We start from the raw sequence: 144,179 nt of genomic DNA, 5'->3' as shown, positions 1-144,179 counted from the left end.
GCCACAAGCCAAATTTGAGCGCCTCTTCACCTAGAGAGAAAAACCTCATCCTATTTGCCACCAAAAGTGAGATAAGAGAAGTGTGTGAGAACCCATCGAGTGTGATGCACTTCGCCCTTGTGTGCAAAGATGGAGAGCCAACAACTAACACCTCTCACGAGTTACCTTTAGTGTTTCAATCTCTTTTGCAGGAATTCAAAGATGTTTTCCCCGATGAGCTACCTCCGGGTCTACCGCCACTACAAGGCATTGAGCATCGAATCGACCTCATCCCCGGAGCGCCACTTCCAAACAAAGCTCCATACCGTGTCAATCCCGAAGAAACCAAGGATATTCAACGGCAAGTACAACAACTCATCGACAACGGTCATGTACATGAAAGCTTAAGCCCTTGCGCCATTCCCGTTATACTTGTGCCTAAACCCGATGGAAGTTTCTGCTTGTGTTCCGATTGCCGACCCATAAATGCCATTACCGTTCGATATAGGCATCCCATTCCTCTCTTAGACGATATGCTTGATGAACTTAGTGGAGCCAACTTTTTCTCAAAAATAGATCTTAAAAGTGTCTATTATCAAATCCGCAGTCAAGAAGGTGATGAATGGAAAACCGCTTTCAAAACAAAATTTGGCTTATATGAGTGGTTAGTGATGCCTATGGGTTTGTCAGAAGCACCCGGAACTTTCGTGCGTCTTATGCATCATGTGCTTAGACCTTACATTGGAGTCTTCGTTGTGGTTTACTTTGATGATATCCTTGTGTTTAGCAAAACCATGAAAGAGCACATTAATCATGTTAAATCTGTGTTGCAAACCCTTCGCAAGGAAAGCCTTTATGCGAACATGAAGAAATGCACTTTTGGCGTTGACAAAGTGGTTTTCTTGGGTTTTGTTGTCTCTTCCAAGGGTGTCCATGTTGATGAAACTAAGATTGAGGCAATTAAAACTTTGCCCCAACTCACCAATTTGCAACAAGTGCGTAGTTTTCTTGGCCTTGCAGGATTTTATCGCCGCTTTGTGAAAAACTTTAGCACAATTGCCGCTCTGTTGCATGTTTTGAGTAAGAAGAATGCACCTTTTGTTTGGGGATCTTTGCAATCCACCGCTTTTGATGAGCTCAAGTCTTTGCTTACTCATGCTCCGATTCTTGCTTTGCCCAATTTTGACAAAACTTTTGAGGTTCATTGTGATGCAAGTGGTACCGGAATTGGCGGAGTTTTGATGCAAGAAAAACGAGCCATTGCTTATTTTAGTGAAAAACTCTCCGGTGCTCAACTTAATTATCCCATCTATGACAAAGAATTGTATGCTTTAGTGCGTGTGCTACATGTTTGGGAACATTACCTTAGACCTCATGAATTTGTCATCCATACCGATCATGAAACGCTTAAGTACTTAAAAGGTCAAACTAAATTGAACAAGCGTCACGCCAAATGGAGTGAATTCATTGAATCTTTTCCTTATGTGATCAAGTACATCAAGGGTAAAGAAAATGTTGTTGCGGATGCACTTTCACGCATATGCATGCTTGTCACTACACTAGAGTTGAATGTTATTGGTTTTGAGCATATAAAAGACTTGTATGAGCATGATCCTTCTTTTGCTACTCCTTATGCTAAGTGTTTGACACACACATCTTGGGAACGATACTACATAAAGGATGATTATCTTATGAGAGCTAACAAACTTTGCATTCCCGAGTCTTCTCTTCATTTATTACTTGTGCAATAGGCTCATGGAGGCGGACTTATGGGACACTTTGGACGCGACAAGACTTTCGCCACGCTCTCCAAGAACTACTTTTGGCCCAAGATGTTCCGTGACGTCTCACGCTTCACCAACCATTGTTCTACATGTCGCAAAGCTAAGTCTAAAGCTCAATCCCATGGTCTTTACATGCCCCTTCCTATTCCTTATCAACCTTGGGAAGACATTAGCATGGACTTTGTACTTGGTTTGCCTAGAACTCAAAATGGCAAGGATTCCATCTTTGTTGTTGTGGACCGATTTTCTAAGATGGCACATTTCATTCCTTGCAACAAGATAGACGATGCTTCACATATTGCCAATCTCTTTTGTAGGGAAATCTTGCGACTTCATGGAGTACCAAAGACGATTGTCTCGGACCGCGACGTCAAGTTCTTGAGTTACTTTTGGAAGACCCTATGCGCCAAGCTCGGAATCAAGCTATTGTTCTCTTCGGCATACCATCCTCAAACCGACGGCCAAACGGAGGTGACGAACCATACACTCTCCACTCTACTTCGCGTGTTGATCAAGAAGAACATCAATGAGTGGGAGGCGTGTCTACCCATCGCCGAGTACACCTACAACTGTGCAAGACATTCCACGACCGGCAAGTCCCCCTTCGAGGTCGTCTACGGCTTCAACCCTTTGTCCCCATTGGACATTCTACCTCTTCCTCTACAAGAGCGAACCAACCTCGACGCAAGTGCTTGTGCAAGCTACATCAAGAAGATGCATGAAGATACAAGGCACACCATCGAGCGCCAAGTACAATGACTAGCGACCAAGCTCAACATCAACAAGCAACCCATGGTATTCAACATTGGTGATCTAGTGTGGCTACATCTTCGCAAGGACTGCTTCCCCAACGAACACAAGTCCAAGCTTCTCCCTCGCGCCGATGGACCTTTCAAGGTTCTAGCACGCTACAATGACAACGCCTACAAGATCGACCTACCACGAGGCAAGTACAATGTGAGCGACATCTTCAACGTCAAGGACCTCGCACCTTTCCATGGAGATGCACCTTTTGATCCGAGGTCGGATCTCTCCTAAGGGGGGGGGAGATGATGTGGAGCATCCCTCGCTCATCCCCATGGATGTGCCTATATCTCCCTCAACACCACTTGGACCCATGACAAGAGCCCGAGCTAAGGCTATCGAAGATAAGGTGAATTCGCTCCTCTCCGAACTCCCTCTTCCTACTCACAGACATGTCTACTACCTCATTCAGAGACTCTATGTGTAATCAGGTACATGGAGGTGAGCCAAGGATCAACTACTTGCAAGAGCCAAGACGGCGAGGACCCCAAGCATGTTGAAGAAGAAGAAGAGATGCTGCTGAAGCTATAGGCATCGGACGTCCGACCAAGCCCGGACCTCCGATGACTCCCAGGCCACGAACGACCGACGCCCTTCAGACGTCCGGCAGCTGGGCACCCGAACCAAAACTACGGACGACCGAAACCACCGGACGTCCGACCAATGCACGCCCGAACCGAATCTACGGACGGCCGACGACTTCCGGACGTCCGGACCGTCACGAAGCTCCGGACGACCGACCCCCTCCGGGCGTCCGACGCGCCCACGACAGAGCTAATTCTTTGGACGCCCGAGCCCGACCGGACGTCCGGACCGTCCCGAGCCTCCGGACGTCCGACGCCTTCCGGACGACCGACACCTGAGTGACCGCACCTACGGGCTGGAGCCCTTGTATCCCTTCGCTTTGACTTCCATTTGCACTAAGACTATAAATAGGTCGACCCCATCTCCTTTCAGGGTTTAGCGTTGATTTAGCTCAATTAGAGATAGAGCTTCGCTCATCCACCGGATCTCCTCCCCGTGAGAGACCGCGGCCTCCTCGGAGAAGATCCTATTGGATTCAAGACCCCCTCGTGGGAAGATCCCCTCGTGGATTTCAAGGCCTCCTCACGGAGAAGAACGGTTCCTTTGTATCCTTACCTTTGTTGATTGTGAATCATATGTTACTCTATGTTGTCTGTGATCTAGCACTCGTGTGATTGATTCTATGTTGGTTTAGTGTTTTTCCCTCTCGTTCTCCCCGTGATTACCTCGTGTTCTTCCGCGTGTTCTTTGTGTTTCCCCGTAGGATCCACTCCAAACGTGAAAGATCATCCACATAGGGTTCCACCCTACATCACATATACTACTCTGACGGTGCTCCAAGATATTTTGTACTGCATCTCACACGGTTGTTGATAAAAAACTGTGTGTGATCCACTTGATTTTTCGTCTTGATTTGAAATACATAATGGGGTCACAGCGACAAAGGAGGGTGTTTGAATTGCTAGAACTTTTATCTGCAGTGAACATGCAACTATAGGTGTGTCATCACAAAATTTGGAATTATTTAGGGTTCGTCTGGACATTTTTATACATTAACTTGGTTTTCTAGGCATCTCAGGTGCACAATTCAAAATTAAACTACATGCACATACTCCGGTGCACCAAAATGGGTTGTAAAATCATACATGTGTCCATGGGTTGATGCTTATGTCCCATGCAAGAAATGGGGATGAATTTCAAACACCTCGGCATTGTGGCTCGCCAGCAAACGTTGAGATACTTGGTTTTGACATTCTAGTAAATCCAAAACTCGTCTGAAATTCTCGCATGAGCTAATCGTGGGTGGATAAGTTAGGGCGTGCGGCACGGTGCCTCGCCACCACGGGAGCCGCACGACAGTTGTATTTCTTTAGGATCGATGCATGAGAAGTCTGGGCACGGCTTCTGTGCTTGGGTCCGTTCCTGTAGCGTCGACAAATCCAGTGGTTGAGCTCTATCTGGCGGGTCGGTCCCGTTGATGTCCCCTCCTGGGGTCGCTGGTGTTTAGCCTTCTCATGCAATACCCTCCGGAGATTCACTCGGCGTAGGTGACCTAACCATCTCACAAGACCCCAACGAGCATCCTAGCCAAGAATTCAGGCGCAACCTGCCTTGAGGTAGGACCTCGTGAGTCCTGCGCTGGCTCACCGGTGCCCATATACACCTCCTCTAGTCCTGCCATGCAAGCCACGTGCGAGGATGGGGTTGTACATGCCCTGGAGCCTCCCCTCAGAGGGAGCTCCCTCCCATGCACCAGTTGAAGCCCCATGCTCCACGCTGGCGTACGACACGGTCGAGGAGCGGCTATGCCCATGCAAGAGTGGAAGCGTCATGCTCCGCGTTGATGATAAACAACTGAGGGCACCCTAGCGGCTGCACTAACCTCAGGAGAGCCCAAGGGCTCGTCCTCCGGCCCCACCGCGCTAACTTTCCCCCGGGAGAGCCGTGCAAGGGGGCTGGGCACGGGGGTTGCGTCCAGGTCACGCCTGGTGCATGCCACCCTACCAGGTCTTCGGCACCTGGTCGTCTCGCGACCCTCCCAGGCGAAAGCTGGTGAGTAAAGGTATGAAGACTCTGGATTAACCCAAGAGTTGCTCGTACTTCCTTTACTAGGCCATTCATATGTCAAGGGGGACTCCTGAGCATCGCGACTCAGGGGCCTCACTGGTCACATAGCCCCTCACCCCTTGGTCTCGTCCTGGCGATCCAGATGACCCAACAGCGGCTGAGGTATGCGCGGGGCCGGGCCCTCCCGACGCAGAACACTAAAGGCCAACGGAAGGAAATCGAGCACGGAAAGGAAAATCGCAGAATCCTAACAAATTATTACAACATAATGTTCACGAATTCAAAGCTGAAGCTCCTACGCCTCCACGAGGCACGTTAAATGTTGCAGGATAAAGATGGGAAGTGCCGCCTTCAGCTTTGCTTGCTCCCACCAGCCGCCTTGGGGAGTGCGCCCTCGACGGTGCCACTGTCGCCTTCGCCGCCGGCCGCGGTCTCCACGGCCTCAGGGTCGATGCAGTGGAACTTCACCGCCAGGGCCTCCACCTGCTCCTTCACGGCTTCGGCAGTAGCAACCAGGGACTTGGGCGCCACCGGCTCCAACAGCATGCCAATGTCCAGGCCAGGGTATAGCAGATGGAGGTGGCCGTAGACGTGCGTCGCGACCGTAGTGAAAAGCGTGTGGCACTCTCCTTCCACCATGGAGCCCACCGCAGCGGCGATGTTCTCTAGCTCCTCGACAAGCTTGGTGAGAAGACCAGGAAGGCCACCATCTGGGGTCGTCAGCGGCTCATCGTACCCGTCCCCGTAAAGGGAGTGAAGCGCCTCGCGGCACTTCCGCTTGAAGGAAATGAAGGCATCACGCCCAGCCTTCTCGGCCGCGGCAAGGATTTTCTCCCTGGCCTCCAGCTTGGCCGTATCCTCTTGGATGTGCTTGGTGTGGGACACCTGGGCCGCGTCCACTTCCTCCTTCATCTTCTCCAGGTGGCTTCGCTCTGTGCCCTGCTCTTGGGCCGCTTGCTCCAGTTCAGCATTGTGATCAGCAAGCGCGGTCTCTCGGGCCCTAAGCTCCTCCTCCCGTGTCTGGAACCCACACGCATGGGAGGTCTACTCCTCGTGAAGAGTCTTCGGCTCGGCCTCCACCTTGCGAAGCATCTTCGGCTCGGCCTCCATCTCGCGGCAGCGGCTTCTGGTGGACACGGCGTCGGGCAGCGCAGAGCTGCGAGCCGCTCTGGCTTATGTGACCTCCTCCTTGGCATCCGCGACGGCAGCCTCGACCCGGCTTCAAGCCGTCCTGATGGATGAGTCAGCGCGGAGCCACCCCGAGATCAGCTCCAGGCGCCCCGTCGCCGTATGCCCGTCGGCACCTTGAAGACCATCCCGGAGTTGGTCCAACGCGGCCTAGGTCTCTTCCAAAGCAGCGGGCCTAGCGGAGGACCCCTGGCCTGCCGGCATGAGGACCCAAGGAGGAGGTGGCACTGGCGCCTGAACTGGCGCTATCGCAATGACAACGGGGGCAGGGGGCTCCAGGGCCTTCGCGCCATCCGTGGGCGTGTCAGGAACCGGCTCCCCCGGAGCCCGCTGCGTCTTGGGAGCGGCATCCTCCTTCTTCTTCACCCCAGGGGCCAGCCTGGTCATCAGGAGGACGACATCATGAGCATGGTGTCGCGACAGAAGGTAAGAATGAATAAGGTACTTACTCTTCGTCGGCGACGTATGCTCTTTTCTTGCCCAGGATGGCGGCACCCCCAAGCTTCTGCGGCAAGGGCCTTGTCGCGGCCGGAGGCCTAGCCGGGTGCGCGACTGGAGACTCTGCAGCGGCGCGGCGGACGTCGAGGTGAGGGCGCTGCCCTGAGGTTGTGACGGCACCGTTTCCCCCTTCGGGGCCCCGGTGGATCAGCCTTCGCAGTGGGGTCCTCCCGGACCTCGTGATGACCCCGGTGGGGCACAGGGACCCCCCGACCAAGCCTTCCCTAGTGTCGTCGTTTGCAGGAAGATCTCAGAGGAGCTCGCTCTGCCACGGAGGAGAAGTCTTCCCCATCCCTTCATGGGTTGCCTCCTCCTCCTCCTCCTCCTCCTCACCCTCGATGGGGTCCTCACCGGAGGACACCGCCACTGGGAGTCGGGAGGCCCAGACGGCACGAGCCCCCGCTCATTGAAGACCGGCATGGAGGCGGCCATCTCCGCCCCATTGTCGCAGCGATACAGCGGAAGGTGGGATGCCGGAAGGCATCCTGGATCCTTCCCCAGCAAGATCTACATAGCCTTGCCCAGCTCCTTGCTCATCAGGTCCCCTCGGTGCAGCCGGAAGTCATCTTATGTGCCCTTGAGGTCCCACATGGGGCGCGAGTGAGCTTGGAGGGGGCAGGTGCTGCGTCAGGAACTCTCGGACGATCATGGCCCCTGTCAGCGCCACAAAGCCCATGTCCGCCTGTATCTTCTTCAAGATTGACGCCGCCCGGGGGTCGGTGAGTGTCGGTGTCAAAACCGGCGGATCTTGGGTAGGGGGTCCCGAACTGTGCGTCTAGGCGGATGGTAACAGGAGACAAGGGACACGATGTTTTACCCGGGTTCGGGCCCTCTTGATGGAGGTAAAACCCTACGTCCTGCTTGATTGATATTGATGATGTGGGTATTATAAGAGTAGATCTACCACGAGATCAAGGAGGCTAAACCCTAGAAGCTAGCCTATGGTATGATTGTTGTTCGTCCTATGGACTAAAACCATCCGGTTTATATAGACACCGGAGAGGACTAGCGTTACACAGAGTCAGTTACAATGGTAGGAGATCTACATATCCGTATCGCCAAGATTGCCTTCCACGCCAAGGAAAGTCCCATCCGGACACGGGACGAAGTCTTCAATCTTGTATCTTCATAGTCTTGGAGTCCGGCCGATGATGATAGTTCGGCTATCCGGACACCTCCTAGTACAGGACTCCCTCAGTAGCCCCTGAACCAGGCTTCAATGACGACGAGTCCGGCGCGCATATTGTCTTTGGCATTGCAAGGCGGGTTCCTCCTCCGAATAATTTATAGAAGATTGTGAACACCAGGATAGTGTCCGGCTCTGCAAAATAAATTCCACATACCACCGTAGAGAGAATAATATTTACACAAATTCAATCTGTTGACGTATTTGTGGCGTGACGTCACACCACAACCAAGCCTTTACTCGAATTGTTTTTATTGTACCACCTCAGCGCGTTTAGCGAAGCGGTTTCCTCGGCACATCTTGTCGAAGCAGAGATCGTGTTCCCCTTATTCTGGGATTCCCATCAATACGGATGTGGGTAACCCAACCGCGCCATTGATTGCGGCGCTTGGGAGATAAGTGAGTTTTATCAGGCCGGTGGGGACGCATGGTTTCGTCCACCCATATAAGGGGATAAAGATCCACCCTTTTACCTACGCCTTCTTCCTCCTTTGCTTATCCATCTCCGCGAACTCGAGCTCCAGCGCCCAAGTCCGCACATCTCACCTCAACCTTCTCCAACTATGTCCGGAGTGGGAGGCAAGTGGATGGCCTCCTCCGTTACGGAGGGGTACATCAAGAAGCTGCGCAGCACCGGGTATCTGTCCAGCGACATCGCGCACCGGCTCCCCGACGAGGGGCAGCTCATCCCCACCCCCGGGCCCCATGAGAGGGTACTATTCCTTTCCCATTTCCTCCGCGGACTGGGCTTCCCACTCCATCCCTTTGTCCGGGGGCTCATGTTCTACTACGGCCTGGATTTCCATGATCTGGCCCCGAATTTCATCCTCAACATCTCGGTGTTTATCGTCGTGTGTGAGGCCTTCCTCTCCATCCAGCCCCACTTCGTCTTGTGGCTCAAGACCTTCAGTGTCAAGCCGAAGGTTGTGAAGGGTGGCCAAGTGGAGTGCGGAGGCGCCATGGTGGGCAAGATGCCCAGCGTTACTTGGCTTGAGGGCACCTTCGTGGAAACCATTAAGGGGTGGCAATCGGGGTGGTTCTACATCACCGAGCCGCGTGACCCTAAGTGGGCAGCGGCCCCCGAATTTAGATCTGGCATCCCCATACGGCTCACCTCCTGGAAAGAGAGTGGCCTGACATGGGGTGATTCGGAGGAGCTGACCGGACTCCAAGCCTGCGTCCAAAAGCTAGTGAACAAGAAGCTCAAGCTTGTCAACGTAGTCCAGGTCATGCTCATCCGCCGGATTCTCCCGTGCCAACAACGGGACTTCAATATGTGGGAGTTCGGTTCGGCGCAGCACCAGACTTTGAGCAGGCTCTTTGACACTACGTACGAAGAGGCCTGGAGGGTGCTGTTTAAGGGCGCCGAGGCTCCCGCATCCGCTACCGAAGATCGCGGATTCAGCTCGCAGCGTCCAGCTAGCGAGGTAAGCGATTTTACCCTTTATGGGACACTTGTTTTCCATAGTTTGACTCTATGCGGGATCTAAACTCCCTCTCCTTTGACAGGACTGGCTGAATAAGGCCGAGCGGACTAACTGTCCGGCCCCTTTGCCAGAAGACCCAGCGGACGCCCGCTTAACGGGGCTGCTGGTTCCGGTACCCCATGTGGTGCCGGAGAAGAAGGCCAAGAAGAAGGCCACGGGCACTCGAAAGAGTTCCCGTTTTCGGGTGTCATCGGACTCATCGTCCGATGACTCCGAGGCGGACTCCTCCCACGAAGGCGAGGAGGAGAAGAAAGAGGCCTCTCCCCCAGCGGGGGGAGGGAAGAAAAGGAAGGCCTCCCCAACGAGGGAGGCCGAAGGGTCCAAGAAGGGAAGGACTCTTCCCCCGGACTGCTCTGCCAACACCGGCGATGACGACGAGGACTGGCCTTCAAGGGCCAAGCCCCTGGCGAGATCGTAAGTATCCGGACTCCCGAATAACTTCATGGTTTTTCTTTTCGCCACATGGTGTCTTTCTAATGCCGCATACAACCTGCAGTCCGCCCAGGGATGAACTTCCCGCTTCGTCGAGCGGGTCCTTGGGTGCGTCGGATATGGATTCCCTTCCGACCGCCTCCACCCCCCGTGATGCGGGCAATGCCGAGGTGGGATCCTAGGAAGGGACCCGCCAGGAGGAGGAGGCCCCGGAGGTGCCGCAGGGCAACCTCCCGGACTTTGCACCGGACTCTGCTCCGGAACCTGTAATGGTTCCGGAGTCCGGCGGGCGGCCCCTTCGTAAGAAGGGCAAGACCGTGACGCCGACAGCCTCCGTCCGACCGGAGGCGCCGGATAGCTTGCTGGAGGCACTCAACGGCGCTTCCATCAAAGAGGAACACCGCACCGTCATGAGTGCGGTGATTCAGAAGGTTCAGCTCGCCAAGAGCGGGCTGACCGAAGCCTGCAGCAGCCTTCTAACAGGCTTTGAGGTAAGAATTTTGATATATGTAAAATAGTACCGCATAGACAGTAGCCCCTGATGCTCGGTTTGGTGTTCGGAAAGAAAATCTGGACTGAGGATCTAAAAAGATATACACAGGAGTCATAAAAAATATGTCAATATGGGGTTGCAGGCTGTGTTGCTGACCTCTGCCGCACTGACTACGGAGGTCAATACTTTGAAGCAAAGCCTCGAGTGGTCTGAGAACGAGCTCAGCCGTGCCAAGAAGCATCTCGAGGACAAGGAAGGTGAGTAACACCTTATTAAAGTTGTACCTTACAGAAAAGGATTTGGTTGCAAGAAGAATGACAAGGATAACGTGGGTATTGTAGGGGCCACGAACGAGGTGGCGACCCTGAAGGAGGCGGTGTCTGCGGCCGAACGTAATGCGTCTGCGGAGCGCACCGAGCAAGAGAAGCAGGAGGCGCGGGTGGAGGAGCTACAGCAAGAGCTCCAGGATCTCGTGGAAAAACATGAGAGTTTGGAGCGCGACTCGAAGACTCGAGAGTCCGAGCTTGCATCGGCTCTTGAGAGTGCCAAAGCCGCTAAGGCCGAAGCCTACAAGGCCCTCCAGGAAATCGAGGCGTTGAAGAAAATAGCGGCGGGTAAGGCATTTTTCATGCAAAGCAAGCATGTGAGTGTGAATTACCTATCACTTACCCGAATTCGGAGCTCTCCAGGAGCGTTCGCAGATCTGCCCCGCAGTGTGTCCGATGCTGCCGCTTTCTACAGGGCCGAGGAGGGGAGCTCGACGGAGAAGGTCTTCTGGTCTCAGTATGCTGAGGCCGGACATCCGGTGCCCCTTAGCGACCAGCTGAAGCAGTTGGTCGAGCTCCACAAGGTGGCCGAACAGGCCATGAAGGGCCTCATAGTTCGGCTGTGGCCCGGGGAGGCCATGCCTGGGAGCTACTTCGGCCTGGTGCGGCGGCTGGTGGATGCTTGTCCATGGGTTGAAGTCATCAAGCACTCCGCCTGTATTGAAGGTGCCCATCGGGCCCTTGCCCGTGCAAAGGTGCAATGGGGCAAGATGGATGCTGAGAAGCTTGTGACGGACGCGCCACCGCCGGGCAAGGAGTATCGCACGCCCGAGATGTATTATAAGAGTGTCCTAAAGGGTGCCCGCATTATTGCGGGTGAGTGCTCCAAAGATGTAATATTTGAGTAGACTCGCATTTTGTTATCCTGTGCGCTAAAAACTTTGTTCATATGCGCTAAGCAACGCTTGTTAATTTAAAATATTACCTTCTGTGCGGCCGTTTATCAAATCTGAGAGATGGCAAGTCGTCGGCTTCAGCCCCCATGCCACGAGTGCTGGGGTGTTCAGGATAAATTTGAGCACTCTTGTTCCCATTTTTGGGTCCATATAGGGTGGCGCTCAACACAATGAACGAGGCAACCGGACTTATAATGCTTGAACACTCTCACTTAGCCATAGAATTCTATAATTTTAAATTTTGGTGAAGCCCCTAGTGTTCGGAAGGCCGAAATTGGGGCGCTATCCACGCCTGGGCCGGACAAAGCCGGTTCCTCGCTCTAAGCGGCATAAGTCTTTAGGGACTCGAAAAAAACCTCTCGAACAGCGACCGACTCTCACCTTATCATGACGGTCAGTTTTAGCTTTCTCCACTGAGGCGCTCGCCCAGCTCAACTGGGGCGCAATCGCAGTGGTTCTCCCAGTGCTACCTTAGCCGATACAACGGAACGTAAGGTACCAAAACATGGGAGCCTGGCAAACCCAACTATTGACCCAAGACATGATTCGGAGCCCATGCATATAATGCTATAAGTTCGGGGTGCCGCACTTGTGAAAGTGTTCGGACTTATCACACCATGATGTGGGAAACATAAGCCCCTGGTGTATTTAGCCGTACCAAAGTGTACGGATGCAACATGTCATAAATGAACATATGTATAAGAAAGGAATGAAACTATAAGCAAAAAGGTGCTGCATTGTTTATTCAAGAAATACTGCCGTGAATGCAGAACGATACAAATAGTGCGGTAAGGAAGGGATGGGACTATTAAACATGTCCCCCTCCAGGGGTAGGCTGCGGAATGGTGTATAAAACAGATTTAATGCTCGTAATGGAGACCACCTGGATATTCGTCATAGCCTTTCTCCTTCCCTGGCTGTTGCATCGTGAGTTCGGCAGGTCTACTGCCGGACAGGGCCTCTGATGAACGGAGTCCTGTGGGTAAAAAAAAGAAAGAAAAAGAGAAAAAAAAGAACGACACACTTGAGAGCCCCTGGTGTGGTCAAGCCGCATTCTGGGCCTATCGTGGTCGTGCCCCTCCCCCTATGCCCATGGTATCTCCAGAGCGTAATGATGTACGCGAAGGACCAGTCTTGCAATTTTGCAGGGGCTGGGGTTGGGGCCACATTGCTACGCGTGCTCGGAACGTGCCAGGTGGTCTTGTTGTAGGTTACTTCGGGCGCGTTTAGCCGTGTTCGGTCGCTTAACGGCCGGACGCGAGAATTGCCTTAAGAGGCTGCACTGTACTTCTGCCGCGAGAGCCGCTGTATGTTCCTCCGTTCGGAGAGAGCGTTCAGTGTTTTCGTTGACCGTGATGACTCTTCGAGGGCCTGGCATCTTGAGCTTGAGGTATACGTAGTGCGGCACCGCGTTGAACTTTGCAAACGCGGTACGTTCGAGCAGAGCATGATAGCCGCTGCGGGATGGAACTATGTCGAAGATTAACTCCTCGCTTCGGAAGTTATCCGGGGATCCGAAGACCACTTCTAGTGTAATTGAGCCTGTACAATTGGCCTCTACACCTGGTATGACGCCTTTAAAGGTCGTATTTGTGGGTTTAATCCTTGAGTGGTCTATGCCCATTTTGCACACTGTATCCTGATAAAGCAGGTTCAGGCTGCTGCCGCCGTCCATCAGGACTCTGGTGAGGTGAAATCCATCGACGATTGGGTCTAAAACCAATGCGGCGAATCCGCCATGCGGATGCTGGTGGGGTGGTCCCTTCGATCAAAAGTGATCGGGCAGGAGGACCATGGGTTGAACTTCGAGGCGACTGGCTCCATCGCGTATACATCCCTGAGTGCACGCTTCCGCTCCCTTTTGGGTATGTGGGTTGCGTATATCATGTTCACCGTCCGCACTTGTGGGGGAAACCCTTCTGTCCTCTATTGTTCGGCGGTCGGGTCTCTTCCTCGTCATCGCTATGCAGCCCCTTGTCGTTGTTTTCGGCAATTAGCTTGCCTGCCTGCTTGAATACCCAACAGTCCCTGTTGGTGTGGTTAGCTGGCTTTCCGGGGGTGTCGTGTATCTGGCACAAGCGATCGAGTATTCGGTCCAAATTGGACGGACCCGGAGTAGTTCTTTTGAATGGCTTTTTCCGCTGACCGGGTTTAGAGCCTCTGAATCCGGCATTGACTGTCGTATCCTCATTATTGTCGCCGTTAATGCGGCGTTTGTTCTTGTTGCGACGCGACCTGCCATTGCGGTCCTTGATATCCGGACTGCCAGAATTTTTGCTGAGGTTGTTGCTGCGGGCTAGCCAGCTGTCCTCTCCCGCGCAGAAGCGGGTCATGAGTGATGTGAGGGCTGCCATGGATTTCGGCTTTTCCTATCCCAGGTGCCGGGCAAGCCACTTGTCGCGGATGTTATGTTTGAAGGCCGCGAGGGCCTCTGCATCCGAACAGTCGACGATTTGATTTTTCTTAGTTAAGAATCGTGTCCAGAATTGTCTGGCCGATTCGTCTGGCTGCTGAATTATATGGCTTAGGTCGTCAGCGTCTGGTGGTCGCACATACGTGCCCTAGAAGTTATCAAGGAATGCGGCTTCCAGGTCCTCCCAACACCCAATTGATTCCGCTGGCAAGCTGTTAAGCCAATGCCGAGCTAGTCCTTTAAGCTTGTGTGGGAGGTATTTGATGGCGTGAAGATCATCACCGTGGGCCATGTGGATATGAAGGAGATAGTCTTTGATCCAAACCGCGGAGTTTGTTGTGCCATCATAAGATTCAATATTCACGGGTTTAAACCCTTCGGGGATTTGATGATCCATTACTTCATCTGTGAAGCATAGTGGGTGTGCGGCGCCTCTGTATTGGGCTATATCACGACGAAGCTCAAAAGAGCTTTGTCTACTGTGTTCGGCCCGGCCGGACTTGCTGTGTCTGGCACGACGGTTGTCGTCACGTATCATGGGGCGCCCATGCGATCCGTAGATCGATCTTGATTGTCTTGCCTTATCTCCAATATATCTCGCAAGTCCAGAGCGTTCCCCTGTGGCCTTGTGCTTTTCGAGCGATGCCGGGGTACAGTTCTAGTGGAGGGCCTAGAGGCCTCTCTATCGCGGCCACGGGGTGGTCGGTCAGCCGTATTGTGCGCTGGTGATGCAGGTTTATATGCCTCCTCCTCTAATCGGGGGAGCAGCTTGCGTTTGGGGTAGCTTTTGGAGGGGCGTTCGAGCTCATGCTCTTCGGCCGCAAGGACTTCAGTCCATCTGTCGGCTAGCAGATCTCGATCAGCTCTAAGCTGTTGCTGCTTTTTCTTGAGGCTGTTTGCCGTGGCCATAAGCCTGCGTTTAAAACGCTCTTGTTCGACGAGATCCTCAGGCACGACAAATTCGTCGTCGTCGAGGCTTGCCTCGTCTCCGGAGGGAGGCATGTAATTATCATCCTCTACCTCTTTGTCTGCCGCTCTCTCATGAGGGTTGGCTTCTCCGTCCTCCTGTGCTGAATCTTGCTGGAGGGGGTTGTCTTCGGCACTGTCTGGGGTATTATTATCTCCGGTGCCGGAATCTCCATTCTTGCTGTGGTGAGATTTAGAGCAGCGCCGCTGACGCCGGTGCTTGGGCTGTTTCTTGGAGGGGTCATCCTCCGCTGTTCCTTCGCCATTCCCATTGAGGGAGTCCGGGACTAGGGGGTGTCCGGATAGCCGAACTATCATCATCGGCAGGACTCCAAGACTATGAAGATACAAGATTGAAGACTTCGTCCCGTGTCCGGATGGGACTTTCCTTGGCGTGGAAGGCAAGCTTGGCAATACGGATATGTAGATCTCCTACCATTGTAACCGACTCTGTGTAACCCTAGCCTTCTCCGGTGTCTATATAAACCGGATGGCTTTAGTCCGTAGGACGAACAACAATCATACCATAGGCTAGCTTCTAGGGTTTAGCCTCCTTGATCTCGTGGTAGATCTACTCTTGTAACACACATCATCAATATTAATCAAGCAGGACGTAGGGTTTTACCTCCATCAAGAGGGCCGAACCTGGGTAAAACATCGTGTCCCTTGTCTCCTGTTACCATCCGCCTAGACGCACAGTTCGGGACCCCCTACCCGAGATCCGTCGGTTTTGACACCGACATTGGTGCTTTTATTGAGAGTTCCTCTGTGCCGTCGCAATCAGGAAGGATGCCTTTTCCCGTCTTTAAAGACGGCTTCGTCGTCAAGGGAGCTTTGGCCGCCAGCCAAACTATCCGGCTAGGTGGTTTTGTTATGACCGCCTGTTCGGCCACCGCTCCGACGATGACCTCTCAGGTCATCAAAAGCGATCTTCACGTCAGCTCGGAATTTGCCGAGCAGCTAGATCCGATGGAGCTCTTCTCTGTAAACGAGCTCTTGGATCGCATCGCCGCCCTGGGAGTCGCTACAGACTACGATCAGATTGGGCTTAAAACCGATCTGAGAGAAATTAACTCTCCCCAGGCTACCCACCACGTTGTTGTGGTAGAGGAACAATGCGGCGACTCTTCTTCTATGTTAAAAACCAGCTATGTCCGGATTCCCGATCCCTCCATGCCGGATTCCCGCGGAGGGACGAACGTTAATCAAATACTGAACCTAAAGTCAGGCATCGGACCAGATTTGTTGGAAAGCATCCAACAAACCAAGCTTCCAAATCCGGAAACTTCTTGGCCTTTGAGCCTCAGATCGGGCGGGGTTCCGAACTTAATTCCACCTGCCCACCCAAACATAAGCGATCTATCTCAAATACGGCAAGAGCCCGATGAAACAGTACATCATTACTGGGCTAGATTCCTCCTGGTTATGAACAGGATAAAGACTGCCGTGAAGAAAGCGCGATTTCAATTTTCTGCAACAATTGCACGGACAAGGGAATCATAAACGCCATAAGTCGTCGTGAAGTTACACGCTTCGCCGACCTAGCGACCATTGTACAAAAATACTGTGCGATGGAGAGTGCCTGGAAAACCGAAACCAGGTTTTGGGACAATCCGGCCCTGAATACATCCCCAGTCCAAAATAAAAGGGTGCGTCATACTCAAGCACCTGGATTAAAAACCAAAAACCAAAAACCCCCTAAAGGGCACGGAACCATACTGGAGGGATGGCTCAACGGACCCTGCAAAATCCACAGTACGGAGGGCGTCACTCCAACACATAGCCTTCGAGCATGTTGGATACTACCGTAGGTGGCCAAAAGTGGCGAAGGCTTTCTAGCCCCGGGCAACCAGCCCAGCAGTACCAGTACGGTATTAACAGTCTTTGAGACTTTCGCATCAAATAACATGCGGAAGCGAACAATCCGCAGCCTCGCCGAGGTCTACCAAGTAGCAACAACAAATCCATGGAGCGACACGGCTATCACCTTCAATGCCAGCGATGAACCTAAATTCCGAACAGCTCGAGCACCAGCCGCATTGGTCCTCAGTCCGATAGTGGACGGCTTTCGTCTTACCAAGGTACTCATGGATGGCGGCAGCGGATTAAACCTCATCTACGAGGAAACCCTTAAAAAATGGAAATTGACTGGAGTCGCATTGAGCGAAGCAGCACAACCTTTAGGGGAATAATCCCTAGTCGAGAAGTACGCTGCACAGGAAAAATCACACTAGACATAGTGTTCGGCTCGCCAGACAACTACAGGTCCGAAGAGGTCACGTTCCAAGTGGCCCCATTCGGCAGCGGATATCACGCCTTGTTAGGGCGAGAGGCATTCACAATCTTCCAAGCTATACCCCATTACGGGTACATGAAGCTCAAAATGCCCGGGCCCAATGGAATAATCACTCTCGTCAGTGATCCAGATATAGCACTCTGCGCTGAAAATAAGACAGCCGCACTGGCCCTAGAGGCATTATCCGAAGCCCTAGCGGCAGAAGAACTCACTGCACTGCGCTCCACGGTGGATAGGGACGATGTGATACTTGATAAGAGGTCTAAGTCCACCTCTTTTAAACCAGCAGACGAAATAGTCAAATTCCAGGTCCATCCAACGGACCCCACAAAGACGACCTCCATTGGGGCACAATTAAATCCCGATGTAGAAGCCACACTACGAGAATTCCTTCGGGAAAATTGGGACATTTTCGCCTGGCACCCTTCAGACATGCCAAGAATCCCACGCAGGCTGGCAGAGCACAGCCTAAACATCCTAAAAGGATTTAAGCCAGTCAAACAGGCTCTTCGACGATTTTCCGAACCCAAAATACAGGCAATGGGAGAGGAGCTAGCCAAGCTCTTAGAAGCCGGATTCATCAGAGATATAAAACATCCGGACTGGCTAGCCAACTTGGTAATGGTACCCAAAAAGGACAAATCCTGGCGCCTTTGTGTCGATTTCAAAGACCTTAACAAGGCCTGTCCAAAGGACCCTTTCTCTCTCCCTCGCATCGACCAAATCATCGATGCTACCACAGGGCACGATTCATTGTGCTTCCTCGTCGCATACTCCGGATACCATCAAATCAAGATGGCGGAAAAAGACCAGGCCGCAACGGCATTCATTACTCCATACGGACCATTCTGCTTCAACACAATGCCCTTCGGACTCAAAAACGCCGGCGCAACATATCAGCGCATGATTCAGACATGTCTGGCTACCCAGATAGGCAAGACGGTAGAGGCATACGTAGACGATGTGGTCGTCAAGACCAAACACGTCGAAACTCTAGTAGATGACTTGAGGGTGACATTCGACAACCTCCGAGCATATGACATTAAGCTCAACCCGGAAAAATGTGTTTTCGGCGTACCAACCGGAAAGCTCTTGGGCTTCATTGTATCCGGTAGAGGAATTGAAGCAAACCCAGCCAAGATCCGAGCTCTGTCACAATTGGATATCCCAAAAGACCTCAAGCAAATACAAAAACTAACTGGATGCATGGCGGCTCTAAGCCGCTTCATCTCCCGTTTGGGAGAAAAGGCACTGCCCCTCTATCGCCTCCTCCGGCGCACCGAACACTTTGAATGGACGGATGCTGCCGTGGCCGGACTCGAAGAAATTAAGACCGTATTGGCAACAAATCCGGTCCTGGCCGCGCCCAACCTGGGCGAACCTATGTTATTATACATCGCGGCAACACATCAAGTTGTTAGCACCGCACTCGTCGTCGAACGAGAAACAGAAGGGCACAAATTCCCTCTTCAAAAACCAGTGTACTACGTATCCACTGTCTTAACTCCATGCAAGTCCCGTTACCCATATTATCAAAAGATAGCGTATGTGGTGTTCATGGCATCCCGGAAGCTGTGACACTACTTCCAAGAGTGCTCCATAACGGTGGCCTCCGAAGTACCTCTCAACGATATTATAAACAATCGCGTCGCGACAGGCAGGATTGCAAAATGGGCCATTGAGCTCTTACCATTTGACATAACCTACAAACCACGGCAAGCTATAATATCGCAAGTTTTGGCTGACTTCATCGCCGAATGGACCAAAGCCGAACTCCCTAAAGAGTACGGCGCATACTCCAATTGGATCATGCATTTCGACGGCTCCAAAATGTTGGCTGGCTTGGGGCTGGCGTCGTCTTGACGTCCCCAACCGGAGACACAGTCCAATACGTGCTTCAAATAATGTACACGGACTCCAACAATGCAGCCGAATACGAGGCCCTTCTACATGGCCTACGGATGGCAATCTCCATGGGTATTCAACGCCTAGAGTTGCGTGGGGATTCAAACCTCGCAATATCCCAAGTAAATGGAGACTTTGACGCCAAGGATCCGAAAATGGCAGCCTACCGTAACGCGGTCTTAAAAATGTCAGCCCGGTTCGAAGGACTCGAATTCCACCATGTAGCCCGGGATAATAACCAGGCAGCAGACGTGTTGGCACGCATCGGCGCAAAACGCGACGCCGTCCCTCCAAACATCTTCCTGGAGCGGCTCTTTAAGCCATCCGTATTATGGGAAGAGGAGTCCGGAAATAACAATCCGGAACCAACTGCATCGCCTAACACAAAACATTCTGACACAATCGGTGGCTCAGCCAATGAAATAACAGATTCAGCCCACGAAATACTGGCAGTAATTGCCCCATGGACGGAACCATTCCTAGCCTACTTAATCAGGCAGGAACTTCTCGAAGACCAAAATGAGGCCCGCTGCATAGTTCGGCGATCTAAAGCCTACAAGGTCCATGAGGGAGAACTTTATAAGAAAAGCACAACCGGAGTCCTTCAAAGGTGTATCTCCAAAGAGGAAGGGCGAAATCTCCTGGCTGAAATTCATGCTGGACTCGGCGGGCACCACGCCGCCGCCCGGGCCCTTGTAGGCAAGGCCTTCCGTACATGATTTTATTGGTCGACCGCCCGGGCAGATGCTCAGGACTTAGTCCAACGATGCGTCGGTTGCCAGCTCTTTGCTAATCAGAGCCACATGCCACCCACCGCCCTCAAAACTATACCCATCACTTGGCCGTTCGCGGTCTGGGGGCTTGACATGGTTGGACCCCTTAAAGGGGAACCCACAAGCACAAATACTTATTGGTCATGGTGGACAAATTCACCAAATGGATAGAGGCCAAGCCGGTTAAAATGGCAGAATCCGGACCTGTGATAGAGTTCATATCCGGGGTAGTACACCGTTTTGGCGTCCCCCACAGCATCATCACTGATAACGGCACGAATTTCACGGCCGACGAGGTTAAACTCTGGTGCAAAAACATGGGCATCAAGCTCGACTACGCTTCAGTCTACCACCCTCAAACTAACGGTCAAGTGGAATGGGCAAATGGTCTAATCATGAGCGGCATCAAACCCAGATTAGTGCGGTCCCTCACGGAATCTAACACGCACTGGGTAGAGGAGCTCGACTCCATACTCTGGGGGCTGCGGACCACGCCAAACCGCACAATCGGATTCACACCATTTTTTATGGTATACGGCGCTGAGGCAGTTTTGCCCTGCGATATAATTCATGACTCACCTGGCGTGCGCATGTACGAGGAAAGGGAAGCCGAGTTGGATCGGCAGGACAGTTTGGACGCTTTGGAGGAGGAGCGCGATGTGGCAAAATCTCGTTCCGCATTCTATCAACAGAAGGCTCGAAGATATCAAAGCAGAGAAGTATGGGCCAAAACTTACAATGTTGGCGAGCTAGTTCTACGCCTGCCGGACAGGAAAAATGACAAACTTAAGCCCAAATGGGAAGGTCCCTTCATCATCGACCAAGTCCTTACCGGCGGTGCATACCGTCTACGCAATGCATCTGACAACCTACTCGAGCCAAACCCATGGAATGCAGCCCGTCTCCGAAGATTTTACGCCTAGCGCCGGACTCAGGGTTCGTCTCCTTCCTCCGTCCACCTTTCATTTTTTTCGCTGTCTTTTGTTTTCCATCCTTTTTCCTCCCTCTTTCAGTACAAACCCCTTGAGGGCTGATATGCGCTTTGTTCGCACTTACTCGATGTGCTACTCGCACTCGTTATACCCGGGGGCTTCTTTAACAGAAGCTTATTTCTATGGGCTTCATGCCCAACACATGTGTCATACTTCTGCATGTACCTTTTGATCACCATTATATGCATCGATATGACTTAAGTTTTGGCCAAGCCGGGTTGCCTGGCTCCTGTGCTTACCCCTACATTCCCGATTGTTCGGCTAGGAGGTAAAGGGAGCACCTCTGCGATTGTTACTGTCGGGTCAGCCGGATGTGTACCTCAGACTGGGTGAAGCCGAAGGCTAGCGTTCTTAAGGGAATATTCGGTCGGTGACCTAAAAGATGATTTATTACTTACTTATTTATTTGCCCCCAGATGCTTTTTCTACTATTTTCGTAGTCCGGACATGCACTTTAGGGCATGCCTCCCAGGGAAAGGAACCCTTAACAGAACTATTCTCCTTGGAAGATGTTTCTTACTAACCATGTAATATAACATAGCTAGTTGGACACTTGTCTGATAAAGCAATTATGACCCCTACGCCTTGTCTCCATGCATGCCCCGGTTCTTTTATAACCGTAAGGGTATTCGGACACACTCCGGACTGTTGGGTCCCGAGGTTGAAGCGAAAAGGTCCGCAAAGACAAACGATCTACAATCCGACTAGAAGGCATTCTATATGTCATTTTAAAATTACATTGTCAAGCTGACTGATTGTACTCCTCTTCAATCCCATCTAACAGGCTGTCTAATTTACAGTCCTGTTGGGAATATTTCACGGCCAACTCTACTTGGCCGTACTTCAAGCTCACTGGGATCTCCTTCCCATCAGGCCCTACAGGTCCGACCTCGGCCATGTGGTTTGGGTCAGCCTTCGGGTACCGCGTCTTCACCATGGCCCAGGCCTCCCTGGCGCCTTGACAGCAGGCCGATATCTTCCACAGACGGAGACGTCGCCGTACTCCCTGAAGCTTCTCAGCAAGCCCTCAAAGGCCCTCAGGTAGGGAGACGGAAGGCCATAAGGCCTGAACGACGCCGCTCATCGCCTGCCGAACACGTTCGTGTAGTTGCAGCAGCTCGGGAAGAGGATCTCCCGTGGAACCAGGCATCTCCTCAGCCGGACCACCCGTGAGCACACCTACAGACACATTTCTGTCAATCGACTTCCTCGCCGAACTCTTCTTTTCAAAAGAGTTTGCTCAAGCACTTACTATAAATGCCACGATGAAGCTGCCGATTCTCCTTTACGGAGTTAGATAGCTAGACCCGAACATCTTTTAGTTCTTCGCCCAGCTGGGTGTTGGCATCTTGGAGTTTGTTCCTCTCCTGCTGCACCCTCATAAGCACCCTCTCGCCGGCCTTCAACTGGCGCAGCAGCTGTTGCTTGTCCGGATCTAGTCCGACACCCTCTGCAATATTATTGTCAGACTATACACACACGCCGCACTTCATAAACTACTTCTCTTTTCAAAATATGAATTACCAGAGGGGGTCTCCGTGGCTCCCCCGGCAGTGGCTAGTGCGGCCTCAAGTTGGGCCTTGCATTCTTGAAGCTCCTGGGACAGGTGGGTATTCTTCTCGGTAAGATCCTGCATTACAAATGATCCTTAAATCAGTTAGTTTAACTATTTTAAGTATCGGGGGCTACTGGCATATATAACTATTAAAATTCCTCACCCGTATGTCTTTTACATACTGCTCCGTGGCTCTGGTTAAACCATCTTGAGCAGCACGAAGGTGCGCATCTCCCGCATTAAAGGCATTCAACGCCTCTGGGGAGAAACACGCATCATGAAGAACTGTCCGACGGCGCCTGTGATTCATGGCGCTCTCCACCTCAGACCTGGTGGCGGATAACCTGTCGGCATCCTCCGTTGGAGGAGCATCTGGCTCGCGCCTTGCGCTTGCCTCCCCCTCCGGACCAGGCGTTCGAGCCTGGCTGGCAGAGGCTTGGTTGGCACCCTCTCCAGACTCAGTCCGGCGAGCGCTCTTTCTCTTGGAAGAATCATGAGCATTAATATACCTCCCAGGAGTCTTTCCCTTGAAAGACAATGGTGCACCATACCTTTGTGGCGGCGTTTCAATTCACGCCGCACTCCTCTTCCGCCTGCTAGGCCGCACTGACCTTGTTTGGTTAGTCGCCGCGGGCTCGGCTTCCCGCTGTAAAGGCACCTCCTACGAAGCACCATTGGTACACGGTGGTCAGGAATAAGCATTAAAAAGGTAACAGTGTCAGGACTTCGGTTGTACTCACCTGGGAAGCCGGACATAAACCGAGGTAGTCAGCCGTAATGGCGACTAAAGCATTGTCTATGCTGAGCTGGTGGAACACCCCATCAATCAAATCCACCTTTATGTCCGGATCCTCTTCGGAGGCCGGATCAAGGGATCTTCCCGGATCCTCGGGTTGTGGAGTTGGGCTTTCTATGCCCTCCACATCCCAGCGCAGTTCCTGCGTCGAAATCATAAAGTAAGACACTTATCTTTGAAAGCACGGATCAGATATATAAGCGACCGCTTACCCAGCTCCGAGGGTTATTCATGGAGAATCCATTCAATGGATTCGTGCGGAGGAAGTCCTCCTTCTCCCCCTTGTACAAGCCGGACAGGATCTTCACCAGATCGGCGGCCGACCCCGGCCCCATGCGGCCATGACGAGTGGCGTCATTCTCCCCGTTGAAATCCCACATGGGGTGGCCCCTATATTGGAGCGGCTGCACCCCTCGCATAATGCATGTGGCCATGACTCCAATCATGGTTAATCCGGAATGGGCTAGTAACCGTATCCGGCCCATCAGATAATGGACGCTCCTGTCATCTTCCTGTTGAGGGCTCCGTGGGCGCCAACTCAGGCGCTTCTTCAGAGGAGCGTTGCTAAACTCCGGGAGGCCGATCCGGACTGGATCCGGCAGCGGGGCGTCTTCCATATAGAACCACTCCGAAGGCCAGTCTTCGGACGCCTTCTTCGGGGTTCCGAATAGATATCCGGTCCTGGCGATGCGCCATATTTCGGCTCCGGCCACTTGATATATCGACCCCTCGTAAGAACGGGGTACGAGGCAAAACAGCCTCTTCCACAGCGCAAAATGGGGCTCGATGCCCAAGAATAGCTCGCAAAGAGCTACAAAGCCCGCGATGTGCAAAATGGAGGCGGGCGTGAGGTGGTGAAGTTGGAGTCCATAAAACTCCAGGAGCCCCCGGAGAAACGGATGTATAGGAAATCCGAGTCCCCTTATTGAGTAGGGGACGAAGCATACCCGCTCTCATTTGGAGGGATTGGGGACGCTCTCCACCTGCTTCCCACCCTTGTAGGTGGCCAGTCCGGCTTGAACCGGAACCATAAAGGCCGGGGGAAGGTATCCCTCTGCTTGGAGCGTCACTAACTCGCTATGCGGGACTGAGCATCTCCTCCAATCTCCTGGCTGAGGACTGGGAGCGCGAGAAGAGGAGCCGCGTCGACTGTCCATGTTGGAATGGATTTTTTGTCAGATGCACCTCGATGAGTACTTGCGGAAGGAGGATGGTGTGATTTGGATCTGGATCCTCGCCTCTCTTATAGGCAGCTTATTCGCGCAGCTAGGGGGTAAAACGTAAGAATACCCTGGCTTTTCGCATTCGTACGACACGTGGAAGAAGGCCATTATTGGACGTAGAAGCCAAGGAGCGCAACATTTATGAAGCAACCGGACACTATCCGGCAAACACATGAAACATGAAGGAGAACCCACCTTGCAAACACCAAAGACAACATACGCGCCGGACTCGTCATCATTGAAGCCTGGTTCGGGGGCTACTGAGGGAGTCCGGGACTAGGGGGTGTCCGGATAGCCAAACTATCATCATCGGCCGGACTCCAAGACTATGAAGATACAAGATTGAAGACTTCGTCCCGTGTCCGGATGGGACTTTCCTTGGCGTGGAAGGCAAGCTTGGCGATACGGATATGTAGATCTCCTACCATTGTAACCGACTCTGTGTAACCCTAGCCTTCTCCGGTGTCTATATAAACCGGATGGCTTTAGTCCATAGGACGAACAACAATCATACCATAGGCTAGCTTCTAGGGTTTAGCCTCCTTGATCTCATGGTAGATCTACTCTTGTAACACACATCATCAATATTAATCAAGCAGGACGTAGGGTTTTACCTCCATCAAGAGGGCCCGAACCTGGGTAAAACATCGTGTCCCTTGTCTCCTGTTACCATCCGCCTAGACGCACAGTTAGGGACCCCCTACCCGAGATCCGCCGGTTTTGACACCGACACCCATCCTTTGGGATATCCACCATGTATATGTCATATGATGAGGTGGCTTTCCAGTGCCTAGTAGGCGCTGGTTCTTGGTCGTCTCCGGCATCGTCGTCCATACCGTCGATGTCTTCGGAGTCGAAGTCTAGCATGTCGGTTAGATCGTCGACAGTGGCTACTAAGTGGGTGGTGGGTGGGCTTTGAATTTCTTCATCGTCCGCATCCCAACCGTCCTGACCGCAGTCCGTCCAGGGCTCTCTTGATAACGAGAGATACTATAGCGAACTCAAGATGTCGCCGAAAGGTGCATGTTGAAAGATGTCCGCAGCGGTGAACTCCATGATCGGCGCCCAATCGGATTCGATTGGAGGGGTCGCGGGAGGTGCGGAGTCCGGTGAGGAGTCCGGCACCTCGGAGTCACGAGCTTCACAAGGGACAAGGCCAGTATTCGGCTCCATCGCCATAGAGGTTGCAGCCCCCGAGGCGGTGTCTAGCCACCCGTCCTCGATCTGCGCAGCCGGCTCCGAATCGAGGGTCGGAGCGGGCTCGTGTGCGGCCTCCAGGGCACTGTCCGGCTGCAGAGCTAAATCATGCCCATCGTGACAGTGCGACGCGCTCGGCTGTGGCTCGAATCCATCGAAGATCAATTCTCCGCGGATGTCAGCCGTGAAGTTCAAACTTCCAAATCTGACCTGACGGCCAGGGGCGTAGCTTTCGATCTGCTCCAGATGGCCAAGCGAATTGGCCCGTAGTGCAAAGCCGCCGAATACGAAGATCTGTCCGGGGAGAAAAGTCTCACCCTGGACTGCGTCGTTGTTGATGATCAAAGAAGCCATCGAGCCTATCAGTGACGACACAGAGGAACTCTCAATGAAAGCACCAATGTCGGTGTCAATACCGGCGGATCTCGGGTAGGGGGTCCCGAACTGTGCGTCTAGGCGGATGGTAACAGGAGACAAGGGACACGATGTTTTACCCAGGTTTGGGCCCTCTTGATGGAGGTAAAACCCTACGTCCTGCTTGATAGATATTGATGATGTGGGTATTACAAGAGTAGATCTACCACGAGATCAAGGAGGCTAAACCCTAGAAGCTAGCCTATGGTATGATTGTTGTTCGTCCTATGGACTAAAACCATCCGGTTTATATAGACACCGGAGAGGGCTAGGGTTACACAGAGTCGGTTACAATGGTAGGAGATCTACATATCCGTATCTCCAAGCTTGCCTTTCACGCCAAGGAAAGTCCCATCCGGACACGGGACGAAGTCTTCAATCTTGTATCTTCATAGTCTTGGAGTCCGGCTGATGATGATAGTTCGGCTATCCGGACACCCCCTAGTCCAGGACTCCCTCAGTGAGCTTCTCGTGAGACCACCAACCCAGCTTCTCCAGCGGCCCATCCGGCAACTCTAGGCGAGCGTGGTGGCTCCGAGCATCCATATAGATCCACCTATGCTGGAAGTTGTCGACCTTCTTCCTGGCCTTCATGAGCGCGTTGCCATCATGGAGCGAGACGAAGGAGATGCATCCGAAGCACTGGTTTGAGCTATGCGTCTGGAGGGAGAAGAAGTGGCAGAACAGCGCAATGGAGGACCTTGCCCCCATGAAGGCCTCGCAGTAGAAGGCGAAGATCGACAAGAGGAGGAAGGAGTTGGGCTGGAGGTGAAGCGCATGGATCTGGTAGAGGTCGAGGATGGCGAAGAATAACTTGGAGAAAGGCGAGATGAGCCCTGCATAGATGCTATGGAGGAAGAAGGGGAAGAACGTACCCGCCAAGGTTCCCTGCTCGGCGGAGCCAACCCGAAGCATGGTCTCTATCCCCTCATTGTTGTTGCTCGCCGTCAGCGGGAGCACGCCGGCGAGATGCCCGGCTTCGGTGATGGAGGATGGACTGAGGGTCACCGCTACAGAAGGAGCGGAGTGCGCGGCCGTGCCGACAAGCTTCACTTCCATGCCCGTCATTGGTGAGAAGCTCAGGAGTAGGGACTTGGTGGATCTGGAGGCGCTCTTGGTAGGAGAGGGATGAGATCTGAAGCAATACGAAGGGAAGGCAATGAAGGCTCGGCTGCGGGAGTTGTTCTTTTTGCCAGCCCGTGTCAGTTGCCGAGGCACTGTGGGGAAGCAGAGACGCCACATCCAATCAAGCTCCATGTGTCAACTCGGTCCGCAGGCGATTGGGGCCCATGGTGCTCTGCACTTTCCCTCTGGCTTTGCCTCGAAGCCAAGTGCGAGCGCGCCTTGGGCCCGGGGGCTTCTGTCGGTGTTCTGGGAACCAGGGTACCCAGACTTGCATGCCTGAGGTGCGCAGCGTGGCTCCATCGACAGCCTGGTACGACCCATCTTCAGCAACGTCAAGACAAGACCCTCGCGAGGAGCCAAGCCTCGCGAGGCAGACGACATCAAGACCTTCTGAAGGAGTGGCCTCCCCAGGCGGCCTCCTGAGGAGCGAAGATTTCTATGCAAACCCTCACCTCATGAGGCTGAAATGACATCAGCCATGACAACCAAGGCCAGGCATGCGCCAGCGGGCGCAAAGCGGCAGGTTTCCTCTTTGGTGCAAAGGATGCAAGCGCAGATGTAGAGTCCCAAGGATTCAGCCAAAGGTTGCCATTTGCGTGCAATGAGAATAGGACCACCAGAACGGCAGGATGGATGTCATTGTCGAGCCCACCACGATGTTACAATGAGAAGCTTTGCAGGAGAAGACCACCTTTCGTCAGCATCAAATGTACTACTTGTCCTCCTTCAAAATTGGTCATTGTGGGATGCCTTCCCGCCTAAGTTTTGAGGGAAGAGGACTGAGGCCACTATAAATATAGCCTAGCCACAATCGTAGAAAGGGATCGAACCATCGAGTCCTCGAGAGACCGAATCGCCAAGAGCTCATCACAAGAACAAGCCTCCTGAGGATGTTCTTCCCCTTGTACTAGTTCATCCTCAGCCCCCCGCTATGCTAATCCACCAGAAAGCAGGAGTAGGGTTTTACACCGCAAGGTGGCCCGGACCTTGGGTAAACTACCGTATCCATTTTCCTTCTTGTCCATCGAGCTAGGTCGTGAGAGCAGCAAGTCAAGTCGATCGGCTGGAGAGATTGAGTTCTTCACACACGCCCTTGAGTTCGAACCTTTCTTGGGTCTGCGGATCCCGGAATCTGACAATTTATGTGCATAATTCAAATTTGAACTACAGGCACATGCTCCAGTTCATAAAAATGGGTTGAAAACTCTAATGTGTGTCCTTGGTTGCATGCTTAGGTCACATGCAAGAAATGAGAATAAATGTCAAACACCTCAGCACCGTCGCTTGCCGCCAACATTGAGATACATGGTTTTAAAATTTTAGTAAATCCAAAACTCGTCTGAAGTTCATGAAACTTGGCATGCTATCATGGAACGACATCAACATATGTTGTGGTAAAAAATTGTCCTATTTGGGGCAGGTTTGGGTATAAGCTTCTCAGAAACCAGAGCTTCTCACAACAAGCCTCATGGTTCCAATAGGAAACGTGTCAGCTTTGTAGAAAAAACGATATCCGTTGCCTTTTCTTGCTCTCAATTTTTTTCTAGCGTCAACATAGAACAATAGGAGCGTCATGTTAAATTTTGGAATTTTTTGGGGTTCATTTGGACATTTTTATACATCAACTGAATTTTCTGTGCATTTATGTTCATAATTAAATTTTTGAACTATAGGCACATACTCCAGTGCATATAAATGGGTTGAAAAATCAAATGTGTGTCCTTGGTTGCATGCTTATGTCCCATGCAAGAAATGGGAATGGATGTCAAACACCTTACCACCATCGCTCGGCCGCAAACATTGAGATACATGGTTTTTAAATTCTAATAAATCCAAAACTCGTCTAAAATTCATGAAACTTGGCATGCTATCATGGAACGACATAAACATGTTGTGCTAAAAAAATTACCCCATTTGGGGAAGGTTTGGGTATAAGCTTCTCATAAACCAGAGCTTCTCACAACAAGACTCATGGTTCCGGTAGGGAACGTGCCTCCTTTGTGGATGAAATGATATTCGTTGCCTCTTCTTGCTTTCGAATTTTTTCCTAGTGGCAACATAGGGCAACAGGAGTGTTGTGTTAAAATTTCGATTTTTTCTGGGTTCGTTTGGACATCTTTATACATTAACTAAGTTTTCTAGGCATTTTATGTGCATAATTCAAATTAGAACTACAGGCACATGATCCAGTGCAGACAAATGGGTTGAAAAATCAAATGTGTGTCCTTGGGTGCATGCTTATGTCCTATGCAAGAAATGGCAATGAATTTCAAACACCAGGGCACCGCTGCTTGCCAGCAAAACCTTGAGATACTTTGTTTTTAAATTCTTGTAAATTCAAAACTCGTCTGAATTTCATGAAACTTGGCATGCTATCATCGAATGGAACCAACATTTTGTGGTAAAAAAGTCCCATTTGGGGCAGGTTTTGGTATAGGCTCCTCACAAAACAAGAGCTTCTCCCAAGAAGCCTCGTGGTTCTAGTAGGGAACGTGTGTCACCTTTCTGGACAAAACGACATTTTGCCTCTTCTCGCCATGATTTTTTTCTAGATACAACATTGAGCAACGGGAGTTTTATGTTAAATTTTGGAATTATTCGGGGTTCATTTGGACATTTTTATGCATTAACTGAGTTTTCTAGGCATTTTATGTGCATAATTAAAATTTGAACTACACACACATGCTCCAGTGTAGCAAACTGGGTTAAAAATCATATGTGTGTTCTTGTGTGCATGCTTAGGTCCCATGCAAAAAATGGGAATGAACTTCAAACACCTCGGCATCATGCCTCGGCCGCAAACATTGAGATACTTGGTTTCAAAATTCTACTAAATTCAAAACTCGTCTGAAATTCATGAAACTTGGCATGCTATCATGGAATGGCACCGACATGTTCTGGTATTTTTCATCTCCACTTTGAGAGAAGCACACTCGAATCAATAGCCAACTAAGGCATTTTGAAACAAATAGATGCCACCTCTCAAATATTTGTATAATTTAAATCGTGGGCGTTCCATTGACCATTCACGTGACACCATGCGTCACACTTTTAATGGCTAGGAGGTGTTGTGCAGACAGTAACTTGAGTAGATGGGAGGCATGCGAGCGCAGTCCGCTGCGTAGGCTGACCGGGAGGCATGCAAGCTGTCCTCCAATGCGCAGGCTCACCGGGAATCATGCGAGCTATACGTTGTGCAGGCTCACCGGGAAGCGTGCGAGATGTACGTTGCGCAGACTCACCGGGAAGCGAGCCCTTTGACTTCCATAGTTGCCCACCTCGCTCACATCCTCTCCATTAATGGCACCTAAGACGGTGTTTAATAAGGGCGGCCTTACTCTTCGCCACCCATTCCCCTCCCTTAGACCTCCACCAACGCCATGGCACAGAAGGATCATCTGCCACTAGTCTTCCAGTTTGGTGAAGTCGACTCCGAGCCGGACGAGATAGAAAATAAGGAGGATGGGGCCTCATGGACACGTCCCTGAACGAGCTGGTCGCGATGTTTGCTGCCCCGCGCCCATCCCAGCTCCCATCCTTGCGCCTGCGCCAGCGACCATACCTATAGCATTGATGGGCTGGTGGCCGAGCACTATCGAAGTGCTGGAAGCCACGAGCGCCAGCGAGGTCCCCACGGACCCGCACGAGCTCGTCTACATGCCAGCACCCGTGCCTTTACGTGCCCCTGCACCCACCGCGGCGCCGGTCCCCGTGCATTTTCATGCATCTGATGCGCCCATGCCCATGCGCATGCCCCCCCTCAGCGTCATGGGATGCCACTGTCGACCGCTACCTTGCAGCACTGTGAGTTGTCATCCTCCCGGGCCCCGCCTGTCGATCATGCAACGACATGATCTTTGATTTCCAAGTGAAGGGCATTCTATGTTGCCTTGAAGACTTCAACAACGGCGTCCCGGAGGACGACAATGACAATGCCAGCGCGGCACGCCGCCTCGGCCACCGCTGGAATTAGTGTTTTGGGTTTAATACTGTATCTCGATCGTATGAATATAAAGTCGCAGTGTGACTGAATGAAACCCATGGTTTGAACAAACTTGTGTTTTTCTCTCTAAATGTATAGACTTATCAAACGATTTAAAAAAAACATCAATGGTTTTTAAATTTAAAACACTCATCGCAAGCATTTTAGATAGACGCCCATATGCAAACCGACAGCTTCCCAGTAAGCCAAGGGCAAATGTGTCATGTAGGATTTGTGCAGCTCTTCATCGTAAATGTTTTAGATAGAACACCCGCATGCAAAGCAAGAGCTATGGTCCTTCCCCAGTAAGCCAAGGGAAAATTCATCGTGCGACATTCGTGCATCTCTTCATTGCAAACAGTTTAGACTGAAGACAGTATGCAAAGGGAGAGCTATGGTTCCTTCGCCATTAAGCCAATAAAAAATCTGTCACGTGGATTTGTACATCCCTTGAACGCAAACCATTTTTTTCTGATGACCCATGTGCAACCACGTACAGACAATTTGGTAAGATTTGCATATGCCATATTGGGTATATCGCCATTTGTCAAATTGGAAAGATTGGCATTTGTCGATCTAGTAACGTTACCCTTTGTCAACCATGTAACACTGCCATTTGTCAAAATTTACAGCTAAAAATCACTAGCACTATCTAATTTTGCAACTAAAATTCAGTAAGCATAGATTTCGTTCATAGATTAAGCAGTTGTTCTTTATGCAAACAATTCAATTCCACAGCTTAACCGACCAAACTTTTCCCCAATTGTTGCCAACCATGTACTGAAATAGCTAGTTTAACTATATATACTAGCTAATTTTAAGTACGTTGTACAGTTCAACCACATCTATAGTCAGATTAACTGAACAAAATAGCACCTAAATACTACTACTAACGAGGGGCTTTGTACTACTTCCAGTAGTCTCTCCTCTGTCGAGCACGCTCAGTAAGAGGCAGAGGAGGAGGAACCTACCGACATGCCGGACAACTAGAATTAGGTGCCTGCCGCTCCTACACCTTTAGTGATGCTCACCTCGTACGCCCTCTGCCGCTCCAGACGACCCCTCTCGAAGCAGCAGGACCCCTCGTATATCTCCTCATTCCACGCCTCTGCGACGGTGTGTGTTGTGGACACGGTGGTGGTAAGACTCTTTGTGTGCTCGACCAGGCGCTCCTCGTCCCGTACGAACTTGATGTAGCGCACAAGGTCGCTAACGCACATGCCGGGTTCCACCTCCACCTCCCGCCTTCAGGGGTGTTGGTGGAGCGGGTGATCACCCCCCTGGTCGATGGTGGGCTGGCAGCCATGACCGCCACCTCCTGCCTTCGGGCCGCTGTGGCGGAGCGGGTGATAGCCAGGGTGACCGGAAGTGAGGTGGCGGCCACGATAGCCACCTCCTGTCTTCGGGCCGCGGTGGTGGAGCGGGCGATGGCCCTGGCTTTCGATGGTGGTGTGGCGGCCACGGCGGCAGATGGTGGGGTGGCGTCAATGGCGATCGGCAATAACTATTGACGGGCAGCGGTGGCAGAGCGTGTGGTGGGTGTTACGCGCACACCCAACAAGGACGCGACACATACTACACTATGTCAGAGATTGCGACGCTGCTGTAGTGTAGCCTCCCAGTTGGAGTTGTTCTCTGATGACGGTGGAGTGGTTGAGCGACGGCGATGGACCAGTGCCATTGGTGATTGTGGGAGAAGCAGACGAGATAATCTACCGGGAAGGAGGGAAAATGTGACTCTGGACTCGCCGGCCATGAGGGTTTATATAGCAGGCCGGTAAGCATACGTATTTTGGGGGATTTCGCCGAGCCGGGCGAGAAGCTTGCGCGGCTATGCGCAGGAACGGGCTCACCGACGATTCATTGGCGTCACTTCGAGCCACCGTTTGGCCAAAATAACACCTGCGCGGTGCTCAAGCTTGTGCTCGGAGCCATCTGCGACAGCGGGGTGACAAGACATGCGAGAGGAGGACAAAAAACCCCTACACATATAGTTAATAAAAAACATTTGCAATTTAATTACTGTCGGTGTCAAAATCGGCGGATCTCGGGTAGGTGGTCCCGATCTGTGCGTCTAAGGCTAATGGTAACAGGAGGCAAGGGACACGATGTTTTACCCAGGTTCGGGCCCTCTTGATGGAGGTAAAACCCTACTTCCTGCTTGATTGATATTGATGATATGAGTGTTACAAGAGTTGATCTACCACGAGATCGTAGAGGCTAAACCCTAGGAGCTAGCCTATGATGATTATGATTCTGTCTCTAAAAACTAAACCCTCCGGTTTATATAGACACCGGAGAGGGCTAGGGTTTACATGGAGTCAGTTACAAAGAAGGAAATCTATCATCCGGATCGCCAAGCTTGTCTTCCACGCAAAGGAGAGTCCCATCCGAACACGGGACAAAGTCTTGAGTCTTGTATCTTCACGCTCCAATAGTCCGGCAAAGTATATAGTCCGGCTGTCCGGATACCCCCTAATCTAGGACTCCCTCAGTAGCCCCTGAACCAGGCTTCAATGACGATGAGTCCGGCGTGCAGTTTGTCTTCGGCATTGCAAGGCGGGTTCCATCTTTGAATATTCCGAAGTAGATTTAAGGATTGTGTCCAGCTTCGCGAGATAATTTCCGCACACCTCCATAGAGAGCAAAGTAGTTCATAGATGTGACCTGTTGGCAATTTTTGTGCGATGTGCTCTTATGCCATGGTCTGGTCCAATGCGAACTAGTTTTTCTTAGCTTGCCTCGACACGCGTCGCGAGGCGGTTTTATTGGCACACCCTGCCAAAGCAGAGATCGTGTTCCCCTTATCGCGGGGTCTTCCATCGATACGGGCGTGCGCACCCCACGACGACTGTTGGTATGACTCCATGTTTTTAGGTAAGTCCCAAGCGGTTACGCTGAGGACGCTTGATATTCACCCCCTTTATAGAGGGGCCGAGGCCTATCCCTCTTTTCTACCACGCTTGCACCTTTTCGCATCTTGAGTTCCAACACCCGAAGCCCAAGCTTAAGCCCTCCGGATCTTCAATCATGTCCGAACCCAACCTTCAAGGTCGGTGGGTGGCTTCCTCTATCTCAGAGGAGGATATCGCGAAGCTTAGGGAGGTCGGATACCTGACTGCCGACATCAGGCACAGGCTCCCTGCTTCAGGGCAGATCATCCCTACTCCCGAGCCCAATGAGAGCGTCGTATTTGTTTCTCACTTCCTCCGCGGCTTAGGCCTTACTCTTGATCACTTCGTGAGAGGGCTCATGTTCCACTACGGGCTAGATTTTCATGATCTGGCTCCGGACGCCATCCTTCATATCTCGTCGTTCATCATTGTGTGCGAAGCTTTTCTCCATGTCACCCCGCACTTCGGCTTATGGCTCAAGACCTTCAATGTGAAGCCGAAGATGATTGAGGGGCGACATGCAGAGTGCGGAGGTGCTGTAACAACCAGGAACGCCGATGCTCCATGGCCAGAGTGTTCCTTCCCGGAGGTGTCCAATCTATGGCAGCGGAGGTGGTTTTACGTCACGGCTCCCAGAGGCACAAAGTGGGTGGCTGCCCCTGACTTCCGTTCTGGCCCTCCGCCTCAATTGGCGTCATGGGCCGACGTAGGACGGTATTGGGGGCCTGCTAATGATGTACCCACGCCGCAGAGCCGCATATGGGAGCTTCTTGAGAGGGACATCAGCCTTGTAAGCGTAATTCAGGTAATGCTAATCTGATGGATCTTGCCGTGCAAACGCCGGCCTCTCCGGATGTGGGAGTTCAATCCGGAAGGTCCGCGGACTATTCAGCACTTCTTCGGCATCACACTCGAAGGAATGTGTAAGTTATTCTTCGGACCACAAGTAAAGTGTCCGGATACCACTGAGGATGCGAGCCTGAGCTGCAATCGCCCAGATACCCAAGTAAGCAACCCAGAAACAGAACACTTCGTCTATTTTTATCATAGTCATTATTGAAAATTCTCCGTGGCTAGGAGTGGCTCAGCAAGGCAGAGAGAATCAGGTGTCCGGTGCCACTTCCCGAAGGCTCGCCAAGTCCCACCATAGCCAAGATGCTTGGTCGTGTGCTAAGCAAAATGCCCTCAGGGAAAGACGAAGGGAAGAACAGAGAAGCAGAACTTCACACATTGCGCATCCAACCGAGGGAATTGCTACCTCCCCAAGGGAGGATAGCCGGGGAGGGGAATCTAAGGCCTCCTCCCCTCGCGGGAAGAAGAGGGCCGCCTCCGAAGACTTGGAGACAGAGGTGCCCAGACAAGGGAAGAAAGCTTCACCAGGGGGGCCCTGCCCCGAAGGGCGTCCTCACCGTGCCATGCCCACCAACGGGCCAGCCCTCAGCCGAGCTGTAAGTTAATCGTAAATACGAAGGTACTGCTTCCTTCTCCGAGAACAATAACCAGGATCCATTCTTTGCAGTCCGGCTAGCAGCTCTTCTCGACAGAGTTCGTCTTCGGGGGATCTCCTTCTGGAGATGATGGAGAGTGAGACCCAACCAACCTCTCTGCCTTATGGGGCGGGCGATCTCGAGGTGTTGTCACGGAGGAGTCAAGATCTGCCGAAGCCAGAAGCTAATACTTCGGCCGGCCTGAGCCCGGAGCGTTCGACTCCCACGGGGGGCGATAAGAAGGGTCCGGCACAGTTCGGTGTTCGGCCGGACACACTGACGGGCCTTCTAGAGCGAGCTGCTCTCTCAGAGGAGCACCATTCATTAATGAGCATGGTGCTCGAGAAGATTTCATCCGCCACAAGCGGGTTGAATGAAGCCTTTACGAGCATGCTCAGAGGCTTTGAGGTATGTAATGAAAATACATATTTTTTGACTGTGACGCACACGCTAGGTGTGCTCCATGTGGATAGTAGCCCCTGAGACTCTGGTTGCCAACCCTAGGCGGCAAACGGAGGATCACATTGTTAAGTAATGATCGTGCTACATTTATGCGCAGGCTTCTAAGGATCTGGTAGCCGACCGGTCCGTTCAAGTTGCCGAACTAAGGAGGCAAATTGGAGTTATTGATGCCGATATCACATTGGTGAACGAGCGGCTTAACGAGTCACAAGGTATGTGCTCTGCTATCCTTATTATTTTTTATTGGAAAAATTGAGAGGAGCATAATATTAATGCGATATGCTTGGACTGCAGACGGTGATGCTGCCATGGAAGCCCCGAGGGCGGAACTTGCCCTAGCCAAGGAACAGACCCGGGCTAGCAATGCGGCTTCCCTAAAGGCGGCCGAAGAGTTGAGAGCCGAACGAGCTGCTCATCGCCGAAGCAAAGACAAATTAGCCGAAATGGCTGTGGAGCTAAAAAAGGCCGCCAACTGGTATGAGCTTCTTGAAAAAGAAAATCAGGTGAATAAGGCTGACCTAAAGAAGGCCCTTGATGCAGCCAAGGAGACGCGTTCCGACATTAGGGATGCGCTGGAGGAGCTTCGACAGGCCGGAGAAATCACGTCTGGAAACCCTTATTTGTTGCGGATGAAGTTTTTGGATCCGAAGTATGCTCCTCTGGACCGATGCTAGAGCCCTGCAGACGCGTATGCGGATTTGGCGAAGAGTACGGCTGATGCGGCCAAGTCTTTCGAGGATCAAAAAGATAATAAAGTGGAGAGGTTGTTCTGGTCGCAATTTAGTGCTTCGACGCGCCCACTGCCGTTGAGTGAGAGGATGGCTGCTATGGCCGAGCTCCATAGGATGTCCGGTCTTGCTATGTGGTCTGTGATAGACCACATGTGGCCGAAGGAGCCTAAGCCGTACAGTTATTTTGGTTTAGTGCAACAATTCCTTGGTGTCATATCGCAGATCGATGCCCTGAAGAGATCGGCGTACATAGAGGGTGCACAGATGGCTCTTGCCCGCGTTAAAGCATATTGGACAGATATGGAGGCCACCATCATTGTGACCCAGAATCCGACAGGAGGCCAGTATCCGGCCGAGCACTACTTGGAGCAAGTGACAGAAGGTGCTCGCTTGATAGAGGCTCAGTGCTCGAAAAATGTCGTGTTCGAATGACAAATCGTTTCATTGTAAAAACAATGCTATTTTAATTGTGAACGCTATTTTATACTTTTTGCCCGAAAGTATTATTGTGCCTCCTGTGCGGCTGTTTTATGTATAAATGTAATCTGAAAGTTAGCAGTCGTTGGCTTCAGCCCCCACGCATACAATGCGGGGGTGTTCGCGAAAATATGCATAATCACACTTGATCCAACGTCTTGGTCAAATAAGGATGTGATCGCACGTCGAACTAGGAAACCGGACTATATAGCTTTAACACTTTCACTTAGCCATAGGAGTTTGACGGTGGGGCTACTATGTAGCCCCTGGTACCTTCGCGTGCATCCGAATACGGGCGCGTGTGTACATGACCGGGAAACGGTCCTTCGTTAATGCGGAGGAATCCTAAAGATTCTGATAAGTCTTCGAGTGGTTGAACAGTCTCTCGCTGTATCATGACAATCAATTTTCGGCTTTCTCTACTGAGGTGCTCATCCGGAATAACCAGGGCACAATTGCAGTAGTTCTCCTTTGGCCGCCTTAGCCGATAAGAATGAAACGTAAGGCCGCAAACCCAGGAGCCAGGGAAACCCAACATTTGACCAAAGACATGATTCGGAGCTGATGCATATAAGGCCAAACTCGCGACGCCGAACACTCCCGAAGGTATTCGGACTTTGTAACATATACTGGGCCGAGTAATGCCCTTTATTATGAACCCTGTATTTCCAGGTACGTGCATTAGTCTGTCGTGGCGAAATGCCAATAACGACAGTATCCTCTGTGGGTGTAGTTCCCATGGGATGTGTAGACAACAAGAGACAATAAAGAAGGTTTACACAGGGGCTTAATCTAAAGAGAAACCTTTGAGCAGGGCCCTGCTGCACGTCTGCGCCTTTATCTCCATTGTGCCGTGTCCTGGGAGGGTATCGCATGAATGGTGTCTGTAAAAAGAAAAACTCATATAGAAGAGTATGACGTAAGTGTGCGAAGAGTTGGCTATCCCCAATGGATAGTAAAAGGTGAAAGACATTGGCCTGCTAATAAGGTCAAGCCAAGAGTTGGGCTTTATTAAATATCTATAGCCCCTGGTGTCTGCTATGGGATTTCATGCGTGGCACCCAGATCAGGTTTATTTGGACTGTCGGACTCGTCTAACCGTGTCTGTGGTCTTAACGACCGATCATGCGTTTATATATTAGAGGCCTCTTGGAGTCCAGCTGCTAGAGCCTTCTCATACTCTTCAGCACGTAGAGAACACTCTGTTCTTCCTTTAACGGTGATGATGCCACGTGGACCGAGCATCTTGAGTTTAAGGTAGGCATAGTGCGATACTGCGTTGAAGCGGGCGAAGGCCGTTCTCCTGAGCAATGCGTGATAACCACTTTGGAGAGGGGCGATGGTGAAGAGTAGTTCTTCACTTCTGAAGTTGCCTGGGGAGCCAAATATCACCTCTAGTACGAGGGAGCCCCTGCAGCGAGCTGCGACGCCTGGTATCACCCCTTCAAAGGTGGTTTTGTTTTGGCTGATTCTGGATGGGTCTATCCCCATCCCGCGGACCATGTCTTGGTATATTATGTTAAGACTACTGCCGCTGTCCATGAGGACGCGAGTGAGATGGTATCCGACGATTACTGGGTCGAGCACCAAGGCAGCTGATCCTCCGTGCCACATACTAGTCGGGTGGTCCCTGTGATCGAAGGTGATCGGGCGGGCCGACCAATGGTTAAGTTTGGGGGCGACGGGCTCTATAGCGTATGCGTCTCTGAGCGCGCATTCGCGCCTTCTTGTGGGTATGTGAGTCGCGTGGATCAGGTTTGATTTTTACCTCTGGTGAGAATTTTTTCTGTCCCCCAGTGTTCGGCTGGCGAGGCTCATCCTCGTCTTCACTTGGTGTTACTCTTCCCTTGTGTTCGGCATTTAATTTGCCGGCCTGCTTAAAGACCCAACATTCTCTATGAGTGTGGTTCGCAGGTTTTTCGGGGGTGCCATGAATTTGGCACAGTCTGTCCAAGACTTTGTTTAGGTCGGACAGTCCCTCTTTGCCGCCTTTAAATGGCTTCTTTTGTTGACCGGGTCGAGAGCCCCTGAATCCGGCGTTGACCGTTGTGTTGTCCGGACTTTCTTCCTTGTTTTGATGTTTGTTTTTAATGCGCCGTGGCTTCCCGTTGCCATCCCTGATTTCGGATGTACTTGGGTCGCTGGTGCCTTTACGGGCCAACCAGTTATCTTCACCCGTGCAAAAGCGGGTCATAAGGCTTGTTAAGGCTGCCATTGTCCTCAGCTTTTCTTGGTCGAGGTGTCTGGAAAGCCACTCGTCCCGGATGCTGTGCTTCAAGGCCGCTAGGGCTTCGGCATCCGGACAGTCGACAATTTGGTTCTTCTTAGCAAGGAATCTGTTCCAAATCTTGCGGGCGGACTCTTCGGGCTGTTGAATTATGTGACTTAAATCACCCGCGTCCGGAGGTCGGACATAGGTCCCTTGAAAATTGGCCCTGAAAGCATCCTCGAGTTCCTCCCAACTTCCGATTGAATTTTCGGGGAGGCTTTTCAACTAGTGCCGAGCTGGTCCCTTCAATTTGAGGGGAATATATTTGATGGCGTGGACGTCGTCCCCACGAGCCATGTGGATATGCAGGATAAATTCCTCAATCCAGACCCCGGGGTCTGTCGTTCCGTCATATGCCTCTATGTTCACAGGTTTAAAACCCTGTGGAAGTTCGTGGTCCAGCACCTCTTCGGTGAAGCACAGGGGGTGAGCAGCCCCTCTATATCTAGACGTGTTGTGGCATGCCGTTGGCTGTTGTTGTGTCCGATACTGATTCCGGACTGGTATTCGATCAGTCTGATCATTTTGGTGACCATAGTCCTGCGCCGGGGCGTGTCCTTTAGATCCATAGATGGACCTGGCCGCGCCGGCCTTTTTATCCAGGAGCTCAGGTAAATTGTGTGCAGCATCGGTAGCTGCTCTATTGCAGTTGCGAAGTGGTTTGTCCGGCCTCCTGGACGTATTGTTCTTCGGTGGAACGGCCTCATCGTCGAATTCTGGCAGCAGCTTGCGTTTTGGATAGCTTTTTGTGTGGCGATCGTCGCCGTACTTTTCTTTAGTGTCTAGCACTTTATTCCATCTGCGATTGAGCGTTTCCTGTGTGGCTTTAAGCATTTACTTCTGCTTATTTAAACTTCTCGCAGCGGCCATAAGCCTTCTGTGGAGGTTATCTTGTTCCACACGTGTTTCTGAGATGATGAATGCATCGTGGTCCAGACTGTGCTCTTGTCCCGGGGCAATTTGATGAGTTCGTCCCTTGGGATCACTGTGATCAGGCGTCTGCTCCGGGCTGTGTTCGGCGTGACCTGGCTCATCTTGCTCCATTGTTGGGTCCATATGGTCGTTGTGGCCCTCGGAGTTGACTGGGATGTCAATCTTTCTAGCGTTGTTATCGCTATTTTTACTGTTGCTGGACTTGGAGCGGCATCTGCACCGTTGTTTTGGCTTTTGTCCGGGGGTTTTATCCTCCGGTTTGTCGCCGTCGTCCTCCTTAGGCGTATCCACCATGTATATATATCGTATGACGAGGTGGCAGTCTAGCGCCCTGTTGGTGGTGGTTCTGAATCGTCTCCTGTGCCGACATCCATACCGTCGGTATCATCGGAGTCGAAGTCAAGCATGTTTGATACATCATTGACAGTGGCTATGAAGTGGGTGGTGGGTGGGAAACGAATTTCTTCGTCGCCTTCTTCCCCCTTGGGTCGGACATAGTTCTGCCAAGAGTCTCCTGACAAAGAGAGAGACTTCGATGAGTTCAGCACGTCGCCAAAGGGAGAGCACTGGAAGATGTCCGCAATGGTGAATTCCATTGTCGGAGCCCAACCGGATTCGGGGGGATCGGGGGCGCGTGGACTGGGACCCACGGCCGGACACGAGTCCGGGGGTCCGGTGACACAGGCTTCCTTGGGGGTGAAGCCGGTGTTCGGCTCTACCGCTGATGAGTGTGCAACCTCTGGGGCGGGTTCCATCTACCCGTCCTCGGACAACGCGATCTGCCCCAGATTTAGGTCCGGAGCTCCTGCAGGTGCGATATTCCGAGCATTGTCAGAGAGCAGGTCTAAGCCGTGCTCATTGTGACTGTTCGGCGCTCCTGGCGTGGGCCTGAATCCGTTGAAGATCAAGTCTCCGCGGATATCGAACGTATAGTTCAAGTTTCCTAATCTGACCTGATGGCCAGGGGCGTAGCTGTCGATCTACTCTAGATGGCCAAGCGAATTGGCCCGCAGTGCGAAGCCGCCGAACACGAAGATCTGTCCGGGGAGAAGAATCTCATCCTGGACCATGTTGTTGTCGATGATTGAAGGAGCCATCAAGCCTTGCAGCGATGATACAGAGGAACTCTCAATGAAAGCACCAATGTCGGTGTCAAAACCAGCGGATCTCGGGTAGGGGGTCCCAATCTGTGCGTCTAAGGCTAATGGTAACAGGAGGCAAGGGACACGATGTTTTACCCAGGTTCGGGCCCTCTTGATGGAGGTAAAACCCTACTTCCTGCTTGATTGATATTGATGATATGAGTGTTACAAGAGTTGATCTACCACGAGATCGTAGAGGCTAAAGCCTAGGAGCTAGCCTATGATGATTATGATTATGTCTCTAAGGACTAAACCCTCCGGTTTATATAGACACCAGAGAAGTCTAGTACATGGAGTCGGTTACAAAGAAGGAAATCTATCATCCGGATTGCCAAGCTTGTCTTCCACGCAAAGGAGAGTCCCATCCGAACACGGGACGAAGTCTTGAGTCTTGTATCTTCACGCTGCAATAGTCCGGACAAAGTATATAGTCCGGCTGTCCGGATACCCCCTAATCCAGGACTCCCTCAATTACCTACTACCTCCGTCCTGGTTTATAAGTCCTCTTTGTATTTTGTGCCAAATTATGACTAGAGATTTAACTAATAAAATACGAAAGCATGTCGCCAAAGATTATATCGTTGGATTCCTAAATTATATTATTTTTAGAATATGCATTAAAATTTTGTTAGTTAAATTAAAGGTAAAAATACGGCATAGAATATAAAGGGGACTAATAAACTAAGACGGAGGTAGTAGCACAAGGCCGCACTCTACGCAGCATCGCGAACGATTGTTCGACCACCGTGTGATGTGGAACACGATGTAGTTCCACATCATGTCGTCGGCTTGCAACTGTCCGCCACCTTGTAGATGACCATTCTCTGCATGTTCAACTGCTCTATGTGTGTGGTTGCTCGCGATTGAGGTGGCTGTGGTGCGCTCTGCTCGCGTCCCGCCATGTGCGCTCTGCTCTCGTGACCCTCCGTGCACTCTGCCCACGTCCCTCCATGCGCGGTGCCCGTGTTTGGGGCCGGCGCATGATCACGTACGTTCGTGCTGCCATTATGCATGTGGTTGCACCGGGCGCGGCGCCACGATGCAGTTATCCACTACAAAAATTGCCATGCGGACGTGCCGAGAATCCAGGCTGCCCAGCCCCCATTTATTCCTGCGGCCATTTAACTTCATCTCTCGCGCTGAAAGGATCGCGAAGATGTGTCTAGAGGGGGGTGAATAGACTCTCAGTGAGAAAAGTTGAAGTTTTTAATTTCTTTAAGTTGAAGTGGAGTTTGGCACAAGTTTTAGCATTCACAATACATATCAAGCAAGCATGACAAGAGTATGTGAGCAGCGGAAAGTAAATCATGCAAATTGCAAGAATGTAAAGGGATGGGATTGGAGTGTGCAAACGCAATTTGGAGACACAGAGATTTTTATCCGTGGTTCTGATAGGTGGTGCTATCGTACATCCACGTTGATGGAGACTTCAACCCACGAAGGGTAACGCTTGTGCGAGTCCACGGAGGGCTCCACCCACGAAGGGTCCACGAAGAAGCAACCTTGTCTATCCCACCAGGGTCGTCGCCCACGAAGGACTTGCCTCACTAGGGTAGATCTTCACGAAGTAGGCGATCTCCTTGCCCTTACAAACTCCTTGATTCAACTCCACAATCTTGACGGAGGCTCCCAAATGACACCTAGCCAATCTAGGAGACACCACTCTCCAAGAAGTAACAAATGGTGTGTTGATGATGAACTCCTTGCTCTTGTGCTTCAAATGATAGTCTCCCCAACACTCAACTCTCTCTCACAGGATTTGGATTTGGTGTAAAGAAGATTTGAGTGGAAAGCAACTTGGGGAAAGCTAGAGATCAAGATTTATGTGGTAGGAATGGAATATCTTGACCTCAACACTAGTGTAGGTGCTTCTCTCTCAGAAAATGTATGTTGGAAGTGTAGGCATGTTCTGATGGCTCTCTCCACGAATGAAGAGTGGGTGGAGGGGTATATATAGCCTCCACACAAAATCTAACCATTACACACAACTTACCAAACTCGGTGGGACCGAATCATGAAACTTGGTCAGACCGATTTAGTTCATAATGTGACCGTTAGGCATTTCGGTGGGACCGACATGATCAACTCGGGAGGACCGATGTGCTAGGGTTAGGGTAAAGCCTCAACTCGGTTTGACCAATTACACAAAGTCGGTGGGACAGATTTGGGTAATAAGGGAAACAGAGAGTTGGCCAAGCAAACTCGGTGGGACCGATTGCATATCTCGGTGGGACCGAAATTGTTGCAATAGGCAATAGAGAGTTTGCAAGCCCATCTTGGTGAGACTGAGATCCCATCGGTGAGACCGACTTGATTAGGGTTTCTGGCAATGGCTATGTCAACTGAACTCGGTGGCACCGGATAGAAAGATTTGGTAGGGCCGATTTGAATTTTGGTTTGGGACATATGTGGATGTGAGAAAGTGGTTGAGGGCTTCGGAGCATATCACTAAGCACTTTGAGCAAGCAAGCCATTAAGCAACACCTCATCCCCTCTTAACAGTATTGGCTTTCCTATGGACTCAATGTGATCTTGGATCACTAAAAGTAAAATGTAGAGTCTCGTGCTTTGAGCTTGAGCCAATCCTTTGTCCTTAGCATCTTGAAGGGGTTCCACATCCTCTAGTCCATGCCACTCCAATGTGTTGAACTTATCTGAAACATACTATGTAAAAGTATTAGTCCAACAAGAGATATGTTGACATTAATTACCAAAATCACCCAGGGAGCACTTGTGCTTTCAATCTCCCCCTTTTTGGTAATTGATGACAACATACATCAAAGCTTTAGATAAAGATATATAGAATAACAAGTAAAGCTTTGGAAAGACATGTAACATGCATAGGCTCCCCCTACATGTATGCAATCATGTAAGTATGGAATATAGGAACATGTGAATGCATAAGAATGATAGAGTAAGCAGTGTGTTACATGTATCTTGTCTATATGCATCAGAGCAAATGGTGTGAATATAGGAAATGTACCTTCATGCTCATGAGTCCTTGCAAACAATATGTACATCAGCAAGAAATCCTCATACACATGACTGTGATGCATATACTTACCTTGTGGTCTTGAGTTGGCTTAGGAAGGAATGAACTTGCGTAAACAAGGTTAGATAACACAGATACACCTACTAGCCAGAGCAAACAGAAGAAACAACAAAAGTACCAAGACTGGGATGACATGTAGAGAGTGAGTACTGAGTACCCCATTGGATATAGACATGTCCCTAAAAGTAAAGATGTGCAACGAATTCAAGGATTTCCTTCCCTTAGATGTCTTGCTCCCCCTGAATCTAGCATGGGATACTGGGAGAAGATAGGGAACAGAAAATTAGAGCAAAGAAAAAAAAACAGAGCTAATGCAAACAATCAAATATGAACATGTCTTTCCCCTCTTAAAGACATGTGACTTCTCTCCTCTTGAACACCAAGCATCTGGGGTCTCTCTCTCCCTGAGTATTTTCTCCCCCTATAGAAATGATTAAGCTTTGATGTGATCTCTCTCTCCCCCTTTGACATCAATTTCCAAGAAGGGTTCTTCTGGATTTTTGTTACAAATGGGTTTGGTCCTTGAGTCACAGAGCAAAGCAGCAAGTCGAATGTGATGCTGGTAGAGGACAAGAATCATTTAGTGGAGCTGGATCAAAATGAATGCAGGAACAAGTGGCAAGATGTCTTTCCTGCAGTGAAATTGGTGGCACCGAGTTATGTGCTTCAGTGGTACTGAAAGAATTCGGTTGGACCGAAAATAGCAGACCGGTGTGATTGAGTTCATCACAGAGAAAACACTTGTCACTTCAGCTCACTAGACAAGTAAGATCTCACAAGGATTTGCAAGGAATTGGATGCAGGGAATGCAGAACAAAAATAAACCGAAAAGAAATCTAGATGAAGTTTTTTTGAAAGGGGAAACAAATATGCATGAGACATATGCAAGAGCACAGAAAAGAACGCAAGAGAACTTCATCTAGAAATGGTCAGCGACAATGTCACCTATGTTAGAGTATATTGACTTAGGAGTCAAGTGAGATCACTTGATCATAGGTCATACTCATCGTTTAAGCTCAAAATGGGGTTACCATTTTTCGTTTAAGCATTTTGATGTATTCACATCTTGTTGAGTTGCTTTGACTCATGTCTTGGAGTAAAGCTTCTCCAAGATGGAATAACATACCTTGGGTGGTGGTGTTGATCGTGATCATGTAGTTGAACTTGTGTGGGTTGCTCAAGGTTGATGTAGCTCATCAAGAGTTAGGAGCTCCACTTAGAATTTGAGTTCATCTTCCTACATGGGTTAGTCTTGCAAGGAAGAGCACTTGTGTATCCAAAATGACAACCATGAAACTCAATATAGAATTTGTCAAAGGATATGTTTGAAAGGTTTCGTGCTTCCTTGTCTTCTACCACCATTGTGTAGAGACTTGGTGATGTAGAGATTTGCTCAAGATGTGAGTGGGTTGCAATCTCATAGATTTAGATTCATCCAAGTACCTACAAGGGTTAGATGACATGCAAGGGTGCAAATATATCCAAGACATATGAATAGCAACATGAAAGAAATATCAAGGATTAGTCAAAGTCTCATGCCTTGCATGTATCCAAAAAAGAGTTCCTACTCCAAGTTTGAAGCATCAATGATGTTCAATTCACCTCTCAAATGGCAAAAGACTTTCTCATCAAGCGGTTTGGTGAATATATCCTCTAATTGCTTATCGGTGCGAACATGCTTAAGATTAATGCCCCCTTTGGCAACATGATCTCGAAATGATGACGAACTTCAATATGCTTAGTTCGAGAGTGTTGCACGGGATTGTGAGCAATCTTGATAGCATTTTCATTGTCACAAAGCAATGGAATATGTTTCACATATATCCCATAATCTTTGAGAGTTTGGGCCATCCAAAGTAATTGAGCACAACATGAACCAGCGGCAATGTATTCCGCTTCGGTGGTGGATAAGGATACCGAGTTTTGTTTCTTGGAGGACCAAGACACAAGAGATCTACCAAGACATTGACAAGTACCCGAATTGGACTTTCTATCAACCTTGTCTTCGGCATAGTCCGAATCGGAGTAACCAACAAGATCGAAAGAAGACCTCTTAGGATACCAAATGCCAAAATTTGGTGTGTGTATTAAGTATCTCACTATCCTTTTCACAACCTTAAGATGACATTCTTTAGGGGCCGCTTGATATCATGCACACATGCACACACTTAGCATAATATCGGGACAAGAGGCACATAGATATAACAATGAACCAATCATGGAGCGGTAAACCTTTTGATCAGCCGGTTCACCATCTTTGGTCAAATCAAGATGTCCACTAGTAGGCATGGGTGTAGTCATACCTTTGCATTCTTGCATATTGAACTTCTTGAATAAGTCCTTGGTGTACTTTGTTTGAGATACAAAGGTACCTTCCTTAGTTTGCTTGATTTTCAAACCGAGAAAGAATTTGAGTTCACTCATCATAGACATCTCAAACTTCTCCGACATTAGCTTTCCAAACTTTTCACTAAAGTGAGGGTTAGTTGAACCAAATATAATATCATCAACATAGATTTGGCACACAAATAGTTCTCCATTAACCCTTTTAGTAAAAAGAGTAGAGTCAATTTTTCCAATTTTAAAGCCTTTTTCAATAAGGAACTTGGTCAAGCATTTATACCACGCTCTAGGAGCTTGTTTAAGACCATAAAGAGCTTTGTGAAGTTTGTAAACATGATTAGGTTTCTTAGGATTGACAAAGCCGGGAGGTTGCTTAACATAAACTTCCTCCTCTATTTCACCATTTAGAAAAGCACTTTTAATGTCCATTTGGTACAAGGTGATATCATGGTGATTAGCATAGGCAAGTAAGATGCGAATGGACTCAAGTGTAGCAACGGGGGCATATGTCTCACCATAGTCCATACCTTCGACTTGAGTGTAGCCTTGGGCGACGAGACGTGCTTTGTTGCGAACTACTTGTCCATCTTCATCTTGCTTGTTGCGAAACACCCATTTGGTACCAATGATGTTGTGGTTGTTGTCGGGCTTCTCAACTAATGTCAAAACTTGATTTCTCCCAAAGTTGTGTAGCTCTTCATGCATGGCGTTTATCCAATCCGGATCTTCCAATGCTTCTTCAACCTTCATAGGTTCAATGCTAGAGATGAATGAATAATGTTCACAAAAGTTAGACAAACAAGTTTTGGAGCGAGTGATTCTCCCGGTTTGGATATCATTGCAGATTTGCTCGACGGGGTGGTCTTTGGCGACTCTTGCTCGAACTCGTGAAAGCTTTTGCTTGGATCTGGGTGGAAAATCTTCTTCATATTGTTCTTCTTCTTGGCCTTCTTCATTGTTGACGTTGTTGTTCTCTTATCGTGGTGGAGAAGGAGGTTGTTGACATTCATCTTGGTGTACTTCCTCGTTTTCTTCGTCTTGGTGTGTCCCACTTGTGCATGCTTCCGTATCAACTCTTGGTTCACCTTGTCATGAGGTGGAAGCTTCCACTTGGACGGACGAGGTACTCTCCTTCACCTCCGTTGGACGAATCTTGCCAATAGACAAGTCTTGGATTGCTTCCGAAGGGTCTTTGTCTCATACATCAATTGGCAATTGCTCTACTTGCGAGCCGTTAGATTCATCAAACTTCACATCTACCGTCTCTTCAACCTTTCAGGTGAAATTATTGTAGACATGGTAAGTGTGAGAGTTTGATCCATAACCAAGTAGGAAACCTTCATGAGATTTAGGAGCAAATTTAGAACGATGATGCTTATCAAGAATGTAGCACTTTGAGCCGAATACTCGAAAGTATCCAACTTTGGGTTTGTTACCGGTGAGGAGCTTGTATGCCGTCTTGCCGAGTAGCTTGTGAAGATACAAGCGATTTGTTGCATGACAAGCTGTCTCAACTGCTTCCGCCCAAAAGTGCTTCGGCGTCTTGTACTCATCAAGCATCATTCTCGCCATTTCGATGAGCGTTGGATTCTTCCTCTCAACAACTCCATTTTGTTGAGGTGTGTACGTAGCTGAGAACTCATGTGAAATCCCATCTTCATCAAGAAAGGTGTCCACATTTGCGTTCTTGAACTCCGTTCCGTTGTCGCTGCGAACCTTCTTGATCTTCACTTCAAATTGATTTTGGGCCTTCCTAGCGAAGTTTTTGAAGATCTTCTGGACCTGCGATTTATCATCGAGAAAGAACACCCACGTAAATCTTGAAAAACCATCGACTATGACTAGACGAAAAGAATTTCCACCGAGACTTTTGTAAGCGTTGGGACCAAAAAGATCCATGTGAAGTAGCTCGAGCGGCCTCCTTGTGGTCATGATGTTCTTCACGGGATGCCTTCCTCCAACCTGTTTACCTGCTTGACAAGCGCTGCAAAGTCTATCCTTATCAAATATGACATCGTTAATGCCGAGGATATGATTACCTTTAATAAGCTTGTCAAGGTTTCGCATGCCCACATGACCTAACCGTCTATGCCACAACCAACCTTTAGAGGATTTAGCAATTAAGCAAGTTCTATGTTGAGCCTTTTTAGTGAAATTAACAATGTAAAGATCACCTCTACGTATACTGGTAAAGACCATTTTATGATTGTCTCTTCGAAACACTTGGCAATCTACTTCAGTAAATAGGACATTGAAACCAAAATCAGCAAGTCTAGATACTGAAAGTAAATTGTATCCAATAGATTCAACGAGCATGACATTTTGTATGGATCTATCATGTGAGATGGCCACCTTACCGAGGCCAACCACCTTACCCTTTGAGTTGTCACCAAAAGTGACATACTTTCGAGGGTCGTCGTTTTCAACAAGCTCACAAAACATATCTTTATCTCCGGTCATGTGATCGGTACGTCCACTATCAAGAACCCATTCCTTTCCTCCTGCCATGTATCCCCGAAGATTTGCCATAAGACCAAAGTGTCGCACGCATTGCATCATCAAGATCAAAGTCACTATCATCATCCTCATCATAGTATCCATGTTCAACATCGTCATATGATGGATCAATTCCTAGAGAGGGTGATTCATTAGAATGAGTTTGGCAATGATCTTCTCTATGAATTCTAATAGCTTCCGAAATAATATTGCTAATAATTCCAACATCTCCTTTGGCACGCATAAGATTTGTAAGCTCAAATAGACAATCACCAAACTTTGGATCATTGGAATTCATCTTACTCAAGGCAATAGACTTATGGAGAATTTCATCTATATTTTGCAAGGAATAGTTTGGAAAGCATTCCTCAAGAAATTTCCATATGGTATAGGCACACTTAAGAGTAGGCAAGCAACCTATCAAGTTTCTAGGCAAACCTCTAGTGATAAGATCAACAGTTCTAAGATTGCGAATCATGTCAATTGACTCATCAAGGGTAGGATACATAGGATCAACATGAGGTGCACAAGGGCTAGTAATGTACTTGTTCAAATGATATTCATTGAAAATCACAAGCATCTCATTTTTCCACTCATGAAGATACTCTCCATCAAGTATAGGCACTCTATGTCTAAGACTCCCCAAAGTAGACTCACCCATCTTCCTCCAATGGTGTTTAAACCAAAGCAATGGAGACCAAAGCTCTAATATGATTTGAAAGGATCGAGAAGAGGTGTCTAGAGGGGGGTGAATAGACTCTAAGTGAGAAAAGTTGCAGTTTTTAAGTTCTTTAAGTTGAAGTGGAGTTTGGCACAAGTTTTAGCATTCACAATACATATCAAGCAAGCATGACAAGAGTATGTGAGCAGCGGAAAGTAAAGCATGCAAATTGCAAGAATGTAAAGGGATGGGATTGGAGTGTGCAAACGCAATTTGGAGACACGGAGATTTTTTATCCATGGTTCCGATAGGTGGTGCTATCGAACATCCACGTTGATGGAGACTTCAACCCACGAAGGGTAACAGTTGCGCGAGTCCATGAAGGGCTCCACCCACGAAGGTTCCACGAAGAAGCAACCTTGTCTATCCCACCATGGCCGTCGCCCATGAAGGACCTGCCTCACTATGGTAGGTCTTCATGAAGTAGGCGATCTCCTTGCCCTTACAAACTCCTTGGTTCAACTCCACAATCTTGACGGAGGCTCCCAAGTGACACCTAGCCAATCTAGGAGACACCACTCTCCAAGAAGTAACAAATGGTGTGTTGATGATGAACTCCTTGCTCTTGTACTTCAAATGATAGTCTCCCCAACACTCAACTCTCTCTCACAGGATTTGGATTTGGTGGAAAGAAGATTTAAGTGGAAAGCAACTTGGGGAAGGCTAGAGATCAAGATTTATGTGGTAGGAATGGAATATCTTGACCTCAACACAAGTGTAGGTGGTTCTCTCTCAGAAAATGTATGTTGGAAGTGTAGGCATGTTCTGATGGCTCTCTCCATGAATGAAGAGTGGGTGGAGGGGTATATATAGCCTCCACACAAAATCTAACCGTTACACACAACTTACCAAACTTAGTGGGACCGAATCGTGAAACTCGGTCAGACCGATTTAGTTCATAATGTGACTGTTAGGCATTTCGGTGGGACCGACATCATCAACTCAGTAGGACTGATGTGCTAGGGTTAGGGTAAAGCCTCAACTTGGTTTGACCGATTACACAAACTCGGTGGGACCAATTTGGGTAATAAGCGAAACAGAGAGTTGGCCAAGCAAACTCGGTGGGACCGATTGCATATCTCGATGGGACCGAAATTGTTGCAATAGGAAACAGAGAGTTTGCAAGCCCATCTCGGTGAGACCGAGATCCCATCGGTAGGACCAACTTGATTAGGGTTTCTGGCAGTGGCTATGTCAACTAAACTCGGTGGCGCCGGATAGAAAGATTTGGTAGGGCCGAGTTTGACTTTTGGTTTGGGACATATGTGGATGTGAGAAAGTGGTTGAGGGCTTTGAGCATATCACTAAGCACTTTGAGCAAGCAAGCCATTAAGCAACACCTCATCCCCTTTTAATAGTATTGGCTTTCCTATGGACTCAATGTGATCTTGGATCACTAAAAGTAAAATGCAGAGTCTTGTGCTTTGAGCTTGAGCCAATCCTTTGTCCTTAGCATCTTGAAGGGGTTCCACATCCTCTAGTCCATGCCACTCCATTGTTGAACTTATCTGAAACATACTAGGTAAAAGTATTAGTCCAACAAGCGATATGTTGACGTTAATTACCAAAATCACCCAGGGAGCACTTGTGCTGTCATGCGCCACACAACACAATAAGCACACCCATAGTGACACATACAGAGAGGATATCCACCGGTTCCAATGGTGCTCCTCGTGGCTCAAATGGCGCTCCCAGCAGCTGACAATGACAGTGGGGGGGGGGCAGTTCACCATGCATCACGTAATGAAACCCACGTGAGGGGGAAGGACCTCTCAGTGGTGTACATGGACGAGCTGGTCTCGATGGAGAGCTCCATCCAAACTATGGAGTGGTTGCTTGTTGAAGACAAGTACCAAGCGGTCTGCATCGACCTTGAGTTCACCACTGGTCGTGTCGGGCATGATCAGAAGGTTGTCATCGCCCAGTTGTGTGTGCACCGTGACGTCCTCATCTACCACTACCACCTGGCCACAAGGCCTTGCGAGCATTTCGCCAGGTTTACAAAACAACATGGACTATAGTTTCGCTATGATGGACACCACCAATGATCTAAAAGTGCTCAAGGTTTCAGTCTTGCCCTGCCAGAATCTTGTCAACATCCATGACCACTACAAGGTCAGGGGAAGCACCAAGAACAATCAGAACTCCTTAGTTGACCTTGCCACAACCATCATCGACCCCTACTACATGAATATGAAGGATGAGTGCAAGAAGGACAAGATCGCCTGGCACAATGCCTGGGAGCAGAGATTGGATGAAGAACACGTCAAGTACGCGACTATGGACGCGTACACAAGCTACGAGATGTACAGGCGGATCGTTGACATGAGGAAGTGCCTTTGTCCTGCCCCAGATGAGGGATCGAGCCATAGAGCAGTTGGGGTAGAGTCACAAGAAGTACATGATTAGGTGGTCGTTTCTCCTAGTTTAGAATGCATGAATTGTTTATTGAGGTGTGTGTGAATGATTTGTATAGTCACTTATGTAATTGGATGTTTATTTTGGTTACATATGTTGTCCTTCTGTAGAAAGAGCAAGTCACATCGCAGACGGAGTAAACTAGGGAGCCCGTCGGTGAAGAATTCATCAATCACTAACAATTGTATACCAGCAAGCATTTGCCCGCAACACACAAGCCTTATTAGCAACAATCGTCTGTGTTATTATTGGTGTTCGCACGCATTTCTGATTACGGGCATGTTTGCCGCGTATCACGCACATCTTGTTCTTTTGAACCATTTCTGTTCTCTTGGCTCATTGCAAACAGTTCACCAGAGTGAACTTTATGCCCTCTATCGCACACAACTTGATCTGACTGGTCGTTTCTGTTGTGTAGCCTAATCACAAACAGTTCATCCGAGTGAATTATATGTTGTATATCGCACACACCCTCATATGGCTTACCATTTCTGTTGTTATGCTCATCGCAAACAGTTCGTATGGACCAACCGTATGCCACATATCGCACACGCAACTCTGATCTGAATCATGTTTGATATCATTGCCATCGCAAATAGTTCGTATAATTTTCGACGGTTTTCTTACACCGCCGTTTGCGATTAGTGCATCGCACATAGTTTCGTCGAAGGGTCACTGATTGTAGTGTCATGTTTGGACCATCCTGTAGTAGTGTCTCTTTCAACGGTGAGTACCACTCTAACCACGCGGTTGGTAGCTGCGAGGTAGAGAGGCATGGCTCCGACTCCCTTGGAGATGCAAGAACTGGTTGATGTGGACAACAACCGCTTCAAATCATAAAAGGCCGACTCGTCCTCTAAAGTCCAGTTGAAAGTTTCTTACTTCTTCATTAGTCGTTAGAGAGGCAATGCCTTCACCCCGAGTCTGCAAATGAATGGAGTGAGTGCCGCTAAGCACCCGGTCAGCTTATAGACGTCCTTCAACTCCTTTGGTTTCTTCATATTAAGTATGGCATCGATCTTCTGCAGGTTGACCTCGATCCCTCATGAGGACACTAGAAAACCGAGGAGCATCCTGGCAGGAACTTCAAACACGCACTTGTTAGGATTCAGTCGGATGTTGTACCTTCTAAGGTTAACGAACGTCTGAAAAAGGTCGGTCAAGAGATCGAATCCCTTTTCCGATTTAACAATGATGTCACCAACATAGGCCTGAACATTGTGTGGTATCTGCTTATGCACGCAGGTCTGGATGGTACGCTGGTACATGGACCTAGCATTCTTTAGGCCAAATGACATAGTAATATAGCAGAAAACTCTCAATGGGGTGATGAAGGCAGTCTTCTGCTGGTTTGAATCCTCCCGCTTGATTTGATGTTAGTCTGAGTAGGTGTCCAAGAAACATAGTCTTTTGCACCTTGCGGTGGAATCCACGATCGCCATGTTCCATTCTTCTTTAGGACGACAATTGGATTCACTACACATTCCGAGTGTTGGTCATGTGACTGGTTTTATGGCGAGGATGCGACGACGCCACTATGGAAACTCGACTCTTTGTCCCTCCTAGCACCCGACTGTGCGAAGCAAGCCGTTCTCGAGACTGTGAGATGAGCTCATTCTATGCAACTACCACCTTTAGGAAGGTGGACAGTTGTCGTATGTCGTCTACGACAACCCCAGCTCCAGGCTACTAGATGGCATCAGTAAGCATGGTCGATGCCCGAACATTGTCAATCGGGATGCGAGGGACCCGGAAATCACTGGGGCCTCTGACTAAAAAATTGTTGTCTAGGTCGCATCCCCGTTGGACGACTGAAGGATCATGACGCCACGGCCGACTCTTTGATGGGGAACGAAGCATGCAAATCAAAAAGATCCAATGAAACACTCAAGATCTAATCTAGGAGATGCATAGCAATGAGAGGGGAGTTTGTCTACATACCCTTGTAGACCAAAAGCGGAAACATATATAACGCGGTTGATGTAGTCGTACTCTTCGCGGTCCAATCGCGATCCAATCCAATCTAGCGCAAAATGGACGACACCTCCGCGTTCGGCACACATGCAGCTTGATGACGTCTCCTCCTTCTTGATCCAGCAACGAAGAGAGGAGAAGTAGATGGCATCACAACCAGCACAACGGCATGGTGGAGGTGGTGGTGGTGCAATCCCAACAGGGCTTCGCAACGTTGTCGGAATCAATATGAGGAGAAAACGGAGTTTTGTGAGAGGTAGGGCTGCCGCCGGGACATCGGATTTGGTGTGTCCAGACCCTCCCTCTCCTCCACTATTTATAGGAGGCAAGGGGGAGGGCTGGGGCGCAGCCTTGGCCCCTCTTCGAAGGGAGGAGGCGCCAGCCTAGGGAGGAGTCTTCCCTCCCCAAGGCACCTAGGGGGGTGTCTTTCCCCATTAGGACTCTATCCCTTCTCCATATTCTAGGCACATGGGCCTCTTCGGGCTGGTGGCGCTGGCCCATGTAGGCCAGGGCGCACCCCTACAACACATGTGGGCACTCGGGGAAGGTGCCCCCCCAAGGTGGACCCCTGGACCCCTTTCGCCACTCCCAGTACAATACCGATAATGACCAAAACTTTTCCAGCAACCAAAACAGGACTTCCTATATATGAATCTTTACCTCTAGACCATTTCGGAGCTCCTCGTAATGTCTGGGATCTCATATAGGACTCCGAACAACATTCGGTTACCAATGCACATATCCCAATACTACTCTAGCGTCATTAAACATTAAGCGTGTGGACCATACGAGTTCGAGAATCATGTATACATGACCGAGACACCTCTCCGGTCAATAACCAATAGCGGGACCTGGATGCCCATAACATATTCCACGGAAATATTTATCGATTGAACCATGATGTCAATGATTCAGTCAATCCTGTATGCAATTCCCTTTGTTTGGTGATATGTTACTTTCCCGAGATTCGATCGTCGGCATCTCCATACCTAGTTCAATCTCTTTACAGGCAAGTCTCTTTACTCGTTCCATAATACAAGAACCCATGACTAAACTCATTAGTCACATGAATCTTCTTATGATGTTGTATTACAGTGACAAGTCCCAGTCTCGATCCATCCAACCCAGCAGACACCTTCGGAGATACCTATAGAGCATCTTTATGATCACCCAGTTACAAAGTGGCGTTTGATAGAACACAAGGCATTCCTCCAGTATCCGGGAGTGGCATGATCTCATGGTCTAAGGAACTGATACTTGACATGAAGAAACCTATAACAAATAAACTAAGCGATATGATATGTTGCTAAGCTTACAGTTGGGTCTTGCCCATCACATCATTCTCCTAATGATGTGATCCCGTTATCAAATGACAACTCATGTCTATGGTTAGGAAACCATAACCATCTTTGATCAATGAGCTAGTCTAGTAGAGGCTTACTAGGGACATAGTGTAGTTTATGTATTCACACATGTATTTAAGTTTCTGATCAATACAATTCTAGCATGAATAATAAACATTTATCATGAACGAGAAATATGATAATAACCATTTTATTATTGCCTCTAGGGCATATTTCCAATAGCCTCCCACTTGCACTAGAGTCAATAATCTAGTTACATAGTAATGAATCTCACACCCATAGAGTTCTGGTGCTGATCATGTTTTGCTCGTGGAAGATGTTTAGTGTACGGGTTTGCCACATTCAGATCTATGTGTACTTTGCAAATGTCTAATGCTATTACAAATGGAGTTGAAGTGGTGCTTGATGTGCTTTATCTTCTATGAAACCTTAGCTCCTTGGCTATTGCAATGGCGCCGGTGCTGTCACAATAGAGAGTCATTGGATCTGATGCACTAGGCACAACTCCTAGATGAGATATGAACTCCTTCGTCCAGACTCCTTCATTCACCGCTTCTGAAGTGGCTATGTATTCCGCTTCACATGTAGATCTCGCTACAACGCTTTGCTTGGAACTGCACCAACTAGCCATTCAGAATATATATGTATCATGTCTGAGAATTTGAGTCATCCGGATCAGTATCAAAGCTAGCATCGACGTAACCCTTTACGACAAGCTCTTTGTCACCTCCATAAACGATAAACATGTCCTTAGTACTCTTGAGGTATTTAAGGATATTTTTACTGCTCTCTAGTGATCCACTCCTGGATTACTTTGGTACCTCCCTCCCAGACTTATGGCAAGGCACACATAAGGTCTGGTACACAGCATGGCATACATTATAGAGCATATGGCTGAGGCATAGGGGATGATTTCATCCTTTCTCTTTCTTCTGCCGTGGTCAGGCTTTGATTCTGACTCAACTTCACACATTGCCAGGGGAGGATCCAGCGTAGGGTCATGTAGGGGCGGGTGCCCCGGGTAAATTTTGGGAACTAGTGTGGCCCTCTATTGCTTTGGCCAGTCCTGGCCACCATGGAAGACGAGAGGAGCTTCCTTCTGTAGGTTCTCTACGCATGCTATAGAGAAGAAAGAAAACACTTAGAGAAGAAAACGTTTCGCTAAGGACAAGGGCCAATAAGTAATGCCCAATATAACATGAGATGACCCATTCTTTTCTTTACGCAGCCAACTCCATTTTTTGTAAGTAGCCTTGGATGTTCCCAATTTCCTATCGATCGAAACAGATCTCCATCACTGCAGCGAGGCGGCGCTTCCAACCCATGGCATCTGATGGAGAAAGGGAGTCCACTTGTTCTTCGCGCATCCGTACAGGAGGCATGATCGCCAAGGCCATGTCCCGGCGTCTTCCTTCAAACTGCAAGCCAACAGTCAACTGAGGCAACAAAGAGCAGGTCCTTTTGCTCTCCCCTAATCTTCCGTTCTATCATTTTTTTAATTTGTTCTCACGTAGACCTAATTATTAAAAGATAAATATGGATATTAAGTACAAATTCGATGTTAAGATTCAGTCAAGAGGATTTCAAGTTAGACACTATACGATTTTTTGTACTTCCTACATCCCAAAATAAGTGTCATGGTTTAGTTCAAATTTGTTCGGAGGAAGTGGTATATATTTTTTGCCTAGTTCCTTAGACTGAGATTACACTGAACAATTCAGCGTGTTGATCGTCTTGCCTAAATGCAGACTATTGGCCAATAAATTTTTCTTAATTGTCTTATTTGATTGTATCATGGCTTTGTTTTTTTTTGTTTCCTTCAAAAGTCCGCCCCAGGTAACTTTAAATCCTGGATCCGCCACTGCACCTTGCAATACAGGCAAGAACCCCTTCTTCGACTGGTCCATTTTGAACTTCTTCAAAATCTTGTCAAGGTATGTGCTTCGTGAAAGTCCTATTAGGCATCTTGATCTATCTCTATAGATCTTAATACCCAATATGTAAGCAGCTTCACCTAGGTCTTTCATTGAAAAACTCTTGTTCAAATAACCTTTTATGCTTTCCAGAAATTCTATATCATTTCTAATCAATAATATGCCATCCAAATATAATATTAGAAATGCTATAGAGCTCCCACTCACTTTCTTGTAAATACAAGCTTCTCCATAAGTTTGTATAAAACTTTGATCACCTCATCAAAGCATATATTCCAACTCTGAGAGGCTTGCACCAGTCCATAGATGGATCGCTGGAGCTCGCATAACTTGTTAGCATCCTTAGGATCGACAAAACCTTCCAGTTGCATCATATACAACTCTTCCTTAAGGAACCCGTTAAGGAATGTTGTTTCGACGTCCATCTGCCATATTTCATAATCATAGCATGCGGTAATTAGTAAAATAATTCTAACAGACTTAAGCATCGCTACGGGTGAGAAAGTCTCATCGTAGTCAACTTCTTGAATTTCTCGAAAACCTTTTGTGACAAGTCGAGTTTTATAGATGGTGACATTACCATTAGCGTATGTCTTCGTCTTGAAGATCCATTTATTTTCAGTGGCTTGCCGATCATCGGGCAAGTCCACCAAAGTCCATACTTTGTTCTCGTACATGGATCCCATCTCGGATTTCATGGCCTGAAGCCAATTGTCGGAATCTGGGCTCATCATTGCTTCTTCATAGTTCGTTGGTTTGCCGTTTCCAACAACGTGACTTCCGGGAAAGGATTACCATACCACTCTGGTGCGGAACATACCCTGATCGACCTACGAAGTTCAGTAGTAACTTGATCCAAAGTTTCATGATTATCATCATTAGCTTCCTCTTTGGTTGGTGTAGTGTAGGACCTTGAGAAGAGGTGTCTAGAGGGGAGTGATTAGACACTAAGTACCAAAGTTGCAGTTTTTAGCAAATTTAAGTTTAAGTGGAGTTTAGGCACAAGTTTAACATTCATAACACATAGCAAGCAAGCATGCAAAGAGTATATGAGTAGTGGAAAGTAAAGCATGCAACTTGCAAGAATGTAAAGGGAAGGGTTTTAGAGGATTCAAACGCAGTTGGAGACACGGATGTTTTTGGCGTGGTTCCGATAGGTGGTGCTATCGTACATCCACATTGATGGAGACTTCAACCCACGAAGGCTAACGGTTGCGCGAGTCCACGGAGGGCTCCACCCAAGAAGGGTCCACGAAGAAGCAACCTTGTCTATCCCACCATGGTCGTCGCCCACGAAGGACTTGCCTCACTAGCGGTAGATCTTCACGAAGTAGGCGATCTCCTTGCCCTTACAAACTCCTTGGTTCAACTCCACAATCTTTGTCGGAGGCTCCCAAGTGACACCTAGCCAATCTAGGAGACACCACTCTCCAAGAAGTAACAAATGGTGCGTTGATGATGAACTCCTTGCTCTTGTGCTTCAAATGATAGTCTCCCCAACACTCAACTCTCTCCCATAGGATTTGGATCTGGTGGAAAGAAGATTTGAGTGGAAAGCAACTTGGGAAAGGCTAGAGATCAAGATTCATATGGTAGGAATGGAATATCTTGGCCTCAACACATGAGTAGGTAGTTCTCTCTCAGAACCGGTAAGTTGGAAGTCTAGGTTTGTTCTGATGGCTCTCTCCACGAATGAAGAGGAGGTGGAGGGGTATATATAGCCTCCACACAAAATCTAACCATTACACACAATTTACCAATCTCGGTGGGACCGAATCAACAAACTCGGTCAGACCGATTTAGTAAACCTAGTGACCGTTAGGATTTTCGGTGGGACCGAAATTTAACTCGGTAGGACCGATATGGTTAGGGTTAGGGCATAACCTAATCTCGGTGAGACCGATTACACAAACTCGATGGGACTGATTTTGGTAATTAGCTAACCAGAGAGTTGGTCAGGCAAACTCGGTGGGACCGATTATTCAAACTCACTGAGACCGATTTTGGTAATAAGTTAACCAGAGAGTTTGCATTGTAATCTCGGTAGGACCGATTGCTCAAACTTGGTAAGACCGATTTTGATAATGGACATACACAGAGAGATTACAATCCCATCTCGGTGAGACCGAGATCCCTATCGGTGAGACCGATTTGCCTAGGGTTTGTGGCAGTGGCTATGACATCTGAACTCGGTGGCGCCGGATAGAAAGAATCGGTGTGACCGATTTTGGCTTTAGGTTTAGGTCATATGTGGATGTGAGAAAGTAGTTGAGGGTTTTTGAGCATATCACTAAGCACATGAAGCAAGAGGCTCATTAAGCAACACCTCATCCCTCCTTGATAGTATTGGCTTTTCCTATAGACTCAATGTGATCTTGGATCACTGAAATATAAAATGAAGAGTCTTGAGCTTGAAGCTTTAGCCAATCCCTTGTCCTTAGCATCTTGAAGGAGTTCCACATCCTTTAGTCCATGCCACTTCATTGTTGAAGTTGTCTGAAATATACTAGATAAAAGTGTTAGTCCAAGAAGAGATATGTTGACATTAATTACCAAAACCACCTAGGGAGCACTTGTGCTTTCAATCTCCCCCTTTTTGGTAATTGATGACAACATACATCAAAGCTTTAGATAAAGGTATAGAGAATAGCAAGTAAAGCTTTGGAAAGACATGTAACAAGCATAGGCTCCCCCTACATGTATGCAATCATGTGAATATAGAAAATTGAAGCATGTGAGAGCATAACCATGACAGAGTAGGCAATGAGTTACATGTATCTTGGCCATATGCATCAGAGCAAAGAATATTAAAGAAAATACCTTCATGCTCATGAGTCCTTCTTGCAAACAATATGTACATCAGCAAGAATTCCTCATACACATGATTGTGATGCATATACTTACCTTGTAGTCTTGAGTTGGCTTAGGATAGAATGAACCTGCACAAACAAGGTTAGATAACACAGATACATGTACTAGCCAGAGCAAACAGAAGAAACCACAAGAATACCAAGACTGGGATGACATGTAGAGAGTGAGTACTAAGTACCACATTGGATTAGACATGTCCCCAAGAGTAAAGATATGCAATGAATTTAAATGATTTCTTTCCCTTAGATGTCTTGCTCCCCCTGAATCTAGCATGGGATACTGGGAGAAGATAGGGAACAGAAAATCAGAGCTGAAAGAAATGAATGAACAGAGCTAGTGCAAACTAATGCAAATAAGCACATATGAACATGTCTTTCCCCTCAATAAGACATGTGGCATCTCTCCTCTTGAACACCAAGCATCTGGGATCCTTGAGAAATACTTTCTACTTGAGTATTTTCTCCCCCTGGAGATCTCTCTCTCCCCCTATGGAAGTGATATTCTCTGATGTGATCTCTCTCTAAATGATAAGCTTTGATGTGATCTCTCTCTCTCCCTTTGACATCAGTTTCCAAGAAGGGCTTCTAGAATTTGTCGTGAATGGGTTTGATCCTTGAGTCACAGCACAAAGCATTTGTAAAAATGTGGTGCTTTTAGAGGACAAGATTCATTGAGTGGAGGTGGAACAGACGAAACATAGAATAAGTGGCAAACTGTTTTTCCTGTGGTGAAATCAGTGGCACCGAGTTGTATGCTTCGGTTGTACCGAAAGAATTCGGTTGGACCGAAAATAACTAATCGATGGAACCGAGTTCATCGCAGAGAAAACACTTGTCACCTCAGCTCACTAGACTAATAGGATCTCACAAAGATTTGCAAGGAATTAACTAAATGATATGCAATGAATTGGATGCATAAAATGCAGAGCAAACAAAAAGAAATAAATCTAGATGAAGTTTTTTTGTAAGGGGAAACAAATATGCATGAGACAAATGCAAAAACAAAAAAAAAACACAAGAGAACTTCATCTAGAGATGGTCGGCGACAAAGTCACCTATGTTAGAGTATATTGACTTAGGAGTCAAGTGAGATCACTTGATCATAGGTCATACTCATCGTTTAAGCTCAAAATGGGGTTACCATTTTTCGTTTAAGCATCTTGATGTATTCTCATCTTGTCGAGTTGCTTTAGCTCAGGACTCGGAGTAAAGCTTCTCTAAGATGGAATAACATACCTTGGTTGGTGGTGTTGATCATGTAGTTGAACTTATGTGGGTTGCTCAAGGTTGATGTGGCTCATCAAGAGTTGGGAGCACCACTTGGAATTTGAGTCCATCTACCTACATGGGTTAGTTCTTGCAAGGAAAAGCACTTGTGTATCCAAAAATGACAATCATGAAGCTCAACATAGAATTTGTCAAAGGATATGTTTGAATGGTTTCGTGCTTCCTTGTCTTCAACCACCTTTGTATAGAGACTTGGTGATGTAGAGATTGCTCAAGATGTGAGTAGGTTACAATATCATTGAATTTGATCAACCAAGTACCTACATTGGTTAGATAACATGCAAGATGCAAATATATCCAAGACATAAGATTTTCATCATAAGAGAAATATCAAGAATTAGTCATAAGCTCATGTCTTGCATGTATCCAATGGAGTTTCTACTCCAAGTTTGAAGCATCAATGATGTTCAATTCTCCTCTCAACCTGCAAAACACTTTCTCATCAAGAGGTTTAGTGAATATATCTGCTAATTGCTTTTCGATGCGAACATGCTTAAGATCAATGTCACCCTTAGCAACATGATCTCGAATGAAATGATGACGAACTTCAATATGCTTAGTTCGAGAATGTTGCACAGGATTATGACCAATTTTGATAGCACTTTCATTGTCACAAAGCAATGGAACATGTTTCACATATATCCCATAATCTTTAAGAGTTTGGGTCATCCAAAGTAATTGAGCACAACATGAACCAACGGCAATGTATTCCGCTTTGGCAGTGGATAAGGATACCGAGTTTTGTTTCTTGGAAGACCAAGACACAAGAGATCTACCAAGAAATTGACAAGTACCCGAAGTGGACTTTCTATCAACCTTGTCTCCGGCATAGTCAGAGTCGGAGTAGCCAACAAGATCGAAAGAGGCCCTCTTAGGATACCAAATGCCAAAATTCGGTGTATGTATTAAGTATCTCACTATCCTTTTCACAGCCTTAAGATGACATTCTTTAGGAGCAGCTTGATATCTTGCACACATGCACACACTTAGCATAATATCGGGACGTGAAGCACATAGGTATAACAACGAACCAATCATAGAGCGATAAACCTTTTGATCAACCGGTTCACCATCTTTGGTCAAATCAAGATGTCCACTAGTAGGCATGGGTGTAGACATACCTTTGCATTCTTGCATATTGAACTTCTTGAATAATTCCTTAGTGTACTTCGTTTGAGAGACAAAAGTACCTTCCTTAGTTTGCTTGATTTGCAACCCAAGAAAGAATTTGAGTTCACTCATCATTGACATCTCAAACTTCTCCGACATTAGCTTTCCAAACTTCTCACTAAAATGAGGGTTAGTTGATCCAAATATGATATCATCAACATAAATTTGGCATACAAATAATTCTCCATTAACCCTTTTAGTAAAAAGAGTAAAATCAATTTTCCCAATTTCAAATCCCTTTCCAAGAAGAAACTTCGTTAAGCATTTGTACCAAGCTCTAGGAGCTTGTTTAAGACCATAAAGAGCTTTGCGAAGTTTGTAAACATGATTTAGTTTCTTAGGATTGACAAAGCCGGGAGGTTGTTTAACATAAACTTCCTCCTCTATTTCGCCATTTAGAAAAGCACTTTTAATGTCCATTTAGTACAATGTGATATCATGGTGATTAGCATAGGCAAGTAAGATGCGAATAGACTCAAGTCTAGCAACGGGAGCATAAGTCTCACCATAGTCCATACCTTCGACTTGTGTGTAGCCTTGGGCGACGAGACGTGCTTTGTTGCGAACTACTTGTCCATCTTCATCTTGCTTGTTGCGAAACACCCATTTGGTACCGATGATGTTGTGGTTGTTGTCGGGCTTCTCAACCAATGTCTAAACTTGGTTTCTCTCAAAGTTGTGTAGCTCTTCATGCATAGCGTTTATCCAATCCAGATCTTCCAATGCTTCTTCGACCTTCATAGGTTCAATGCTAGAGATGAAAGAATAGTTTTCACAAAAGTTAGCTAAACGAGTTTTAGAGCGAGTGATTCTCCCGGTTTGAATATCATTGTAGATTTGCTCGATGGGATGGTCTTTAGCAATTCTTGCTCGAACTCGTGAAAGCTTTTGCTTGGGTCTTGGTTGAACATCTTCTTCATCATCATCTTCTTCTTCTTCTTCTTCATTGTTGGCGTTGTCGCTCTCTTGTCATGGTGGAGAAGGAGGTTGTTGACGTTCTTGATGCACTTCCTCGTTTTCTTCATCTTGGTGTGTCCCACTTATGGATGCTTCCGTATCAACTCTTGGTTCACCTTGTCGTGAAGTAGAAGCTTCCACTGGGACGGACGAGGTACTCTCCTTCACCTCCGTTGGACGAACTTTGCCAATAGACAAGTCTTGGATTGCTTCCGAAGGATCTTTGTCTTCTACAGCAATTGGCAATTGCTCTACTTGCGAGTCGTTAGATTCATCAAACTTCACATCTACCATCTCTTCAACCTTTCAGATGAAATTGTTGTAGACACAGTATGTGTGAGAGTTTGAGACATAACCTAGTAGGAATCCTTCATGAGAATTAGAAGCAAATTTAGAACGACGATGCTTATCAAGAATGTAGCACTTTGAGCCGAATACTCAAAAGTATCCAACTTGGGGTTTGTTACCGTTGAGGAGCTCGTATGCCGTCTTGCCGAGTAGCTTGTGAAGATACAAGCGATTTGTTGCATGACAAGCTGTCTCAACCGCTTCTGCCCAAAAGTGCTTCGGTGTCTTGTACCCATCAAGCATCGTCCTAGCCATTTCGATGAGCGTCCGGTTCTTCCTCTCAACAACTCCATTTTGTTGAGGTGTGTACGTAGCCGAGAACTCGTGTGAAATCCCTTCTTCGTCAAGAAAGGTGTCCACATTTGCGTTCTTGAACTCCGTTCCGTTGTCGCTGCGAACCTTCTTGATCTTCACTTCAAACTGATTTTGGGCCTTCATAGTGAAGTTTTTGAAGATCTTTTGGACCTGGGATTTATCATCGAGAAAGAACACCCACGTAAATCTTGAAAAATCATCAACTATAACTAGACCAAAACAATTTCCACCGAGACTCTTGTAAGAGTTGGGACCAAAAAGATCCATGTGAAGTAGCTCAAGTGGCCTCCTTGTGGTCATGATGTTCTTCACGGGATGCCTTCCTCCAACCTGTTTACCTGCTTGACAAGCACTGCAAAGTCTATCCTTATCAAATATGACATCGGTAACACCAAGGATATGATTCCCTTTAATAAGCCTATCAAGATTTCTCATGCCAACATGACCTAGTCGTCTATGCCATAACCAACCTTTTGAGGATTTAGCAATGAAGCAAGTTTTAGGTTGAGCCTTTTTAGTGAAATCAACAATGTATAGATCACCTCTACGTATGCCGGTAAAGACCATTTTATGATTGTCTCGACGAAACACTTGGCAATCTACTTCAGTAAATAGGACATTGAAACCGAAATCAGCAAGTCTAGATACTGAAAGTAAGTTGTAGCCAAGAGATTCAATGAGCATAACATTCTGAATGGAGCTGTCGTGTGATATGGCCACCTTACCGAGGCCAACCACCTTACCCTTTGAGTTATCACCGAAAGTGACATACTTTTGAGGACTATCATTTTTAGCAAGCTCACGAAACATGTGTTTATCTCCGGTCATGTGATCGGTACATCCACTATCAAGGACCCATTCCTTTCCTCCTACCATATATCCCCGAAGATTTGCCATAAGACCAAAATGTCTCATTGCATCATCAAGATCAAAGTCATCATCATCATCCTCATCATAGTATCCATGTTCAACATCGTCATGTGGTGGATCAATTCCTAGTGAGAGTGATTCATTAGTATGAGTTTGACAATAATCTTTCTTATGAATTCTAGTGGCTTCGGAAATAATATCGCTAATAATTCCAACATTTCCTTTGGCACACATAAGATTTGTAAGTTCAAATAGACGATCACCAAACATAGGATCATTGGAATTCATCTTAGTCAAGGCAATAGACTTATGAAGAATTTCATCTAGATTTTTGAAAGAATAATCAGGAAATCGTTCCTCAAGAAATTTCCATATAGTGTAGGCACACTCAAGAGTAGGCAGTTTTATAATCAAATTTCTAGGCAAGCCTCTAGTGATAAGATTAATAGTTCTAACATTCCTAATCATGTTAATAGACTCATCAAGAGTAGGATGCATAGGATTAACACAAGGTGCACAAGGACTAGCAATGTACTTGTTCAAATGATATTGATTGAAAATTACAAGCATCTCATTTTTCCACTCATGAAAATACTCTCCATCAAGTATAGGCACTCTATGTCTAAGACTCCACAAAGTAAACTCATCCATCTTCCTCCAATGGTGATTAAACCAAGGCAATGGAGACCAAAGCTCTGATACCACTTGTAGGACCTTGAGAAGAGGTGTCTAGAGGGGGGGGGTGATTAGACTCTAAGTACCAAAGTTGTACTTTTTAGCAAATTTAAGTTTAAGTGGAGTTTAGGCAAAAGTTTAACATTCACAACACGTAGCAAGCAAGCATGCAAAGAGTATATGAGCAGCAGAAAGTAAAGCATGCAACTTGCAAGAATTTAAAGGGAAGGATTTTAGAGGATTCAAACGCAGTTGGAGACACAAATGTTTTTGGCATGGTTCCGATAGGTGGTGCTATCATACATCCACGTTGATGGAGACTTCAACCCACGGAGGGCTCCACCCAAGAAGGGTCCACAAAGAAGCAATCTTGTCTATCCCACCATGGCCGTCGCTCACGAAGGACTTGCCTCACTAGCGGTAGATCTTCACGAAGTAGGCGATCTCCTTGCCCTTACAAACTCCTTGGTTCAACTCCACAATCTTTGTCGGAGGCTCCCAAGTGACACCTAGCCAATCTAGGAGACACCACTCTCCAAGAAGTAACAAATGGTGCGTTGATGATGAACTCCTTTCTCTTGTGCTTCAAATGATGGTCTCCCCAACACTCAACTCTCTCTCATAGGATTTGGATCTGGTGGAAAGAATATTTGAGTGGAAAGCAACTTGGGAAAGGCTAGAGATCAAGATTCATATGGTAGGAATGGAATATCTTGGCCCCAACACATGAGTAGGTAGTTCTCTCTCAGAACTGGTAAGTTGGAAGTCTAGGTTTGTTCTGATGGCTCTCTCCACGAATGAAGAGGAGGTGGAGGGGTATACATAGCCTCCAAAAAAAATCTAACCGTTACACACAATTTACCAATCTCGGTGGGACCGAATCAACAAACTCGGTCAGATTGATTTAGTAAACCTAGTGACCGTTAGGATTTTCCGTGGGACCGAAATTTAACTCGGTAGGACCGATATGGTTAGGGTTAGGGCATGACGTAATCTCGGTGAGACCGATTACACAAACTCGGTGGGACCGATTTTGGTAATTAGCTAACCAGAGAGTTGGTCAGGCAAACTCGGTGGGACCGATTATTCAAACTCAGTGAGACCGATTTTGGTAATAAGTTAACCAGAGAGTTTGCATTGTAATATCGGTAGGACCGATTGCTCAAACTCGGTAAGACCAATTTTGATAATGGACATACACAGAGAGATTACAATCCCATCTCGGTGAGACCGAGATCCCTATCGGTGAGACCGATTTGCCTAGGGTTTGTGGCAGTGGCTATGACATCTGAACTTGGTGGCGCCGGATAGAAAGAATCGGTGTGACCGATTTTGGCTTTAGGTTTAGGTCATATGTGGATGTGCGAAAGTAGTTGAGGGTTTTTGAGCATATCACTAAGCACATGAAGCAAGAGGCTCATTAAGCAACACCTCATCCCTCCTTGATAGTATTGGCTTTTCCTATAGACTCAATGTGATCTTGGATCACTGAAATATAAAATGAAGAGTCTTGAGCTTGAAGCTTTAGCCAATCCCTTGTCCTTAGCATCTTGAAGGAGTTCCACATCCTTTAGTCCATGCCACTTCATTGTTGAACTTGTCTGAAATATACTAGATAACAGTGTTAGTCCAACAAGAGATATGTTGACATTAATTACCAAAACCACCTAGGGAGCACTTGTGCTTTCATCTAGGCATCACGGGAACTGCTTTCTGTGATGTGCTACCTTCCAATTCAAGAGAATGTACGATTACCTCATCAAGTTCTACTTTCCTCCCACTCACTTCTTTTGAGAGAAAGGACCCATTCTTAGCAACAAAAATCTTGCCCTCGGATCTGTGGTAGAAGTTATACCCAGTGGTCTCTTTAGGGTATCCTATGAAGATGCATTTCTCCACTTTGGGTTCGAGCTTATCAGGCAGAAGCCTCTTGACATAAGCGTCGCATCCCCAAACTTTAAGAAACAACAACTTATGTTTCTTGCCAAACCATAATTCATATGGTGTTGTCTCAATGAATTTAGATGGTGCCCAATTTAAAGTGAATGCGGTTGTCTCTAATGCATAACCCCAAAACGATAGTGGCAAATCTGTAAGAGACATCATAGAATGCACCATATCCAATAAAGTACGGTTACGACGTTCGGACACCCCATTACGATGTGGTGTTCTAGGTGGCGTGAGTTGTGAAACAATTCCATATTGTATTAAATGAGCACCAAATGTAACTCAAATACTCACCTCCATGATCGGATTGTAGAAACTTTATTTTCTTGTTACGATGATTCTCCACTTCATTCTGAAATTTCTTGAACTTTTCAAAGGTTTCAGACTTGTGTTTCATTAAGTAAATATACCCATATCTACTCTAATCATCCATGAAGGTAAGAAAATAGTGATACCCACCACGTGCTTCAACACTCATCGGATCGCATATGTAAGTATGTATTATTTCCAATAAGTCACTAGCCCGCTCCATTGTTCTGAAAAACATGGTTTTAGTCATCTTGCCCATAAGGCATGGTTCACATGTATCAAATGAGTCATAATCAAGTGATTCCAAAAGTCCATCAGCATGGAGTTTCTTCATGCGCTTTATACCAATATGACCTAAGCGGCAATGCCACAAGTATGGGGAATTAGCATCATTAACTTTGCATATTTTGGCATCAGTATTATGAATATGTGTATCACTACGATCGAGATTCAACAAGAATAAACCATTCACAAGGGGTGCATGACCATAAAAGATATAATCCATATAAATAGAACAACCATTATTCTCTGACTTAAATGAATAACCATCTCGCAATAAACAAGATCCAGATATAATATTCATGCTTAATGCAGGAACCAAATAACAATTATTTAGGTTTAAAATTAATCGAGGGGGTAAATGTAGAGGGAGTGTGCCGACGGCAATCACATCAACCTTGGAACCATTTCCAACGCGCATCGTCACCCCATCCTTAGCTAGTCTATGTTTATTCCATGGCTCCTGTTTTGTGTTACAAGTATTAGCAACCGAACCGGTATCAAATACCCTGGCGCTACTACGAGCACTAGTAAGGTACACATCAATAACATGTATATCATATATACCTTTGTTGATGTTGCCAGCCTTCTTATCTGCCAAGTACTTGGGGGAGTTCCGCTTCTAGTGGCCATTCCCCTTGCAATAGAAACACTCAGTCTCAGGTTTGATTCTAGCCTTGGGTTTCTTCACGGGAGCGGCAACTGGTTTGTCATTATTCTTGAAGTTCCCTTTCTTTCCTTTGCTTGTCTTCTTGAAACTGGTGGTCTTGTTGACCATCAACACTTGATGCTCTTTCTTCATTTCTACCTCCGTGGCCTTAAGAATTGCGAAGAGCTCGGGGATTGTTTTCTCCATCCCTTGCATATTGTAGTTCATCACAAATCTCTTGTAGCTTGGTGGTAGTGAATCAAGAACCTTGTCAATCGCTACTTCATCTGGAATATTAACTCCCAACTGATTCAAGCGGTTGAAGTACCCAGACATTTTGAGTACGTGCTCCCTAACGTAGATGTACTCTTCCATCTTGCAGCTAAAGAACTTGTCGGAGGCGTCATACCTCTCAACCCGGGTGTGAGCCTGAAATACCAATTTCAGCTCCTGGAACATCTCATGTGCTCTGTGGTGCTCAAAACATCTTTGGAGCCCTGGTTCTAAGTCGTAAACCATGGCGCATTGAACTATCGAGTAGTCATCAGAATGTGTCTGCTGGACGTTCAAAATATCCATAGACGACGCTAGAGGGGGTGGCACACTGAGCGGTGCATCAAGGACAAAGCCTTCTGTGCAACAGTGAGGATAATCCTCAAATTACGAACCTAGTCCGCATAATTGCTTCCATCATCTTTCAACATAGCTTTCTCTAGGAACGCATTAAAATTCAAGTGAGCTACAATGCGAGCCATTTATCTACAACATTAATTTGCAAAGAAAATTAGACTATGTTCATGATAATTGGTTCTGTTAATCAAATTACCAAAGAACTCCCACTTAAATCAACATCCCTTAAGTTGTCTAAGTGTTCACACGATCCATATCAACCAACCCATGTCCGATCATCACGTGAAATGGGGTGGTCATCAACGGTGAACATCTCCATGTTGATCATATCTACTATATGACTCGTGTTTTACCTTTCGGTCCTCCGTGTTTTGAGGCCATGTCTGTACATGCTAGGCTCGTCAAGTTTAACCCAAATATTATGCGTGTGTAAAACTGGCTTACACCGATTATATGCGAACATAGAGTCTATCACACCCGATCATCACGAGGTGCTTCGAAACACGAACTATCGCAATGGTGCATATTTAGGGATAACCCCATTTATCTTGAAATTAAGTGAAGGTAGCATCTTATAATGCTACTGTCGTTCTAAGAAAAATAAGATACATAAAAGGTAAACATCACATGCAACCAAAATATGTGACATGATATGGCCATTATCATCTTGTACTTTTGATCTCCATCTCCAAAACACCGGCATTACACCATGATCTCCATCATCGCGTCGTCGCGTGGTTGTCTCACCAACTATTCCTTCTACAACTATTGCTAATGCATAGCGATAAAGTAAAGCAATTACATGGTGTTATTTGTTGATACGCATGTCATACAATAAATTATAGACAACCCTATGGCACGTCCCAGTTGTCGTACTCACTGAGATGCAAGTCATGAACCTATTACAAAACATGATCATCTCATACATCAACATATATCACATCACGTTTTAGCCATACCACATCACAACATGCCTTGCAAAAACAAGTTAGCGCCCTCTACTTTGTTATTGCAATTTTTACGTGGCTGCTAGGGCAAACTATAAGAACCGTTTTTATCTATGCAAAACCACAACAGTGATATACAAGTAGCCTTTTGTCCTTCCACAAGGACCACCCTCATCAAATCAGATTCAACTAAAGTGGGAGAGACAGACACCCGCAAAGCCACTTTTATGCAATACAAGTTGCTTATCAAACACTGGAACCGGTCTCATGTGCGTGGACATGTAAGGTTAGTCTGAGCCGCTTCATCCCACAATACCGTCGAATCCAAAAGTAAAGGGAAGTAAGCAATCTGAACATCAATGCCCACAACAACTTTGTGTTCTACTCGTGCATATACATCTACGCATAGACCTAGCTCATGATGCCACTGATGGGGAATGAAGCATGAAAATTAAAAGAATTCCTACTAAAATCCAAGACCTAATCTAGGAGATGCGTAGCAAGGAGAGGGGAGTTTGTCTACATACCCTTGTAGACCGAAAGTGGAAGCATGTATAACGCGGTTGATGTAGTCGTACTCTTCGTGATCCAATCACCATCCGATCTAGCGCCAAATGGACGGCACCTCCGCGTTCAGCACACGTGCGGCTCGATGATGTCTCCTCCTTCTTGATCCAGCAAGAAGGAGAGGAGAAGTAGATGGGATCTCAACCAGAACGACGGCGTGGTGGACATGGTGGTAGTGCAATCCCGTCAGGGCTTCACCAAACATTGTCGGAACCAATATGAGGAGGAAACAGAGTTTTGGGAGAGGTAGGGCTGCCGCTGGGGCATGGGATTTGGTGTGTCTAGACCCTCCCTCTCCCCCGATATTTATAGGAGGCAATGAAGAGGGCTGGGGCGCAGCCTTGGCCCCTCCTCGAAGGGAAGGGGCACCGGCCTAGGGAGGAGTCCTCCCTTCCCAAGGCACCTAGGGGGTGCCTTCTGTTGGGGAACATAGTAATTTCAAAAAAAATCCTACGCACACGCAAGATCATGATGCATAGCAACGAGAGGGGAAAGTGTCGTTCACATACCCTCGTAGACCATAAGAGGAAGCGTTAGCACAATGCGGTTGATGTAGTCGTACATCTTCACGATCCGACCGATCCAAGTACCGAACGTACGGCACCTCTGAGTTCAGCACACGTTCAGCTCGATGACGTCCCGTGAACTATGATCCCGCAGAGCTTCAAGGGAGAGTTCCGTCAGCACGACGGCGTGATGACGGTGATGATGTTGCTACCGACGCAGGGCTTCGCCTAAGCACTGCTACGATATGACCGAGGTGGAATATGGTGGAGGGGGCACCGCACACGGTTGGGAGAGATCAACAAATCAAATTGTGTTTCTAACCAAACCATAGTTCATAAGGCGTCGTCTCAACGGATTTTGATGGTGCCCTATTTAACGTGAATGCAGCCGTCTCTAAAGCATAACCCCAAAATGATAGCGGTAAATCAGTAAGAGACATCATAGATCATACCATATCTAGTAAAGTATGATTACGACATTCCGACACACCATTACGCTGTGGTGTTCCAGGTGGCGTGAGTTGCGAAACTATTCCACATTGTTTCAAATGTAGACCAAACTCATAACTCAAATATTCTCCTCCACGATCAGACCGTGGAAACTTTATTTTCTTGTTACAATGATTTTCCACTTCACTCTGAAATTCTTTGAAATTTTCAAATGTTTCAGACTTATGTTTCATTAAGTAGATATACCCATATCTGGTCAAATCATCTGTGAAGGTGAGAAAATAACGATACCCGCCGCGAGCCTCAATATTCATCGGACCACATACATCAGTATGTATGATTTCCAATAAATCTGTTGCTCGCTCCATAGTTCCGGAGAACGGTGTTTTAGTCATCTTGCTCATGAGGCATGGTTTGCATGTACCAAGTGATTCATAATCAAGTGATTCCAAAAGTCCATCAGTATGGAGTTTCTTCATGCGCTTTACACCAATATGACCCAAACGGCAGTGCCACAAATAAGTTGCATTATCATTATCAACTCTGCATCTTTTGGCTTCAACATTATGAATATGTGTGTCACTACTATCGAGATTTAGCACGAACAGACCACTCTTCAAGGGTGCATGACCATAAAAGATATTACTCATATAAATAGAACAACCATTATTCTCATATTTAAATGAATAACCGTCTCGCATCAAACAAGATCCAGATATAATGTTCATGCTCAACACTGACACCAAATAACAATTATTTAGGTCTAAAACTAATCCCGAAGGTAGATGTAGAGGTAGCGAGCCGACGGCGATCACATCGACTTTGGAACCATTTCCCACGTGCATCGTCACCTCGTCCTTAGCCAGTCTTCGCTTAATCTGTAGTCCCTGTTTTGATTTGCAAATATTAGCAACAAAACCAGTATCAAATACCCAGGTGCTACTTCGAGCTCTGGTAAGGTACACATCAATAACATGTATATCACATATACCTTTGTTCACCTTGCCATCCTTCTTATCCGCCAAATACTTGGGGCAGTTCCGCTTCCAGTGACCAGTCTGCTTGCAGTAGAAGCACTCAATCTCAGGCTTAGGTCCAGACTTTGGTTTCTTCTCTTGAGCAGCAACTTGTTTGCTGTTCTTCTTGAAGTTCCCCTTCTTCTTTCCTTCACCCTTTTTCTTGAAACTGTTGGTCTTGTTGACCATCAACACTTGATGCTCCTTCTTGATTTCTACCTCCGCAGCCTTTAGCATTGCGAAGAGCTCGGGAATTGTCTTGTTCATCACTTGCATATTATAGTTCATCACGAAGCTCTTGTAGCTTGGTGGCAGTGATTGAAGAATTCTGTCAATGACACTATCATCAGGAAGATTAACTCCCAGTTGAATCAAGTGATTATTATACCCAGACATTTTGAGTATATGTTCACTGACAGAACTATTCTCGACCATTTTGCAGCTATAGAACTTATTGGAGACTTCATATCTCTCAATCCGGGCATTTGCTTGAAATATTAACTGCAACTCTTGAAACATGTCATATGCTCCATGACGTTCAAAACATCGTTGAAGTCTCGGTTCTAAGCCATAAAGCATGGCACACTAAACTATCGAGTAGTCATCAGCTTTGCTCTGCCAGATGGTCTTAACGTCGTCAGTTGCATCTGCAGCAGGCCTAGCACCCAGCGGTGTTTCCAGGACGTAATTCTTCTGTGCAGCAATGAGGATAATCCTCAAGTTACGGACCCAGTCCGTGTAATTGCTACCATCATCTTTCAACTTTGCTTTCTCAAGGAACGCATTAAAATTCAACGGAACAACAGTACGGGCCATCTATCTACAACAACATAGACAAGCAAAATACTATCAGGTACTAAGTTCATGATAAATTTAAGTTCAATTGATCATATTACTTAAGAACTCCCACTTAGATAGACATCTCTCTAATCATCTAAGTGATCACGTGATCCAAATCAACTAAACCATAACCGATCATCATGTGAAATGGAGTAGTTTTCAATGGTGAACATAACTATGTTGATCATATCTACTATATGATTCACGCTCGACCTTTTGGTCTCAGTGTTCCGAGGCCATATCTGCATATGCTAGGCTCGTCAAGTTTAACCCAAGTATTCTACGTGTGCAAAACTGGCTTGCACCCGTTGTAGATGAACGTTGAGCTTATCACACTCGATCATCACGTGGTGTCTCGGCACGACGAACTTTGGCAACGGTGCATACTCAGGGAGAACACTTTTACCTTGAAATTTAGTGAGAGATCATCTTATAATGCTACCGTCAATCAAAGCAAAATAAGATGCGTAAAGGATAAACATCACATGGAATCAATATAAGTGACATGATATGGCCATCATCATCTTGTGCTTGTGATCTCCATATCTGAAGCACCGTCATGATCACCATCCTCACCGGCGCGACACCTTGATCTCCATCGTAGCATCGTTGTCGTCTCACCAACTATTGCTTCTACGACTATCGCTACCGCTTAGTGATATAGTAAAGCAATTACAGGGCGATTGCATTGCATACAATAAAGCGACAACCATGTGGCTCCTTCCAGTTGCCAATAACTCTGTTACAAAACATGATCATCTCATACAATAAAATTTAGCATCATGTCTTGACCATATCACATCACAACATGCCCTACAAAAACAAGTTAGACGTCCTCTACTTTGTTGTTGCAAGTTTTACGTGGCTGCTACGGGCTGAGCAAGAACCGTTCTTACCTACGCATCAAAACCACAATGATATTTCGTCAAGTTAGTGTTGTTTTAACCTTCTCAAGGACCGGGCGTAGCCACACTGGGTTCAACTAAAGTTGGAGAAACTGACACCCGCTAGCCACCTATGTGCAAAGCACATCCGTAGAACCAGTCTCACGTAAGCGTACGTGTAATGTCGGTCCAGGCCGCTTCATCCAACAACACCGCTAGTATGACATGCTGGTAAGCAGTATGACTTGTATCGCCCACAACTCACTTGTGTTCTACTCATGCATATAACATCTATGCATAAACCTGGCTCTGATACCACTGTTGGGGAACGTAGTAATTTCAAAAAAATTCCTACGCACACGCAAGATCATGGTGATGCATAGCAAAGAGAGGGGAGAGTGTCATCGACGTACCCTCGTAGACCGTAAGCGGAAGCATTAGCACAACGCGGTTGATGTAGTCGTACGTCTTCATGATCCGACCGATCCAAGTACCGAACGTACGGCACCTCCGAGTTCAGCACACATTCAGCTCGATGACGTCCCGCAAACTCTGATCCAGCAGAGCTTCACGGGAGAGTTCCGTCAGCACGACGGCGTGATGACGGTGATGATGTTGCTACTGATGCAGGGCTTTGCCTAAGCACTGCTACGATATGACCAAGGTGGAATATGGTGGAGGGGGGCACCACACACGGTTGGGAGAGATCAATAGATTAACTTGTGTGTCTAGAGGTGCCCCCTGCCCTGTATATAAAGGAGCAAGGGGGGAGGCGGCCGGCCAGCAGGAGGGCGTGCCAAGGAGGGAGTCCTACTCCCATCGGGAGTAGGACTCCTCCTTTCCTTGTAGGAGTAGGAGAAGGGAAGGAAGGGAGATAGGAGGAGAAGGAAAAGGGGGGCGCCGCTCCCCCTCCTTGTCCAATTCGGACTAGAGGGGGAGGGGGTGCGCGGCTGCCCTGGCCGCCCCTCCTCTTCTCCCACAAAGGCCCATTAGGCCCAATATACTCCCCGGGGGGTTCCGGTGTCCGAACATAGTCGTCCAATATATCGATCTTTACGTCTCGACGACTTCAAGACTCCTCGTCATGTCCGTGATCATATCCGAGACTTCGAACTACCTTCAATACATCAAAACACAAAAACTGATAATACCGATCGTCACCGAACTTTAAGCGTGCAGACCATACGGGTTCGAGAACTATGTAGACATGACCAAGGCATGTCTCCGGTCAATAACCAACAGCGGAACCTGGATGCTCATATTGGTTCCCACATATTCTACGAAGATCTTTATCGGTCAAACCGCATAACAACATACATTGTTCCCTTTGTCATCGGTATGTTACTTGCCCAAGATTGTATCATCGGTATCTCGATACCTAGTTCAATCTCGTTACCGGCAAGTCTCTTTACTCGTTATGTGATGCATCATCCCATAACTAACTCATTAGTCACATTTCTTGCAAGGCTTATAGTGATGTGCATTACCGAGAGGGCCCAGAGATAGCTCTCCGACAATCGGAGTGACAAATCCTAATCTTGAAATACGCCAACTCAACAAGTACCTTTGAAGACACCTGTAGAGCACCTTTATAATCACCCAGTTACGTTGTGATGTTTGGTAGCACACAAAGTGTTCCTCCGGTAAACGGGAGTTGCATAATCTTATAGTCATAGGAACATGTATAAGTCATGAAGAAAGCAATAGCAACATACTAAACGATCAAGTGCTAAGCTAACGGAAAGGGTCAAGTAAATCACATCATTCTTCTAATGATGTGATCCCATTAATCAAATGACAACTAATGTCTATGGTTAGGAAACTTAACCATCTTTGATTAACGAGCTAGTCAAGTAGAGGCATACTAGTGACATTATGTTTGTCTATGTATTCACACATGTATTATGTTTTCGGTTAATACAATTCTAGCATGAATAATAAACATTTATCATGATATGAGGAAATAAATAATAACTTTATTATTGCCTCTAGGGCATATTTCCTTCACCTTCCCCCCTTAGGACTCTACCCCCTCTCCATGTTCTAGGCACATGGGCCTCTTGGGGATGGTGCCCTTGGACCATGTAGGCCAGGGCACACCCCCTGCAGCCCATGTGGGCCCCGGGGCAGGTGGACCCACCCCCACCCCCCGGTGGACCCCCGGACCCCTTTCAGCACTCCCGGTACAATAACAATAATGCCCGAAATTTTTCCTGCGACCGAAACAAGACTTCCTATATATGAATCTTTACCTCCGGAGCTCTTCATGATGTATAGGATCTCATCCGGGACTCCGAACAACATTCGGTTACCAATGCACATATCCCAATACTACTCTAGCATCATCGAATGTTAAGCGTGCAGACCCTACAGGTTCGAGAATCATGTAGACATGACCGAGACACTTCTCTGGTCAATAACTAGTAGTAGGACCTAGATGACCATATTGGTTCCTACATATTCCACAAAAATATTTAGCGGTTGAACCACGATGTCAAGGATTCATTCAATCCCGTATGCAATTCCCTTTGTCCGCCGATATGTTACTCACCCAAGATTCGATCGTCTATATCTCCATACCTAGTTCAATCTTGTTATCAGCAAGTCTCTTTAGTCATTCTGTAATACAAGATCCCGTGACTAAACTCATTTGTCACATGAAGCTTCTTATGATGTTGTATTACCGAGAGGGCACAGAGATATCTCTCTGTCACAGGGAGTGACTAATCCCAGTCACGATCTATGCAACCCAACAGACACCTTCGGAGATACCTGTAGAGCACCTTTATGATCACCCAGTTATGAAGTGATGGTTGATAGCACACAAGACATTCCTCTGGTATCCGGGAGTGGCATGATCTCATGGTCTAAGGAACTGATACTTGACATGAAGAAAGCTATAGCAAATAAACTAAGTGATACATCTGTTTTTAAGCTTATGGTTGGGTCTTGACCATCACATCATTCTCCTAATGATGTGATCCTGTTATCAAAAGACAACTCATGTCTATGGTTAGGAAACCATAACCATCTTTGATCAACGAGCTAGTCTAGTAGAGGCTTACTAGGGACACGGTGTAGTTTATGTATTCAGACATGTATTTAAGTTTCTGATCAATATAATTCTAGCATGAATAATAAAATTTATCATGAATGGAAAATATGATAATAACCATTTTATTGTTGCCTCTAGGCCATATTTCCAACACTAGTGTCTACCAGTTCCTGCTCGCGGACGATCAGGTTGTGCTCTAGCTGAGCCAGTCAGACGCATTCTACCAGGGTCTCCTGGTGAGCAGCCTCAAGGGCCCTATCATCCAGCGAATCACTCGGACTGGGAGTGTGAAGGACTCGCTCGGCTGCCTCGCATTGTTCCCGAATAGTCGGGTCCTCAACAGTTGCATCTCCTCTGAATGCCATGCTTGGTTTTGCCGCATTCTTCCCGCGACTCGGCTCAAGTAGTGGAGTTCCACCCATAAAGACTTCCGCCACGGATGTCTGTGATCCGTAGCTCTCTTCTCCCTCAGATACGGACTCCAAGAGAGGATAGATAGACTCAGAGTCCAACATTCCCACCAGTCGACTCATGGGATAGCGGAACTGGGGGCGAGGTGCCGGCTATGTCGACTAGTATGATGATGGGAGTTGCATACCCAAATCTCCTAAGTCTGTGGCTTGGTAGTGGATGCTCCCGTGAGCCGACAGGATAGCACAATTCAACAGGGCATCGAGATGGCACGTCAAACCATCGATGGGGAACTCCAGGATCCTGAAGCGGGTGCTGTCGGTGTCAAAACCGGCGGATCTCGGGTAGGGGGTCCCGGTCTGTGCGTCTAAGGCTAATGGTAACAAGAGGCAAGGGACACGATGTTTTACCCAGGTTCTGGCCCTCTTGATGGAGGTAAAACCCTACTTCCTGCTTGATTGATATTGATGATATGAGTATTACAAGAGTTGATCTACCACGAGATCGTAGAGGCTAAACCCTAGAAGCTAGCCTATGATGATTATGATTCTGTCTCTAAGGACTAAACCCTCCGGTTTATATAGACACCGGAGAGGGCTAGGGTTTACATGGAGTCGGTTACAAAGAAGGAAATATAATATCCAAATCGCCAAGCTTGTCTTCCACGCAAAGGAGAGTCCCATCCGGACACGGGACGAAGTCTTGAGTCTTGTATCTTCATGGTCCAATAGTCCGGCCAAAGTATATAGTCCGGTTGTCCGGATACCCCATAATCTAGGACTCCCTCAGTAGCCCCTGAACCAGGCTTCAACGATCATGAGTCCGGCGCGCAGTTTGTCTTCGGCATTGCAACGCGGGTTCCATCTCCAAGTACTCCGACGTAGATTGAGGATTGTGTCCGTCTTTGCGAGATAATTTCCGCACACTCCCATAGGGAGCATAGCACTTCATAAATCTGATCTGCTGGCAATTTTTGTATGGTGCGCCCTTACGCCGTGGTCTGGTCCAACACGAACCGGTTTTTCTTGGCCTGCCTCGATATGCGTCGCGAGGCGGTTTTATTGGCACATCCTGCCAAAGCAGAGATCGTGTTCCCCTTATCGCGGGATTTTCCGTCAATACGGGAGCGTGCAACCCCACGACGCCTGTTGGTATGACTCCGTGTTTTTAGGTAAGCCCCAAGCGGTTACGCTGAGGATGCTTGATATTCACCCCCTTTATAAAGGGGCCGAGGCCTATCCCTCTTTTCCACCACTCTTGCGTCTTTTTGCATCTTGAGTTCTAACATCCGAAACCCAATCTCAAGCACCTCGGATCCTCAACCATGTCCGGATCCAACCCTCAAGACAGATGGGTGGTGAGGGAGTCCTGGATTAGGGGGTATCCGGACAACCGGACTATATACTTTGGTCGGACTGTTGGACCATGAAGATACAAGACTCAAGACTTCGTCCCGTGTCCAGATGGGATTCTCCTTTGCGTGGAAGACAAGCTTGGCGATCCGGATATTATATTTCCTTCTTTGTAACCGACTCCATGTAAAGCCTAGCCCTCTCCGGTGTCTATATAAACTGGAGGGTTTAGTCCTTAGAGACAGAATCATAATCATCATAGGCTAGCTTCTAGGGTTTAGCCGCTACGATCTCGTGGTAGATCAACTCTTGTAATACTCATATCATCAATATCAATCAAGCAGGAAGTAGGGTTTTACCTCCATCAAGAGGGCCCGAACCTGGGTAAAACATCGTGTCCCTTGCCTCCTGTTACCATTAGCTTTAGACGCACAGATTGGGACCCCCTACCCGAGATACGCCGGTTTTGACACCGACATTGGTGGTTTCATTGAGAGTTCCTCTGTGTCATCGTTGTAAGGCTTGATGGCTCCTTCAATCGTCAACAACAACACAGTCCAGGGTGAGAGTTTTCTCCCCAGACAGACCTTCGTGTTCGGCGACTTCGCACTGCGGGCCAATTCGCTTGGCCATCTAGAGCAGATCGATAGCTACGCCCCTGGCCATCAAGTCAGATTCAGAAAGTTGAACTACACGGCCGATATCCGCGGAGACCTGATCTTCGACAGATTCGGGCCTGCGCCAGGAGCGCCGAACAGTCACGACGAGCACGGCTTAGACCTGCTGTCTGACAATACTCGGGATATCACATCTGCAGGAGCCCCGGGCCTAAATCCGGGGCAGGTCGCGTCGTCCGAGGACGGGTGGATGGAACCCGCCTCGGAGGCTGCACGCTCATCGGCGGTAGAGCCGAGCACCGACTTCATCCTCAAGGAAGCCTGTGTCACCGGACCCCCGGACTCGTGTCCGGCTGTAAGTTCCAGTTCGCGCACCCCCGAGCCCACCGAATCTGGTTGGGCTCCGGTAATGGAGTTCACCGCTGCGGATATCTTCCAGTACTCGCCCTTTAGCGTCATGCTGAACTCATTAAAGTCTCTCTCTTTGTCAGGAGACTCTTGGCCGAACTATGTCCGGCTCAAGGGGGAAGAAGGCGATGAAGAAATTCATTGCCCACCCACCACCCACTTCATAGCCACTATCGACGATGTATCATACATGCTTAACTTCGACTCCGATGATACCGACGGTATGGACGTTGGCACAGGAAATGATTCAGAACCACCAACGGGGCGCTGGACTGCCACCTCGTCATACGATATATACATGGTGGATACTCCTAGTGAGGATGACGACGACAAACCGGAGGATAAAACCCCCGGACAAAAGCCAAAACGACGGCGCATACGCTGCTCCAAGTCTAACAACAATAAAAATAGCGATAACAGCGCTAGAAAGATCGACACCCCGGTCAACTCCAAGGGCAACAACGACCATATGGACCCAACAATGGAGCAGGATGAGCCAGGTCACGCCGAACACGGCCCGGAGCAGACGCCCGATCATAGTTATCCCGAGGGGCGAACTCATCAAACTGCCCCGGGACAAGAGCATAGTCCGGACGTGTCACATCCCTAGTTCTGGTATGACCTAGACTAGCTAGTCATTTGCGCATCATGTTTAAATTCCATTTAAATTTGAAATAGGGATTTGTGAAACCCTCAGAATCATTTCTGGAAATGACCCAGATAAAAATTGCTCCAAAAAGGTCCAAGAAAATGTTCATGTTGCTCTCTGAAAATATAGGATAGAGATAAAAATCAAACAAATATTTTTAGGAGCTCATAGATATTTATTTTGAGCATTTGGATTAATCCGGTAATTATTTTACCTTGGATATATATATATATATATATGTTATATATATAGTATATGTCCAAACATTATGCTAGCTGCTGAGGAGCTCTGGAATAATATACCTAGCTCCTACAAAAATTGGCATAAGAAAATAAATTGGTTTAGTATTTTTATTAAATCAAAACAAATGTCAGAAAATAGAAAAGAAAAAGAAAAGGAAAAAGCTTATGTGGCTTGCTGCCGCTCTGGCCCAGCCCAACTGGCCACCGCACCGTCCCCCACCTCGTGCCAGTAGGCGAGGCGCATGCCCGGCGCGCGCGCGCTCCGCGCGCCACGCGAGCTGCCTGCTTGCCCGGTTCCCCCCTTGCCGCCTGGATGTTTCGCGCGACGCCACGCGCCGCCCCCCCAGACCCTCTCACTCTTCCCAGTCCTCTCCTCTCCTCTCCCTCGCTTTCTCTCTCACGGCCGAGCGCCACCGTCGCCACCGGCCACCGTTCCCGCGGCCATCGGCCACCCCTCGCCCTGCCGCTGCGCCCAGAAGATCCGCCTCGTTGCTCTATGTGGGGACCCCGACTCATAAGTCGAGATCACCGAATGCACGTGTACAGTGATCCCAGAGATCAATGCTCACTGAACACACAAAAGCTGAATAACAAGAGTCTTACATACATACATACCGTCTTACACAAATTATGACCATTATGGTCAAGTCTTACATTGATAAAGCCTTAAGGGCTGAACATCAAATGAAACACAAGCAGCAGAAATCTTTGTCGATAAGTAGAACCCATGCCATCTGCCTTAACCCTACAGGCATTCTGACTGGGAAACGTCCTAGTTCGCATGTTCGTCTCCAAAGAACTCTTCTTCGAACTCCGGTTCTTCCATGCCTGGTCAATTAAATAACCAGTGGCAAGCCAATGAGTACTTTGAATGTACTCGCAAGCAACCCATGTTTTGGTTCAAGATACAACAATGCATGATATAGGTAAATTTTTGCAGAAAGCTAGTTTTGCGTGCAATGACATGTTCAACAACTTCTAAGACATGCATCAAGAGAATTCAAGTAACCATGAGGACAGGTTACAGATATCAACATAAGTAGAGTGGGCACCAACCCAACTCAATCATATCAAGTCCCTTGACTTGACCCAAGTAGTTTTATCAACACACACACACGGTTTGTAAACATGTGGACGTAGCCCAAGAGCGGTTACCCAACTGTCCTTGACCGTGGACACGGCTATTCAAATAGTTTTACACTCTGCAGAGGTTGCACACTTTACCCACAAGATCCGGGGAACTTCTGTCATCCACGACCCGTGATACCTCAAGTACCCGGGGTAAGCACCCAATCACTACCTTTCCCTAGACGACACTAACATGGAGTCCACTCGATTGGTAGTAACCCCCGTGCCTAACATTTCACATCATAAAGTTGTGGAGCCTCGCTCCCATATTCATCACATACCACAAGCACGGGGTACCAACGGTGTGTCCGGTGCCCTGTGAAAACAGTCATGGCCGTCCTACCTGGCACGACCCAATCCCGAGAGAGCGCACCAACAACTCTCCCATCACTAGTAATGCGGGCTCCAAGCTAGTATCGGTCTAGGTAATCAATAATGCCCTTTCCCATATAAGGGTAGAGTGGTTGCGCATGTAAGGTTGGAATAACGGTCGCAACTTAAACCAATCTGTTTTGAAAACAACACACACTTGCCTCGGTACACCACTTCGTCATCAAGTGGCTACCCAACTCATCATCTCCCCCGGGCATAAGTGGCACCCAATGGGGTTTTCGAAAAGTCTTTTGAAAATACTTTGTCTCCTTCACCATGCATATACCCGTCCCTTTTTGCGTGGCATCTACTTTAGCATCCTATCTACTCCCACCGGCATAACCCTCATAAGAAGGTAGGGTCATGCATAATGCAAGTATCAACGAGGAAGTACGGTGGCAAACCATCAAAGTGGTTACCACCTCATCATGATTCCGTTGCAACAATAATATGGTGCCATATGACATGCATAAAAAGGGTTTCGTAGACATGGTCAAAGGGCTGCTTGCCTGGCTCAACAAAGTCGTCTGGGTCTTCAAAGTATTCTGGTCCAACTCCTTCGTCAGCAACGCAATCTATTGTCGCAAAATAATAACGAGAAAAATAAGGCAATAATAAAACAGAAAAACCAAAGTGCTCAGAAAAATGTCAACTCATTTTTGATAAATACTAGGGTGAAAACTAAGAAGGGGGAAATTCCTAGTTTTGGATTTGGAGTAGCAGAATAGGAGAAATGGATTTACAAAGGTATATTTAAATGCTTAAAATCACATTTAAATATTTACAGTGAAGAAAAGTTTGTTGGATTTGAATGAAAGTTGCACCATTAAATAGGTTGCAATACTTTAGGAATTTAGGAGTTGGAATTAATTTATTTGGACAATTATTTTATCCTGTGGAATTTTTGGAAGGATGAGAGAAAAAGAAAAAGGAAAAAGGCTCTATGCGTGCTGGGCCAGAACAGCCGCAGCGTAGCAGGCCTAGCCAAAGTGGCGGCCCAGCGCACTGGTGCACGCGCGCGCGCCAGGTTTAAACCTAACGGGCGGGGCCCAGGCGTCAGCGAGATAGAGGGGGGCGATGGAGGGGAGAGGCTGACAGGTGGGGCCCGCATGTCATCCCTAACCCTGAGTCCAGACGGCTGGCGAGCTCACCGGCGATGATGCAGGGCACGGCGAGGTCGGGCGAGGGCATGGCTGGGCTCAGAGTCGTGTCGCCGTTCAGGTGGAGGTGGTTGCGGTTGCCGGGGTAGCCTAGTTCGCCGGCGACGAGCTCACGTTGCGGAGGGGCTTCGGGCGCCGAGGGTTCTGGCCGTTTCCGGCTGCTACAGAGAGGGGAAACAAGGGGGAAAGGATCAGAGGGCATCCGGGGTTCCAGATCGAGAGCAAAGAGGGCCGGGGACGGCCTATACCTCGCGAACTCCGACGAGCCGAAACGGCGGAGCTCGAGCTCGATCTCGAGCTCGGGCGGCTCTGGAGAGGAACTGGGGTGCAGGGGGGTGGTTTGGTGGTGCAGAGAGCGAGTGGTGAGGAGAGGAGAGCTCGGGGAGGCCCTTAAATAGGCGAACGGTGGGGTGCCATGGACCCGTGCGCCGGCGAGCTCCTGCTTGTCGTCACAGGGCTCGAGAGGAGCTGGCGCCGTGTCTAGGGTGTTGCTGGGCGTGGACTACACCGAGGGGAGCTAAGGGAGAGAGCGGGAAGGCGTCAGAGATGCCATGCGTGTGAGTTGCGTCATTGGCGCGCTCGGGCGGCCAGCGCGCGTGCGAGCAGGGGCGAGAGAGGGGGAGAGAGGAGGGGTGACAGAGGCGTGGTGAGTCACATACGTCGAAGTGCATCGTCGGGCGCGCTGGGGAGGCCTGAGGTGGCCGGAGGCGGTTGGAAGGGGGCGGCTACAGTGCGGGAGCGCACTGTAGCGCGCTCCAGAGCGTGCAAATGGCTGACATAGCCATTCTTTATGCAATGTGGGCGCGTCCAAAGGTGTCTGGTAGCTCAAGGGGGGAGTAAAGAAGTAGGAGATGGCCTTGGATGCCCTGGGTGGCCAATCGGAGAAGAGAGAGGTAGAAGAAGAGGGAAAAATGGGCTGTCCAGAGAGAGAAAGTGGAGTTTTACCCATCCAATAAACTAGCTGTGGGTTTGCCATTGTTACTGGGGGGTGAAAGGGGACTAGGAGGGGTTGTGGTAAAAAGTGGAGCTCATGGAGATTAGTGGAAGAGCCCCAAACAGGGTTTTTAGTAAACATGCAGAAGGTGTTTGATATGGTTTTGGGGTACTTGCACTAATTTACTTCTTGTGGCACTTGGCAGGGGTGTTTGTCATGAAAAAATGATAGGGAAAAAGGAAGATGAGCTCATTTGGAAGAGTTTGCTAATGAAACTTTGGCAAACCCTAGAAATTAGCAGAAATGAACTTGTGTAGATCTAGTTGATCAAATCACTTCTACTTGATGCACCACTTGGTGTAGTGGCCTCATTTGGTCATGTGAACATGCTCACAAAAGTTGGGGTCAAGGAGAGAAAGTTGGTAGTACAAACTTGCTCAAATATGATTCTGGTCAGAGAGGGTTTTGGGGCATTTTGGTGTACCAAAATGACTTTAATTGACATGAGGCTTTGCAAGGTGATCACAATATGCATTTGTGACTTGCTGGATTTTCCTTGGATTTTCTTGAAAATATTCCCGTAGAAATATTTCAAATCCTTGAAATGGGCAGAAATGGTTTTGGGAGGTTTTGTCCAATATTTTTAACATGACCATGTGCTGAAACTCTTATATATGGAAAATATATGTTTTGTCCAATAGTTTCCCTGATTTTTGTCAAATATTTTTGAAACAATAAAATAATTTTTCCATATTAAAGACCATTTTTGGCCTTAAGAAAAAGCTTTTAAATAAAATAGTAAAATAGCTTTTAAAATTATACTTTTGTGGTTTATGGGAGTCCTACATCTAATAGGATTCAAATATACCTTTTGAAATATTTTTCATACCGCAAATCAAGTACTTGCAGTGCAAACCTCAATTTAGGGGTTTTTGGAAAACTAATTTTTGAAAATACTATTTGGCCAAATTATTTTTGCAAGAAAATACTATATTGCTCTATACACATGGCATGATCACTGGGCAGAAGTTTGGGGCAAGGAGATGAAGTATATAAGGTGGAGTTGTGTTGACTTTAGAGAGCACTTAAAAATCATAGAGAGAAAACCAACTCCAAATAAAAGCCAAATAATGCAAAAGTTTTTGTTGGTCCAAATTTTCATGCTTTAATAATGCAAATGAAATGTTACAAAATGCAGGGTGTGACAGACCTACCCCCCTTACAAGAATCTCGTCCCCGAGATTCCTAAACTAGGCTTTAAAGAGATACGGAAACTCGGATCTAAGGTAGTCTTCACGTTCCCAGGTGGCTTCTGCTTCAGTGTGGTTGCTCCACTGGACCTTGAAGTACTTGATGGTGTGGCTTCGAGTGTGTCGCTCAGCCTCATCCAAAATGCAGATGGGCCTCTCATGGTAGGTCAAATCAGGCTGAAGGTCAATGGCTTGGTGATTGACGTCCTTGTAGAGATCAGGCTTGACTGGAACTTGGAGGCACTTTCGGAGTTGTGACACGTGGAATACATTGTGCACATCGGATAGTTCAGGTGGCAGTTCCAACTGGTAAGCCACTTCTCCTCGTCCTTCAGTGATCTCGAAGGGGCCGATGTATCTTGGTGCGAGCTTCCCTTTAACATGGAAACGCTGGGTTCCCTTGAGAGGTGTGACCCGGAGATAGACATGGTCTCCAACTCGGAAGTTTACGTCTCTACGACGTGAGTCAGCGTAGATCTTCTGCCTTGACTTGGCAGTCTTCAAACGCTCTCTGACAAGCTGGACTTGCTCTTCTGCTTTACGGAGGATATCGGGCCCAAAGACAAGTCCTTCTCCGGTTTCTGACCAATTGAGGGGTGTGCGGCATTTCCGTCCGTATAACACCTCAAATGGTGCCATCTGAAGGCTTGACTGATAACTGTTGTTGTAAGAGAACTCGGTGAAAGGGAGGCAATCTTCCCACCTAGCTCCATATGCTAATACACAGGCTCGGAGCATGTCTTCGAGTATCTGATTCACTCGTTCTGTCTGACCTTCGGTCTGTGGGTGGAAAGCAGTGCTAAAGGACAACTTGGTCCCCATGGCCTCTTGGAACTTCTTCCAGAACCTTGAGGTAAACTAGGTTCCTCGATCTGACACAATCTCCTTGGGAACACCATGAAGGCTTACGATTCTGTTGATGTAGAGGCTAGCTAGCTGGTTTCCCTTGTAAGTCATTTTGACAGGAATGAAATGGGCTACTTTTGTCAAATGGTCGATTATGACCCAGATGGAGTCATGTCCCTTGTTTGACCTAGGTAGTCCAGTGATGAAATCCATTCCGACTTTATCCCATTTCCACTTGGGAACCTTGAGTGGTTGGAGCAATCCAGCAGGTCGCTGATATTCAGCCTTGACTCTTTGGCATACATCACACTTTGCAACATAGGTGGCAATCTCCCTTTTCATCCCGTGCCACAAAAATCTTTCCTTCAGGTCTTGATACATCTTGGTTCCTCCAGGATGGATGGAATACAGGGTGTCATGAGCTTCTTGCAAGATCAGATTCTTGAGCTCAACCTTGTTGGGCACGCAAATGTGATTCCCAAACCACACAATTCCTTTCTCATCCTCTGAGAATCCTGGGGCCTTGCCTGCCTTGATCTTCCTCTTGATGCCTTCAATACTTTCGTGTCCCTTCTGAGCTTCCATAATATCATCCATCAAGGTAGGCCTAACTTCGAGGTTGGCCAAGAATCTTGGTGCAACCAGTTCCAACCCGAAGCTTTCAAGTTCTTCATACAAGGCGGGCAGCTTGTCCTTAAGCATAGCATTCAAGGAACAAGCCTTTCTGCTTAATGCATCTGCTACCACATTAGCCTTCCCAGGGTGGTGTTGAACACTGAGGTCATAATCCTTGATCAACTCTAGCCATCTTCTTTGCCTCATGTTCAATTCCTTTTGAGTGAAAATATACTTCAGACTTTTGTGATCCGTGTATATCTCACATCGCTTCCCTAGGAGGTAATGTTGTCTTCAGGGCATGAACCACTGCTGCTAACTCAAGATCATGAGTAGCATAGTTCTCTTCATGAGGCTGTAGTTGCCTTGAAAGGTAAGCTACGACTCTGCCTTCTTGCATCAGAACACCTCCCATTCCGGTTTTTGACACATCACAATATATGACAAACTCCTTGTGTATATCTGGTGTGGCCAGAACTGGGGCGGTGGTCAGTCTCTTCTTCAGCTCCTGGAAGCTCTCTTCACACTTCGGTGTCCATTCAAACTTCTTGCCCTTCTTCAAGAGCTGAGTCATGGGTCGGGCAATGCTTGAGAATCCTTCAACAAACTTGCGGTAATATCCTGCGAGTCCGAGGAAGCTTCTAACTTCCTTCACATTGCTTGGGGATTGCCATCCAGTCACGGCTTCAATCTTAGCGGGATCGACCGACAGTCCCTCTACGGTTAAAACATGACCCAAGAATCCAACTTCACGCAGCCAAAATTTGCACTTGCTGAACTTGGCATACAGTTGGTGCTCTCGAAGCTTGTCTAGGACCATCCTCAAGTGTTGCTCGTGCTCTTCTTCCGTCTTTGAGAAGACAAGAATGCCATCAATGAAGACAATGACAAACTTGTCTAAATATTCCATGAAGACATTATTCATGAGATACATGAAGTAGGCTGGGGCATTGGTCAATCCAAAGGACATGATCGTGCACTCATACAGGACATATCTGGTTACAAATGCCGTCTTCGGAATATCTTGGGGGTCTGATTTTCAGCTGGTAGTACCCAGATCTGAGGTCGATCTTGGAGAACACCTTGGCCCCATTGAGTTGATCAAACAGATCTTCGATCTTGGGAAGTGGATACTTGTTCTTAATTGTAACTTCATTGAGGGAGAGGTAGTCAATGCACAAGTGGATGGTACCGTCCTTCTTTGCCACAAACAGAACAGGTGATCCCCAAGGGGAGGCACTAGGGCAGATAAATCCCTTCCTCAACTGCTCTTCCAGTTGCTTCTTCAATTCTGCTAACTCCTCCGATCCCATTCTATAAGGCTTCTTATAGATGGGTCCCGCTGCGGGTATGAGCTCGATGATGAACTCAATGTCTCGGTCAGGAGGCATTCCCGGTAGCTCATCAGGAAAAACATCGGGGTATTCGCATACTACCCACACTTGTTCCAATCCAACTTCAGTCAGACAGTTGACTTGGTATGCTTGAGCAGAGGAGGGGTTGGAGGCAAATTTAACTTCGACTCCTTGCTCATTGGTCACAGTGATAGTCCGGTTGGCACAATCTAACAAGCCTTGGTGCTTGATGAGCCAATCCATTCCTAAGATCACATCCAAGCCTTGTGATCTTAAGATGATAAGGTCTGCTAGGAAGTCTACCCCATTAATGACAATCCCGACTCCTTTACATCCTACCTTGGCTCTCATCTCTGCTCCGGGGGTTTGTACCACCATAGGGTTATTCAGGGGTGTAGGGGTCATGCCACTTTTTAATGCAAACCTTTGGGTGATGAATGAATGTGTGCCCCCAGAATCAAACAAGACAGTTGCAGGTGCTGAATTGACAAGGAATGTACCCAGCACGGCATTCGGGTCTTCCTGGGCTTCTTCTGCAGTGACATGATTCACACGACTCTTGCCGTTGTTGAGCAGGTTGCGGGGAGCTTGGTTCCTTGGTGGCATTCCATGGCCTTGTCCTGGGTTCTGCGCATTGGGGCACGGGGCGTCGGGCTTCTTGTTGGGGAAATACTTGGAGTAGTGTCCTGGCTGACCACATCCAAAGCAAGTGACTTGGTTGGGGTTGCTGCTCTTGCCGGTATTGTTATTGGGGTTGTTGTAAGCTGGCCTGGGGTTGGCATACTGCTGAGGTGGATAGTTGGTGTGGGGTGCAGGAGCTCTTGGCTGCTGATAGGTTGGCTTGACCGGGGCTGGCTGCCACAGGGGAGGCTTCTGGTTGCTGGAGCTACCCTTGCTGATCATCTTGCGCTTACGGGTATCATCCAAAGCACGTCGCTTGTCCTCAAGCATGAGTGCCTTGTTCACCAGATCAGGAAAGGTCGGGCAGTCACACACAACAAGCGAGTACTGCAGAGTCTGGTTAAGGCCTTCCATGAAGCGCTCCTTTTTGGCAGCATCAGTGCTGATATCCTTAGGAGCATACCTTGAGAGAACACTGAACTTCTGCATTTACTCCTTGACAGTGTACTTCCTTGCTTCAGGGCTCGGAACTCACGCTTCTTGATGGCCATGATTCCGGAAGGAATGTGGGCCTTGCGGAATTCTGCCTTGAAGTCATTCCAGGTGATGTTTTGCTCAACATGCATGGCCTTGAATCCATCCCACCAAGCTCTGGCAGTTCCCCCGAGACAGTGGGCAACATACGCCACCTTCTCATGGTCCTCAGTGCATCCGACTAATGCCAGCAGATCCTCAATGGTGCGGACCCAGTCGTCTGCATCCAGGGGTTCAACAGTCTCGATGAAGGTGGGTGGTGCATGCTTCTTGAACTCCACCAACGTGGAACGTCCATTGCCGTGTCCCGCCGGCTGGCGATTGACAGCTTGAGCAATCATCTGGAGGGCTGCAGTGTTGGCTTGGCGCTCCTCTCGGAAGGCTTGGAGAAGCTGAGCCATGTCCATGCTTGGAGGAGGTGGTGGGGGTGGAGTCTGTCCTCGATCTTGGTCCTGGCTGACTCCTGCTTCAGCAGAACCTCCGGCTTCTTGCTGCTGGGTAGAGGTACCAGTATGTGTTACAACAGGCATCCTGTTGGAGCAGTCAAGGTCTCATGATTGGGAAAGATGGGGAAAGCAATATAGATGGGACACCTAGTAAGGGGGTTGGTATGACACTAATTGTTTTCATGCAAGGGCCAAAAGGGCCAAACACATTCATTAAAGTCCAAATGGGTGATGTAGTCGCTTACAAGTTCCCGAAGGAAAGCACGACGTCCATCAAACACATCAAAAGCAAACACAACACTACATGGTTTCATATGAACCATTACAAGGAGTCGACTTCGCATAGGGGTACATGACCTATCCTACCGTAGGGGTTACTAACGGGCATATCCAAGTTGCGAATGATGCCTAAGTGGTGGAATGCTCGGTCGTGTAGTCTGGCTCTTTTGGGTCTTCCTCCTCATCATCAGCATCCTGACTTTCCTCTTCACTCGAAGGGGTGGGGGAGTGGAGGATCTCAACATGGCGTTGCTTTGCTGGTGGGGTGAAGAGCTTGCGGTAGTCCCTTGCGCTCATGCGGTGTTGCTGTGGTGGTTCTGTTGGGGAACGTAGCAGAAATTCAAAATTTTCCTACGCGTCACCAAGATCTATCTATGGAGAAACCAGCTACGAGTAGAAGGAGAGTGCATCTACATACCCTTGTAGATCGCTAAGCGGAAGCGTTCAAGTGAACGGGGTTGATGGAGTCGTACTCGTCGTGATTCAAATCACCGATGATCAAGTGCCGAATGGACGGCACCTCCGCGTTCAACACACGTACAGCCCGGTGACGTCTCCCACGCCTTGATCCAGCAAGGAGAGAGGGAGAGGTTGAGGAAGACTCCATCCAGCAGCAGCACAACGGCGTGGTGGTGGTGGAGGAGCGTGGCAATCCCGCAGGGCTTCGCCAAGCACCATGGGAGAGGAGGAATAGGGAGAGAGGCAGGGCTGCACCAACGAGAGATCAAATCACGTCTTATGGGCAGCCCCATGCCTCAATATATATAGGGGGAGGGGAGGGCTGCGCCCCCTTTAGGGTTTCCCACCCCCAAGGGGTGCGGCCAGCCCTAGATGGGAAAGGGGCGGCGGCCAAGGGAGGATTCCCTCCCCCCCAAGGCACCTAGGAGGTGCCTTCCCCTCCTAGGACTCTTCCTTAGGGTTCCCCTTTGACCCTAGGCGCATGGGCCATGAGGGAAGTGGCGCCCCAGCCCACTTTGGGCTGGATCCCTTCCCACTTCATCCCATGTGGCCCCCCGGGGCAGGTGGCCCCACCCGGTGGGCCCCCGGGACCCTTCCGGTGGTCCCGGTACAATACCGATGACCCCGAAAATTGTCCCGATGGCCGAAACAGGACTTCCTATATATAAATCTTTACCTCCGGACCATTCCGGAACTCCTCGTGACGTCCGGGATCTCATCCGGGACTCCGAACAACATTCGGTAACCACATACAAGCTTCCTTTATAACCCTAGCGTCATCGAACCATAAGTGTGTAGACCCTACGGGTTCGGGAGACATGCAGACATGACCGAGACGTTCTCCGGTCAATAACCAACAGCGGGATCTGGATACCCATGTTGTCTCCCACATGTTCCACGATGATCTCATCGGATGAACCACGATGTCAAGGACTCAATCGATCCCGTATACAATTCCCTTTGTCTATCGGTATGTTACTTGCCCGAGATTCGATCGTCGGTATCCAATACCTTGTTCAATCTCGTTACCGGCAAGTCACTTTACTCGTTCCGTAACACATCATCCCGTGATCAACTCCTTGGTCACATTGCGCATATGATGATGTCCTACCGAGTGGGCCCAGAGATACCTCTCCGTTTACACGGAGTGACAAATCCCAGTCTCGATCCGCATAAAACAATAGATACTTTCGGAGATACCTGTAGTGCACCTTTATAGTTACCCAGTTACGTTGTGACGTTTGATACACCCAAAGCACTCCTACGGTATCCAGGAGTTACACGATCTCATGGTCAAAGGAAGAGATACTTGACATTGGCAAAGCTCTAGCAAACGAACTACACGATCTTTGTGCTATGCTTAGGATTGGGTCTTGTCCATCACATCATTCTCCTAATGATGTGATCCCGTTATCAACGACATCCAATGTCCATAGCCAGGAAACCATGACTATCTGTTGATCACAACGAGCTAGTCAACTAGAGGCTCACTAGGGACATATTGTGGTCTATGTATTCACACGTGTATTACGATTTCCGGATAATACAGTTATAGCATGAATAAAAGACAATTATCATGAACAAGGAAATATAATAATAATACTTTTATTATTGCCTCTAGGGCATATTTCCAACAGTCTCCCACTTGCACTAGAGTCAATAATCTAGTTCACATCGCCATGTGATTAACACTCTCAGGTCACATCGCCATGTGACTAATACCCAAGAGTTTACTAGAGTCAGTAGTCTAGTTCACATCACTATGTGATTAACACTCAATGAGTTTTATGTTTGATCATGTTGCTTGTGAGAGAGGTTTTAGTCAACGGGTCTGAACCTTTCAGATCCATGTGTGCTTTACAAATCTCTATGTCATCTCCTAGATGTAGCTACCACGCTCTATTTGGAGCTATTCCAAACAACTGTTCTACTTGGAGCTATCCTAAATTATTGCTCCATTATATGTATCCGGTCTCTCTACTCAGAGCTATCCGGATAGGTGTCAAGCTTGCATCGTCGTAACTTTTACGACGAACTCTTTTACCACCTCCATAATCGAGAAAATTCCTTAGTCCACTAGTTACTAAGGATAACTTTGACCGCTGTCCTGTGAGCCATTCTTGGATCACTCTTGTACCCCTTGACTGACTCATGGCAAGGCACACTTCAGGTGCGGTACACAGCATAGCCTACTGAGGAGCCTACGTCTTAAGCATAGGGGACGACCTTCGTCCTTTCTCTCTATTCTGCCGTGGTCGAGCTTTAAGTCTTAACTTCGTACCTTACAACTCAGGCAAGAACTCCTTCTTTGACTGGTCCATCTTGAACACCTTCAAGATCATGTCAAGGTATGTGCTCATTTGAAAGTATTATTAAGCATTTTGATCTATCCTTATAGATCTTGATGCTCAATGTTCAAGTAGCTTAATCCAGGCTTTCCATTGAAAAACACTTTCAAAATAACCTTATATGCTTTCCAGAAATTCTACGTCATTTCTGATCATCAATATGTCAACAACATATCTCATCAGAAATTCTATAGTGCTCCCACTCACTTCTTTGGAAATACAAGTTTCTCATAAACTTTGTACAACCCAAAATCTTTGATCATCATCAAAGCATACATTCCAACTCCGAGATGCTCACTCCAGTCCTTAGAAGGATTGCTGGAGCTAGCATACCTTTTAGCATCCTTAGGATCGACAAAACTTTTCTGATTGTATTGCATACAACCTTTCCTGACGAAAACTAGTAAGGAAACTTGTCTTGACATCCATCTGCCAGATTTCATAAATGCAGCTAATGCTAACATGATTCCGACGGACTTTAAGCATCGCTACGAGTGAGAAAATCTCATCGTAGTCAACTCCTTGAACTTGTCGGAAAACACTTCGCCACAAGTCGAGCTTCATAGATGGTGACATTACCATCCACGTCTGTCTTCTTCTTAAAAGATCCATTTATCTCAATGGATTGCCGATCATCGGGCAAGTCCATCAAAGTCCATGCTTTGTTCTGATATATGGATACTATCTCGGATTTCATGGCTTCTAACCATTTGCCGGAATTCGGGCCCACCATCGCTTCTCCATAGCTCGTAGGTTCATTGTTGTCTAGCAACATGACCTTCAAGACAGGATCACCTTACCACTCCGAAGCAGTACGTGTCCTTGTCGTCCTACGAGGTTTGGTAGTGACTTGATCCGAAGTTTCATGATCAATATCATAAGCTTCCACTTCAATTGGTGTAGGTGCCACAGGAACAACTTCCTGTGCCCTGCCACACACTAGTTGAAGAGACGGTTCAATAACCTCATCAAGTCTCCACCATCCTCCCACTCAATTCTTTCGAGAGAAACTTTTCCTCGAGAAAGGACCCGATTCTAGAAACAATCCATATTGCTTTCGGATCTGAATTAGGAGGTATACCCAACTGTTTTGGGTGTCCTATGAAGATGCATTTTATCCGCTTTGGGTTCGAGCCTAATCCTGAAACTTTTTCACATAAGCGTCGCAGCCCCAAACCTTTAAGAAACGACAACTTAGGTTTCTCTAAACCATAATTCATACGTTGTCATCTCATCCGAATTACGTGGTGCCCTATTTAAAGTGAATGTGGTTGTCTCTAATGCCTAACCCATGAACGATAGTGGTAATTCGATAAGAGACATCATGGTACGCACCATATCCAATAGGGTGCAACTATGATGTTCGGACACACCATCACACTATGGTGTTCCAGGCGGTATTAATTGCGAAACAATTTCCACAATGTCTTAATTGTGTGCCAAAACTCGTAACTCAGATGTTCATCTCTATGATCATATCATAGACATTTTATCCTATTGTCATAATGATCTTCTACTTCACTTTGAAATTATTTGATCCATTCAATAATTCAGACTTGTGTTTCATCAAGTAAATATTCTCAACATCTACTCGAATCATCTGTGAAGTAAGAACATAACGATATTCACTGCATGCCTCAGCACTCATTGGACTGCACACATCAAAATGTGTTGCTTCCAACAAGTTGCTAACTTGTTCCATTTTACTGAAAACTGAGGCTTTTCAGTCATCTTGCCTATGTGGTATGATTTGCATATCTCAAGTGATTCAAAATCAAGTGAGTTCAAACGGTCCATTTGCATGGAGTTTCTTCATGCATATATACCAATAGACATGGTTCGCATGCCTCAAACTTTTCAAAAACGAGTGAGTCCAAAGATCCATCAACATGGAGCTTCTTCATGCGTTTTATACCATTATGACTTACATGGCAGTGCCACAAGTAAGTGGTACTATCATTACTATCTTATATCTTTTGGCCTGAAAATGTGTATCACTACGATCGAGATTCAATAAACCATTCAGGTTTAATACTAATCTTGATGGTAGAGGGAGCGTGCGATGTTTGATTATATCAAACTTGGAAACACTTCCAACACATACCGTCAGCTCTCCTTTAGCTAGTCTCCGTTTATTCCGTAGCTTTTATTTCGAGTTACTAACACTTAGCAACCGAACCGGTATCTAATACCCTGGTGCTACTAGGAGTACTAGTAAAGTACACATTAACATAATGTATATCCAATATACTTCTATCGACCTTGCCAGCCTTCTCATCTACCAAGTATCAAGGGTAATGCTGCTCCAGTGGCTGTTCCCCTTATTACAGAAGCACTTAGTCTCGGGTTTGGGTTCAACCTCGGGTTTCTTCATTGGTGCAGCAGCTGATTTGCCGTTTCATGAAGTATCCCTTTGTTCCCTTGCCCTTCTTGAAACTAGTGGTTTCACCAACCATCAACAATTGATGCTCCTTCTTGATTTCTACTTTCGCGGTGTCAAACATCATGAATATTTCAAGGATCATCATATCTATCCCTGATATGTTATAGTTAATCACGAAGCTCTAGCAGCTTGGTGGCAATGACTTTGGGGAAACATCACTATCTCATCTGGAGGATCAACTCCCACTCGATTCAAGTGATTGTTGTGCTCAGACAATCTGAGCACAAGCTCAACGATTGAGCTTTTCTCCCTTAGTTTGCAGGCTAAGAAAATCGTCGGAGGTCTTATACCTCTTGACATGGGCATGAGCCTGAAATCCCAATTTCAGCCCTCGAAACATCTCATATGTTCGCGACGTTTCGAAAACGTCTTTGGTGCCTCTACTTAAACCATTTAACTGAACTATCACGTAGTTATCAAAACGTGTATGTTCGATGTTTGAAACATCCACAAACGACGTTTGGGGGTCAGCACACTGAGCAGTGCATTAAGGACATAAGCTTTCTACTGTTCGCATAATTGCTACTATCAACTTTCAACTATATTTTATCTAGGAACATATCTAAAACAGTAGAACTAAAGCGCGAGCTACGACATAATTTGCAAAAGGTCTTTTGACTATGTTCAAGATAATTAAGTTCATCTTATGAACTCCCACTCAGATAGACATCCCTCTGGTCATCTAAGTGATCACATGATCCGAGTCAACTAGGCCGTGTCCGATCATCACGTGAGACGGACTAGTTAACGTCGGTGAACATCTTCATGTTGATCGTATCTAATATACGACTCATGCTCGACCTTTCGGTCTCCGTGTTCCGAGGCCATGTCTGTACATGCTAGGCTCGTCAAGTTAACCCTAAGTGTTTTCGCTGTGTAAAACTGTCTTACACCCGTTGTATGTGAACGTAAGAATCCATCACACCCGATCATCACGTGGTGCTTAGAAGCGACGAACTGTAGCAATGGTGCACAGTTAGGGGAGAACACTTCTTGAAATTGTTGTAAGGGATCATCTTATTTACTACCGTCGTTCTAAGTAAACAAGATGCATAAACATGATAAACATCACATGCAATTATATAGTTGTGACATGATATGGCCAATATCATATAGCTCCATTGATCTCCATCTTCGGGGCTCCATGATCATCTTGTCACCGGCATGACACCATGATCTCCATCATCATGATCTCCATCATCGTGTCTTCATGAAGTTGTCACGCCAACGACTACTTCTACTTCTATGGCTAACGCGTTTAGCAATAAAGTAAAGTAAGTTACATGGCGTTCTTCAATGACACGCAGGTCATACAAAAAATAAAGACAACTCCTATGGCTCCTGCCGGTTGTCATACTCATCGACATGCAAGTCATGAATCCTATTACAAGAACATGATCAATCTCATACATCACATATCATTCATCACATTCTTCTTGGCCATATCACATCACATAGCATACCCTGCAAAAACAAGTTAGACGTCCTCTAATTATTGTTTGCATATTTTTACGTGGCTGCTATGGGTTTCTAGCAAGAACGTTTCTTACCTACGCAAGACCACAACGTGATATGCCAATTGCTATTTACCCTTCATAAGGACCCTTTTCATCAAATCCGTTCCGACTAAAGTGGGAGAGACTGGCACCCGCTAGCCACCTTATGCACCAAGTGCATGTCAATCGGTGGAACCTGTCTCACGTAAGAGTACGTGTAAGGTCGGTCCGGGCCGCTTCATCCCACAATACCGTCGAAACAAGATTGGACTAGTAACGGTAAGCATATTGTACAACATCAACACCCACAACTACTTTGTGTTCTACTCGTGCAAAGAATCTACGCAATAGACCTAGCTCATGATGCCACTGTTGGGGAACGCAGCAGAAATTCAAAATTTTCCTACGCGTCACCAAGATCTATCTATGGAGAAACCAGCTACGAGTAGAAGGAGAGTGCATCTACATACCCTTGTAGATCGCTAAGCGGAAGCGTTCAAGTGAACGGGGTTGATGGAGTCGTACTCGTCGTGATTCAAATCACCGATGATCAAGTGCCGAACGGACGGCACCTCCGCGTTCAACACACGTACAGCCCGGTGACGTCTCCCACGCCTTGATCCAGCAAGGAGAGAGGGAGAGGTTGAGGAAGACTCCATCCAGCAGCAGCACAACGGCGTGGTGGTGGTGGAGGAGCGTGGCAATCCCGCAGGGCTTCGCCAAGCACCATGGGAGAGGAGGAATAGGGAGAGAGGCAGGGCTGCACCAATGAGAGATCAAATCGCGTCTTATGGGCAGCCCCATGCCTCAATATATATAGGGGGAGGGGAGGGCTGCGCCCCCTTTAGGGTTTCCCACCCCCAAGGGGTGTGGCCAGCCCTAGATGGGAAAGGGGCGGCGGCCAAGGGAGGATTCCCTCCCCCCCAAGGCACCTAGGAGGTGCCTTCCCCTCCTAGGACTCTTCCTTAGGGTTCCCCTTTGACCCTAGGCGCATGGGCCATGAGGGAAGTGGCGCCCCAGCCCACTTTGGGCTGGATCCCTTCCCACTTCAGCCCATGTGGCCCCCCGGGGCAGGTGGCCCCACCCGGTGGGCCCCCGGGACCCTTCCGATGGTCCCGGTACAATACCGATGACCCCGAAAATTGTCCCGATGGCCGAAACAGGACTTCCTATATATAAATCTTTACCTCCGGACCATTCCGGAACTCCTCGTGACGTCCGGGATCTCATCCGGGACTCCGAACAACATTCGGTAACCACATACAAGCTTCCTTTATAACCCTAGCGTCATCGAACCTTAAGTGTGTAGACCCTACGGGTTCGGGAGACATGCAGACATGACCGAGACGTTCTCCGGTCAATAACCAACAGCGGGATCTGGATACCCATGTTGGCTCCCACATGTTCCACGATGATCTCATCGGATGAACCACGATGTCAAGGACTCAATCGATCCCGTATACAATTCCCTTTGTCTATCGGTATGTTACTTGCCCGAGATTCGATCGTCGGTATCCAATACCTTGTTCAATCTCGTTACCGGCAAGTCACTTTACTCGTTCCGTAACACATCATCCCGTGATCAACTCCTTGGTCACATTGCGCATATGATGATGTCCTACCGAGTGGGCCCAGAGATACCTCTCCGTTTACACGGAGTGACAAATCCCAGTCTCGATCCGCATAAAACAATAGATACTTTCGGAGATACCTGTAGTGCACCTTTATATTCACCCAGTTATGTTGTGACGTTTGATACACCCAAAGCACTCCTACGGTATCCAGGAGTTACACGATCTCATGGTCAAAGGAAGAGATACTTGACATTGGCAAAGCTCTAGCAAACGAACTACACGATCTTTGTGCTATGCTTAGGATTGGGTCTTGTCCATCACATCATTCTCCTAATGATGTGATCCCGTTATCAACGACATCCAATGTCCATAGCCAGGAAACCATGACTATCTGTTGATCACAACGAGCTAGTCAACTAGAGGCTCACTAGGGACATATTGTGGTCTATGTATTCACACATGTATTACGATTTCTGGATAATACAGTTATAGCATGAATAAAAGACAATTATCATGAACAAGGAAATATAATAATAATACTTTTATTATTGCCTCTAGGGCATATTTCCAACAGGTTCTCCATCCTTTGGGGGTCTTCCGCCTCTGTATGCAATTGCGGGCTGTCCAGGGGGAGCACCTTCTTTCTTGATCCTATCCGTCTTCACTTGAGCTTGGAGAAGGAGTGCCTTGGTCTCATGAAGTTCCTTTCGGAGCTCCATTGATTCTGAGGCCAAGTGTTGTGCCAAACTATCGGCACAAAGGCTGAAGCAGGTCTGGAATCGGAGTGGAAGTCCTTCTTCTAATGGTGGAGCTGGTGCACTGCTCTCATCCTCACCTTCCTTCCGATAAGGCAAGAAGCGGGTTGCCAACTCGTCTGCCATCTCTGGAAGAAGGTCTCGGAGGCGGGTGAGTGCCTTGAGGGTTGCCATCTCGACGGCAAGAACCAGAGTTACCATCTAGGGTCCCTCGAAGAACCAGCTTGTTGGAGAGTCATTAGCCTTCACGATCACTTCCACATGATACTCCGTCTCGGTGTCATTGATCCAATGCTCATGGTAGGTGAAAATGTGGGCTCGGTGAAACTGGCACTTCCTGAGGCTATCCTCAAGAAGCACGGGAAATCTGGTGGTCAAGAAGTCTTCGGGTACGGCAGCCATCTACAAAGGTTTAATGGGAGAGGTCAATAAGGGAAATATATCTTGGGTTGGGTAAGCTTTAGAAAAGAAGAGAAGTTTAGATGGTCTCAAGCTAACTAATGTCCATGCTAACTAAGGCTTCCTACAGTCAGGATGGCTCTGATACCAGCTCTGTGGAGACCCCGACTGATAAGTCGAGATCATCGAATGCACGTGTATAGTGATCCCAGAGATCAATGCTCACTGAACACATAGAAGCTGAATAACAAGAGTCTTACATCATACATACCGTCTTACACAAATTATGACCATTATGGTCAACTCTTACATTGATAAAGCCTTAAGGGCTGAACATCAAATGAAACACAAGCAGCAGAAATCTTTGTCGATAAGTAGAACCCATGCCATCTGCCTTAACCCTACAGGCATTCTGACTGGGAAACGTCCTAGTTCGCATGTTCGTCTCCAAGAACTCTTCTTCGAACTCCGGTTCTTCCATGCCTGGTCAATTAAATAACCAGTGGCAAGCCAATGAGTACTTTGAATGTACTCGCAAGCAACCCATGTTTTGGTTCAAGATACAACAATGCATGATATAGGTAAATTTTTGCAGAGAGCTAGTTTTGAGTGCAATGACATGTTCAACAACTTGTAAGACATGCATCAAGAGAATTCAAGTAACCATGAGGACAGGTTACAGATATCAACATAAGTAGAGTGGGCACCAACCCAACTCAATCATATCAAGTCCCTTGACTTGACCCAAGTAGTTTTATCAACACACACACACACAGTTTGTAAACATGTGGACGTAGCCCAAGAGCGGTTACCCAACTGTCCTTGACCATGGACACGGCTATTCGAATAGTTTTACACTCTGCAGAGGTAGCACACTTTACCCACAAGATCCGGGGAACTTTCGTGTCATCCACAACCCGCGATACCTCAAGTACCCGGGGTAAGCACCCGATCACTACCTTTCCCTAGACGACACTAACATGGAGTCCACTCGATTGGTAGTAACCCCCGTGCCTAACATTTCATATCATAAAGTTTTGGAGCCTCGCTCCCATATTCATCACATACCACAAGCACGGGGTACCAACGGTGTGTCCGGTGCCCTGTGAAAACAGTCATGGCCGCCCTACCTGGCACGACCCCGTCCCGAGAGAGCGCACCAACAACTCTCCCGTCACTAGTAATGTGGGCTCCAAGCTAGTATCGGTCTAGGTAATCAATAATGCCCTTTCCCATATAAGGGTAGAGTGGTTGCGCATGTAAGGTTGGAATAACGGTCGCAACTTAAACCAATCCGTTTTGAAAACAACACACACTTGCCTCGGTACACCACTTCGTCATCAAGTGGCTACCCAACTCATCATCTCCCCCGGGCATAAGTGGCACCCGACGGGGTTTTCGAAAAGTCTTTTGAAAATACTTTGTCTCCTTCACCATGCATATACCCGTCCCTTTTTGCGTGGCATCTACTTTAGCATCCTATCTACTCCCACCGGCATAACCCTCATAAGAAGGTAGGGTCATGCATAATGCAAGTATCAACGAGGAAGTACGGTGGCAAACCATCAAAGTGGTTACCACCTCATCATGATTCCGTTGCAACAATAATATGGTGCCATATGACATGCATAAAAAGGGTTTCATAGACATGGTCAAAGGGCTGCTTGCCTGGCTCAACAAAGTCGTCTGGGTCTTCAAAGTATTCTGGTCCAACTCCTTCGTCAGCAACGCAATCTATTGTCGCAAAATAATAACGAGAAAAATAAGGCAATAATAAAACAGAAAAACCAAAGTGCTCAGAAAAATGTCAACTCATTTTTGATAAATACTAGGGTGAAAACTAAGAAGGGGAAAATTCCTAGTTTTGGATTTGGAGTAGCAGAATAGGAGAAATGGATTTACAAAGGTATATTTAAATGCTTAAAATCACATTTAAATATTTACAGTGAAGAAAAGTTTGTTGGATTTGAATGAAAGTTGCACCATTAAATAGGTTGCAATATTAGGAATTTAGGAGTTGGAATTAATTTATTTGGACAATTATTTTATCATATGGAATTTTTGGAAAGATGAGAGAAAAAGAAAAAGGAAAAAGGCTCTGTGCCTGCTGGGCCAGAACAGCCGCAGTGCAGCAGGCCCAGCCAAAGTGGCGGCCCAGCGCACTGGTGCACACGCGCGCGCCAGGTTTAAACCTGATAGGCGGGGCCCATGCGGGGACCCTGACTCATAAGTCGAGATCACCGAATGCACGTGTACAGTGATCCCAGAGATCAATGCTCACTGAACACACATAAGCTGAATAACAAGAGTCTTACATCCATACATACCGTCTTACAGAAATTATGACCATTATGGTCAAGTCTTACATAGATAAAGCCTTAAGGGCTGAACATCAAATGAAACACAAGCAACGGAAATCTTCGTCGATAAGTAGAACCCATGCCATCTGCCTTAACCCTACAGGCATTCTGACTGGGAAACGTCCTAGTTCGCATGTTCGTCTCCAAAGAACTCTTCTTCAAACTCCGGTTCTTCCAAGCCTGGTCAATTAAATAACCAGTGGCAAGCCAATGAGTACTTTGAATGTACTCGCAAGCAACCCATGTTTTGGTTCCAGATATAACAATGCATGATATAGGTAAATTTTTGCAGAAAGCTAGTTTTGAGTGCAATAATATGTTCAACAACTTGTAAGACATGCATCTGGAGAATTCAAGTAACCATGAAGACAGGTTACAGATATCAACATAAATAGAGTGGGCACCAACCCAACTCAATCATGTCAAGTCCTTTGACTTGACCCAAGTAGTTTTATCAACACACACACACTGGTTTGCAAAGCTCTGGATGTAGTTTAAGCAGCACCGCCCAACTGTCCTTGACCGTGGACACGACTATTCGAATAGTTTTACACTCTGCAGAGGTTGCACACTTTACCCACAAGATCCGGGGAACTTCCGTGTCATCCACGACCCGCGATACCTCAAGTACCCGAGATAAGCACCCGGTCACTATCTTTCCCTAGACGACACTAACAAGGAGTCCACTCATTGTTCCGTATCCTCACGATGTACATCATACGAGACTCTCTCGAGATCGTAACATCCGAGAGGGGACACAACAGTGTATCCGGTGCCCTGTAAAGACAGTCATGGCCGCCCTACCTGGCACGACCCCGTCCCGAGAGAGAGCACCAACTCTCCCCCGTCACTAGTAATGCGGGCTCCAAGCTAGTATCGGCCTAGATAATCAATAATGCCCTTTCCCATATAAGGGTAGAGTGGTAGCGCATGTAAGGTTGGAACAGTCGACAAATCTTAAATCTAATCCATTTTCAAAAACAACACACACTTGCCTCGGTGCACCACTTTGTCATCAAGTGGTTACCCATCTCATCATCTCCCTCGGGCATAAGTGGCACCCGACGGGGTTTTCGAAAAGTCTTTTGAAAATGCTCTGACTCCTTCACCATGCATATACCCGTCCCTTTTTGCGTAGCATCTACTTTAGCATCCTATCTACTCCCACCGGCATAACCCTCATAAGAAGTTAGGGTCACGCACAATGCAAGTATGAATGAGGAGGTAATTGCGGCAAGCCACCCCATGTGGTCATCACAATATCATGTCTCCGATGCAAGCAATAAAATTGCTATATGGCATGCACAAAAAGGGTTTCATAGACATGGTCAAAGGGCTGCTTGCCTGGCTCAACAAAGTCTTCTGGGTCTTCAAAGTCTTCTGGTCCAACTCCTTCGTCAGCAACGCAATCTATCGTTGCAAAATAATAACGAGAAAAATAAGGCAATAATAAAACAGAAAAACCAAAGTGCTCAGAAAAATGTCAACTCATTTTTGTTAAATACAAGGGTGAAAACTAAGAAGGGGGAATTCCTAGTTTCGGATTTGGAGTAGGAGAATAGGAGAAATGGATTTACAAAGGTATATTTAAATGCTTAAAATCACATTTAAATATTTACAGTGAAGAAAAGGTTGTTGGATTTGAATGAAAGTTGCACCATTAAATAGGTTGCAATATTTTAGGAATTTAGGAATTGGAATTAATTTGTTTGGACATATATTTTATCCTGTGTTATATTTGGAAAAGTGACAGAAAAAGAAAAGAAAAAGGGCCTTGTGCCTGCTGGGCCAGAACAGCCGCAGGGCAGCAGGCCCAGCCAGAGAGGCGGCCCAGCGCACTGGTGCACGCGCGCTCGCCAGGTTCAAACCTGATGGGCGGGGCCCAGGCGTCAGGATGTTAGGCTGACGAACGGGCCCCACGGCCGTCGTTGTCAACCCTGGGTCAAAGAGGGCGGCGAGCTCACCGGCGATGATGCGGGGCACGACGAGCTTGGACAAGGGCAGGGACAGATTCAGCATTGTGTCGCCATTCGGGTGGAGGTGGTGGACGTCACCGGAGTTTCCTGGTTTGCCGGCGACGAGGAGGCACGGCGGAGGAGCTTCGGGCGGCGGTGGCTCCGGCCGTTTCCGGCTGCAAAAGAGGCGGGGAAAAGGGGGGGGATTGGTCAGTGAGCCGCGGCGGTTCCAGATCGAGGAAGAGGAGCGGCGGAGAGGGCCTGTACTCTGAGATCGACGGCGACCCGAGGCGGCGGAGCTCGAGCTCGATCTCGAGCTCGGGCTCCTCTAGAGAGGGGTGAGTGGTGTAGGGGGTGATTTAGGGGAGTGAGAGAGCGAGTGGTGAGGAGAGTAGGGCTCGGGAAGGCCCTTAAATAGGTGAACGGCGGTCCACCAAGGACTCGTGCGCCGGCGGGCTCGTGCTCATCGCTACGGGCCTCTGGGGTGTTCCTGGACGTCGACTACGTCGGGTGAGATAGAGAGAAGGAATGGGGAGAGGTCAGAGGCACGCGCGTGTGAGCCGCGCCATTGGCGCACTCGGTGGCTGGTGTTTGCTAGCGCGGAGGCGCGGGGAGGAGGAGAGAGGAGGGGGCCGACCGCGTAGCGTGTTGCGGACGCCGTGGCGCATCGGCAGGCGCGCGGGGGAGGCCCGAGGTGGTCGGAGGCGTCGGGCAGAGGGCGGCTACAGTACGGGAGCGCACTGTAGCGCGCTCCAGAGCGCCCAAATGGCCGGCATGGCATTTTCTATGCCTTGTGGGCACGTCCAACCGTGTCCAGTAGCTCAAGGGTGGAGTAAAGAAGTAGGGGGAGGCATTGGATGCTCTAGATGGCCGCTGGGGTGAGGAGAGAGGTGAGGAAGAGGGAGAAATGGGTTGTCCAGAGAGAGAAAGTGGGTTTTAACCCATCCAATAATTGAGCTGTGGACTTGCCATTTTTACTGGAGGGTAAAGGGGTCTAGGAGGAGCTGTGGTAAAGAGTTGAGATCAAGGAGAATAGTTTTAGTAGTCAAAATGGTGATTTTAGAAAAGTGGCAGAAGGTGTTTGATAAAGGTTTTGGCAAGCAAATGATTTTAAATTGCCATGAGATTCCAGAGGGTGAAATAACACATATAATTAGGGCCCTCCACCAATTTGGAGCTCATTTGGGAAAAGTTGCCAATGCAACTTTTGTAAACCCTAAAAATTAGCAGAAATGGACTTGTGTAGATCTAGCTGAGCAAATCACTTCTACTTGGTGCACCACTTGCTGTAGTGGCCTCATTTGGTCATGTGAACATGCTCACCAAAGTTGGGGTCAAGGAGAGAAAGTTGGTAGTACAAAGTTGATCAAATATGATTCTGGTCAGAGAGGGTTTTGGGTCATTTTGGTGAACCAAAATGACTTTAATTGACATGAGGCTTTGCAAGGTGATCACAATATGCATTTGTGACTTGCTGGATTTTTCTTGGATTTTTGTGAAAATATTTCCTGTAGAAATATTTCAAATCCTTGAAATGGGAAAAAATGGTTTTGGGAGGTTTTGTCCAATATTTTGATCATGACCATATGTTGAAACTCTTATATATGGAAAATATATGTCCACTGAGTTCCCCTGATTTTTGTCAAATATTTTTAAAACAATAAAATAATTTTTCCCTATTAAAGACCATTTCTGTCCTTAAGAAAAAGCTTTTAAATAAAATAGGAAAATAGCTTTTAAAATTATTTTTTTGTGGTTTATGGGAGTCCTATATCTAATAGGTCTCAAATATACTTTTTGAAATATTTTTCATACCCTAAATCAAGTACTTGCAGTGCAAACCTCAATTTAGGGGTTTTTGGAAAACTAATTTTTGAAAATACTATTTGGCCAAATTATTTTTGTAAGAAAATACTATATTGCTCTATACACATGGCATGATCATTGGGCAGAAGTTTGGGGCAAGGAGATGAAGTATATAAGGTGGAGTTTGTGTTGACTTTAAAGGGCACTTAAAAATCACTAAGAGAAAACCAACTCCAAATAAAAGCCAAATAATGCAAAAGTTTTTATTGGCCCAAATTTTCATGCTTTATTAATACAAATGAAGTGTTACAAAATGCAGGGTGTGACAGACCTACCCCCCTTACAAGAATCTCGTCCCTGAGATTCCTAAACTAGGCTTTAAAGAGATACGGAAACTCGGATCTAAGGTAGTCTTCATGCTCCCAAGTTGCTTCTGCTTCAGTGTGGTTGCTCCACTGGACCTTGAAGTACTTGATGGTGCGGCTTCGAGTGTGTTGCTCAGCCTCATCCAAAATGCAGATGGGCCGCTCACGGTAGGTCAAATCAGGCTGAAGGTCAATGGCTTGGTGATCGACGTCCTTGTAAAGATCAGGCTTGTCTGGGACTTGGAGGCACTTCCGGAGTTGTGACACGTGGAATACGTTGTGCACATCGGACAATTCAGGTGGCAGTTCCAATTGGTAAGCCACTTCTCCTCGTCGGTCAGTGATCTCGAAGGGGCCGATGTATCTTGGGGCGAGCTTTCCTTAATATCATCCATCAAGGTAGGCCTAACTTTGAGGTTGGCCAAGAATCCTGGTGCAACCAGTTCCAACCCGAAGCTTTCAAGTTCATCATACAAGGCGGGTAGCTTGTCCTTAAGCATAGCATTCAAGGAACAAGCCTTCCTGCTTAATGCATCTGCTACCACATTAGCCTTCCCAGGGTGGTATTGAACACTGAGGTCATAATCCTTGATCAACTCTAGCCACCTTCTCTGCCTCATGTTCAATTCCTTCTGAGTGAAAATATACTTCAGACTTTTGTGATCCGTGTATATCTCACACCCCTTCCCTAGGAGGTAATGTCGCCATGTCTTCAGGGCATGAACAACTGCTGCTAACTCAAGATCATGAGTAGCATAGTTCTCTTCATGAGGTCATAGTTGCCTTGAAAGGTAAGCTACGACTCTGCCTTCTTGCATCAGAACACCTCCCAGTCCGGTTCTTGACACATCACAATATATCACAAACTCCTTGTGTATATCTGGTGTGGCCAGAACTGGGGCGGTGGTCAGTCTCTTCTTCAGCTCCTGGAAGCTCTCTTCGCACTTCGGCGTCCATTCAAACTTCTTGTCCTTCTTCAAGAGCTGAGTCATGGGTCGGGCAATCCTTGAGAATCCTTCAACGAACTTGCGGTAATATCCTGCGAGTCCGAGGAAGCTTCTAACTTCCTTCACATTGCTTGGGGATTGCCATTCAGTCACGGCTTTAATCTTAGCGGGATCGACCGACAATCCTTCTTCGGTCAAAACATGACCCAAGAATCCAACTTCACGCAGCCAAAATTCGCACTTGCTAAACTTGGCGTATAGTTGGTGCTCTCGAAGCTTGTCTAGGACCATCCTCAAGTGTTGCTCGTGCTCTTCTTCCGTCTTCGAGAAGACAAGAATGTCATCAATGAAGACAACGACAAACTTGTCCAAATATTCCATGAAGACCTTATTCATTAGATACATGAAGTAAGCTGGGGCATTGGTTAATCCAAAGGACATGACCGTGCACTCATACAGGCCATATCTGGTTACAAATGCCATCTTCGGAATATCTTGGGGTCTGATTTTCAGCTGGTAGTACCCAGATCTGAGGTCGATCTTGGAGAACACCTTGGCCCCATTGAGTTGATCAAACAGATCTTCAATATTGGGAAGTGGATACTTGTTCTTGATTGTAACTTCATTGAGGGAGCGGTAGTCAATGCACAAGCGGATGGTACTGTCATTCTTTGCCACAAACAGAACAGGTGATCCCCAAGGGGAGGCACTAGGGCGGATAAATCCCTTCCTCAACAGCTCTTCCAGTTGTTTCTTCAATTCTGCTAACTCTTCCGATCCCATTCTATAAGGCTTCTTATAGATGGGTCCTGCTCCAAGCATGAGCTCGATGATGAACTCTATGTCTCGGTCAGGAGGCATTCCCGGTAGCTCATCAGGAAAAACATCGGGGTATTCGCATACTACCGGCACTTGCTCCAATCCAACTTCAGTCAGACAGTTGACTTGGTTGGCTTGAGCAGAGGAGGGGTTGGAGGCAAATTTAACTTCGACTCCTTGGTCATTGGTCACAGTGACAGTCCGGTTGGCACAATCTAACAAGCCTTGGTGCTTGATGGGCCAATCCATTCCTAAGATCACATCCAAGCCTTGCGATCTTAAGATGATAAGGTCTGCTAGGAAGTATACCTCATTAATGACAATCCCGACTCCTTTACATCCTATCTTGGCTCTCATCTCTGCTCCGGGGGTTTGTACCATCATAGGGTTATTCAGGGGTGTAGGGGTCATGCCACTTTTTAATGCAAACTTTGGGTGACAAATGAATGCGTGGCTCCAGAATCAAACAAGATAGTTGCAGCTGCTGAATTGACAAGGAATGTACCCAGCACGACGTCCGGGTCTTCTTGGGCTTCTTCTGCAGTGACATGATTCACGTGACCCTTGCCGTTGTTGGGCAGGTTGCGGGGAGCTTGGTTCCTTGGTGGCATTCCATAGCCTTGTCTTGGGTTCTGCGCATTGGGGCGCGGGGCATCGGGCTTCTTGTTGGGGCAATTCTTGGAGTAGTGCCCTGGCTGACCACATCCAAAGCATGTGACTTGGCTGGGGTTGCTGCTCTTGCCAGCGTTGTTATTGGGGTTGTTGTAAGCTGGCCTGGGGTTGGCATACTGTTGAGGTGGATAGTTGGTGCGGGGTGTAGGAGCTCTTGGCTGCTGATAGGCTGGCTTGACCGGGGCTGGCTGCCACGGGCAAGGCTTCTGGTTGCTGGAGCTACCTTTGCTGATCATCTTGCGCTTACGGGTATCATCCAAAGCACGTCGCTTGTCCTCAAGCATGAGTGCCTTGTTCACCAGATCAGGAAAGGTCGGGCAGTCACACACAACAAGCGAGTACTGCAGAGTCTGGTTAAGGCCTTCCATGAAGCGCTCCTTTTTGGCAGCATCAGTGATGACATCCTCAGGAGCATACCTTGAAAGAACACTGAACTTCTACATGTACTCCGTGACAGCGCTACTTCCTTGCTTCAGGGCTCGGAACTCGCGCTTCTTGATGACCATGATTCCGGAAGGAATGTGGGCCTTGCGGAATTCTGCCTTGAAGTCATTCCAAGTGATGTTTTGCTCAGCATGCATGGCCTTGAATCCATCCCACCAAGATCTGGCAGTTCCCCCGAGACAGTGGGCAGCATAAGCCACCCTCTCACTGTCTTCAGTGCAGCCGACTAGTTCCAACAGGTCCTCAATGATGCAGACCCAGTCGTCTGCATCCAGGGGTTCAGCAGTCTCGATGAAGGTGGGTGGTGCATGCTTCTTGAACTCCACCAACGTGGAACGTCCATTGCCGTGTCCCGCCGGCTGGCGATTGACAGCTTGAGCAATCACCTGGAGGGCTGCAGTGTTGGCTTGGCGTTCCTCTCGGAAGGCTTGGAGAAGCTGAGCCATGTCCATTCTTGGAGGAGGTGGTGGGGGTGGAGTCTGTCCTCGGGCTTGGTCCTGGCTGACTCCTGCTTCAACAGAACCTCCGGCTTCTTGCTGCTGGGTAGATGTACCAGTACGTGTTACAACAGGCATCCTGTTGGAGTGGTCAAGGTCTCATGATTGGGGAAAGATGGGGAAGGCAATATAGATGGTACGCCTAGTAAGGGGGTTGGTATGTGAAAGTGCGTTATGTCGACTAGAGGGGGGGGGTTAATAGGCGATTTTATGAATTCTTCACTAAGGAATTTGCCGGTGAGGAAATTCCTTAGCGAAGAACTATTAGCAGCGGAATAAGTTCTCAAAAGTAAGCATAACAGAATACACGCATGGTCATCATGATGAAATGAAGACAAGCACAGAGTACAGAAAGCGTAATCACAGGATAACACAAGATGAAGACAAACAGACTGAAGAAATTGAACCGAGGAAATTGAGAAAGTCTTCAGTCAAAGTCTTCAAACACAGATATGAACATACACTCAACACAGTAATGAGGAAATGAAAGGGTTGAGGAAATAGAACCAGTTAGGTTGGTGAAGACAATGATTTGGTAGACCAGTTCAACTGCTGTCTCAGTTGTACGTCTGGTTGGAGCGGCTGAGTATTTAAACTCGAGGACACACAGTCCAGGACACCCAGTCTCTGAGCACGCAGCTCAGGACACCCAGTCCTCACCGTATTCTCCTTGAACTAAGATCACACAGATCCCGTCCAATCACTCGTGGTAAGTCTTCAGGCGACTTCCAAACCTTCACAGACTTGGTCACTCGGCGATCCACAGTTCCTCTTGGATGCTCTAGACCTTGACGCCTAACCGTCTGGAAGAAGCACAGTCTTCAAAGGTAACAAGCGTCGGATCCATGTGGGATCAATTTCTTCAGTGATGCTCAATCACTTTGGGTTTTGTAGGTGTTTGGGTTTGGGATTTTCCTCACTTGATGATTTTCGCTCAAAGTCCTCAGAGGATGGGTTGCTCTCAAATGACAAGTGTCAAGTTCTCTCGGAGCAGCCAACCAGCTAGTGGTTGTAGGTGGCGGCTATTTATAGCCTAGGGAGCAGCCCGACATGATAAGACATAAATGCCCTTCAATGATATGACCGTTAGGTGGATAAGATATTTTGGGATAGCTGGCAAGCAGCACAGCAACGGTCGGAAATTTGACTCTCAAATTCCTCAGGGCTATCATGTTCCTCACTGTGTAGGAAATTCGCACTGGCGAATTCCTAACTCCTCAGTCAGAACAAATTCATCAGCGACTAGAAGAACTTCGTCTCTGTCACTGAAGAAAGTGACTGAACTGTATGAGATTTCCAAAGGCTTCACTCGAAGGGATTGGTAGGTGTAGGATTTTGAGTTGAGCATCACATGGAAATTTTTCCTTAGTATTTCCTTGACCCCCTTTAACAGTACGGTGTTTCCTATGACTTAAGAAAGAGAAAATGAAACTACGAAAACAAAAGTCTTCACGCTTCATGTTCCACAAATGAATACCAAGTCTTCATGGTCACACCAATTTCTTCACTTTCAAAGTCTTCAGAAAGTCTTCAGAATATCAAAGTCTTCAGTTGAAGAACTTCATTTTTAGGGGTCGACTTTCTCTGTAAATATCAAACTCCTCATAGACTTATAGACCTGTGTACACTCACAAACGCATTAGTCCCTTAACCTATAAGTCTTCAATACACCAAAATCACTAAGGGGCACTAGATGCACTTACAATCTCCCCCTTTTTGGTGATTGATGACAACATAGGTTAAGTTTTCAACGGGGATAAACTTATGAAGTGTATACACTGATATTGAGGAATTTGATTACAAGATATAGAAGAACTCCCCCTGAAGATGTGCATAGTGAGGAATTTGCTTTTGAGGCAGTGCACATTTGAAGAGTTGAATCATGGAGATCTCCCCCTATATCTTGTAATTCATACACGCATTTGATATATAATATGAAGAATTTGAAATGCATGATGAAATATGGGGCCTAATGAGGTTCAGCATGCGTGCAAAGTCATTAACGAGGAATAAGCATGCAGAGCATAACGCAACTAAAGTATCAACGCACCATCGGGTTTAAGATTACAACTCGATCCAAATAAAAGTTTCGGAAGAACGAGAGTTGTAACTTTAAAAAAATGCCCTAAATATAGACCCACTTGAAGACTAACTCAGATTTCTCCCCCTTTGTCATCAGATGACCAAAAGGATTGAAACTGAGGACTAACGCCCCTGAAGAATTTCAAGTTGATGGAGGAGCGCTAGTGTTGTCGGGGTTGTTTGTTGGAGCAGGGCCTGCCGCAGTGTCGTCCAAATCTTCATAATCATTAGTGTCACGCGATGAAGAATAAGAGCTGGCCACCAAGGAAGGAACTTTGACCTTCTTGAATTTCTTCGGTGGAGGTGCAGACCAGTCAAAGTCTTCCTTGAGACCCATATTCTTCAGATCTGCAGCGCTGTAGACATGAGAGAGAATAGCCCAGGTGCGGTTGAGGGTTTCATGGAGGTAGTAGTGGTTCTTCTTCACTGCATTATGTGTGGAGGTCATGTTGTGAAGGATTGAACCAAACTGATGCTTGACCCATTTATGATTGTGATCAACCTTCTGATGAAGACTGAGGAGTAACTCACGATCAGTCATCACCCTGGGTGCTGTGGCTTGAGGACTTTGCTTGGCTGAGGTATTGGCGGCAGAGTCATGGGTGGCAGAATCGTCATTGGTAGAGTAAGATGCAGCTTTGCGAAATTGACCATCCAAAGGACGAATGCCTTCATCGATCACAGCAGCGGCCTTGCCTTTATCATCAGCTGATGAAACTATCCGTTTGAGGACTTCAATGGGAGGCAAGTAGCTACCGTGATTCAGAGTGTCAGCTTTGTAATTCAGCGAAGATCTTGCCCTGATGAATCTCATAATCCAAGGAGCATAGGGCTTCAGCTCGAATGGTGACATAGCAATATTGGCCAGAGTCCTCATGAAGAAATCATGGAAGATTATGGGAACACCATGAATGATGTTGAAAAGCATATTCTTCATGATGCCAACGACTTCTTCATCATTTGAGTCATGGCCTTTGATAGGACTCATTGTCTTCGTCAGAATTCAATAGACAGTCCGAGGCACATACAATAATTCCTTGACGAGGAATTTGGTTCTTGGGGCCTGCCTTGGCTTCAAAGGCTTCATCAGCACTTGCATATAGTGATTTGAAAGTTCTGGTTCGTTATAGATACAACAGCATCATCAACTGGAGGACTAAGTGGTAGAGCACGAAGCAATTCAGTTGTTGGTGCCTTGTAGTGAGTATTTTCAGACATCCAGTCTAATACCCATGTGTTCACGTCTTCAGCGTTTCCGGTGATGTGCAGGGTTGCATAAAATTGAAGAATGAGTTCTTCATTCCAGTCACAGATATCAATGCAGAAATTCAGAAGTCCTGCGTCGTGAAGAACACTGAGAACTGGCTCAAAGCCGGGCAGAGACTCCATGTCCACATGAGGAATATGTGCATGATCGAAGACTTTGTCTTTGTTGAAGAGCACTGAGGAATAGAAATTGGCTTGGCTGGCAGTCCAAAAACGCCTCTTCCTTATGCGAGCAGAATCATATGGATTATAATCAGTGAAGAATACGTGCTCGGCAAAGAAATCTTCAGCCTTGAACTTCTGTTTGCTTGAGAACGGATTCTTTTGCTTTAGCAGAGGGGTGTCAGTTAGTTGCATCACCACCTCAGGAATCGCGAGTTCAGGTTCTTCAGGCTGAGGAATTTCTTGTTCCTCAACAGGTGCAGTCTGAGGATCAGCAGTAGTAGGTTCATCAGCACTAGTGGCTGGAATTTCTTCATGCACAGAGAGAGTGGGTTGAGTTTCTTCAGAGCCCATTTGAACTGTTGGTGCAGGGGACTGAGGTATCTGTTGGAGCAGGGTGAAGAGAGGAGTATTGGGATGCTGACTTTCCCAAAAGTCATCATTCATCACAGGTGTGGTGCATCCTATATCCACATCTTCATCTTCAATTTCCTCAACACCGGCCTCTTCAGCTGTGAACTGAGGCATAGGTGAGGAAATGACTGGCGTTGAGGGGATTGCGTCCACCTCAATTTCTTCATCAATCTGCTCTGACGAAGCAGCAGAATGATGTTCTTCATCAGATCCGATGGTCATTGGCTTCATTTTCTTCGCAGCCGAAGAATTTGACACAGCTGATGCCTTCCTTTTCTTCACTGCAGCTCGCTCTACAGCCTTGGTTTTCTTCACATCAATTGCACATGGAAGAATTGGAGTTGGTGTAGGCGTAGGAGGAGCTGAGGAATCTGGTTGAATTTCTTCAGGCGAAACTGGTGCAGTTGCCCTGACTTCTTCAGTTTCTTCAGGCGCACCACTAGTGGATGCCCTGGCAATTTCTTCAGCGGCTGGAATGGGATCATCAGCCCTGGAACTAGCATTTTCATCAGCAGCCGGAACATCATCAACGGTGCTGGCATGTTCTTCAGTCGGCTGAGCTGAGACTTCAGCCTGAGGAATTTCATGTTGCGTTGGGGCTGCAACATTGGTGAATTTCTTCGTCAGGTTGACGAATCTGACCTTGGCCCCTTGCCAATTAGCATAATAAGCATCGAAGTTTTTGCTGAGGTCTTGAATTTCAGTCTGGACCTTGAGAAGTTCTTCAGGTGTCATTTTGACAACGTTTTTCTTCAGGAACTTCTCCTTTCTGTATTGAGCTTTCTTGATCTCTCTTGCCTTTTCAAACTTCCATTTCTCTTCAGTGATGAAATGGGTCAGCATGTGATTTTGACCAGCGGTCAGATGGAAATCAGGCATGGGGGTGTTTGGATCCTTGTGCCAGAGATCAATATAATCGAGGATTTTCCTTGGATCCAACAGCAGTGGCACAGATGTCCCTTTGGCTCTAGCGGCCTTCACCTGTCTGTCTCTGATGATTTCTGCGAGTTCATCATCAGAAGCTTCATCATCAGATGGCACATGAAATGCAACCTGTTTCTTCTTTGGACTTGGCCGAGGACCTCGTCCAGCTGTTGCTTTGGTCTTCAGCAGAGTCGGGCCAGATGATGAAATTGGTTCAGCTGAGGAACTTGCTGAGACACCAGAGGCAATCGAGAAACCAGTAGTCCTTTGACATGTAGTCAGATGCACAGGTGCTGGGGACTTTGTCGGAACTGCTGAGGACTTGGGAGGAGCAGGAGCAGTGTGAGGAATTTGCCGTGAGGGCGCTGCTGAGGAACTTGGCCGTGAGGGCGCTGATGGTGAAGCACTTGGCTTACGAGCGGGCTTCTTTGGCATGGATTTCCTCGATTGGACCGAGGCCTCAGTAGCAGTAGCAGTGGCAGAATCCTCATTGAATTTCTTCACTGCCTCCTTGGCTTGTCTTGCCAATTTGGCTTGGCGCTTAGCCCATTCTTCAGGAAAGTCCTCACCACGTTTGATGCTTGTGGGATCAGCTACTTGGCCAGGTGCCAATGGAGCTCTTGGGCACGGAGGATTGAGGGCGAATTTCTTCATGTACTTTGGAGTCACATATCTGTATTCCCTCCATTCCCTTGCCCATCTCCGTTCAATCTTCTGAATGCGCACCTTGCGCTGATTTTTGTTTTCTTTGCCATATTTTGCTTCATCAGGTGTACAATAGTCAGCATAAATTTCCTCAGGGATCTCAAACGCAGTCATAACCTCAGGTTTCTTTCCTCCTTTCTGCGGCTTCATACCGTCTGCCATATTCTTCAGTTGAGGAATTTGAACAAATGACTTCTCTGAAGAAGTATGCAGTTTTTCTTCGAGGAACGCTGCAAATGAGTTAAGTTGATGAGAACCTAGTGATTCAGCAGCAGACATGAGTACCTGTGAACAGAGTACAGGTGCGAGGAATTTGGAGAGGTCATATGCGTTCTGAGAAGGTTTTTGAAAAGAACAAGTTTTGAGGAATTTGACCAGATGAGCCTTGAAGAATTTCACTAAGCGATCTTTGTCTTAGGTTCCAGAGTTGTATAGATCGAGGATCCACACAATTGAGGAATCTTGAGGAAAATCATTGCTTAGAGAAACGAATCAAGAGCATAGTTTGTTTGAGGTGTTCATATATGTGAAGATTTGAAGAATAAACACCTTTGAAGATTTTCAGGAAAGCTTGAGAATCAAGGCGAGTAATAAAAGTAACTTTTAATTACCCGAAATGAAGAACACGACGAACTGAGAAGAACAGACGGGAAGTTCGTCAGGTTAGATCTTCCTTGCCCTAACTCGGCGGAGGAAGACAGCTACGGCGGCGGCGGAGTGAAGATTTCCGCGGTCGGCGTGAGTACGGTGGCGACGAGGTCGAGGCAGCGAAGCTCTTCCTCACTAGCGATGATGGAGTAGCGGTGGCGCTAGGGTTTGAGGAGCTCGAGCGGGAGAGAGATGGTCGAGCGGAGTAAATGAAGTGAGGAAGGGGAGAGGGGTATTTATAGACACGGTGAAAAAACTTTTCGCCCGAAGATTTGGGACGAACGTGCCCCTGCCCTTTCTCCTTCACGTGACATGTGTCACCCACGTACTGTGTAGTGGAGATCGTGTACGATCGTGGGTGAATAGAATAATGCATCGTGGGATGCGGAACAGTTTGAGCGGCAAAAACCGAAAATTTGGATAAGATTTGTTTTAAAGTTTCGTTCGCAATTTCTTCAGCTGACAAGGACACAGTGAAGATTTTGAACGAGTTTCAAATAGAACGCACATGAAGAATTTGTGAATAGATTGGGTTGAGTATAGCATAGAGGGGGAAGGGTCCGATCACATTCACTTAGCAGAAAAATCAACTTGAAGAAATAGCTATAAGTGAATGTTGTAGAGGACATAAACTCACATATTTATATATATACCCAATGAAGAAAAACGAAGGGAACAGTGAAGATTTTGCAAAGTTGAAGAATTTGAAAAACTGAAGAATTTCAAAAATTGAGGAAAAACTCAAATTGAAGATTTTCAACTTTTTGTGGTGGCGTGACCCACCGTATAAGAATGATGATTTCAGACACCGCGTACAATTGTCGTAGGGTTCTGAGAATCAAATTCTTCATTTATTTCTTCACACTTAGAGTGTTATTCTTCATTGATTGAAGAAAAATGTTTCTTCATGTGTTGCACATCTAAGTCATCAATTTGCATAAGTGTTAGGATGTGTGTCTTTTTCAAAGAACATTCGAAGATTCTAAGATATTTAGCTCACACCGCAACTTGCTAAATCTCTTCTCATCCCAGGGCTTAGTGAAGATATCAGCTAGCTGTTCTTCAGTCTTCACGTGCTCGATAGAGATGTCGCCCTTCAACACATGATCACAAAGAAAATGATGACGAATCTGAATGTGCTTTGTCTTCGAGTGCTGAACTGGGTTGTGAGCACTCTTGATGGCACTCTCATTGTCGCAGAGGAGAGGCACATTCTTCACGTTGACTCCATAGTCCTTGAGTGTTTGCTTCATCCAAAGCAGTTGAGCACAACAAGAGCCAGCAGCAATGTATTCGGCTTCCGCAGTGGACAGTGATACGCAGTTCTGTTTCTTCGAGGACCAACAGACCAAAGATCGTCCGAGGAAATGACAAGTGCCAGAGGTTGACTTGCGGTCCACACGATCACCAGCATAGTCAGAGTCAGAATATCCAATGAGATCAAAGACAGAGCCCTTGGGGTACCATAATCCTAGTGTTGGTGTGTGAGCTAGATATCGAAGAATATGCTTCACAGCCTTATGGTGTGATTCCTTCGGTGCAGCTTGAAATCGGGCACACATGCAAACACTAAGCATTATATCTGGCCTAGATGCACATAAGTACAATAAAGAACCAATCATGGAGCGGTATACCTTGTGATAGAAGTCAATACCATTTTCATCAGTGGATAGATGGCCTTTTGTGGGCATAGGAATTTTGACGCCTTTGCAATCTTGCATGCCGAATTTCCTCAGTACATCTTTGAGGTATTTCTCCTGAGATATGAATATGCCATTGTGCTATTGACGAATTTGAAGACCTAAGAAGAATTTCAACTCTCCCATCATAGACATTTGATATTCTTCACTCATCATATAGGCAAATTCATCACTATAACGTTGGTCAGTACAGCCAAAGATAATATCATCAACATATATTTGGCACACAAACAGTTCACCATCATAAGATTTAGTAAAGAGAGTAGGGTCGAGTGAACCGGGTGTGAAGCCATTCTTCACGAAGAATTCCTTCAATGTATCATACCACGCCCGAGGGGCTTGCTTGAGGCCATAGAGGGCCTTATTAAGTTTGAAGACTTTGTCAGGATTCTTTGGATCTTCAAAACCTGGGGGTTGAGCAACATATACTTCTTCCTCAAGCTTACCATTGAGGAATGCACTTTTCACATCCATTTGATATAAGATGATATCATGATGATTATCATAAGCAAGTAATATGCGAATAGCCTCAAGTCTAGCAACAGGTGCAAAAGTTTCATCGAAATCAATTCCTTCAACCTGTGTGTAGCCTTGAGCTACTAGTCGTGCCTTATTCCTTACCACAAGGCCATTTTCATCTTGCTTGTTGCGGTAGATCCACTTTGTGCCAATGATATTATGCTTGCGAGGATCTGGATGTTTGACCAGTTCCCAGACATTGTTGAGCTTGAACTGATGTAATTCTTCTTGCATAGCCTGAATCCACTCCGGCTCCAAAAATGCTTCATCTACCTTAGTGGGCTCTGTGATAGAAACAAAAGCATAGTGCCCACAAAAGTTAGATAAATGTGAAGCTTTTGAGCATGTGAGAGGACCTGGCGCTTCAATGTCATCGATGATCTTGTCAACTTGTACTTCTTTTGCAACGCGAGGATGAGCTGGTTGACGTCGAGGTATTTGATCATTTTCCTCAGCACCATTGTCTTCATCATTATCTTCAGGTGCGTCAGCTCGACGTTCTTCGCACACTGGAATGAATTCTTCAGCAAGTTCTTCAGTAGGAATGACATCCTCAGTTGCCTTGAACTTGATAGAATCCTCAGGTGCCGGTTCATCTAACACAGAAGGTAGGTGCTCTCTTTGCGAGCCATTAGTTTCATCGAACCGCACATCTACAGTTTCAACAATCTTGTGAAGAGCGATGTTGAAGACTCTATAGGTGTGCGAGTCCTTTCCGTAACCAAGCATAAAACCTTCATGTGCTTTCGGTGCAAATTTAGAATTGTGGTGAGGATCTCTAATCCAACATTTTGCGCCGAAGACTTTGAAATAACTCACATTGGGTTTCTTGTCAGTGAGGAGTTCATAGGCCGTCTTCTTGAAGAATTTGTGAAGATATACTCTGTTGATGATGTGGCACGCAGTATCAATTGCATCAATCCAAAAACGATAAGGCGTTTTGTATTCATCAAGCATAGTGCGAGCCATCTCAACAAGAGTTCTGTTCTTGCGCTCCACGACGCCATTTTGCTGAGGAGTATAAGGAGCAGATAACTCATGAGTAATACCAAGTTCATCAAGATAGTCATCAAGACCGGAATTCTTGAACTCAGTTCCATTGTCACTTCTGATGTGCTTGATCTTCACACCAAAGTTGGTTGAAGCCCTCGAGGAAAATCGTTTGAAGACTTCCTGCACTTCATGTTTGTAAGTAACAATGTGTACCCAAGTATATCGAGAGTAATCATCAACAATGACAAAACCATATAGATATGCAGCATTAGAGAATGCTGAGTAATGATTTGGTCCGAAGAGGTCCATGTGAAGCAATTCGAATGGACGAGTAGTGGTCATGATAGTCTTTGCTGGATGCTTGGCCTTGGTCATTTTTCCAGCTTCACAGGCTCCGCATAAGTGATCCTTGAGGAATTTGACATTCTCAATGCCAATGACATGCTTCTTATTTGCAAGCGTGTGCAAATTCCTCATGCCTGCGTGACCAAGTCGTCGATGCCATAGCCAGCCTTCTGAAGCTTTTGCAAGTAGACACACGGCTGGTTGTGGTCCTGTAGAGAAATCAACAATATACAAATCTCCTCTCCTAAAGCCTTCGAAGACTTTGGAATTGTCAGCTTCCATAATCACAACACAACGATACTTGCCAAAGACAACAACCATATCAAGATCACAAAGCATTGAGACTGACATGAGGTTGTATCTTAAGGACTCAACAAGCATGACTTTGTCCATGTGTTTATCCTTAGAGATCGCAACCTTACCAAGACCCAATACCTGACTTTTGCCTTTGTCAGCAAAGATGATATGCTTCAGATGTGACGGTGATAAGGGAGCATCCATCAAAAGATTCTTGTCACCAGTCATGTGATTTGTACATCCACTATCGAGGACCCATTCAGTGGTTTTGGGTTGATCATCCTGCAGATGAATTAGTGTAACTTACAATCTCATATGCTTCATCAATGAAGAATATGATATCAAGTTCATCAGATGAATTTCATCAAGCGGTAAACAGATATAGCAGTATGAGGACGTGTGAAATGAAAGTTCATTTCATCATGGTTAGCCTGCGTCCTTTCAGGCAGTTTGTCAGATCCCTAGCAAATTCTTCAGACGTTAAGGCATGTCTGGAGACCTGACCCTGCAGAAGAGATTAGTTCTTTTTCTTCACCACCCACATCTGAAGGGGTGGCAAAGAGTTCATCACTCTGCAAGCACCATACGAGAATGGTGGCATAGAAGCCAAACCATTTCGTTTCACATAAGAGGGGTTAGGGTAAGCATATGAATAAGCAGAGAAATTCTTCGAGGACTTATGAACATAATGATTTGAAGAATAATGTGCATATTCATAGCCCTTAGCTCTACCCTGCGAAACAGAGTTGTTAGCATGATGATAATCATGTGAGGACTTTGATCCATTTGAGGAATTTGGTCCGTATGAGGACTTGGATCCATATGAAGAATTTGGTCCATATGAAGAGTTTGATCTGGAGTTCCTATTCTTCACAGGTGGTGTCATGAGGACATTCACCTGAAGACTTTCAACATAACTTTTGGGAACCCAGATTTTCTTCATAGGGGAACCGTTCCTGCAGTTAGTCCCAACATATCTAGCAAATACTTCACCATTCTGATTTTTGAACAGTTTATAGTTGGAGTGAAATGACTCATCAGAAGAATGAGGAGATTCACATGTAAAGCCAGATAACAAGGATGGATCAACTGGAGGTCCCTTTGCAGCAACCCATGAGGTTTTGGGGTACTTCTCAGGCTTCCAATATGTTCCATCAGCATTGAGTTTCCTCTCAAAGGCAATACCCTCTTTCCTAGGGTTTCTGTTGAGGATCTGCTTTTTGAGCACATCACAAAGAATCTGATGCCCTTTGAGGCTTTTGTACATGCCTGTCGTGTACAGTTCCTTCAGCCCTGCATCGTCAGTGATACTAGCAATGTCCTCAGATGAGGAATTAGTGATAGCAGAGGCAGATGAAGAATTTGTAACAGTTGAAGCATTTGAACATTCAGGTGAAGAATTAGCAGATTCACGTTCAATGCACTTTAAGCATGGAGGAACAAATTCTTCTTGAGAAGTGCTGATTTGTTGAGCAAGTAATGAATCGTGCTCCTTCTGAAGATCTTCATAACTCACTCTTAGCTTCTCAAGATCTTGCTTTCTTTGAAGAAATTCATAAGAAAGTTTCTCATGATCAGATAAGAGAGTGTTATGATGACTTTGAAGGTTATCAAACCTAGACTGAAGTCTCTGAAGATTTTCAGTCAGGGCTTTAGTGCGATCCATTTCTTCACCTAACATATCATCACTTTTGTCTAGCATGTTTTGAACCTTTTCAAAAGCCCTTTGTTGTTTTACAGCAATCTTTGCAAGTTTAGAGTAGCTGGGCTTGAGATTCTCATCAGATTCATTTTCACTAGATTCAGAGGAGGTGTATTTGAGTACCTTTGCACCTTTTGCCATGAAGCAATAGGTGGGAGCGTAGTCATCATCATCTTCATCAGGCTTGTCGGTGGGGTCAGTTTCTTCAGTGTTGAAGATGCACTTGCTAACGAAAGCAGTAGCGAAGGCCAGACTCGCCACACCAGATTCGGATTCTTCAGACGCCTCCTCTTCCTCATTTTCTTCAGATTCAGCTTTAGAGTCCATTTCCTTGCCAATGAATTCCCGAGCCTTCTTGGATCTGCTCTTCTTGTGAGATGAAGACTTCGAGGATTTTGATGACGAAGATTTTGACGATTTCTTCTTTTTCTTCGCATCATCAGAACTGTAATCCTTGTATTTCTTCTTCTTCAATTCCTTTTCCCACTGAGGACAATCTTGAATATAATGACCAGGTTTCTTGCATTTGTGACACAGCCTTCTCTTATAGTCACTTGATGAGGAATCACTGCTTCTTGAGGATTTTCCAAAGCGACCACGTCTTGAGAACTTCTGGAATTTCTTCACGAGCAGTGCTAGCTCCTGACTCAATTCTTCAGGATCACTAAGGCTACTACCAGAGTCCTCACATTCAGACTCAGACACCACCTTGGCCTTCAGGGCACGTGGTTTGCCATAACTCGAACCATAGAGATCTCTCTTTTCAGCAAGCTGGAACTCGTGAGTATTTAGCCTTTCGAGGATATCGGCAGGATCAAGAGACTTGTAGTCAGCCCGTTCTTGTCAGACCCAGAGTATCAAATGAGGAATCAAGCGATCTCAACAGTTTCTTCACCACCTCATGGTCAGTGATGTCAGTGGCACCGAGGGCTTGAAGCTCATTTGAGATGTCAGTGAGGCGATCGAGGGTTTGTTGGACATTTTCATTGTCGAGTCTTTTGAAGCGGTTGGAGAGATTCTGAAGAACATCAACTCGAGAGTCATGCTGAGTTGAAACTCCTTCATTCACTTTGGACAGCCTATCTCAGATAAGCTTGGAAGTTTCCAAAGCACTCACTCTTCCATACCGTCCTTTACTCAGATGGCCACATATGATATTCTTCGCTTGAGAATCGAGTTGCTTGAATCTCTTCACATCGGTAGCGTTCAATGAGGGTGAAACAGAGGGAACACCATTTTCCACAACATACCAGAGATCGTTGTCAATTGCTTCGAGATGCATTCACATCTTGTTTTTCCAGTAGGGGTAGTCCGTTCCATCAAAGGTAGGACACCCAGCCGAGACCTTGATCATACCTGCGGTCGACATAACTAAAACTCCAGGCGGTTAAACCAAAATCACACAAAACAAGGGAGTACCTTGCTCTGATACCAATTGAAAGTGCGTTATGTCGACTAGAGGGGGGGTGAATAGGCGATTTTTATGAATTCTTCACTGAGGAATTTGCCGGTGAGGAAATTCCTTAGCGAAGAACTATTAGCAGCGGAATAAGTACTCAGAAGTAAGCATAACAGAATACACGCATGGTCATCATGATGAAATGAAGACAAGCACAGAGTACAGAAAGCGTAATCACAGGATAACACAAGATGAAGACAAACAGACTGAAGAAATTGAACTGAGGAAATTGAGAAAGTCTTCAGTCAAAGTCTTCAAACACAGATATGAACAAACACTCAACACAGTAATGAGGAAATGAAAGGGTTGAGGAAATAGAACCAGTTAGGTTGGTGAAGACAATGATTTGGTAGACCAGTTCCAACTGCTGTCTCAGTTGTACGTCTGGTTGGAGCGGCTGAGTATTTAAACTCGAGGACACGCAGTCCCGGACACCCGGTCTCTGAGCACGCAGCTCAGGACACCCAGTCCTCACCGTATTCTCCTTGAACTAAGATCACACAGATCCCGTCCAATCACTCATGGTAAGTCTTCAGGCGACTTCCAAACCTTCACAGACTTGGTCACTCGGCGATCCACAATTCCTCTTGGATGCTCTAGACCTTGATGCCTAACCGTCTGGAAGAAGCACAGTCTTCAAAGGTAACAAGCGTCAGATCCACGCGGGATCAACTTCTTCAGTGATGCTCAATCACTTTGGGTTTTGTAGGTGTTTGGGTTTGGGATTTTCCTCACTTGATGATTTTCGCTCAAAGTCCTCGGAGGATGGGTTGCTCTCAAATGACAAGTGTCAAGTTCTCTCGGAGCAGCCAACCAGCTAGTGGTTGTAGGGGGCGGCTATTTATAGCCTAGGGAGCAGCCCGACATGATAAGACATAAATGCCCTTCAATGATATGACCGTTAGGTGGATAAGATATTTTGGGACAGCTGGCGAGCAGCACAGCAACGGTCGGAAATTTGACTCTCAAATTCCTCAGGGCTATCATGTTCCTCACTGTGTAGGAAATTCGCACTAGCGAATTCCTAACTCCTCAGTCAGAACAAATTCATCAGCGACTAGAAGAACTTCATCTCTGTCACTGAAGAAAGTGACTGAACTGTATGAGATTTCCAAAGGCTTCACTCGAAGGGATTGGTAGGTGTAGGATTTTGAGTTGAGCATCACATGGAAATTTTTCCTTAGTATTTCCTCGACCCCCTTTAACAGTACGGTGTTTCCTATGACTTAAGAAAGAGAAAATGAAACTACGAAAACAAAAGTCTTCACGCTTCATGTTCCACAAATGAGTACCAAGTCTTCAAGGTCACACCAATTTCTTCACTTTCAAAGTCTTCAGAAAGTCTTCAGAATATCAAAGTCTTCAGTTGAAGAACTTCATTTTTAGGGGTCGACTTTCTCTGTAAATATCAAACTCCTCATAGACTTATAGACCTGTGTACACTCACAAACGCATTAGTCCCTTAACCTATAAGTCTTCAATACACCAAAATCACTAAGGGGCACTAGATGCACTTACAGTATGACACTAATTGTTTCATGCAAGGGCCAAAAAGGGCCAAACACATTCATTAAAGTCCAAATGGGTGATGTAGTCGCTTACAAGTTCCTGAAGGAAAACACGACGTCCATCAAACACATCAAAAGCAAACACAACACTACATGGTTTCATATGAACCATTACAAGGACTCGACTTCGCATAGGGGTACATGACCTATCCTACCGTAGGGGTTACTAACAGGCATATCCACGTTGCGAATGATGCCTAAGTGGTGGAATGCTCGGTCGTGTAGTCTGGCTCTTCTAGGTCTTCCTCCTCATCATCAGTAGCGTGGCTTCCTTCATTGTTTGAAGGAGTGGGGGAGTGGAGGAGCTCAACACGGCGTTGCTTTGCTGGTGGGGTGAAGAGCTTGCGGTAATCCCTTGCGCTCATGCGGTGTTGCTGTGGTGGTTCTCCATCCTTTGGGGGTCTTCCGCCTTTGTATGCGATTGCGGGCTGTCCAGGGGGAGCACTTTCTTTCTTGATCCTATCTGTCTTCACTTGAGCTTGGAGAAGGAGTTCCTTGGTCTCATGAAGTTCCTTTTGGAGCTCCATTGATTCCGAGGCCAAGTGTTGTGCCAAACTATCAGCACAAAGGCTGAAGTAGGTCTGGAATTGGAGTGGAAGCCCTTCTTCTAATGGTGGAGCTAGTGCACTGCTCTCATCCTCACCCTCCTTCCGATCAGGCAAGAAGCGGGTTGCCAACTCGTCTGTCATCTCTGGAAGAAGGTCTCGGAGGCGGGTGAGTGCCTTGAGGGTTGCCGTCTCGACAGCAAGAACCAGAGTTGCCATCTGGGGTCCCTCGAAAAACCAGCTTGTTGGAGAGTCATTAGCCTTCACGATCCCTTCCACATCATACTCCATCTCGGTGTCATTGATCCAATGCTCATGGTAGGTGAAAATGGGGGCTCGGTGAAACTGGCACTTCTTGAGGCTATCCTCGAGAAGCACGGGAAATCCGGTGGTCAAGAAGTCTTCGGGTACGGCAGCCATCTACAGAGGTTTAATGGGAGAGGTCAATAAGGAAATATATCTTGGGTTGGGTAAGCTTCAGAAAATAAGAGAAGTTTAGATGGTCTCAAGCTAACTAACGTCCATGCTAACTAAGGCTTCCTACAGTCAGAATGGCTCTGATACCAGCTCTGTGGGGACCCCGACTCATAAGTCGAGATCACCGAATGCACGTGTACAGTGATCCCAGAGATCAATGCTCACTGAACACACAGAAGCTGAATAACAAGAGTCTTACATCCATACATACCGTCTTACACAAATTATGACCATTATGGTCAAGTCTTACATAGATAAAGCCTTAAGGGCTGAACATCAAATGAAACACAAGCAGCGGAAATCTTCGTCGATAAGTAGAACCGATGCCATATGCCTTAACCCTACAGGCATTCTGACTGGGAAACGTCCTAGTTCGCATGTTCGTCTCCAAAGAACTCTTCTTCGAACTCCGGTTCTTCCAAGCCTGGTCAATTAAATAACCAGTGGCAAGCCAATGAGTAATTTGAATGTACTCGCAAGCAACCCATGTTTTGGTTCCAGATATAACAATGCATGATATAGGTAAATTTTTGCAGAAAGCTAGTTTTGAGTGCAATATATGTTCAACAACTTGTAAGACATGCATCTGGAGAATTCAAGTAACCATGAGGACAGGTTACAGATATCAACATAAATAGAGTGGGCACCAACCCAACTCAATCATGTCAAGTCCTTTGACTTGACCCAAGTAGTTTTACCAACACACACACACACACACTGGTTTGCAAAGCTCTGGACGTAGTTTAAGCAGCACCGCCCAACTGTCCTTGACCGTGGACATGGCTATTCGAATAGTTTTACACTCTGCATAGGTTGCACACTTTACCCACAAGATCCGGGGAACTTCCGTGTCATCCACGACCCGCGATACCTCAAGTACCCGGGATAAGCACCCGATCACTATCTTTCCCTAGACGACACTAACAAGGAGTCCACTCGTTGTTCCGTATCCTCACGATGTACATCATACGAGACTCTCTCGAGATCGTAACATCCGAGAGGGGACACAACGGTGTATCCGGTGCCCTATAAAGACAGTCATGGCCGCCCTACCTGGCACGACCCCGTCCCGAGAGAGAGCACCAACTCTCCCCCGTCACTAGTAAAGCGGGCTCCAAGCTAGTATCAGCCTAGGTAATCAATAATGCCCTTTCCCATATAAGGGTAGAGTGGTTGCGCATGTAAGGTTGGGACAGTCGACAAATCTTAAATCTAATCCGTTTTCGAAAACAACACACACTTGCCTCGGTACACCACTTCGACATCAAGTGGTTACCCATCTCATCATCTCCCTCGGGCATAAGTGGCACCCGACGGGGTTTTCGAAAAGTCTTTTGAAAATGCTCTGACTCCTTCACCATGCATATACCCGTCCCTTTTGGCGTAGCATCTACTTTAGCATCCTATCTACTCCCACCGGCATAACCCTCATAAGAAGTTAGGGTCACGCACAATGCAAGTATCAATGAGGAGGTAATGGTGGCAAGCCACCCCACGTGGTCACCACAATATCATGTCTCCGATGCAAGCAATAAAAGTGCTATATGGCATGCATAAAAAGGGTTTCATAGACATGGTCAAAGGGCTGCTTACCTGGCTCAACAAAGTCTTCTGGGTCTTCAAAGTCTTCTGGTCCAACTCCTTCGTCAGCAACGCAATCTATCGTCGCAAAATAATAACGAGAAAAATAAGGCAATAATAAAACAGAAAAACCAAAGTGCTCAGAGAAATGTCAACTCATTTTTGTTAAATACAAGGGTGAAAACTAAGAAGGGGAAATTCCTAGTTTTGGATTTGGAGTAGCAGAATAGGAGAAATGGATTTACAAAGGTATATTTAAATGCTTAAAATCACATTTAAAAATTTACAATGAATAAAAGGTTGTTGGATTTGAATGAAAGTTGCACCATTAAATAGGTTGCAATATTTTAGGAATTTAAGAATTGGAATTAATTTGTTTGGACATCTATTTTATCATGTGGAATGTTTGGAAAAGTGACAGAAAAAGAAAAGAAAAAGGGCCTTGTGCCTGCTGGGCCAGAACAGCCGCAGGGCAGCAGGCCCAGCCAGAGAGGCAGTCCAGCGCATTGGGGCACGTGCGCACGCCAGGTTCAAACCTGACGGGCGGGGCCCAGGCGTCAGGATGTGAGGCTGACGGACGGGCCCCATGGCCGTCGTCGTCAACCCTGGGTCAGAGAGGGCGGTGAGCTCATCGGCGATGATGCGGCGCACGGCGAGCTTGGACAAGGGCAGGGACGGACTCAGCGTCGTGTCGCCGTTCGGGTGGAGGTGGTGGACGTCACCGGAGTTGCCTGGTTCGCCGGCGACGAGGAGGCACGGCGGAGGAGCTTCGGGCGGCGGTGGCTCCGGCCGTTTCCGGCTGCAAAAGAGGCGGGGAAAAGGGGGGGATTGGTCAGTGAGCCGCGGCGGTTCCAGATCGAGGAAGAGGAGCGGCGGAGAGGGCCTGTACTCTGAGATCGACGGCGACCCGAGGTGGCGGAGCTCGAGCTCGGGCTCCTCTAGAGAGGGGTGAGTGGTGTAGGGGGTGATTTAGGGGAGTGAGAGAGCGAGTGGTGAGGAGAGTAGGGCTCGGGGAGGCCCTTAAATAGGTGAACGGCGGTCCACCAAGGACTCGTGCGCCGGCGGGCTCGTGCTCATCGCTACGGGCCTCTGGGGTGTTCCTGGACGTCGACTACGTCGGGTGAGATAGAGAGAAGGAATGGGGAGAGGTCAGAGGCACGCGCGTGTGAGCCGCGCCATTGGCGCACTCGGGTGGCTGGTGTTTGCTAGCGCGGAGGCGCGGGGAGGAGGAGAGAAGAGGGGGCCGACCGCGTAGCGTGTTGCGGATGCCGTGGCGCATCAGCAGGCGCGCGGGGGAGGCCCGAGGTGGTCGGAGGCGTCGGGCAGAGGGCGGCTACAGTACGGGAGCGCACTGTAGCGCGCTCCAGAGCGCCCAAATGGCCGGCATGGCATTTTCTATGCCTTGTGGGCACGTCCAACCGCGTCCAGTAGCTCAAGGGTGGAGTAAAGAAGTAGGGGGAGGCATTGGATGCTCTAGATGGCCGCTGGGGTGAGGAGAGAGGTGAGGAAGAGGGAGAAATGGGTTGTCCAGAGAGAGAAAGTGGGTTTTAACCCATCCAATAATTGAGCTGTGGACTTGCCATTTTTACTGGAGGGTAAAGGGGTCTAGGAGGAGCTGTGGTAAAGAGTTGAGATCAAGGAGAATAGTTTTAGTAGTCAAAATGGTGATTTTAGAAAAGTGGCAGAAGGTGTTTGATAAAGGTTTTGGCAAGCAAATGATTTCCAATTGCCATGAGATTCCAGAGGGTGAAATAACACATATAATTAGGGCCCTCCACCAATTTGGAGCTCATTTGGGAAAAGTTGCCAATGCAACTTTTGTAAACCCTAAAAATTAGCAGAAATGGACTTGTGTAGATCTAGCTGAGCAAATCACTTCTACTTGATGCACCACTTGCTGTAGTGGCCTCATTTGGTCATGTGAACATGCTCACCAAAGTTGGGGTCAAGGAGAGAAAGTTGGTAGTACAAAGTTGATCAAATATGATTCTGGTCAGAGAGGGTTTTGGGTCATTTTGGTGAACCAAAATGACTTTAATTGACATGAGGCTTTGCAAGGTGATCACAATATGCATTTGTGACTTGCTGGATTTTTCTTGGATTTTTGTGAAAATATTTCCTGTAGAAATATTTCAAATCCTTGAAATGGGAAAAAATGGTTTTGGGAGGTTTTGTCCAATATTTTGATCATGACCATATGTTGAAACTCTTATATATGGAAAATATATGTCCACTGAGTTCCCCTGATTTTTGTCAAATATTTTTAAAACAATAAAATAATTTTTCCCTATTAAAGACCATTTCTGTCCTTAAGAAAAAGCTTTTAAATAAAATAGGAAAATAGCTTTTAAAATTATTTTTTTGTGGTTTATGGGAGTCCTATATCTAATAGGTCTCAAATATACTTTTTGAAATATTTTTCATACCCTAAATCAAGTACTTGCAGTGCAAACCTCAATTTAGGGGTTTTTGGAAAACTAATTTTTGAAAATACTATTTGGCCAAATTATTTTTGTAAGAAAATACTATATTGCTCTATACACATGGCATGATCATTGGGCAGAAGTTTGGGGCAAGGAGATGAAGTATATAAGGTGGAGTTTGTGTTGACTTTAAAGAGCTCTTAAAAATCACTGAGAGAAAACCAACTCCAAATAAAAGCCAAATAATGCAAAAGTTTTTGTTGGCCCAAATTTTCATGCTTTATTAATACAAATGAAGTGTTACAAAATGTAGGGTGTGACAGACCTACCCCCCTTACAAGAATCTCGTCCCCGAGATTCCTAAACTAGGCTTTAAAGAGATACGGAAACTCGGATCTAAGGTAGTCTTCACGCTCCCAAGTTGCTTCTGCTTCAGTGTGGTTGCTCCACTGGACCTTGAAGTACTTGATGGTGCGGCTTCGAGTGTGTTGCTCAGCCTCATCCAAAATGCAGATGGGCCGCTCACGGTAGGTCAAATCAGGCTGAAGGTCAATGGCTTGGTGATCGACGTCCTTGTAAAGATCAGGCTTGTCTGGGACTTGGAGGCACTTCCGGAGTTGTGACACGTGGAATACGTTGTGCACATCGGACAATTCAGGTGGCAGTTCCAATTGGTAAGCCACTTCTCCTCGTCGGTCAGTGATCTTGAAGGGGCCGATGTATCTTGGGGCGAGCTTTCCTTAATATCATCCATCAAGGTAGGCCTAACTTTGAGGTTGGCCAAGAATCCTGGTGCAACCAGTTCCAACCCGAAGCTTTCAAGTTCATCATACAAGGCGGGTAGCTTGTCCTTAAGCATAGCATTCAAGGAACAAGCCTTCCTGCTTAATGCATCTGCTACCACATTAGCCTTCCCAGGGTGGTATTGAACACTGAGGTCATAATCCTTGATCAACTCTAGCCACCTTCTCTGCCTCATGTTCAATTCCTTCTGAGTGAAAATATACTTCAGACTTTTGTGATCCGTGTATATCTCACACCCCTTCCCTAGGAGGTAATGTCGCCATGTCTTCAGGGCATGAACAACTGCTGCTAACTCAAGATCATGAGTAGCATAGTTCTCTTCATGAGGTCATAGTTGCCTTGAAAGGTAAGCTACGACTCTGCCTTCTTGCATCAGAACACCTCCCAGTCCGGTTCTTGACACATCACAATATATCACAAACTCCTTGTGTATATCTGGTGTGGCCAGAACTGGGGCGGTGGTCAGTCTCTTCTTCAGCTCCTGGAAGCTCTCTTCGCACTTCGGCGTCCATTCAAACTTCTTGTCCTTCTTCAAGAGCTGAGTCATGGGTCGGGCAATCCTTGAGAATCCTTCAACGAACTTGCGGTAATATCCTGCGAGTCCGAGGAAGCTTCTAACTTCCTTCACATTTCTTGGGGATTGCCATTCAGTCACGGCTTTAATCTTAGCGGGATCGACCGACAATCCTTCTTCGGTCAAAACATGACCCAAGAATCCAACTTCACGCAGCCAAAATTCGCACTTGCTGAACTTGGCGTATAGTTGGTGCTCTCGAAGCTTGTCTAGGACCATCCTCAAGTGTTGCTCGTGCTCTTCTTCCGTCTTCGAGAAGACAAGAATGTCATCAATGAAGACAACGACAAACTTGTCCAAATATTCCATGAAGACCTTATTCATTAGATACATGAAGTAAGCTGGCGCATTGGTTAATCCAAAGGACATGACCGTGCACTCATACATGCCATATCTGGTTACAAATGCCATCTTCGGAATATCTTGGGGTCTGATTTTCAGCTGGTAGTACCCAGATCTGAGGTCGATCTTGGAGAACACCTTGGCCCCATTGAGTTGATCAAACAGATCTTCAATATTGGGAAGTGGATACTTGTTCTTGATTGTAACTTCATTGAGGGAGCGGTAGTCAATGCACAAGCGGATGGTACTGTCCTTCTTTGCCACAAACAGAACAGGTGATCCCCAAGGGGAGGCACTAGGGCGGATAAATCCCTTCCTCAACAGCTCTTCCAGTTGTTTCTTCAATTCTGCTAACTCTTCCGATCCCATTCTATAAGGCTTCTTATAGATGGGTCCTGCTCCAAGCATGAGCTCGATGATGAACTCAATGTCTCGGTCAGGAGGCATTCCCGGTAGCTCATCAGGAAAAACATCGGGGTATTCGCATACTACCGGCACTTGCTCCAATCCAACTTCAGTCAGACAGTTGACTTGGTTGGCTTGAGCAGAGGAGGGGTTGGAGGCAAATTTAACTTCGACTCCTTGGTCATTGGTCACAGTGACAGTCCGGTTGGCACAATCTAACAAGCCTTGGTGCTTGATGGGCCAATCCATTCCTAAGATCACATCCAAGCCTTGCGATCTTAAGATGATAAGGTCTGCTAGGAAGTATACCTCATTAATGACAATCCCGACTCCTTTACATCCTATCTTGGCTCTCATCTCTGCTCCGGGGGTTTGTACCATCATAGGGTTATTCAGGGGTGTAGGGGTCATGCCACTTTTTAATGCAAACTTTGGGTGACAAATGAATGCGTGGCTCCAGAATCAAACAAGATAGTTGCAGCTGCTGAATTGACAAGGAATGTACCCAGCACGACGTCCGGGTCTTCTTGGGCTTCTTCTGCAGTGACATGATTCACGTGACCCTTGCCGTTGTTGGGCAGGTTGCGGGGAGCTTGGTTCCTTGGTGGCATTCCATAGCCTTGTCCTGGGTTCTGCGCATTGGGGCGCGGGGCGTCGGGCTTCTTGTTGGGGCAATTCTTGGAGTAGTGCCCTGGCTGACCACATCCAAAGCATGTGACTTGGCTGGGGTTGCTGCTCTTGCCAGCGTTGTTATTGGGGTTGTTGTAAGCTGGCCTGGGGTTGGCATACTGTTGAGGTGGATAGTTGGTGCGGGGTGCAGGAGCTCTTGGCTGCTGATAGGCTGGCTTGACCGGGGCTGGCTGCCACGGGCAAGGCTTCTGGTTGCTGGAGCTACCTTTGCTGATCATCTTGCGCTTACGGGTATCATCCAAAGCACGTCGCTTGTCCTCAAGCATGAGTGCCTTGTTCACCAGATCAGGAAAGGTCGGGCAGTCACACACAACAAGCGAGTACTGCAGAGTCTGGTTAAGGCCTTCCATGAAGCGCTCCTTTTTGGCAGCATCAGTGATGACATCCTCAGGAGCATACCTTGAAAGAACACTGAACTTCTGCATGTACTCCGTGACAGCGCTACTTCCTTGCTTCAGGGCTCGGAACTCACGCTTCTTGATGGCCATGATTCCGGAAGGAATGTGGGCCTTGCGGAATTCTGCCTTGAAGTCATTCCAAGTGATGTTTTGCTCAGCATGCATGGCCTTGAATCCATCCCACCAAGCTCTGGCAGTTCCCCCGAGACAGTGGGCAGCATAAGCCACCCTCTCACGGTCTTCAGTGCAGCCGACTAGTTCCAACAGGTCCTCAATGATGCGGACCCAGTCGTCTGCATCCAGGGGTTCAGCAGTCTCGATGAAGGTGGGTGGTGCATGCTTCTTGAACTCCACCAACATGGAACGTTCATTGCCGTGTCCCGCCGGCTGGCGATTGACTGCTTGAGCAATCACCTGGAGGGCTGCAGTGTTGGCTTGGCGTTCCTCTCGGAAGGCTTGGAGAAGCTGAGCCATGTCCATGCTTGGAGGAGGTGGTGGGGGTGAAGTCTGTCCTCGGGCTTGGTCCTGGCTGACTCCTGCTTCAACAGAACCTCCGGCTTCTTGCTGCTGGGTAGAGGTACCAGTACGTGTTACAACAGGCATCCTGTTGGAGTGGTCAAGGTCTCATGATTGGGGAAAGATGGGGAAGGCAATATAGATGGTACGCCTAGTAAGGGGGTTGGTATGACACTAATTGTTTCATGCAAGGGCCAAAAAGGGCCAAACACATTCATTAAAGTCCAAATGGGTGATGTAGTCGCTTACAAGTTCCCGAAGGAAAACACGACGTCCATCAAACACATCAAAAGCAAACACAACACTACATGGTTTCATATGAACCATTACAAGGACTCGACTTCGCATAGGGGTACATGACCTATCCTACCGTAGGGGTTACTAATAGGCATATCCAAGTTGTGAATGATGCCTAAGTGGTGGAATGCTCGGTCGTGTAGTCTGGCTCTTATGGGTCTTCCTCCTCATTATCAGTAGCATGGCTTCCTTCATTGTTTGAAGGAGTGGGGGAGTGGAGGAGCTCAACACGGCGTTGATTTGCTGGTGGGGTGAAGAGCTTGCGGTAATCCCTTGCGCTCATGCGGTGTTGCTGTGGTGGTTCTCCATCCTTTGGGGGTCTTCCGCCTCTGTATGCGATTGTGGGCTGTCCAGGGGGAGCACCTTCTTTCCTGATCCTATCTGTCTTCACTTGAGCTTGGAGAAGGAGTTCCTTGGTCTCATGAAGTTCCTTTCGGAGCTCCATTGATTCCGAGGCCAAGTGTTGTGCCAAACTATCGGCACAAAGGCTGAAGTAGGTCTGGAATTGGAGTGGAAGCCCTTCTTCTAATGGTGGAGCTGGTGCACTGCTCTCATCCTCACCCTCCTTTCGATAAGGCAAGAAGCGGGTTGCCAAATCGTCTGTCATCTCTGGAAGAAGGTCTCGGAGGCGGGTGAGTGCCTTGAGGGTTGCTGTCTCGACGGCAAGAACCAGAGTTGCCATCTGGGGTCCCTCGAAAAACCAGCTTTTGGAGAGTCATTAGCCTTCACGATCCCTTCCACATGATACTCCGTCTCGGTGTCATTGATCCAATTCTCATGGTTGGTGAAAATGGGGGCTCGGTGAAACTGGCACTTCTTGAGGCTATCCTCGAGAAGCACGGGAAATCCGGTGGTCAAGAAGTCTTCGGGTACGGCAGCCATCTACAGAGGTTTAATGGGAGAGGTCAATAAGGAAATATATCTTGGGTTGGGTAAGCTTCAGAAAAGAAGAGAAGTTTAGATGGTCTCAAGCTAACTAACGTCCATGCTAACTAAGGCTTCCTACAGTCAGGATGGCTCTGATACCAGCTCTGTGGGGACCCCGACTCATAAGCCGAGATCACCGAATGCACGTGTACAGTGATCCCAGAGATCAATGCTCACTGAACACACAGAAGCTGAATAACAAGATTCTTACATCCATACATACCGTCTTACACAAATTATGACCATTATGGTCAAGTCTTACATAGATAAAGCCTTAAGGGCTGAACATCAAATGAAACACAAGCAGCAGAAATCTTCGTCGATAAGTAGAACCCATGCCATCTGCCTTAACCCTACAGGCATGCTGACTGGGAAACGTCCTAGTTCGCATGTTCGTCTCCAAAGAACTCTTCTTTGAACTCCGGTTCTTCCAAGCCTGGTCAATTAAATAACCGGTGGCAAGCCAATGAGTACTTTGAATGTACTCGCAAGCAACCCATGTTTTGGTTCCAGATATAACAATGCATGATATAGGTAAATTTTTGCAGAAAGCTAGTTTTGAGTGCAATATATGTTCAACAACTTGTAAGACATGCATCTGGAGAATTCAAGTAACCATGAGGACAGGTTACAGATATCAACATAAATAGAGTGGGCACCAACCCAACTCAATCATGTCAAGTCCTTTGACTTGACCCAAGTAGTTTTATCAACACACACACACACACACACTGGTTTGCAAAGCTCTGGACGTAGTTTAAGCAGCACCGCCCAACTGTCCTTGACCGTGGACACGGCTATTCGAATAGTTTTACACTCTGCAGAGGTTGCACACTTTACCCACAAGATCCGGGGAACTTCCGTGTCATCCACGACCCGCGATACCTCAAGTACCCGGGATAAGCACCCGATCACTATCTTTCCCTAGACGGCACTAACAAGGAGTCCACTCGTTGTTCCGTATCCTCACGATGTACATCATACGAGACTCTCTCGAGATCGTAACATCCGAGAGGGGACACAACGGTGTATCCGGTGCCCTGTAAAGACAGTCATGGCCGCCCTACCTGGCACGACCCCGTCCCGAGAGAGAGCACCAACTCTCCCCCATCACTAGTAATGCGGGCTCCAAGCTAGTATCGGCCTAGGTAATCAATAATGCCCTTTCCCATATAAGGGTAGAGTGGTTGCGCATGTAAGGTTGGGACAGTCGACAAATCTTAAATCTAATCCGTTTTCGAAAACAACACACACTTGCCTCGGTACACCACTTCATCATCAAGTGGTTACCCATCTCATCATCTCCCTCGGGCATAAGTGGCACCCGACGGGGTTTTCGAAAAGTCTTTTGAAAATGCTCTGACTCCTTCACCATGCATATACCCGTCCCTTTTTGCGTAGCATATACTTTAGCATCCTATCTACTCCCACCGGCATAACCCTCATAAGAAGTTAGGGTCACGCACAATGCAAGTATCAATGAGGAGGTAATGGTGGCAAGCCACCCCATGTGGTCACCACAATATCATGTCTCCGATGCAAGCAATACAAGTGCTATATGGCATGCATAAAAAGGGTTTCATAGACATGGTCAAAGGGCTGCTTACCTGGCTCAACAAAGTCTTCTGGGTCTTCAAAGTCTTCTGGTCCAACTCCTTCGTCAGCAACGCAATCTATCGTTGCAAAATAATAACGAGAAAAATAAGGCAATAATAAAACAGAAAAACCAAAGTGCTCAGAAAAATGTCAACTCATTTTTGTTAAATACAAGGGTGAAAACTAAGAAGGGGGAAATTCCTAGTTTTGGATTTGGAGTAGCAAAATAGGAGAAATGGATTTACAAAGGTATATTTAAATGCTTAAAATCACATTTAAATATTTACAATGAATAAAAGGTTGTTGGATTTGAATGAAAGTTGCACCATTAAATAGGTTGCAATATTTTAGGAATTTAGGAATTGGAATTAATTTGTTTGGACATCTATTTTATCCTGTGGAATATTTGGAAAAGTGACAGAAAAAGAAAAGAAAAAGGGCCTTGTGCCTGCTGGGCCAGAACAGCTGCAGGGCAGCAGGCCCAGCCAGAGAGGCAGCCCACCGCACTGGTGCACGTGCGCGCGCCAGGTTCAAACCTGACGGGCGGGGCCCAGGCGTCAGGATGTGAGGCTGACGGACGGGCCCCACGGCCGTCGTCGTCAACCCTGGGTCAGAGAGGGCGGCGAGCTCACCGGCGACGATGCGGGGCACGGCGAGCTTGGACAAGGGCAGGAACGGACTCAGCGTCGTGTCGCCGTTCATGTGGAGGTGGTGGACGTCACCGGAGTTGCCTGGTTCGCTGGCGACGAGGAGGCACGACGGAGGAGCTTCGTGCGGCGGTGGCTCCGGCCGTTTCCGGCTGCAAAAGATGCGGGGAAAAGAGGGGGATTGGTCAGTGAGCCGCGGCGGTTCCAGATCGAGGAAGAGGAGCGGCAGAGAGGGCATGTACTCTGAGATCGACGGTGACCCGAGGCGGCGGAGCTCGAGCTCGATCTCGAGCTCGGGCTCGTCTGGAGAGGGGTGAGTGGTGTAGGGGGTGATTTAGGGGAGTGAGAGAGCGAGTGGTGAGGAGAGTAGGGCTCGGGGAGGCCCTTAAATAGGTGAACGGCGGTCCACCGAGGACTCGTGCGCCAGCGGGCTCGTGCTCGTCGCTACGGGCCTCGGGAGAAGAGGGCGTGGTGTCTGGGGTGTTCCTGGACGTCGACTACGTCGAATGAGATAGAGAGAGGGAGTGGGGAGAGGTCAGAGGCGCGCGCGTGTGAGCCGCGCCATTGGCGCGCTGGGGCGGCCGGTGTTTGCTAGCGCGGAGGCGCGGGGAGGAGGAGAGAGGAGGGGGCCGACCGCGTAGCGTGTTGCGTACGCCGAGGCGCATCGGCAGGCGTGCGGGGGAGGCCCGAGGTGGTCGGAGGCGTCGGGCAGAGGGCGGCTACAGTACGGGAGCGCACTGTAGCGCGCTCCAGAGCGCCCAAATGGCCGGCATGGCATTTTCTATGCCTTGTGGGCGCGGCCAACCGTGTCCAGTAGCTCAAGGGTGGAGTAAAGAAGTAGGGGGAGGCATTGGATGCTCTGGATGGCCGCTGGGGTGAGGAGAGACGTGAGGAAGAGGGAGAAATGGGTTGTCCAGAGAGAGAAAGTGGGTTTTTACCCATCCAATAATTGAGATGTGGACTTGCCATTTTTACTGGAGGGTAAAGGGGTCTAGGAGGAGCTGTGGTAAAGAGTTGAGATCAAGGAGAATAGTTTTAGTGGTCAAAATGGTGATTTTAGAAAAGTGGCAGAAGGTGTTTGATAAAGGTTTTGGCAAGCAAATGATTTCCAATTGCCATGAGACTCCACAGGGTGAAATAACACATATAATTAGGGCCCTCCACCAATTTGGAGCTCATTTGGGAAAAGTTGCCAATGCAACTTTTGTAAACCCTAAAAATTAGCAGAAATGGACTTGTGTAGATCTAGCTGAGCAAATCACTTCTCCTTGATGCACCACCTGCTGTAGTGGCCTCATTTGGTCATGTGAACATGCTCACCAAAGTTGGGGTCAAGGAGAGAAAGTTGGTAGTACAAAGTTGATCAAATATGATTCTGGTCAGAGATGGTTTTGGGTCATTTTGGTGAACCAAAATGACTTTAATTGACATGAGGCTTTGCAAGGTGCTCACAATATGCATTTGTGACTGGCTGGATTTTTCTTGGACTTTTGTGAAAATATTTCCTGTAGAAATATTTCAAATCCTTAAAATGGGCAGAAATGGTTTTGGGAGGTTTTGTCCAATATTTTGATCATGACCATATGTTGAAACTCTTATATATGGAAAATATATGTCCACTGAGTTTCCCTGATTTTTGTCAAATATTTTTAAAACAATAAAATAATTTTTCCCTATTAAAGACCATTTCTATCCTTAAGAAAAAGCTTTTAAATAAAATAGGAAAATAGCTTTTAAAATTATTTTTTTGTGGTTTATGGGAATCCTATATCTAATAGGTCTCAAATATACTTTTTTAAATATTTTTCATACCCTAAATCAAGTACTTGCAGTGCAAACCTCAATTTAGGGGTTTTTGGTAAACTAATTTTTGAAAATACTATTTGGCCAAATTATTTTTGTAAGAAAATACTCTATTGCTCTATACACATGTCATGATCATTGGGCAGAAGTGGCAAGGAGATGAAGTATATAAGGTGGAGTTTGTGTTGACTTTAAAGAGCACTTAAAAATCACTGAGAGAAAACCAACTCCAAATAAAAGCCAAATAATGCAAAAGTTTTTGTTGGCCCAAATTTTCATGCTTTATTAATACAAATGAAGTGTTACAAAATGTAGGGTGTGACAGCCCAGGCGTCAGCGAGATAGAGGGGGGCGATGGAGGGGAGAGGCTGACAGGCGGGGCCCGCCTGTCATCCCTAACCCTGAGTCCAGACGGCTGGCGAGCTCACCGGCGACGATGCAGGGCACGGCGAGGTTAGGCGAGGGCACGGCTGGGCTCAGAGTCGAGTCGCCGTTCGGGTGGAGGTGGTTGCGGTCACCGGGGTAGCCTGGTTCGCCGGCGACCAGGTCACGCGACGGAGGGGCTTCAGGCGCCGATGGTTCCAGCCATTTCCGGCTGCTACAGAGAGGGGAAACAATGGGGAAAGGATCAGAGGGCTGCCGGGGTTCCAGATCGAGAGCAAAGAGGGCCGGGGACAACCTGTACCTCGCGAACTCCGGCGAGCCGAAGCGGCGGAGCTCAAGCTCGATCTCGAGCTCGGGCGGCTCTGGAGAGGAACTGGGGTGCAGGGGGTGGTTTGGTGGTGCAGAGAGCGAGTGATGAGGAGAGGAGAGCTCGGGGAGGCCCTTAAATAGGCGAATAGTGGGGTACCGTGGACCCGTGCGCCAGCGAGCTCCTGCTTGTCGCACAGGGCTCAAGAGGAGCTGGCGCCGTGTCTGGGGTGTTGCTGGGCATGGACTACGCCGAGGGGAGCTAAGGGAGAGAGCGGGGAGGCATCAGAGATGCCGCGCGTGTGAGCCGCGCCATTGGCGCGCTCGAGCGGCCAGCGCGCGTGCGAGCAGGGCGAGAGAGGGGGAGAGAGGAGGGGTGACAGAGGGGTGGTGAGTCATAGACGTCGAGGCACATCGTCGGGCGCGCTGGGGAGGCCCGAGGTGGCCGGAGGCGGTTGGAAGGGGGCGCCTACAGTGCGGGAGCGCACTGTAGCACGCTCCAGAGCGTGCAAATGGCTGACATAGCCATTCTTTACGCAATGTGGGCACGTCCAAAGGTGTCTGGTAGCTCAAGGGGGGAGTAAAGAAGTAGGAGATGGCCTTGGATGCCCTGGGTGGCCAATAGGAGAAGAGAGAGGTAGAAGAAGAGGGAGAAATGGGCTGTCCAGAGAGAGAAAGTGGGGTTTTACCCATCCAATAATTGAGCTGTGGGTTTGCCATTGTTACCGGGGGTGAAAGGGGACTAGGAGGGGTTGTGGTAAAAAGTGGAGCTCATGGAGATTAGTGGAAGAGCCCCAAACAGGGTTTTTAGTAAACATGCAGAAGGTGTTTGATATGGTTTTGGGGTACTTGCACTAATTTACTTCTTGTGGGGCAGGGGTGTTTGTCATGACAAAATGATAGGGAAAAAGTAAGATGAGCTCATTTGGAAGAGTTTGCTAATGAAACTTTGGCAAACCCTAGAAATTAGCAGAAATGAACTTGTGTAGATCTAGTTGAGCAAATCACTTCTCCTTGATGCACCACTTGGTGTAGTGGCCTCATTTGGTCATGTGAACAAGATCACAAAAGTTGGGGTCAAGGAGAGAAAGTTGGTAGTACAAACTTTCTCAAATATGATTCTGGTCACAGAGGGTTTTGGGGCATTTTGGTGAACCAAAATGACTTTAATTGACATGAGGCTTTGCAAGGTGATCACAATATGCATTTGTGACTTGCTGGATTTTCCTTGGATTTTCTTGAAAATATTTCCTGTAGAAATATTTCATATCCTTGAAATGGGCAGAAATGGTTTTGGGAGGTTTTGTCCAATATTTTTAACATGACCATGTGATGAAACTCTTATATATGGCAAATATATGTCCACTGAGTTTCCCTGATTTTTGTCAAATATTTTTGAAACAATAAAATATTTTTTCCCTATTAAAGACCATTTCTGGCCTTAAGAAAAAGCTTTTAAATAATAGTAAAATAGCTTTTAAAATTATACTTTTGTGGTTTATGGGAGTCCTACATCTAATAGGATTCAAATATACCTTTTGAAATATTTTTCATACCCCAAATCAAGTACTTGCAGTGCAAACCTCAATTTAGGGGTTTTTGGAAAACTAATTTTTGAAAATACTATTTGGCCAAATTATTTTTGTAAGAAAATACTATATTGCTCTGTACACATGGCATGATCATTGGGCAGAAGTTTGGGGCAAGGAGATGAAGTATGTAAGGTGGAGTTGTGTTGACTTTAAAGAGCACTTAAAAATCACAGAGAGAAAACCAACTCCAAATAAAAGCCAAATAATGCAAAAGTTTTTGTTGGTCCAAATTTTCATGCTTTAATAATGCAAATGAAATGTTACAAAATGCAGGGTGTGACACTCTAGCCCTCTCCGTCAAGCCACGCGGCACCGGAAGCCCCCGAACAGCCTCACCAAGCTCGTCTTCAACCTCCCGACCCGGAGATCCACCTCGCCGATCCGCTCAGCTCCGGCCTCCCCCGAGCACGCTGACCATCCCGTCGTCTCCGCTGTGAGCTCCGCCGCACTCTCCCCCTAACCCCGTCGTCTTTTGTGCCCTCTAGCCCCTCTGCCGCTCGAGCCCGAGCTCCGGCCGCCACCGCGAGCTCCACTCTCGCGAGCTGCGGTGCCCCCGCGGCTTCCTATGTGCTCCGCTGGATGCGGACGAGGACGGGCTACGCCCCGGTGGTCTCCGCGCCTCCAGCCGCCGCTTGTAGCGCAAGTCCGGCGAGTCGCTGCCGCGTTGTTGGTCGCCGCCTGCCAAAACTCCAGCGGGCTGACATGGCCTTTAGTTAGGCACTAATTACCCCTCCTAGAGACACTGACACTGGGCCCTACCCTGCTAATCTGTAGTTAGGTTAGTATTAGAGCTAACTAACTCTGTTGGTTAACTGACACACTGACGTGTGGAACCCACACGTCAGGTTTGACCTGGTCAGCTCCGTTGCCTGCTGACGCAGGCATGAGGCAGTGTTGACCTCAAGCTGACGCAATAAATGATTTCTGGAATTATTTTAACTCAGGAAATTCCATAATATTGTCTAAACTTCAAAAAATCATAGAAATTCAACCGTAGCTCAGATTGAAATAATTTATATATGAAAAATTATCAGAAAAATTCAATCTATCCATCTGTACTAGTTTCATGCATGACAAACCAACCTAAACCTGCTGTATAGGCTAAAACATATGAATGGCATTTATATATGTTAAGTTTGGAGTTGCATTTGAACCCTTGGTTCAAATGGACTTCATTCAAACAGAATGCTAGCTGCATTAGCTCAAATAGCATCACATCTACATGCCATGATCATGCATCATATTGTTGCATATGCTTGTGTTTTGATTGTCGCCACCGTTCATCCTCGATAGGTCCTGCTCCGGAGACCGTTCCAGAGTATCTGTCTGAGGAGCAGTGCCCCCTCAGTTGATCTACCAGGCAAGCAAACCCCCTTGTTCATTCCGACACAATCCTGCTCTCTTGCTCCTGCTCTCAGTTATTGCATTAGGACAACAACGATTCAATTGCTACTTTGTGTTGCGGTAGTTGAACCCATTCCTCTGCATGACCTGTCATTGCCACAGTAAATAGTTGAAACCCACTAGCATGTGTAGGAGTTGATTGAAGCCATTGTTGTGTTCCTACCATGCCATGCCTGCTATTGCTTAGAGTGTGTCAGGTCTGATTCATTGGGAATGAATTGGAGTACAGTGCTATGTTCTGATGCTGAGAGTGAAGTGTGTGAACACGATTTGGTAAAGCTAGTGGTGAGAGGCCATGTAGGAGTACATGGTGGGTTGTCTCACTGGAACCGTCCTTAAGCACTGAGTTCTATGTATGTTGTCCAATGACTCGTTACTACCACACATTGGGATCCTTAATTGACTCTCTCGACTTATTAACCAACTTGATCTCTGTCCAGGAGTCGCAACTAGTCTCTAGTGTTTGTAGGTAGTGCTATTTTTCTACCAAGCGGCACCCCGCAGGGTGTGCTTGGGACAGACTAGGCACAAGTGTCCTGGTGTACCGAGTGGCACC

The sequence above is a fragment of the Triticum dicoccoides genome, chromosome 3B (assembly GCF_002162155.2).
Source record: "Triticum dicoccoides isolate Atlit2015 ecotype Zavitan chromosome 3B, WEW_v2.0, whole genome shotgun sequence".
Classification (NCBI taxonomy): domain Eukaryota; kingdom Viridiplantae; phylum Streptophyta; class Magnoliopsida; order Poales; family Poaceae; genus Triticum; species Triticum dicoccoides.
Note: the sequence above shows the minus strand (reverse complement) of the source record.